The sequence below is a fragment of the Poecile atricapillus genome, chromosome Z (assembly GCF_030490865.1).
Source record: "Poecile atricapillus isolate bPoeAtr1 chromosome Z, bPoeAtr1.hap1, whole genome shotgun sequence".
Taxonomy (NCBI): Eukaryota; Metazoa; Chordata; class Aves; order Passeriformes; family Paridae; genus Poecile; species Poecile atricapillus.
In genome coordinates this window covers 32,137,710-32,281,888 of record NC_081289.1, presented here as the reverse complement: position 1 = coordinate 32,281,888, position 144,179 = coordinate 32,137,710, and the positions used below count along the sequence as shown (strand labels likewise).

At 41.0% G+C, this 144,179-nt stretch overlaps 4 protein-coding genes across 7 annotated transcripts in view; 3 read left to right on the top strand and 1 right to left on the bottom strand.

Moving 5' to 3' along the window:
* LOC131573778 (ubiquitin-conjugating enzyme E2 N) overlaps positions 1–2,683 on the bottom strand; it is a 19,438-nt gene extending 16,755 nt beyond the window's left edge. Inside the window, exon 1 of the mRNA XM_058828011.1 lies at positions 2,548–2,683. Within this exon, the coding sequence (XP_058683994.1) occupies positions 2,548–2,577 (30 nt within the window). The 5' untranslated portion in view covers positions 2,578–2,683. The remainder of the gene's footprint in view (positions 1–2,547) is intronic.
* A 7,638-nt stretch (positions 2,684–10,321) lies between these two features.
* Positions 10,322–17,701, top strand: LOC131573779 (large ribosomal subunit protein mL42-like). Of its 2 annotated transcripts, none has more exons than XM_058828012.1 (6): positions 10,322–10,499; positions 11,879–12,031; positions 13,823–13,886; positions 14,810–14,894; positions 16,168–16,331; positions 17,584–17,701. In XM_058828012.1, the coding sequence occupies exons 2-6, from the start codon at positions 11,950–11,952 to the stop codon at positions 17,627–17,629; spliced, it is 441 nt and encodes a 146-aa protein (XP_058683995.1). In that variant the 5' UTR covers positions 10,322–10,499; positions 11,879–11,949; the 3' UTR covers positions 17,630–17,701. The 2 variants fall into 2 exon arrangements, with proteins under 2 accessions (XP_058683995.1, XP_058683996.1); XM_058828013.1 differs by lacking the exon at positions 10,322–10,499 and adding an exon at positions 10,692–10,812.
* A 16,202-nt stretch (positions 17,702–33,903) lies between these two features.
* Positions 33,904–38,176, top strand: LOC131573777 (suppressor of cytokine signaling 2-like). Its single transcript, XM_058828010.1, has 3 exons — positions 33,904–34,039; positions 35,535–35,811; positions 36,711–38,176. Exons 2-3 carry the CDS (start codon positions 35,667–35,669, stop codon positions 37,157–37,159), a joined length of 594 nt encoding a protein of 197 aa, XP_058683993.1. The 5' UTR covers positions 33,904–34,039; positions 35,535–35,666; the 3' UTR covers positions 37,160–38,176.
* Positions 38,177–46,921: 8,745 nt separating this feature from the next.
* LOC131573776 (death domain-containing protein CRADD-like) lies at positions 46,922–124,973 on the top strand. 3 transcript variants are annotated; one of them, XM_058828008.1, is made up of 4 exons: positions 46,922–48,497; positions 50,942–51,178; positions 51,719–52,024; positions 124,458–124,973. In XM_058828008.1, exons 3-4 carry the CDS (start codon positions 51,727–51,729, stop codon positions 124,751–124,753), a joined length of 594 nt encoding a protein of 197 aa, XP_058683991.1. In that variant the 5' UTR covers positions 46,922–48,497; positions 50,942–51,178; positions 51,719–51,726; the 3' UTR covers positions 124,754–124,973. The 3 variants fall into 3 exon arrangements, with proteins under 3 accessions (XP_058683991.1, XP_058683990.1, XP_058683992.1); XM_058828007.1 differs by lacking the exon at positions 50,942–51,178 and having other exon boundaries at positions 47,861–48,497; XM_058828009.1 differs by lacking the exon at positions 46,922–48,497 and having other exon boundaries at positions 50,938–51,178.
* The last annotated feature ends 19,206 nt before the right edge of the window (positions 124,974–144,179 follow it).

Sequence of the window (144,179 nt, the reverse complement as noted above, 5' to 3'; positions counted from 1 at the left end):
CATAGAATTTGAACAAAGTATTGGAGACACAAACAGAGCTCTTGCGGTGACAAGGAAAGCTCCTGCTCTCCTCCCGGCTTGGATGACAGCCTGCGCATAGCAAAGACGCAAGCTGAGGAGTACAGGGCTGCAAGTCAACCTGAGAGCCCGGCCATCTGCCAGCAGTCGCTCAAGATAGGGAATGCCAACTGCATTTGGAGTGCCTAGCCAAGCTCAGGACTTCATTACAGTCCAAATACACTCTCCCAGCCCCAAGTAGCCATCGACAATCTCTCCTGGATGGCAACACAAAGGGTGCATGTGGTGAAAAGGGAAAAGGTCTTTCCTAAAAGTAACCTAAGCCATTTGTTTATCATTAAATTTATTACTGTGCATGACATGAAGATTTAATTTTCTTTACTGGAGTTATTTTACCATTACTCAGCTCCTTCCTATCTCTCCTTCCTTCCCTGATGTTTCAAATTCTCACTTGCAACTGAATTCACTCCCTCCCCTCCCTCTAAGGCATCCAGAAGAGGAAATTTAACAGTAAAATCAAAACTGGCATGCTAGGAAAGATCCAAACAATTCTCACTCAAGACTCCTGACGACTTATCGGGCATATTTCTGGGTCTGTACCTCTGCAGCTGTGATATTTCAAAATATGACTTTGCACATTTTCGAGGCTGTAGCAATTAGTCAGACTCAAGTTGATCATACGCACATGTGGTAACTTAAGGCATGCACAGCACAGGAGCTGAAGAGCTGGTCATCTAACACAACCAATCCAAGATTTCAAAGCTCTAGACTGACTGCAGACAACTTACAATGTACGCATGGAAATACTCAACCCACCATATGTCTAAGGGGTATCCTTCATAGAAAATCTGGAGTTTCTAGGACTCTTTTTTGCCCTTCACCTTTCTTCTCCAGCAGGAAAAGAAAGTCCCGCATCACTACACATCTTTGAAGTGAGTTGTATAAATTGTGCCAACGTTTTTTTCTAGAAACCATTAAGAAAACAAAAGTACCAAGAACTAAATTTATGCACCAGCATAAGTGGGTGCACTTCTTGGTTGTATTCTGGGGAACTGTCAAGAGCAATGAAAATTTAACACAGACACCAGCCTCATGACTGAGCTCTTACTGCAACTCTGTGATAAATACCAGTTCCACTGTATTATGAATCACTGTTCCCTATCATACCTCAAATACATTCAGATTAGCATGCTGTGCACTCAGGCAGCTAGATAGGCATCAAAATCTGTAAGATTTGTCTTCTTTATTTTTACTGCTTAAAATTCTGAGCACTAATCACAGTTTAGTTCTGTTTCACAGAAGATAAATGCTACTCCTGCCCTATTTTACCTCATCATCTCTATCACCTACTCAATAACTCGACTTCTTAGACAAAATAGTTGTATTTTTTCATCCACTATTTAACACTTTCCAAATTCATTTATTTACAACGCTTACCAACCAAGAAAGCTTCACAGTATTATAAATGAACACCCATTCACTGTAACAAGCTATGAGGAGGATGCTGGCATTTCCTACGAGGGCAAACAAACCTTACTGGAATCACTTAAAAACTTTTGTAAAGGGAATGATCACTCATTCGAGGGCTTCAATTCACATTATTACAAATCGAGTAGGAGACAGCAGTGCAGAAGGAACAACCACGTGAGCTACAGGACCGAACTGTTTCGACAGCTTGCAATACAGCTACCTGTATCTCCATATGACTCCAAATTACTCAAGTCTCAAGCTGGAACTGAATTCGGAGAATCTGCTGAAAGTACCCCAAAATAAGTGCCCTTGCAAAGCTTGACAAATCAAAGCCGAAACATGATACCGAACCGCCGGCACGACACACTAATTGGGTACGGGCCGACAGCTCCGAGCACACGTAGCAGTAGCCAGGCTGTCCCAGCGTGTACCACCGGCGCGAATGTCCCGGCGCATACAGAGCTGTAGCCCAGGTTTAACTGCTCGCTGTGGCTTTTCCCTCACCGCACAGGAAAGCCGAGCACGGCGCCACCGCCGCCTTCCCCCGGCCCAAGCACGCCGAGAGCTGCGCCGGGAAGCCGGGGCCTGGCGGAAGCCCCCGGTGAGGAGCCGCACGGCCGGCAGAGGACAGAGGGGGGTTGTGCGCGGTGTCTTTCGAGCTCCGGACCCCGAAGGTTGCGCAGATACCAGCGCTCGGCAGCACCGGGGGCCGCCGCCGCCCGGGCAATCCCCGCAATGGGCGCGGGCCCGCGCCCGCCAGGAGGGCCCGGCCGCTCCCGCCGCCCGCGCACGCCGACACAGCGCGGGGGGGCCCCCGCGGCGGCGGCGGGAAGCGGCGGGGGCGCGGGAGCGGCGGCAGCGAGGCGCCCCTCGCCCGGCAGGGGCGGGAGGAGGCCGGGGAGGCGGCCCAGCCCTAGCGCGGCCCTGCTCCCGGGCACCGGAAGCGGCGCCCGGCGCGGCGCAGCGCTGCCCGCGGCGCGGGACCCCGGCCCGGCGCGCCCGGCGCCCCCGGCGGGGCATGGCGGAGCGGCGCGCGGCGGGCAGGGCGCGCGGCCGTACCTTGATGATCCTGCGGGGCAGCCCGGCCATCTTGTCTCGTCGGTGCAGGCTCGGGGCGCGCCTCCGCTCGGGGCGCGCGCACGGCCGGAAAGACCCGCGCCGCGCTTCCTGCGGCGCCGCCCTGCGCGCGTGACGCCGGGAAATGTAGGATAAAGGGATCGCTGTGTGCGGTCAGCGCCCAGCGCGGACCGAGTGAAACCAGCGGCGGCGGGGCCGTGCGCTGCCAGCGCCAAACGTGTGCCCGGCCCTGACTTTTAGATTCTGTGCGTATCCCTAAACCTGTCTCAAAGATATCTTAGAACATCAGTATGTGAAACACAAGGAGCTACTGAGTCTAGCGAAGGGCCACAAAAGTGATGAGGGGTCTGGCACATCTCTCTAGTGACGAGAGAGGGACTGGAGAGAGGGAGCTGGGCCTGTTTAGTCTAGAGAAGAAAAGACTGATAAGAGATCTCATCAAATATAAAAATGTTTCGAAGGTGTGTGTCAAGAGAATAGTGCCAGGCTCTTTTCAGTGGTGCCCCATGGCAGGACAAAGAGCAATGGCCATGAATTAAAACACCAGAAGTTCCACCTCAACATGAGGAAAAACATCTTGGCATTGAGGGTGGCCGAGCACTGGAACAGGCTGCCCGGGGAGGCTGTGCAGTCTCCCTCTCCGGAGACATGCAAACCCCACCTGGACATGTTCCTGTGTCACCCGCTCCTGGTGACCCTGCCTTGGTAGGAAGGTTGGAAATAGGATCTTCCAGCCTTAACAATTCTGTGACTCTATGATCTTTGTCTTAATAACACCTGGCTAGTAAACCTCCGTCTTTTTCAGCAGAAAAAGGAATATTGTAAACATTGGAGTATAATTATTGCACAAGGATAATAGGACATTGCTACAGCTGCATAGTAATAGCAACATCTAAGAATGTGCATCTCTATTTATGGGAAATAAAAGCACAGAAAGATGAACTAATTTCCCAAAGGTCACTCAGCAGGCCAGCAGCACAGCCAGGAATAGAACCCTATGTGCATACGATTCCCTGTCAAGTGTTTTCTTCTGGTTAAAAACAGGACTTGGCTTTAAACAGGACATTCTGTGTACTCTGGTAGAAAGTAAAGTTCTTTGGCAATGGCAAATCTAGGAGAAAGACTCCATGACTCCTACACTTACTTAGATATCAAAGCACCTTCACTGGGTGAAGTATATACCCTGAAGACAAAAGTAATTGGAAGATGCTGTCTTTTGTTACAGTGCATGCTGAATTACTTCTCTTTCTTTGTTTCTGCCTTCACCCCTTTTTTTTTCATTTTCTTCTCTCTTTTACACTTCTCACAGAATACTGTCCCTTAAAGGACTGGTATACATGGAAGAAAACATGTGCCAAAAGGTGAGTGTACACTCTGTGGGAATAAGATGCCACTCAGTTTCTTGCAAGTCTGTGAGATGCAACAACAGAGTGAAGCACAGTTGGCTCAAATGTATGCTCATCAGCATTGCATTCAGTGTCCCCTTTCAAGTGTGGTAGACCATGAATCTTGCTTCAGTTGGAAGTTGCAGCACGTCAATCTAGCTTATTATGTTTTAACAGCTTTCATTGCACAACAAGTGGTCTGTCACATCCTGGGAGTTTTCATTGCACCTGTCCTGGCCTCTTTAATGAAAAGGCTTTTGAAGTCCACTCGATCAGGAGACAGCAGTGAACAAAAACATTGATTTCTGTTGTCATATCTAGATTTAGATATATTTAGAAATATTTAGATTGTCCCCCTAAGCCATTTTAGCTCCTAGGACTGTTGCAGAGATCCCTGAATATCCATATCGGGCTGGAAAAGCCATCCAAGCTGGCTACTCCAGAATACTGACTGTAGACTGTCACCTGTAGTCCCCATTCATACGGACATTCAGCCCAACTCCACCAAGGCCTGCCTCCACAGTGGTTTTTGAGCGTGAGTTTCATGTCAAGGGCTCACTACTTTTTATTTGCATTGCTGCTAAAGAGGGCTGCTGCCCTCCTTGTCTGCCTCACTGCTGTTCTCTCAGCTCACATCATGATCTCACCTAAGATGAGCTGATCAAAAACCATAGATGGTCCCTGGGTGAGCAGTGAGATGCTGTGAACTGCAGGCAGCCACACAGACGTACAGGTGAGGCATAAACAAGGGGACAGGAACCCATGCCTGAGAGTGTGAGAAAAGTCTATAGTTGCCTGCATTAGGGATAGTGTGAAACCACATACTGAGGTTAAGTTAGACCAAACAGCTGAGTCAATGTGTTAAAAAGAGGGCTTCTTTCTTCCCTTTCCCATCTCACTCCTTCTGCCTTCCTTCCTTACACATGGCATTTTCCCTGCTGTTCATTCTGCTGAGCTGATGCAATACACTAACTTGGCAGAAAAACAGCCATTCAGTCTAGTCTTCTGCTGGACTGGTGAATTGGTTTGTCTTACAGTGGGGTCTGGGTAGGTGATAGAAGTGGGAGTGAAATTGCAGTATCCGTGAGTAATTAACCCAGCTTTGGATGCCCCTTAGCCTTTTGGAGAAGCTGCAGGCAGCACTGAGGTTCTGCTCCCTTTCCCTGCCCTATATTCCTGATCCATTCTTGCCATTGGTATGTATCTACTCGGGTATAGGGGGTTGTTGTTGGTTTTTTTTGGTTTTTTTGCTAAATTACCCTTCTGACCAGCTCATTGAGACATCAGAGCTGGCAGAAGAGAAGTAGCAGAAAACAGAGTGAGATGGTGCACATGTAGGACCACTCCCTCCAACAGCAGTGACCTGTTCTGTTGGCTGAGCTGATCTTGTCCCCCTGCACCACTGCAAAGGCACAGTCCTCCTCCCACAAATCTGTGATTATCAAACCATTGCTGGGATTACAGCAGTTCCAAGAACAAAGTTAGGCAACCACCTTATTCACCAACTAAGTGTTCTATAATGACACTATAGGCAGGAAAGGTGAAGAAGTAATTGCAATTAGGCAATTAATACGCCCAGAACAATTCAATACAACTGCTGACCATCTTCCTGTGACAGCTTCTGCTGTCATTGAATTACTCACTGAGTGGGTGCATCCAGGCCAGCTGAGCCTGAGGCTGACTAATCTTATTTCCTCCTCCTATCCCTCTTTGCAATCTTAGTTTTACTGTAATTACAACTCGCTTTCAAACCCCAGATTCTTTACTTTTGCATAACAGCATTTCTATATTTTTCCCAAGTATTGTATAAAATCTGTTCTACAGCAAAAACCAGATGTATGTATGTATGTACACATACAGAATGAATGCTCACAGTAATATCCAAATTTTAGATTAAAAATGTTCAGTAAATAGCAGAGTAATTTCACAAGAGTTGCTATGATGGCTTTGTACAAAGGGACAAACTAAGGCACAGAAGTGCAGTGTTTTTCATTTAGCAGTAATTTAAAGTGTCATTGGACAATTTCAAAATTATCTAAACTGGCAGGACTGGGTGAAACTGTATTGAGAGAAGAAAAAAAACCCCACCAGTTATATGTTTTACCAATTTAGAACATCAAAATGCAATGCTATGAGTAGGAGCCTTCATTGTAGCAAATAATTTTTGGTTTTTTCATTATGTGGCTGTTTGAATAGAGACATTGTTTCCTTGAACTATGGTACTCAACAGGAGCACAAATTATCTAGGCTGCATGTGACTACTGAGGCACTTTAGTTTTGTCATCTGTTATTTACAGTTGCAGCTTCCTCCTTACCAGTAACAGGATGGACCAGTGACGAGATGGTGTGAGATATGATAAAGAATGAAGAGGCTCTACTGACACAGGCCTGACTTAAAACATAGAAATCTGTCTAAAACATGACTTGAGAAAACTTGAGAATTAAGACCATAACTAAACTACAGTGTCTTATTAAAAATTTGATTTCTACTTTTATGGGATAACCTCATAGAAATTAAGACACAGTATTTCAGGAGTGGAGGCCCATTCATCCCCATTGTTAAGACACAGCCTTTGAAACAAAATACATCCATCCATTCACAAATTCAGGTCCACTTCTAGGTATGATTGTGTAGTACCTTGCCAGTTTAAAAGGAAATAAAGGAAGCCAAATGCTTATTCCTAGAAATATTTTGAAACATTGGTTTCTATGAAAAAAATAAATGTGTATTATATTCAGTTTGCCAATGATCTAGCCTGAATGATTTTTCTAAGTAACAATTTCCTAAATATGCCACTGCAGCAAAAGAGCTAGAACAGCCAGGTCCCAATTTTCCACTTCTCAGAAGGGCTGTGTATGTGTGTGTGCAACTGCTCACACAAAACCCACGCCAGCCCAGATGATAGCTCTGATTTATAAATTTGTTCTTCTAAAACAGAGCCAACTAACATAGTCCTTCCCTCATCACTACATAGCGTCCGTGGCCTAACTATAGCTCAACCATCTGATCAGTTAGAGCACTTCCTGGAGAAGTTTGTAATTGACTATCGGAGTAAAAGCAGTTTAATGGTTTATCTTCAGTAAGAGAGCAACATAGAAACAAAACTTTCCAGCTTCCCAGAGACATAGTCCCAGAGGTCTGGAACTCAGCATTAGTCCCTCCATAGTATCTCCACAGGTAACGGAGAGAACAACTTTCCTGTTGAGCCAATACCGACTGAGTGACTCCCCCTTTTGCTGTCTACAAGCTGCTGAGGCAAGCAAGGGCCTTGGCAGTTATTAATAACCCTATCTCCAGACATGCTGGAGAAGTGTGTAGTCACGCTTCTGAGCTGTCCTTAAGCAATTCCCATCTCCCTTTAGAAAGCTGTAATCTGCCAGAACATGCTGCTAAGAATACACTTGCAGAACATTATGCGTCAGGGAGGGGGTAGACCTCATCTACTATCTCCTAAAAATCTTTTTATAGAAACCACCTAAAAATAGCCTGGAAGCCTAACAGGGTATGTGGTTCAGTTTTTAAAAAATAAAAATAAAGTTCTGTGGTACCTTCTATTGCAACTTCCCAGAACTAGGATTTAAGTTACAAGATTTGCCATTACAGAGATGTTCTAAAAATGCACATTTCCAGAATAAAATCCTTACAGAAAAAAATACATGATTGAAAACAAGCAGTACAGACTGTAGCTTCAAATTAAAGATTTGTTGATCTTTACAATCTCATTAATGAATTAGCTTCTTAGCAGTTAACAACTCAATGCCACCAGCCTATAAAATCCCACCATTAGGAGACTTGTTAGTGACATTCACCAGGAAATTAGAAACTCTACTTTTTCAAACTTCTATCTGAGGAGAGCACACATATCTGCAAGTGTGTGTCTGTATGCAATCCTCAGGAAGTACATATGGCACTGAAGAGTAAAAAATTGTCTTTATTAAAGCAAATAAGTTGATGTAGGAAACAGTAAGGTCGGAGCACCACAGAAGTCTTATATTGTAATCATGACTAATATACTCAAGCATATCAAGTTTAGTGTTTTTTTAATTGGGTGACAATTTCTAAGGGACTAGGGAGGTTTTTAATTTTTTTTAAGAGTTGTAGGTCCATATAAATAATATGAAAAAAAAAGTGTCTTACACTGAAGAAAGAAATAGGTGAAATTTATTGTTGTCTCCAGCTATGAAAGGAGTTAATTTCAAGTTTTCCTCTGCACAGCGAAGAATTTTTGTCTCCTGCATGGGTCAACAATACCCTTTTGAGAAAGCAGCTAAGAATCAGAGTTGTCAACCACAGTCATCATCATCATCATCCCTGACTTTAGGCAATCTTATAAAGAAGCTATGACAACTAATTCATATCCATCTTCTAGAAAAGTCAGGGAAGATTTAATTTCACTTGGTATTTCCTAGGAAGGAAATCAAGGCCTAATGTGCTTGTCAGAGGTTCACACACACACACAAGTAACACACATTGCATTTGCATACAGGTGTGTCACACTGCAGCTGACCAGGAGTAAGTCAAGAATCCTGAGCAGTTCCCACATTGTCACAAACTCCTCCTGGCAAGACAGACTTTGACATAATTGTTTACCCCCACTATGCATATGGACAAGATATTCCTGAAGTTCACTCTTTAAATGAAGATTCATTCCTTTCTTTTAATTTCCAGAGTGCACTTGTTTTGGACAGTTTATTATAATTTTATTTTTTAAGCACTGTCCTTGGGTTTAAAATCCTCCAAGTGTTTTATTTGTCCATCAGTAGAACCACTGTCTTGCTTGAATTGTATAGGATGCTGTCCTCATCCTAGTACAAGGATTTCCTTGTGGGAATCACGAGCTGGTACACAGCAGAAAATACACAGGACTGTATTGCTTCTGTTTGGTGCATGAACTCAGATCCAATGCCTCTGTATCTGAACACAGAAACTTGCTGGAATGAAAAAGTGAGTTTATCTCCACCAATCTGGAGGAGCTTTGTAGTGAAGCTGTGATTTCTCACCTTGGTTGCATCTGTCTAAGTAGTATGTAAAATATTTTGGCCCATCTCTGTCCCCTTTTTCTATGGTGTAATGAATCTAATATTGCAGGGAACCCCAAAATGGCTGTGTTCCATCTTCCTCTGTATAGAAAAATATTCAAGAAGAAACCTTTGTCAATGCTACTGGGAGTGGTCAGCTCTTGACTACTGATTTCTGGCTATACTTCTGCTATACTGCTGGAAGTTATCAGTGTAACTAAAACTCTGCAACTACAGACCAAAGTTAAACATCGCTGAAATTGTGAGGTTTTCACTGATGACAGCACAAAACTGCAGTACTACAATCAGTGACCAGAAAAGATGCAATCGTTGGAAGATATCTGGAAGAGGTCGCAGCCTTTCAAGAGACACTATCCAAGAGTCTCCAGAAGGGTAATGCTGCAGCAGGAATGGAGACACAGTCTGCTGATGTGACTTAGAGGCTTCACGGATGTGTAAATGCCTAAAGTGCTGGAGCCATTACAGATACTAGAGCAGCAGGTCAGACAATTGATTTTTGTCTTCTTGTCTTTTATCAATGTTGTGTAAATATAACCTTGTCTTTGAAACACTTTGAGACTCAGTCTATGAAAGAAGTACAGCAAGTAGCCTCAGAGCAGCAGTTTGCCTGGGACAATCAGGTGAGTTTTCTGTATGCCTTGAATATTGGAAACATGCAATTTCATCTCCATGAAATCCACAGGCCTTCCCTGTGGAAGAGCATTACAGGTACTGTGAAGATCTGGCTGACTGAACAGAGGAAGCTACTGCAGCCAACTGTGTAACTTAACCTGGAAAGCAAGCAGGCTAAGCTTGTGAAATAACCAATAATGTTAGAAATGTTCCTTTGAATTATGGGATTAGAGGGGATTATTTTGCAGCTAATATAAGACTATGGCACACTGGCACGCTCCCGGGACAGGCAGGTGCACTGCTGCCTGTTGCTGGGGAGTTGTGCCCTCTCCCTCAGCTGAACAGCTGCTGCCCATGACGAGGCTGCCCCAGTGACTTCACTGTGGGTTTGCGGTCTCAAAAGCCTCCCAGCACAGGGACCAGGAGAGCGAGCAGTGAGTGACCAAGGGTCCCTATGAGGAGTGGCTGAGGGAGCTGGGGGTGTTTAGCCTGGAGGAGGCTCAGGGGAACCTCGTCATTCTCTACATTTACCTGAAAAGAGGTTGTAATGAGGTGGGGGTTGGACAACCTGTGACAGTGTTGTCCACAGTGGCTAATTATTGGCTTGTTGCACACCAGGTAATAAATGAATCGGGGTTTTTGTGGACAACAGCACAAGAGGAAGCAGCCTCAGGGGAGGGGAGGTTCAGGTTGGACATCACGAGGAATTTTTTCCATAGGAACAACGGTTGAACATTGGAACAGGCTCCCCAGGGAGATGGTGGACTGACCATCACTGGAGGTATTCAAGAAATGACCGGACATGGCACTTACTGCCGCGGCCTAGGAGTCAAGGTGTAGATGGCTCAAAGATTGGACTGGACGATCTCAGAAGTCTTTTCCAACCAAACTGATTCAGTAAATCTGTGTTTGTGCATCCGCTTGCTCCCCGGCCCGGCCTAGCCCTTCCTGCCACCACATTACGGCGGAGCGGCTCCGGCGCCGGAGCGGCTGAGGGCGGAAGGGGAGGTGGCTGAGGGCGGTGCCGGTGCCCCTCCCGGGCCGCACTGCGAGTCCCGGCGTGCCGCGCGCCGAGCCGCCGCCGGAGCCGGAACGGGCGCGCGGCGCCACTTCCGCCGGCGGGGCTGGCGCGGGGCAAGGCCGGGAGAGGCTCTGCGCGCTTTTCGGAGGGGCTGAACCCTGTGCGGAGCGCTCAGGACTGTTATAACGGGTACTCTATTGCTTGCTTTGACGGATTAGTGACCTTTTTTTTAAATGCTAAACATCTGCTTTAATTCTAAGCCTCAGGTTTGGTGTTGCCGCGTGTTGCTGGCACACGCGTCGCAGTTTCCTGTGCCCTGTCTCAGGGATGGGAATGTTCCCGTTCAAGCTGGTCCGCGCAGTGAGTGCGGCTGGGAACGGGCTGGTGCCTGACCCTTGTCCTTGGGCCCAGATCCGCCGCGTTCCTCGCACCCTTTTTGTAAATGAGCTTCTGAGGGCAAGCTGTGAGCAGCTCTGTGGGTGTTGGTGGTACCCTAACTTGAGCAGCATTGGCACAGATAAAAAGAATGCTGAATAATTATATGTCGAAATTGGAAAATGCACATTTCTGGTGATGTTTTGAAGCACAAAATACGAAGTACTTTTAAAGAGTTCTTGTTATTTTTCTTTTATATATATATATGTATATCCCTAAACTTTTACATTTTTCTAGGTTTCATTATAAGTTTCTATTTAAAGCAGTTATTTTTCACTAGACAATGAAAACATAAGATGTCTTTCTGCTACTGCGAAATTTTGGGTAACATTTAAGATATTCTAAATGGTGTTTTTGAGTTTTTAGGTGTATTGCTTTTGAGATGGATGAAGCCAATTAGCTGCATTTAAAGAGGTTTTTCACTACAGCAAGTGTAGTTTATAAGTACTTCTATTTTTGTACTAGGTGATGATATTTATGTTGTGAACAAGAAAAGCACATTTCATGAGCTATTTTATGGAGCGTGCAGAAGGAAGGATGCAAATTTTAGGTGGGTGCGTACCAACAGAAAAGCCTGTGAGAAGGCACAGGCATGGAAGCTTTTTTTTTTTAAGTTGAACCTTCAAAGACTCTCAGTAAATAAAGTCTTGTGCTACTTTTGACTATTAAGGAGACAGGTACATCTTAAGTGATAAGGACTTCTAAACAATTGACAAGAATTATGTTGCACAGATTTTATTTTATTTTTCCTTAAGATTTTCAAGAAATTTAATTGTTAGTCTTTTGTAGCCTGAATAGTTATGAAACTGGTTTCTTTCAGAGGGTGTTCTGCAGAGAAAAAGTTCTTTGAGTTCCATCTTGTCCAGGACTGGTTTCCTCTCTGCTGTCAGCATGGCAATGTCACTTAGATCTGCGTGGTCCCACCTCTTTCGGATGCGTTCAGTAGCAACCTGTAAGCAGGTCCCACTGCAGAGTAAGTAGTGACGTGGAATTGTGGAGATCCTATATTAAAATTTGTTCCTTGAGAGCCTCTTTCCTGTACTGTTTAAAGTAATGGAAGCATGGAAGTGATTTTTCTATTTGAACAGAATCTAGTCTATTAGTCTGTGTTCTATTCTAATAGTAAAGGATATCTTTATTTGTTTTTTTCTCTTTTTGTGCTTTTAAAGCCTTCATGGTCCAAATAGGACGCTCCCCAAATTTATAGATTAGCTTGTAAATACTACCCCTTTTACCACTGATTATGATTGAAGATTTCAATTTATTTTTTCAGACTTAGAAAAGTGGTGAGAAAAGGCTATAGTAAATTCTCATTACCTAAAATAAACAGAGAACAAACAGAAACAGACAGTACTATTTCTTAGATTTTTGTCCATGTTTTAGACATCAATAGGAATACATAGAGAAGATAGTAAAAGTGGTAGAAAAGACAGTAATGGAGAAAATAGAATAGACATTTTACATTTTAGAGGTAGGTGGGCAAGGAAGGGAAAAAAAATTTTAGGAAGAAATACATATAATTTGCCATAACTTGACTGCTTAATACCTAAGAACAGTTTCATTAGAAGAACTGAAGAGTGAAAGTGCTAACAGTAACTCTGAATTTTAAGAATTTGCATCTAAAATATTTCTGAGAGGAAAATAGCTACAAACAAAAGTTTCTTCTTGGTTTTTTCAGCCTTTGCAGTCTTGACACAATGAATGCTCTCTTGCTCTGCTAGGAGCATCCATGAAGAATCCTATTTGTATTAAAAGATGGTCTAAATAAAATAATGCCAGATAAAGTTGATGCCTTTTTATGACTTAAGAGAAAGCTCAGAACATGTGAAGACTTGTTTCTTGTGATCACAGTTCTGTTCTAAAAGCATAGTTGTTGAAAAAGCTTCACTGGACACAGAAATTTCCATGTGGATTTATGTCATGTTCTGGCAATAAAGGAAGTGGGTTCTCAGTGGAAATCAGCTCCAGGCACGTCCCAGGCCCACCTGAGGCGTGCATACCTGCATTGTTGTGGAAGGTAATGCCTACAGGATGATTCCTGTGTGAGGGACTATTGAACACCTTATATTAGGCTTGTGTTTGGACTCTATGATCTTAAAAGTCTTCTCCAACCTAAGTTATTCTATTAAAAAAATGGGAATCAAACCATGGGGAAGGGACTTTGAGTGGTTTGTGATCCAAGCTCCTGTGCAAAGCAAGGTCAGCTCTGCAGTCACATCAGGTTGCTCAGGGCTTGCGGAGTCTTTGAAATCTCCAAGGACAGAGAACTCACAAACCTGCCTGGGTCTCAATCCCCCTGGTTGGCTGTCCTCATGAGGAAAACATTTCTCTACATATCCAGTCAGAGCCCCCCTCCTTTTGATCTTTATAATAAATATTGCTGTGATTGAAATTATGATCTTCCCTCTAAGTTATAAGGTAATGTTCTTTACATATATAAAAGATATTTCCTAATGTTGAATTCTATCGGTATTTTGTTCATACAGTGATTTTACTCAGGAAAACAATACAACTAGGAAGGTAAATATAGGTTGTAACTGCCTGCATACTGGTTTGGGTTTTTTTTATTTATTGCACTGCTAGAAAGCTGTGTACTAAAATGAACTTCTGCTTAGACAGTGTGGGTTATGTTAATCTAAAACTGAATATGATTATTATCCCTGATTAAGACTTGAAACAGAATGAAAATTGAGAATGTAAACATTCTTAATTTGGTACAGTTCTGTTTCTACATCAGAGTTCTTTACTTGGGTTTTTATTGCAGATGGATCTGTGTATCATGCTTGCCATAAATCTACATTCTCAGTTCTCCCTGAAGACTACAATTGGTATGTAAACGTGCTTTGATGTGTGGCCTTTTCATGTAATGTTTATTCCAGGGCAACTCTCTGTTGTGAAGTCATCATATTATAGTATCAAACACATCTATTGCCAATATGGGATATATGTAATGATTTTAGCTAAAGTAAAAATTAATGATAGTAATGATTGTGAAGTTAATGTAATGTAATGTAATCCAGTTTCAATATAATGAAAAGTCATTCAGGACTCAGTATAAACATGTGGATGACCCCAGTTCCCCTGCAGTTTTGTTTGTGGAAGAGCAAAATTAGCTTAGAGTGGTCATTTCCACTGATGCTTGTTCAGACAAAGTATTTTTGTGCTGCTGTACAGGGAACCTGTGTAGAAATAGGAAAAGCTGATAGATATATAGTGAGAAACACTGAATTCATGTCATCCACGGTTTTAGGAAGCTTAATGTGTCATGGGAAGGGGAAGAAAAGTGAGAAAAGTCATATTGTCACAATGAAAATCTCAGTAAGACTTCTTGTTCAGCATTTTTTATGTAATAGAAAAGATGAAACCCCAAACCAAGCTTTGTTTGCTGTTACTTCATTACAGATGCCGTGCATCTTGTGAAGGCATGTTGTCCTAGAGACCATTATCCTCATCTGTTTAGAGTTTTATATGCAACTATTTCAGTCTTTTAAGATTTTTTTTCCAAATCATATTTCCAGCTATTTTAATAATTTATTTTAGCCCTTTTTTCCTTCTCCATTGAAAAAGAAAAAGGAAGATAACTGAGGAAACAAAATATTGGAGGTTTGGATCAAATACTTATGACCCTTATTTTATACAAGATTATTAAGGATTCATAAATGCAGGGTCAAATCCAGTTTTCTTTGGGACTTGGGCTTCTCAGTTGTTCAGTACTTCTGAAAGTTATGAGGTTTTCTTTTTATTTTTATAGCAAAGTGGAACTTGCAGTGACATCCGATTTGAAGACAATTGTCTGCTACCACCCTTCACTTGAGATTCCATACGAGCATACAAAAGTATGTCCAAGTGTGTACATTTATATTTCTTACTCTTGTAAAGGCATTTAGTAGTTTACAGGTTTGAGTCTTTAGAGCATCTTTTTAAATTTGAAATACTTTTTAGTATGTGATCAGCATATCTGTGAAGTAAATGACTGATGAATATAGCTGCTGCCACGAGGAGGAATTTACTCTTAGTTGAACTGAGGGAAGGTTGCAGAGTGAGAAGAGCTCAAATATGACAGCATACAGTAGCTCTAGTAGAATTGAACAAGGCACTAGAACACTTGTGCACTACAGAGAAAGTAGTGTCTGTCTACATGGGTGCTACTCAGAGAGGATGATGGGAATGCAGGTTATGGCTCACATGTCCTACTGGGCAAGAGAATACAAAGGAGAACTGCTGCTACTGTTTTCAACACAAACTTTAAATTCCATTCAGCACTGAGTTTGTAAAAACCACAAAGAACTTTAAATACTGGTTTTTATCTATCAGTAGTACTTTCAGTGTGTTCTTTACATTGACGAAAGTAAATCTAGTGTTGTGGATTAACACCTAGATAAATCTTTCTATGTACACTTTTTGTTTGAATTTCCAGTTCTCATGTGCTAGTAAAATACTGCAGCTGGCAGCTGTGTTGCTGCAGTACCCAGTGTGAAATTTCTCCATTGAAACCTAAATCATTTTAGCACTTTTTGCCTGCAGGTTACCTAGCAGTATTTTCAAATCTCTCAGTTGCACATACCTCAAGAAAAACTTGTGTAAAAGGCTAAAACAAATTAAAATATTTCTAATAGTAGTTACGTTTCCAATTGAAAACAAACAACTTGGTCTTACCTGTTGCATAAAAAGTTAGGAAGTGATATTCTTCTCAAAGGTACATGTCCTCTAAAAGATTTTTAGCAATGATGATGGTTGCTATGAATTCTGACTGGGAATAGTGTGGATACTTTTGTCTTAGTAGAACTGAAGTTGATGATTCAGGTAGTGAACTGTAGGATTGAGGTCTGCAGTAATGACTACAAGAATGCTGGTTTTAGGGGTAGAGTCATCAGCTGTAGCCCCTAGGGTAAGTAGATATGTCTAGACATCTGCTCCACACTGCTGTGGTTTCATTCAGGGTGGGAAGGCAGGGATAATAAAGAGTCAGTGCAGTTGCAGGTATTTTTCTGCATTTTTTGGTTTCAGCTGTTAGATAGCATTACAGATTACTCTAATGTAGCTTGGCTTTTTGACTTTCTCAATTAAATAAAACAAGCAGAAACAGGATATACATTACTGTTTTCCTAGCCCATACCACGGCCAGATCCGGTGAATAATAAAGAAGAAAACCTCGATCAAGTTTTAAAATCCAGATTGAATGAAAAAGAGCTAAAGAACAGTAGAGGTCCTACAATTGAAGAGCTCAGCAAAATGTTTTACACAACAAAACATCGCTGGTATCCTGTGGGACAGTAAGTATTTTCTTTTTGATTTGTTTGTTCCTTTTGGAAGTAAAGGGACATACAGGAATAATTTAATGACCAGATTCAGCCTAGGATGAGTAATGTCAGACAAGGTACCTCTAGCATTTGGGCTACTTCATAAAATTTTCAATGCAGTGTTGGGTAAATGGAAGACTGTATTTAATGAGGAGGTTTTTTAAACACTGCTCCTTTGGTAGCCTTTGCCACTTTTTTTGGTAAAATATGAAACAGTGTAGAAGTTTTTCATTCATCCAGTTAGCTACTGCTTCGAGTCATTTACTAAAGTTCCATGACAGAATCTAGCATGTAAAATACCCTCAATGGACATAACCAAACACAGCTTGGAAGCATGCATTGCCTATTCCTTAGTAACCTCAATGGGATGATTCTCAGACTTGAGAGTAGTAGAGGTTTTTCATTTGGAGTGGTGAAAAGTGCTCTTTGTTGTGCCTCGTATTCAGAAATTGAGGTGGAGGAGAGATGTACATATACATGACTGAGCTTAAAGAGGAACTCTGGACATTCAGGTGTACTAATGTAAACAAGCAGCATTCTGGTGGGTGTTACTCCTTTCCACTCCATGGTATGCCATCTTTCAATAGCTGCTAATTTTATAGCTATGGAGACATAACACAGGCAAATTTTTTTGTTGTTGTCCACAGAAAACTATTTAATTAATTTGCTTTGGGAGTAGATATAAGGAATGGAAAGGTAGGACTTTTATGACCAAAGGGTAGCTATCACTTTAATGAAGATCAGACAGGATCTGCCTTGTTTAACAAACATAATTAAGAGGAAAGTATGGATCATTTTTTGTTCTGAAGAATTTGTTTTTTAGTTTTTCAGCAAAATATTACACTATTTAACATAAAGTCTGGCACAGCTCCTTTGAATATCTTTGTTCTATAGCAATCATTTTAGCCAAAGGGAAGGGTGACCATGTAATAAAATTAACTTCACACAAAGGATTAAGAATAAACAGCAGCCTTTGTGCCTATTCAGCTGTAGAACTGATGGGATTATTGCGTGCTTGTAGCAGATGTAGCAATAGAAATGAGTAGCATTATGTAACTCCACAAACAACAGAGTGACATCTAAAGAATGGTGATGGATTGTGCTCATGTATCTCGTATTTCACTTCCTTGTGTAACCTCAGATCACTCACTGGGGGCAGAAATACCACAAAAATAAAGGCTGTTCACAGCTTGCACTCATTGCAACCTTTTTTTTTTTCTTTTAGGTATCATAGAAGACGCAAGAATCCTAATCCTCCTAAAGACCGATAGCAAAAATAACTTCTTGTTCATCAGGACTTTGCTGTTAATTTTGATTGGAAATAAAAGTTTTAGAAAGTGTCACATTTGGCTGTAACAGAACATGCTTAATTTGATTTCACTGTTATTTTCTACTAAAAACAACAAAAGGGCACTGACAAAACAGGAAGTCAGTGAAAGCAGTTGTGCATTCCTAGTCACCAAATGAACTAGTCTTAGAACAGGATGTAACAGGGTTGGAGAGCTCTGATTAAATTCAAGAGGTCAGGCTCATCATTTGTCAAGTGAATCCATACAAGTCTTGTGTCAAAATGGGAAGTCTAGAAATGGACGTGTTAGGGTTTGATTGTTTTGAGTAGGATAGTATTTTTTTTTCTTCAAGGAATCTAGTAACTGCAGGTGAGCTTAAATACTGAGGTATAAATGAAATAGTATTTATGAAAAATATATGAGGTATTTGTGAAAACAAATAGTTTTCCTTCTCTTACACTTGCAAGATACCTGGTTCCATGTTTAATTCTACACCAAGTGACTGTATTTAAGCCTATTGTTGTGTATGGAAAACTGGCCAACTTGGTTAGTTTTTAGCATCCAAGATACAGTAACTTGCCCTTCCTAAATCATCCAGCATTCTCAAATATCTGAGAACTGTGTGCTTTTGTGGTTGATGGGGGGGATTTTTGTTTGTTTAATCCCACCCCACCTACCACCCAGTAAGGATGCTGTGTTCATAAGTTGGAATAGCTGTATCACAATAGTTGTTTATATCAGCGAGGTAATCACCACTCTTCGTAGAGTACCAAGGAGGAAGAATTGACCCTTTATTACATAAAATGCTTTAAACTAAAAAACTTGGTCTGATTATACTTCATTGCGTTTTGTAGTGCATAAATGTTACTTCCTGTTGTAATATTCTGTCATGTGGCATATTTTTCCTTCAGGAAAAGGGAAAAAAACATTTGTTCCAGTCTACAGTTTTAGGCATCAGCCCTCTGATAGAAAGGGCTAGCTCAGAACATTGTGCCACTGCAGAGATCCCAGTGACTTCATAAAGCCTTCTTAGTAGATCCTTCTAAATAATCAGAAAATAATTATCTCATATACATCATAATTTTTGTTGCATTTCCATTCCAAAGCAATTTGGATAACCTAGGAAAGGGTTTGTTTCTTCTGATAGTCTAGTGTCATTTTGCCAGTGTGTGTTTTTCTACAGATTTTGCTAGAAGCTGAGTACTACTCATCTTCTCAGTTGAGAAGCTGAGAAACTGTTAGTTTCTAAAGATACTATTGAACAGCCTTTTTTCCCTTGAACATCCTTTATTTGTGAAAAAAGCAAGATTGGATGTGTGCAAAAAACTGCCTTTAAATGCCTGTGGAAATTTTTACAGAAAACTAGTGTCAGTACATTTTTAAGTGAATGCGGGGTAGCTGATAATGGTTTATCATGGCAGAGCGTGAAATCGTTTTGCTCCTTTGCTCTGTTGTGCTTATAAGATATCAGAGTCCGTGCTCAAGCCAACATCAGCCAAATTACTGTGGCTCCCTATTAATAGTATGTTGCTCACGTAATAAATCTGCTGTTGTGAAGTCATGTCCGTGGGGTCTCTGTGAAGGATGGCTGCTTAACTCTGTAAGTTCAATCGCATGAACATAAGCATGGCTTTTTCTGCCAGGAATATTATTTTTTTAATAGATTGTAGTAATTTGAAGTACAACAAATTTTGGTACGTTCATCCGTTTGTGGTGCCTGGTAAGGACGCTGGTGTATAAGTGAGCTTACATCTCATGTAGTGTTTTATTATTTTCCAATGCATAAAATTGAGTCCCCTTTATATTTGGAATGCTGAGACCTAATTCGTCACCATTTGACTTCAGTGTAAGAAGAGATATCCTTGGACTAATTTAAACTTATTTTCTCCCAATGTTTTCCCCATATTTTTGCTTACTGCTGCCTAATGCTGCTAAGAAATCATGCTTTACAGATAAACGTTCGTTTACGACATTTGTCTGTTCTTGCCAGTCAAACCCTGTTTGTGATCAAACATCCACAATCACTGTAGAAATAACGTTTCCCAAATACTTTTGGATGCTTTTCAGGCATTTTGAGAGAGAAAAATCTATGATGTGCTTAGTTGCTATCTTTAAAGTACTTCTTCTTCTGACTGGTGGCTGGAAACTGTCTAAAACACATGATCACTACATGTATCCTTATGCCCTTTTGTTATTAGTTCATAACATTGATGTTTTAAAACAATCTTTCCGTGCATTGTGTTGCTGTTTTCAATCTTATTCTGTTTTCTTTTAGTAAATCTTTTTCCTAGGTTACCCAAGGCATGACACAATTAAAATACTACTCTCACCGTACTCTGAAGCTCTCTTCCTGGTTTCTTAGGTCTCAAACAACTGTCTTTGTTTCTCTTCACTTGAAAGCTTGGAATTCAGATTTCATCCACTTGATTATTGTTCTGTGTCTATTAAAAAAAAAAAAAATTAGAAAATTAGTTTGGGATTTCTGTATTCTGTTGCCCTTGCTCTTTGTAATTGAAAACTTAAGTTGCTTAAAATTTGCAATGTTAAGTCTGTTCTGCCACTTTGTTTCCAAGTTTGGGCACTTAGCCATTTGCTTTGTATCTAGTAGCTACTGAGTGTTCCAGAGCGTTTTAGGCTCGTTGCTGTGAATTGTAGACAGTTGGGTACATCTGACTGAGGGATTTTTGTTTCTTAAATGTGTCGCTAAAAGTCTCCCCAGGCCTTGATTGTCCTGCATGCCGTGGGAAAACTCCGTTTCGTTCACGTATCAAAAATGTTGCTTTAATTCACAGAAACACAGAATTGTTAGGTTTGGAAGGGACCTCCGGAGAGCACATCATCCAGTGCTTCTGCTAAGGCAGGGTCACCTGCAGCAGGTGACACGAGCACGCAGCCAGGTGCATTTGGAATAGCTACGGAGGAGAAAACTCCACAACCCCCGTGGGCAGCCTGTTCCAGTGCTCCCGAACAGGAATTCGGACCATTTCAACCGCAGTTCAATTAATCTTGGTGCCTTAGTGAAAAGAATCCTTCTCCCTCCTCTGATGACGCCCAGATTAAAAGGACTCGGGTGCTTTTAGGCGGGGTGTTTCCCTTGGGTGTGTGCTGCCGGAGGTGCTGCGCGGCACCGCCGGGAGGCAGCAGCAGCAGCGCGCCGGCTCTGCGGGCAGCTCCAGCCCCGCTCCCGCAGTGACACTCCGCACCGCTGCGGGGAAAGGAGCTCCCCAGCTGGCAGTCAAAGGGGGTTTGCCTGTTTGCTTTAAGTTTTGTAGGGTGTCTCAAAGACAAAAAGAAGCTCCACCATTCCAGTCTGGGGGAAAAAATGAGTCGCGAGTGGGGCAGTAATGGGACCCATGTGACAAGTGTCATGACTGTTTCACTTCCCCATGACTACAGCGGAGGAAGCAGTTACCCCCCTGCCCATCCGCCCACCCATCCTTCCTTCCCTCCCTCCCCACCCCTCCAGCTGTTAAGTTCTATAGGAAACACATCTCTTGCTGCTGTTGAAATAGGTCTGAACTTCACCTGTCATGTCCAAATTCTGCTGTACCACAATAAATCGTTGTGGTGGGTCATAAGTCACAGTACTGACTGCCTGTTAGGGCCAGCACTGCATATCTCAGTTACTCCAGTCTTTATGAATTTTAGCAGCTTCTCTGCTGTAATTTCTCACATGTTCATTCCATCCTCAAAGTCAATACAAAGTTATAAAATGGAGAGATCAAACAGATGTAGACTGCATTCCTCATCTGTAATAGATGTATCTTTTATTTTAATGCTACAATATAACAAAATTGATCTAGGGCAAACCCATTAGTCACCAGTATAAAGGAATAAATTGTGTACCTACAATACATAAAAATTGGGGTTATCTCCAAGATTGAGACAGATATTAATTAGACATCTAAACCTGAGTTAATCTTCACAGGCTCCTCTTATAGTCAGTCAGCACAGAAAAAGCACATGCACTAGGCAGTTGATCTTATTTTAATATTTTATTGTCTAGAATATGTCATATAATCGTTCTCTGGAGATGCATTTTCCTTTTCTGTGAAGGAAGCATGAAGATGAGATTCAGATATCTATATTGGGTATTGGGGCCTTTCTCTCTTTTTTTTTTAGGAGCACATCTATGCAAAATACTCTTTAAAATTCAGATAAAAATATTTTTGGTGTTTCTGCTAGCCTTCAATAGCATGTAGTCTGTATATAAGAGCTCTTGGTTTTCTATATAGAGTAATTCACACATTTAATTTGTAAATGTACACTATGAGATTTTAATCTCTCTTGTATTTAATCAAGCCTCTAATGCTAAAAATAATAAGCTGTATGGAGAAATAAGCTATTTATGTATCTTTCTGGCATCTCTTATAAAAGGAGCCTATGATTTCAACTGTTACCTTTAGGTACTTCTGCAAAAACAAACACGATAAATTATGATTTACTGGGAAATTTGCATGGGATTATCTGAAACTTTAAATACAATTGATACAGAATGTTAGTTCCACTGTGTAGAACTACAGCTTTTGGAACATGGCAGATCAGACAGTGAGAAGTATGTGGAAGCTGCGTGAACTAAACAGCATGTTTGGTCAGCAATTTTGCATCTCATGGCTTCTGGAGAAATAGAAGTTTGTGGCCTGACATACCACTTTATTAAGGGCCATAATGTAGGTGAGAAGTGATAATCAATGTATCACAAAGTTTTTCGTTGTGTAGAGATAATACAAGATGTTGGCACAGCCAATAGAACTAAGAAGCTTTGCCAACTGGTCTTTATGAAACTTAAATACATAAAGAAGTTGTGCTTATATTCAACTTTACTGCTTGTCAAGATGAAAAACAGTGTCAGGTCAGAGACAGTTTACCTTTTTAAGTAAGACCAGTTTTGACTGCTACCAAAGTTTAATTCCTTGGCAAAAGGATCTCCCTACCAGCAAAATGTGAGATGATTTAAAAAAAAAAATCTGCAAGAACTGTTTTTAAGCATCTCTTCTGCTAAAACTAATAAAATGTTGACCATGAAAGTTAGGGGAAAATTAAATGAACAGTGAACAGTTATTGCACTAAGCCATTACCATGTTGAATAAAAATTAACCCAAGTAAAAGATTAAACTATTGAAGCATGACCCTCCTGTACAAACATGTATTTCCTACTCCCTAATGGTAACAAAACAGAGCTTAATAGTTTCATGCAAAGATTAGTGTTTCTTAAACACTCCTAGTCATTAGCACCAAGTTTTTCAAACACTGCTGAAGTTTCTTGTTTTAAACACTGCTAGTTTCTCATTCAAATGTGCTTGATTTGTTTAAACAAATAATATGCTAAGTACTGTTTTTCTGAAGTCAGTGTCTGTAGGAGTTACACTGCATCAGAGCTGTGCTGCAGGAGTGGTCTTCACCTTTGTTTTAGTTAAGACAAACTGTTAATTTCTATTGAATAGTAAACAAATGCTAGGAAAATTATTTCCTTGACCCTTAATTAGTTAACATTTGTTTGGTTGGTATAAGCAGCATAAGGCTTCATATCCTTTTCAAAATTTATTTTGTAATTTTTAATACTGACTGGTTTCAGTATGGGTCCATTGGTTATTTTCCAAGAATAGATGTTTACAGAATTCCCTTTCCCCCATGCCATTTTTTTCTACAGTAAAAATCCTGCCATTAGTGATGGAGTGGTAGCAAGTTCCACAAAATTTAGAACTAGATTAAGAAAAAAGGATTTTCTATCCAGAGTAGAAGCACGGAGCAAATTAAATTCATGGGAAATTCATCATAAGCAGAGGTAAGGAAAATGACGGAGAAAATCCCTTTCTAGAGCATATATTTGTATTAAAATACTGAAAGAAACATGCAGTGTGTTTGCTACATGGGGTTACAATTCACTGACTTTATGTGGCCATATTTGTTGGAGAAAGATTTGAAGTGAGCCCAAAGAGGCCACTGGTAAGGCTGAAAGGTGACACAATGGCCTGTGAAGAGAAGAGCAGCAGTGGTCACAGTGCCGAGCCATGCCTTGTCCAGTCCAGGGACAATGAATTGTTAGAACTAGGTGAGTGTTTTGTTTCAATACAACCAAGATTTTCACTCACAACTTTGTGGAAATTATGCAGGAAAAGCCTTGTATTTCTTTAACAGTGCTGCATTTATTCTGCAGTGGAAATACGTGTGTAACTGTGTCAGGTGAAACCAGGACCCTGGGCTTTACCACCCCTGAGGTGGTGCAGGCAGCAGAGAGATGTTCAGGATCCCTCGGGGCATGTTGTTACCGTGGCAGGCTGGCAGCAAGCTCAGCGCCTGCTGCTGCTCCCACACCTTCTCATTGCCTCCCCCTGTTCCACAAGCCCTCCTGAAAGCAGTGGCTTCCCCCTGCTGCAGAGGCAGCCCAAGCAGCACTCCCAAGGTCACATCTTGCTTGACTCCACAAGACGTGCTCTTCTGAACCACCCAAGCTGGCTGTGCCCTCCAGCCTTACCGCAGCCCAGAACGTACAACACGTACCCTCACTTTGATGCTAGGAAAGCACCCTTCTCACAGGCTGCAGGACAGCTTCCCATCATTTCACGAACTTCAAACTGAAAGATAACACAGAAAAAGAAGAATTGCACACTGGGTCTAGAGGGGCACCAGAAAGAGTCCAAGGACTGTGGAATGTGAATATGGTAATCTGTTTTCAAGGGTACTAGCCCAGCTAGTGAATATAAGCCATATATATTCCTCTTATGTTCCCAGTATAAGTCCTTCTTGACATCAGGGACATTCTTTTTTAATTTAGAAATACAAGCTTGCCCTCTGAAATCAGGTAGTGTGAACCCACAGCATTTTTAGAGATGACCTGATCTTAGATTACTTTTGTCTTTCCAGAGTCTTACCAAGTTTGACACAGGTTTATGCATAGCAGCAATTCACACACATAATTAGTCTTTTCTAAACAATTTCAGTCACCAGTCCAGAGTCTCCAGAGATGCCCCAGCTGAGACTCCTGTAAAAATAAAGGAATTTTTATTCTGAATAAACAAATATGCAGAGAAGAAAGTGCATTTCTGTAACACCAAACAAATCTGGATTTAGGAGCAAGCATCCTCGTACACAGTCAACATTGGAGTAAATTAACTATACCAAAGGTCACTAAATGTCATTGTTCTGTAATTTTCAGTTCAGAGGATCAAAGAAATCTGAAGAAATGGTTCAAGTTGAGACACTTGGCAAAATAATGAGGTGAAAGGCTTCCAAAGTTTTCTGGAGGAAAAAACCCCACAGTAATTGGACATAATTCTTAAAATCTTCATTTAGGCATTAATAAATAAAAATGTGTATCCTCTTTAGGATTAATGAAATGTCAACAGAAGAAAATAGTAGTCTAAAAACCAAAGACCTGTTTTTCAGTTATTCTCAGGGCCTAAGGGGTTTGTTTATTCAAAGATCTGTGACACTGGGAAATAAGCTGCTCCCTTGAAAACACCTTGCCAGGTGTTGTTTTTGGGTTTTCCCCCCCTGTTTAGCTGTTCTTGTATGATAAATTAATTTTGCTAGAAATACACTATCAGTTCAGCAGAGATTTTTTTTAGCCATTAATCTCCTTACCTGGTGTATTTAGCCCCCCTTAGAGCAATTAGAGCAGCCCAAGGAACTGATCTTAAAATGCCCAAGGAGATTTAAAAGACATACTTCAGTTGATTGCTGAAATGTAACTCAGGAGCATAACTGATCAGTTATTTGAGGAATTTCATTGTTGTTGCTGCGCCTTTTTGATCAGCCAGTCCAAAGGGATTTCATTAACATCTCACTAGTACCTCTGACTAAGAAGAAATTTTGAATAGATTGTGAAAAACTCTAGAAATGAGCTATTTTTAAGTGCTAAGCATATAAATGCAAATTGAGTAGGAACAGCTGTTATTTACATTCTGTGGACACATGATTTCACTCCCCAATGGATACGGGAAGAAAAAAAGCCACTGAAAAACTGAAATGCCCTTAAAGAAATCAGGAAAGTGAGGATCTAATAAAAATACATGCAATGAACTACATTGTTGGGTGGTATAAATTGGTAAAGCTTTCTAGGTTTGTTACCTATATAATAACATTATACAGCCCACCTGCTAGAACTTGAAGAGCTCTATGTATTTCTTGGAGAAAGTGGGGAGAGGAATTGAAGGAATGAATATGCTGAAACAAAGGCATATGAACAAATTCATGTTTCAGCCTTTTATGCAATGGCTAACTGATAACCTGGCATTTTCAAAAATAGTCTCCAAGAACAAAGCCCCCATTCATAATAAGGTTTTGCTATGGAGTTACGTTAGTTTGAGATTGTGTTCTGGAAAAATTATAAAAGCTCCTGAAAAATGTAAGCAGCATATTCTAGACCAGAGTACCTGAAAGCAGAGGACTGTACTGGAGGGAAAAGAAAGCACAGTGTGAAAGTTGCATCCTTCATGAGCTCAAGTTTTTTACTGGCCTGGCAGAGGTCCTCCTGTGTGTCCTCCATTTACCTGGAACAGGTCCCTGCTGTCACATGTTCCACTGGAAAGCTCATGCTCCCTCCTGCCACACCTGCATCTATTTGTAACATCACCAGCAAACACCTAGAGTAGAAAGAAATAATACTCTCCTCAGGAAAGGTAAGGCATGTTTAAAAATGTACACAAAATATGGCTGCTTAGATCAAACCCACCCAGTCAAATCAGCAATAGGAACCCGGGACAGGGAATTAAAGGTGGGATTGTTTTGCTGGCTTTTCCTTCTAGAAGGAAACCCACGCAGCTAAAGCTCAAGCACCACAGAGCCACTTGATTCTTAAGAGCCTGGGGAGCGATTTCCTCCAAGATTAGTTCTGTTTGACTTAGGATTGCTTTGTGCCTGCCAGTACACAAAATCTGTCATAACACAGGCAAAGGAAGGACTGAAATTTCATTCTTGTTCCATTTTAGGTACACTCTTACCTGCTGTTCTGTCTTACGTGAAAGATATGTCTGATGGCTAAATGCATCCTTTCCTTCCTCACCAGAACAAAGGCTGATCTACAGCAGCAGGTTTTGCAGCTTCCTTCTGTCTAGCATCATGTGGCATGAAATGCTGGGGAAAAAATTCTGCTGTGCCTCAGGTGTCTTTCCAGATCACATTTATTCACAGAGGGATAATTTATCAGAGAAATGAGCTCCAAAGAGACTACTAAAATTAGTGTTAAATTTTGAAATATAGGGCAATCACACTGAAAGTCAGAAAATATGTCTAGCCCAAACTCACACTTTAGAAAACGCTTTGCATATTTTGTAAAAATTATGGATATTATTTTCCCTCCTCTCTTCATTTATAAAGACAGAGAGATAACAACAAACTTAAGCAAATCAGAATTTGGTTACACAGAGCCATCTGTTAATTCTGGTGTATGGCAGTAGAGGGCATCTAAGGACTTCAAGTCACATATGGTAAGGGATTAAAATCAGATGGCTGAAGGAGTCATTACTGTCCCCACAGGCCGTTCCCCCCACCTCAGGACAGAACTGCCACCTCACGAGGCTGCTCCTTATCAATGGCAGTTTTGAGCCACACTGAAACTGGGGCTGTTCTTAAAACACCAGTCTGAAAGCTGAAGTTGTTAAGGAGGAGATGCACCAGTTAATTTCTCTTCTCTGCTGCAGGCAGAGCTCTGTCAGAGCCACAGGATGGTTTTGGGTACAGTGCAGGGGGGGATACTGCTTCAAGCACCCTGTCCAATTTTATCCACTGCTGTTTGTGCTTTAATTTCCACATACCTGGAAAAACTGCTTAAAGGAGGAGCAAGCGATTCTGGGAATGGACAGGCTGTGCCAAGAAAAGGCAAGCTGTGGACCAATGCTCTTTCCTTAACCAGAAAGAGTAGCACTATGTCTGCTTCCTCTCCCGAGCCTAAAAACTGCCAGCCTGTCTGGCCAGTATTTCAGTTTACGTCCTCCCAGTATGCCAGTCAGGTACAGGATGATGCATTGAGCCATCCTGACAAAAAAGCAAGCACTAATCCTGACAAACAGAGAGAAGATAGCTGGCAGCTAGTGCTGTTTTCTTGTCATCTGTCCAGGTTTGTATGACATTCCATATCCAGCCTCTCTTTATATTGAACCAGGGAAAGCAGCCATGCCTATTTTGAGCCAAAAGAAGCCAACACATCAGAGGCAGGTTAAGTTCATTACCTGACACTAACACTTAATGTACTAATCTGAAAAATGTATTTAAGCCCAGCAGCAGATTCACATACAACAGGCAAACTATTTTCAATTAACTTTAAGAAGTTTAAAGTTATATAAATACATTAGTAAACATTGATTATCCTGTTATTCAAACTCGTAAGTACAGCTACACGTCAGGCCTTATGCTGAAGTCTATTATAGCCTTAGCCTGAAATTTGAAAGTGGGTCGTGCCCAGAAAAAGGTTCTACATCTCATTTAATGATTCACAGTACTCTTAAAATGATATTCATCTGTCTGCTCTCCATGGCAGCACTTTCAATCATAAACACTTAATTGTAGGAATTCATCCTCAAGGCCAAATAGCTCTGGGTGAATTAAACTATCCTAAATGTAAGAACTAGAACAGTGATTTAAAATTAATCTTTTTCTGATGGGAGGCCATTTATTCAGAGACACATAACCCAGTTTCTGCTTCACTTTACTTTTCACTCAAAAAATCTCCCTTTTAGAGATAGCCACTGCATCACCTGTTTTAGTTTTCCTTATTAGCTTTAAAACTGACTCTCTGCCAACAAAAGAACTTTATTACTTATGGATTGGCAAAGCATAGGAGAGCTGCCTTCATGCTGTCTGTCAGGAAAACTTTTTTCACAGACATTACTTGCTCTCTCTTACTTTGAGGCGTAGGACTTGCAACTGGCAGAAAAACATCTCCAGCCTCCTCAAGCATAAAAGGCTTGTTTTTTCTGGCAGCATCTAGGAGGAGAATGCAAGATTTCACAGTGCTTTCAGCTGTGCTATCTCTAGGATTTTTCCAAAAGAAAAAAACCCCAAGCGTGTATGTTTCTCTAAAAAATCCAAAACTTCAAGGAGCATGGTTCTGAACATGTGTGTGCATAGGTGTAGTGCGTATATACACCTATATGCTCTTTCTCAGCCAAAAAAGGTAAATAAATATTACAGTCACAGTATTTTATGCTATAATCTGAATATTAAAATCCATATCAAATATTCTCCTAGTAGGTGTTTGAAAAGACTGTATTAAAAATGATCCTTTCTACCAGTCCTTTTTTTCTACCACGTTCATGAGAAGGAAGCATGAATGAGAAGGAAATGCTATCAAAACACGTATATTTACAACTCATTCTCCAGTAACTTGCAGCAATATTTAGCTAGTTTCAGTCAGCATGAAAGTCGATAATTCACAAAATAATAGAGTGATAGACCAGAATTCTGCTATTTATAAAGAAGCCTAACATAACAAAGTAAAAAACTTCTGTGCAAATGATCTTTTTTTTTTTTATACTTAGTACCCTGCGTCACCAAGTTCTATTTTTCCTTTACATGCCTATCCAAAGTATTTTTATGTTATTTTTGTTTTACCTCAATTTGTAAATAGTAAATTGGAGAAATTAAGCAAACACTACATTTAATTATCTTCATTGAAGATCCTAAGTGTCTAGGTAACCTCTTACTCAATGCTGTTTAGGCCTTAACTTTTAGATAGTAGATAGCACAGGATGAGATGAGAGATGGACTTAAATGCCACTTCTTCATGGTCAGTTTTGTGCTTGTCAGTGATTATCTGTCTACCTATCCATTGAACCAAAGGGAATGGTCCTTCTGTTTATCAACTGTCTCTGAAAGAAAAGAAGCTGGACGTTATTTCAGAGTATTATTCTCTTGGTGCCATCTTTTGATGTTTACTTTTAAATTACAAGTGCTGGTTTCCTTTTAGGGCACCTCTTGATTCATAGAAATTATTCACTGAATTCTTTTGTTGTCCTTTACAAGTGTATATTATCAAGAAAGGCAAAGCATTCACGTGTGAATAGATAAAAATGGCAGGAAATAAAGTGGCAGCTGGTAAAAAGTAAAACTGTTTGGTATAAATCTTAATCTATTTCATCAAAACATTCTGTTCCACAGGCAGCTGGAAAGAGCAGGGTGATCCCATACACTAAAATATTTGTTTTCTCTATGTTTTATCTAGCACGTTTTAGGAGCTCTGCGAAATAATCAAACCTTTCTCCTAACTGCTAAGTGAGAAATCCTCTAAGAGTTCACATTGCAGACCTTGTTCATGCTGTGGAGTTACAATTAACTCATTCCAATTTCCTGGAGCTAAAGGCTCAATATTCATATTTCTTTGCTCAAGAACCAGAGTGCAATCCCAGGACAGGGAGAAACTGTGGCAGCTGTACATTGTTATTTAGACCAGTTCAGGTAAACAGCTGTCAAAACATGGTCAATTAGTAGATGTATGTGATAAGCAATAGCTGTCCTTTTAACTGAAGGTGATTTTAACTAACCAAATGGTATGCCATGGATAATGTATGTTCTGTCCTGCATCTTTGGGAAATTAAGGATGAAGAGAGCAAGGAAAGGCCCCTTATATTCTTATATTCCCCTTACCTATAGCTAGGTAAATCTACCTTAATAAATCAGTAAATCTTTTCAGTGAATGGGAGCAAATCTAGCAAAATCAGCTGAGTCAAAAGCATGTTACTTCCCCTCTGCTCACATCATATTATATAAATAAATCAGCATACTAGCTCACCAGTAAACTTGGCATACTTTTCAGGAACAAAGTGAAAATAATTTCTAGTAACAGGCGCTTCACAAGACTGTAAAAATGTTGTTGCCTCCTTCCTTGGTCATGAAAGGGATTTTTGCCTAAAGGAAAAATAAAAAATAAATTCACTCATCCTTCCCTGTCTCGAGCATATGCATTTGAAATTGTCAGAAACAATATATTCTGCTTGTGATTGTCAAGAGCTCCTAATGCTAATATTTTCACTACTAATATAAAACTTGATTTAAAATATCTACTATATGGATGATATTCAGTCAGAACCAACATTTATGAATAGTAGAAAGTATCAGGAAAAAAATAGGGATTGCTAAAGTTTGTGCCTTTCATCTCTAGCTGGATGATATGCCCCTAAAACTGGCTCAGAAGCATTCATATTTGTATATGTACAGCAATATTTGTTCTAGAATTGCTACCCCAAAACACAAAGATTAAAGACAAATAAAGCATTTGGTTTGAATTGTACATAAAAATTTTAAATCCCCACTTGTATATAGTTTTTGTATTAGTGACTAGAAGAATTACTGTTTGTTACATGGCAGATTAAAAAACCTTATTTTGTTTACACAATGGAAAGCTAAGTTTTCTGAGTCTGCTCCTTCTTTTCTCTTTCTCCATTTCACATCTTTCTCCTACTCCATTCTGATTTTTATAAAGTAAAACTCTTCACGCAGACCAAACCTGTATTAAATACCCCAGTGCCAAAGAAGCTAAAAAGTAGCTTTAACTAGTTTCATGTACTACATACAGCCCATAGTCCAAAAGTAATTTAATTTAGTCACCTTTTCTTACCCTTACAACTATTTCTTTTCTCTCCTGTGACTGTATGGAAGACTCATGCAGACAGAGGAGAAAAAGAGCAACTAACATTGTTGAAAGAAACAGTGAAATACAAATGTACTCCACCAAACCTATAACATTTTCAGACGTCTCAAGGCAGAGAAAAGGTAACTGTGAACCAGAGCACTCTTAAGAGGTGCCAGTATTGTCATTTAAAGATCAATTTGCAGTTTTTAAGTTTGAATTTCATTACTCTTGTAAGTTTATCAGATATTTAGTGCTATTTTTAAGAGACATAAGTACTCATGAAAAAAGATAATAGAACTCTGTTTCTGAAAGATCCTGCTGATATACTGCCTATTTAATTTTTATGCTACCTTTTTCATAACAATATATGAACTTTTAAGTAACAAACATTTATTACATTCTTCTGTTCTTGTTTCTCATTCACCACATAAATCGTGGTCTTCCTCCCTCTGCCTTTATAGCAGCCGGCTGTGGTTTTAGAAACAAATTATTACGACTTCAAGTGACGAATAAACAGCAGAAGCAAAGGAAGTCTTGAGATATTATCCACATAAAAATCCCATTAATAAAATAACATAGGAAAAGAGAATTACAGCAAAGCTGTCAAAAAGCAACTTTGCATCTAGACAAGGCGTATTCCTTTTCTCCAAGATGCATTATTGAACTTCAAAGAAATAGCCTTAATTTGAACACTATGGTATCAGAAGAACATATTTTTGAGCAAAAGCTCTCTGCCTACATATATAGAATTATTTTAGCAATAAAAATAGATCTGTATTATTTTTTATTGTTATTCTGAACATAGTGAAGTCAGTGCCATTCTGAAAAAGTAATGGAGTTTTTTTGTAAGATCTCATGTCACAGGTAGTTGAACTGTCAACTAAATTTCAAGGGGCACAAACCTATTCTCTCCCTTTTCCACATCTATCCAATAAAAAAACTTAGTGGGGATTCCACAACCATCACTGGAGGCTGCATCTGAGGCTATCTGAACTTCACAGACAAAAACAGGAACAAGAACGACCTTCAAGACCTAAATTGTTTTAAACCATTTCTGAAAATGCTTAAGAAAGCCCGTGTTTGTTCCTCAGACCTCATTTTAAATCTGTGCTGCTGCCAGTGATTAAAACCACCTTTTTTTCATAAACTGAATAAATTAAATTCAAAAGCACCCAGGCATTACAAACAGATGAAATCATACTGACCGATATTTCACTTAACAAAGTTGATTTTTTTTTTCTCAGATTAATTTACTTAGTTACTAAATACAGAACTTGATTTTAAGGTAACTATTAATTCTCATTTCCCCTGGTGCTTAAGAATTATAAGCAATAACTGTTACAAAATCCTTCAGGCTTTGTAATCCTTTCTCAGCCCTTATTTTTATTTCTTTTTAAAGAAACGTTGCATTTCAGACGTTACTGAGGAGTGCGACCGAAGGCAGTGTCTCAGTGTGGGAGCTTTCCCTGTGCAGGGGAGCTGCTCCTGCTCCCTCAGCCAGACAGTCCAACCTAATACATATTCATCTACCCCTCTGATAACAAAGGCTTCCTCCCCCCTCCCGCCCCGATTTTTAAAATATATTATCTTTTATTATTTTATAAGTTAGGGTTTCTTTTCTGAAATCTTTAAAAAGACACCCCTTAATCCTTCTCCCGTCAATTCTCCCTCCCAGACACCCCCGTGCAATTTGCAGGGAGCTCTGACCGTCAGCCAAGGGCCGGGGTGAGACTATTACGGCTACTTTTGCTTTGTTTCCCCTATTTTCTTTCTTTTTTTTTCTTTTTTCTTTCCCCCCCCCCCCCCTCCTCTGCGTGTGTCTCTTTCTAAAGTCGGCTCGGGGCCGCCGGGGCAGCGGCGAAAGGTGGCTGGTTACCGAGCAGCACCCACGACGCAATCAACCATCTTTACGCTGAAAAACAGCTTCGTGCTTATTAAAAAAAAAAATAAAATAATAATTAAAAAAGGGGGGAGGGGGAGGAAATCGGCGCGCGCATCGGCGGGCACTGGCTGTTTGTAGCAACGAGGTATTTAGCGCCGGAGGGTGAAGGGGGGTGGAGACCAGGGTGGGGTGTCCCAGGAGCTTCGGCCGCCGCAAGTCCCTGGCAGAGAGCTCCTGGCACCGGCCCCTGCCGCGCTCCCGGCCCTGCGGGCGGGCCCCGCCGCCGCGCTCAGGTGCCCGCGGCTGCTGGCGCCGGGCAGGCCGGGCGCCCCTCGCCCCTCCGGCCCCGGGACGGGCGGCTGAGCTCCCGCGCTCGCCCGCTTCCCTCAGGGCTCCCCGCACGGCCCCGCCGGCCCGGTCCCTCCGCAGCCCCGGGCACTGACCTGCGAGTCGCCCGCGGCTCCGCGGGCGGAGGAGGAGGAGGAGGCGGGGGGGCCGCGGGGCAGCGTTCGGCGACCGCTGCCCCGGCGTGACAGGGGCGGCGGCTCGGTGCGTCGGCCCCGGCTGGCCGCGATCGCGGCGGAGGCGCCGGAGCGGGTCCTGTCACATGATGCGGTTCCTGGAAAGTTCCTGGAAAGCAGCCTTTGTATGTAACCATCCCGGGAGGGGGGAGCGGCGGGGGCAGGATGCCCTCGCCTCGCAATCAAAGGCGAGCAGACCGCCCGCGCCGGGGAGAGGGGGGGGAGCGGAGGGTGTTGTTTCCCCAGGAGCACCATCTTCCTCCGGCAGCCTCTCTCCGCCCCAGCACAGCCTCGACGCTTCTCCCCGGCGGCGGGTGCTGTGTCTCCTCGGCCCCCCGACGCCGCCGGGAGCTAGAACAACCTGATCGTCCCACCTCCAGGCGGCGGCAGCGACGGCCCCAGCCCCATCCCACCGAGCCCGGGTGAGTCCCCTTGTCGTCGCCCCCCTCCGCCCGATGCCCCGCCGCGCTTCGAGAGCCGGCAGCCCGCCGCCCGCTCCCGGTACGGCGCTGCCGACCGCCGGGATGGAGGCACCCCCGAAGCCGGCGGCAGGCTGCTCCTGCGCTCCTCGCCTCGGCCGGGGGACGCCCGGCTGCAGCCAGCCGCCACCGCCTCGCAAGCCTTCCGTCCCCACCGAACTCCCGTGGCGGCGGCGCTTAGCGGCCAGGCGCTCCCGGAGCCTCCCTTTCACAAGGGGTCGCGCCCGGACACCGCTGGCAGAGCTGCTCCCACCTGCGCTCGTCGGCCCGGCGCCCGCAGCCTCTCCGGTGACAGGCGCACCTGCGCCCGGTCACCGAGCCGGCGGCGGGACCTTCTGCTCGGGGGAAGGAGGGGATGGGCTTTGTCGAGGGGTTCCCGCCTGTGTGCCTATATATATGCTGGGATAGAAACCTGTCAGAACAACCTATCAGTTGGCACTACAGTTTAATTTGGAAAAGTTTCTGAGCTCTGCTGCGGAACTTGTTAAGGGAGGAACCACTTCAGCATAACCCCTCACCTGGCGGCTGCTGCGCACCCGCAGGCAGAGACTGCCCGGTTCGCAAGCATCGGCGGGGGGCTCCGGGTCTTTCCTGTGAGCCCCGTCTCTTCTCTCCGGCCAAGCCGTCTAGGCTCCCCGTCGCTGGTACTGCCCAGCTTTGTGTCGCTCCTCTTGTGGCGGAGTTCCCAGGAGAGAAGAGGCTCGTTTTGTCCCTCCCGTTAGTTTCAGCCAAGAGGAAATAATTTTTTTTTAAATTTTCTTTTCCCCCTAATATCAGCATTTAATGGAGCGGGAAAAGCATATTTCCTGCCCCGCGCTAATTATAGCGCGTCCTCCACCGCGCTGCCCCTTCCGTTCCCAAGCGGCCGGCGAGCCCCCGGAGCCGGCGCTGCCGGCATACCCGCCCCGCAGGTTTACCCCGCTGCCCGAGAGGGGGTCTCCCACCCCAGGAGCATGGCCCATGCCGGGCTCCCGTTCCTAGAGGTACGACTTCGCGGATGACCTTACTGGAAGGCGTCGGGGCGTACCGTCCGTACGCCCCGCAGTGTGAAACCCGGGCAGCGCCGGGGCTGGGACCTCTGCCCCGCGCTGCTGGTTATCCCTCCTCTCTCATACCTTTACGGCTCTCCCCCACGACCTCCACCCCAAAGCCCCAGAGCTGCCGGCCGGGCTCGCCTGCCCCAGCCGAGGGAGAGGGGCATCAGCGGGTTCGCCTTTGCGATAAAGCGAGACCACCTTCTCGGGCCGCCGCCGAGGACAGGCTGGGCGGCGGGGGGGAGGAGATGTCCCTCCCCCGCTTCGCCGGGAGGTGATCTTTAGCCTCGGGTCCCTCCTCTGGATGCTGGGAAGTTCCGAAGCGGGATCGCCAGAAAGACGCTCTGCGTCGGGAGTGCCTCTCGCGGGGCTCGCCGCTAACCGCGCTCTCTCTCGGCTCGCAGGCGGCGCCCGGGCTGGGGGCCGGGACCATGCACCCGGCGCGGCGCTGAACCCCGCGGCGGCGAAGCGAAGCCCTCTCCTGCCGGCAGCCCCCGACCTGCCTGCGAGCGGGGCCGCGCCCGCCGCCGCCGCCCATGACCCTGCGCTCCGCCGAGTCCCTGGAGAGCGCGGAGAGCTCCGGGGAGCGCTGGGGGCACCCCGGGGCGGCGGCGCCCGTTGCCGAGGAGTGCCGTGAGGCGGAGCAGCTGGCCGCGGCTATGGAGGAGCTGCGGCGGGCAGGTAAGCCCGGGCGGCCGGGAAGGGGGAAAGCGCCCTGGGCGGCGGCGCCGTCCGGCGGGAGGCAGAACGGCTTGGCGGGGATCCCCGCCGGGCCGAGAGGGGATCCGGACGGCGGTGCGACGCCTGGCCATCGCCGCCCGGCGCTGCGAGGTCGCGTTCCCGCGGCTGAGAGGGGCGGCGACGACTCCGACCTTCCGCGGACTGCGGCGGCCGAAGCGAAAGCGCCGGCAGCGCCGCGCCCCGGCAGCAGCCCAGGATCTGCGGCCGGGAGAGGGCCGGGCGCTGCCGCCGGCCGGGGCGGCCGAGGCGCCGCATCCCCTCGGCCCCGCGTACCTGCGGTCCCCTCGCCGGAGCGGCGGCGGCTCGCCCGGCCCCGCAGGACGCGGGGCTAGGTTGCGGGCGGAGGGAAGGGCTTTTTTTCTTTATCGCAGCCGCGCCAGGACCGCAGCTACCTCGCCGAAGTTCTTTTCTTACCCCTCCGCTTTCGATCGCTAGACAAAGCTCATTTCAACAGCAGCCTACTCCGAGTTACCCAAAGCGGGCGTTCTGCGGGCTGCCAGCCTGTGCCTTGCGGACGCAGCGCTGGCCCTTGCGGGAGAGCAGCGGGGAGCCGCGGGACGCGTCCCTGCTGCTTCAGGGTCGGCCTCACAGGACTCTGAGGGAAAGTTTGTGCGTGTGTATGCATAGATATGAAAATAAAAAGTGACTTGGAAGGCTCTGTCAAAACGATACATTGTAAAACAAATGAATTTAAATAGCAAATAAAAATTTACTGTGCCTGCAGGACTTTGGCTTTCAAACAACAGAAGGAATAGGTGACTAGAAGTATATCAGCCAGAGAGCAGCTTTTAAAACAAGCAAGAATAAACAAATCCCTTCTTTCTCTCATCTTTTAACAGGGTGGTACTGGGGCAACATGACTGTTGCTGAAGCCAAAGAAAGGTTACAGGATGCCCCCGAAGGGACCTTTTTGGTTAGGGATAGTTCGCATTCAGAGTATCTACTGACTATATCGGTAAAAACATCAGCGGGACCGACCAATCTACGTATAGAATATCAAGATGGCAAGTTTAGACTGGACTCCATCACTTGTGTCAGATCTAGACTTAAACAGTTCAACAGCGTTGTGCATTTGATTGAGTACTATGTTCTTATGTGCAAGGATAGAACTGAAACACCTTCAAATGGAACAGTTCATCTTTACTTGAACAAACCCCTCTATACATCTGCTCCATCTCTGCAACACCGCTGCAGAATAGCTATAAACAAGAGCACAAATCAGATCTGGGAGCTACCATTACCAACAAGACTAAAAGAGTACTTGAAAGAGTATCAATACCAGGTATAAATATATTTTCTAAATGCCTCTAACACAGAGTAAATTTTGAATGCAATTCTTTAAATCAGCCAAAGAACTGAGTAACCAGTTGTACGACTCGGCATGGAATTCACTATCAAAACAGTGGCAGTTCTGGGGGAAAGGTTTTTATTTCAGATGCTACAAAGGGAGACTTTATGTAAAATAATCCTAGTTTGCATCCTTGGGGGTTCGACAAGGTGGCATGCTATTCTTGCAAGGAGAGAGAGAAGCCAGGAATCTGTCCAGATTGTGTTGCTTTGTCAATAAAATGCTGCACTAGCTCTCAAATGCTTACTGAAGCAGTGGGATGGGAGAGACTTCATAAGTGGTCAGAGAGAGTTTACAAGTATCTCAGTTGTCTGATTCCAAGATTAATTTGGTGCTGGTGTTCATATAATCCTAAAAGCTTAAATAGATCACACTGTGATAATCTTACTAAAGTTATGCAACTAATCAAATCCAGTCAGAAAAATGATCATGTATTCAGTTTTTATTGAACTACTTTCCTGCTTTTCTGCAAGCAAAGGAGTACTGTAAATAATCAGTCTAAAATACTGTTTTTCAAAGTTCTCTGAAAGCTGACCTTAGGAGGAAATGCTACATCTTTCATAGGAACCCAGTATATTGCTGATTATACCAGACTGGTATCCCAAAATCTTTAACATGTTAATATCTTCACAGTGGTGATGTATCCATGCTATTATTATTAAGCCTCTTTTGGTTGAGGCTTTAGAACTATATGCTTTAGACTTGCAGTTTCAATGTCAAGACATGGATTTCAGCAGTTACATGTGTCTTCTACAGTGTAGAATGTTTTCTTCAGGCTGTTTCCCAAAATGTGGGGAAATAAGATGTGGATTTTTTTAAGGGGGTTGGTTTACCTTTTTCTTGTTTTTTATTTTCTTTTTATTTCTTTTTATTTCATTTTATTTTATTTTTTAACTTCTAATTCACCATTGTAGCTATCAGATAATTACTCAATAAAGTAAATCAAAGTGCACAACTATCTCCCCATCTTTTTATGTATGGATTTGCTACTATTGAGGAAAGAGTGTTCTTATATGGGAACTTATATAATTTCCCAGCTAATACTCAGATAAATGCACATGTATCACTGAAGATGAATACCCCTGCTTTGCCTTTGTGGTGCTGCTCAAAAGTATAGCTGGATTACATTCAGATTAGTGGCTTAGAGGCTACCTGCTGAATTCCTGTAGTTGGGTATTAGCATAGGACACTGCTTTTTCTGTTACAGTAGTCTCCCAAACAGGAAGAGAAGACTAAGACCCTCAGTACCCATTCTTCAGCCCAAATGTAAAGTATTTAATAGAAAAAATACACAGGACGAGAATAGTAGGAGTGCAGTAAAAAGAGAAGCAAGGACATGGACTCATCCTTAGTCAACAAATTAATAGTTTGAATTATTTCCTTAGCTTATTTGTTAATTAAAGCAAAGAGACCTGTGCTTGAACAAGGAGGGTTGTCAACATTTGCTGTAATCTAGCTTTGTCCAGGCTGAAATAGAAACAACATAAAATAATCCTGTTTTCTTTGTGACTTAAATGCTCTGTTGTACTGTCAGGACATTCTGTCCCTTCTCATAAACTCTGGGGCATCAACCAGCTAATTTATTGCATCTAAACTCCCAGTGTTATACACTCAGTTTTGTCTGTAACATGCTGGCAGAAATGAGTAGCTGAGCCATTGAGAAAAAGAATGCAGCAAGAACCTGAGGCAGAGTGGATGGCTCCTTGGTATGACATATAATTGATATGTTCTTGTTCTTTCTATGCAAAAGGTGGGCTTCTCCTCCTCCATGGCTTAAATTTTCTGTCCCCATTTTCAACTCAAGCTTCAGTATAGAAATGGGAGGGGTTTTCTTCTGAAAAACAAACCAAAATATTTTGTTATGTAAAATTTTCCCCATGTCTTGCCAAAATGTATTTGGAAGTTTCTCACATATGGTGACAACCCTTTGTTCCCATGCCCAAAGAGTTTATGTATTCTAGGTATGTGTCATAATCACACGGTTCTTGTCATCAGTTTTGCTAAGATCTGCCACCCTCAGGCTGAAGAGCTTTTCCTGTGAGCAGAGCCTGTTAAAAAACTGTGTTTCTGGGAACACTTTTCATTCTGATGAATCTTTTCTTACAGTTCTTGCCTAGCTCTACCATGTGGTGAGAGACCTGCTGTATGGAATAACTTCCATCACAGTCACAAACACTCTAATCTGCCGGTGTTAACATTCTACTACTGTGCCTTTTCTGCCAGGGTGATATGCTTGGGGTCTCAATGGTAAACACATTGTACTAATGACCTTTAAAATAAATCCCTGGGGGTTTAAAATCATGACTACCAGTGCTGGAGCAAGTCGACTGAGAAGATAAGAGCATTGGGGTGCAATGAGACTGCTGTGTTGCAAATATAAGAAATTATTTATGGCTTGCTGCTGGCAGACCATGTAAGCAGTCACAGGCCAAGTGTACCCCACAGCAGAGCCAAGTTCTGAGGAACAAGAAGGGGCAGATCAGAGAAGCTTGCTGTTTTTTTTAATAACAGTTCTCCAAAGCACAAGGGCAAATGACAGGCTGAGGACAAGGAGTGCTGGCAAAGTGAAAGGTGGTGATTCTCATAACTAATCAAGATTAGTTACTGTGATGTGGAATCAAGTCACCAAACACTGAGCATATTGACCTAGACTTCATATCACTTGTATTAGTTCCTGTGAGGAAAAGCAGGCTCTGTAACTATAGTGTGCTCGAAGCCGTGAACAATATTTTAAACAGACTGGAGGGGGAACTAGTCCTCTTTGTATGAAAGCACAGTTCTTGTCCTCATTAGGATGCCAGTCCTAGGGCTGATGCATTGCACTAGTAAAACTAAACCACAGTATAGCTTGCAGAAAGCTCGGCTTCTTTCTAACACAGCACAGAGGAATGATTTGTTCTGGTACAAAAAAATCTAATGATAGAACATGATTAGATTTCAGCAGTACAAAGCTCTTGCACATAGACTTTGTGAATTTTCAGACATAAAAATTTTCAGACATGTTGTTCAAACATTTTTAAAAAAAATCAGTGCCTAATTTTTTTTTTCTTTACCTTATGGGTGTTGTAGCTTGTTTGCAGCAATAGCTTTTAAATTGTGGGCCCTTCAGATTATAAACATTACTTCTAACTGAAATATATACATATATATATAACTGATATATATAATCTTGAATTGCTAGTACAGAGTGTGCAGCAAAGCCAGTTTCACAGGTTCAATGCCCATGAGTCAACCAAAAATCATGATAAGGACTTTAATCCTAAGCCTTTTTTTCACACAGCCATGTGTTGGTTTGGTTTTTCTTTTTTGAGTCTTGGAGTTTCAGATTTTCCAATTTATACCTGGTATGTTAGAAAACCTCTTCACTTTACTTAAAGGAAAACTGAGAATCCTACAATCCTAAAAGGCATGCTTTAAAAAACAACTAAAATAAATACAATTGCAAGATGAATGATGAAAATTGAACTTGTAACAGTAATTAGTTTAGCACTAAACCTAGCAGAAGTGTAAACTAGGGCAGCATTTTAGTTGTATAGGTATATTCCTGCTGGTAGTATTATCACCTGAGACAGAAAATGATTTGAGTAAAAGATGAATGGGCAGAGTGGGAATGTAACCAAGCAGCTGCACACAGTGCATTACAAGTAATTTTAATCTGATCTTGTCAGTATTGTCCTAATTATATTTTATGTAAATACATTCTAGATAAGCAATATAAAATTATTAGCAAGAAGGAAAAATTATTCACTAGAATTTGGATGGTAGAAATTTCTTCTATGTATTACAACAATGAAGAATTTACTTCTATAATGAGACTAAATCTCATCACCTTGAGGAAACAGAATCTACATATGACAGGGAGGACAGAGTTCTGTAGTTGTGTGAATTTCTGTACCTTATCCAACTCTTGTGTTTTAGCAGAATGTTCCTGCAGTTAAATTACCTTGTTAAAGATTGTTTAGAAAACTTTATTTACCTACATGCTCTATTCAAGAGCTTTTTCTTGTATTCCTGATAACAATCCTATTGATTTTTCCTTTGGCTATAATCTTAGGCTCTAGCAGAAATAAGTCAAGTGATATCAGGGCTTTGCTTCCCTTAAGCCAAAACACATAATAGAAATGGCAAGAGATATCTTTAGACATGGGTATCATGTCTAAGAGTCATTTAAAATAATGTAAAACAAAATTTCTGCCAACTCTGTAGTCATAAAAATAAATCTAAGTATCGTATTTACTGCTAGAGGAAACAATGGCTTGAGGGATTCTAAAAACTGTATTGCTAATTCTAAATAACAATAAAAAAAGTTGTTGAAAGAAGAAATTGTATTTTAAAAATATAGAAATTAATGTAACTTTTACTATCTAAACCAAAAAAATTCCAAATAGAGTAAGTAGAAGTTATTTGAGTGGTTAGTTCTATATACACAAAGGAAGTGGGGATGACAAGCTGCGTTGGTATCTCAGTCTAGCTCCTGAAAACCACTTCTCTATTAGCATTAGATTCAGCAGGTCTCAGTATTTTGCTAAGCCATTAGCACGACTGAAAATGCCTGGAAACAACATTCCACTGACACATAACTTCAGTCACCATAGTCTGAGCTTACTTTACAACAACATGGTGATTTGCCACAGTATTGCTAAAACTGGGTAATTTCTACAAATGGCTGAGTATCAGTCAAAGGAACAGGAAGGCAGAGTTGGTTCAGGTGCTGACCATCCCTGGTCCCTATCCCTTGTCTTTGACAGAGAGCACACTACAAGCTAGGTGAAATACAGCTGCCAGGAACAAGATGAGAAAATATTCTGCTTTCTAAGGAGGGAATTACTTTTCTGGCTTTCATGTCTGAGAAGGGACTAGAGGGAAAGGACATGGAAAAGCCAGCAACTCCTGTGAGAGGTGGCACTTCTCACAAGGTGTATCAAATAACTAACCACCTGGATGAGTGCAATCCTGAAAGGTGTATTAGTAGAGATTAAAGGTCTAGGGGAAGAACAAGTATCAGTACAGTCTGAATCCACACATAGACAAAGTCTGGCTAGACAGCTTAATTTTGAGAAAAAATTAGCTTATAGCAAACTCAAGTCTGTCCTGGGGCCAGGGTTACCAAGCAGGAGAGAGATTAACTGTGTTAATCAATCAGGTTATCTACAGGGCTTTAAAGTAGCCAGTGCCTCTGAGAAAGTCTATAGAAATACAAAAATATATCACCATAATTATGCTGATTAATCTGCCTGATAAATTGTGTATTTTACTCTACTTAGATTATATTTTTAAAAAGGGATTGCACCTGTGTTTAATTTTGTTTTCTTCCAGAATTTGAGCCATTATTTTTCTAGGAGCTGAAACACCAAAATAATACCAGTCCTTTCTATGGTATTAAGAAGGAATATAATGCTGGAGCAAAAGCTATTTATATTAGCATAAGGAATGATCTGGCATTTAGTAGGAAAAACTTCAAACAGATATCCAGTGCAAGTTTAGTGGTGAGTTCTGCAAAGAACAAAATACACTAAAAAAACGCAAACAAATTCAATGCTTCTGCCTTGATTTTTCTTCCACTGGAGGGCAAGGTTTATGTAAGTAAATCCTTTTTATTCCAGTCAAACTGTTCTATAATTGATGTTTCATAGCTGAGGTTTGCAACTTGGTGCACTGTTAGTTACCAAATAATAAATGCAGAGGTATGTTAGACATGGGGAAAGATTCAAAGCCCAGTGCAAATTCTTCTTTTGAAGATACTTGGATCAGCCTTGATAACAGCAATTTTTTGAAAAATAGTTGTAAATCTGGTAGCTGAAAGCGCAAAAATCCCATTTCAAAATGCTTTGTTACAATTTCTCTCTTTAGGTTGCAGCTCTGAAATAGGATCAGTTTGGCTGAGTTGCTGTACCCACACTCTGCCTTCAGGGAGAATCTCCAAATTTGAGAGATTGCTCTGGACACCTTATTACACACATTTGCTTTTTTTCTTACCCTGTTTGACACATCTGGAGGGCAGAATAAGTTGTAGACCAACTCTTACTGTTCAAGGGATTTTGAGCTGGGTTATTTTTTGTAGGAAGAGCACTATTAAAGACTGAGCTGCAATTTATCCATCTGTAAAGTGGGCGGTGGACTCAACATTCTGTAATTTCTCAGCATGGGGTGAAAAGTGGCTTATACTTCAAATAACATTGATAGGGACTTAAGCTGCAATGAGGAAAATATCTTTGACTGGCTGCACTGCTGAAAAGAGAGAAGGAAGTAAGTTAGGAAAGTGTGATCCTTGTCTAACTAGATTGCAGTGGATGTGGCACAGCTCCTTCCTCAGCTGAAGTGCTTCAGACTTGTGTTTTCTGCGAGGGAAACTGTGAGAAGCTTTCAGGAAATTCATCTGTTTCTTTTAACTCCCCTGACAGAGGATGCAATGCCTACTGCAGGATGCTTCACTAGCCTGCAGGCAGGCAGGTTTCATTTTGAAAGGGAACAAAACAGATCAAGTGAATTCTTAATCGAACAGTATTTTTTGTTTGAAAAGAGGATGTATGGGAAGGTATAAGCCGTGGCAAATATCTTGTTAGGCTACCTGTAAAAACATTCCATGAATCATTACTAGCTCCTGAAGTCTACCCTTAAAGTAAGAACCTTGCAAAATACAGGTATTGTGCATGAGTTTGCCCAGTTGAAATCCTGGGAAAGCAACAGAAGATATATAATAGCAACAGTTATTCTCCACCTAAATAAAATCAACCTTCCATATCTAAAATGTTAGAAAACCATTTAATATGCTGTAATTTGCAAGTAAAGTAAGTTGGTGTTGTGAAAAGGTTTCAGACTTCAATGTTTAATTTATTTTAGTCATTTTCCATGTTTGATTTTCAGGTTGATCAGTGAATTTTCTTTGTTTGTTCTCATATTAATAAAATGGTGCTTTATATTTAAAAAATAATTTCCTAAGTCTGTAATAAATAATAAATAATAAGAGGCTTGCAGTATTTCATCTGTCTCCTCAAAGAATCTTTAAATTAAACTTAAAAATAGAGAACTACATGAATTCATATATTTGAAGGACTACAAGTTCTGAGAAATACTGAGTCATGTTTTGCAAGTATTAAGTACACGGGTTTTTTTACAATTCAGTGGATTTTTAAAATGAAATGTATGCAAAAGTTTTGCATTTGATGCTTGCTTCCTTTTATAACTATTTCTCCTTTTTATAACTTTTTGCTAGGGATTATTTGTATCATAGGAAACAGCACTAAGAATTCATTGCAGTACTGCTAATAAACACTTATTTTTATTATGGAAACAAATGTAAATGTATAGACATTACAGAATCACTTTAAACCCCATGTTTTAAGATCTTTTAAAACTTTCTGTGCTATATTTTACCTACATGCTGGATGTGCCTTTTAATAAAATGCTACTTTTAAGGACGTTCATGACATGTCACCTATATTTTATATTAATTCCTCTCTTTGATCTGCATTTAAATCCTTTATTATTTAAATGAATGGAAGTTACAAAGTATCGGAACAATTATGCAGCAGCTCAAGGGCTGATCCCATTCAGTGATGTGCTTCAGTCCTCCCAACATCTTTTTTTAGGAGGGTAAGGAATCATTTTCTAGTAGCAAATGTCACCTGAAGAGCAACACCCCTTCCCAACTGACCATCTAGTGCCCTCAAATTCTGCCAGCATCCAGCACAGCATGGCTAGGTTTTGGTCTACATTTTGGGCAAACTTTCTATACCAAGCCCCTCCCTTCCCTGGCATCACAGCCAGGTTTTCAATGACTGTCACAGGAGATCTGGATGTTGGCATTACAGAGGCCCACGGCTGCAAAGGGGAGTGCAATGGGCACCAGGCTGAGGAGGAAGAGGGAAGAAGGGGTTATTGCCTGGTTCAGCAGTGGACAGCAGTGGTTTGCAAGACCCGCATCTGGCCTTCAGGCCACCTAGTTTGGCTCACTCTGACTTATATTTTAACACTGTTTTTGAGACACATCACTTACAGAAATGTTTTCTGTGCTCTTTTTCCTAAAATTGACAGGCAAGCATACAAGATATGTTTCTCTTTTCCCTTTTTAATTTCTGAGGTTTTGTGAAAGATTTAACCATTTAGATGTGTTTTTAATAAACAAATCTAGAGGCTCCTATTTTTTATTTTGTCCCTAAAGCTGAAATGCTGTCTTGCAGACAACTGAAAATAGCATAATCCTAATAGATTTAATCTGCTTGTGCCAGTTTTAACAACCCATTTGGCCTCTTGTTATCAGCAGAAAATAAACTAGTCTGTAGAAAACAAAATACAGACATGATGGCCTCTCAATATGCAGAACCAAACAGAACAACCTTTTAAGACCAAAAGTCTGAGGATATTGATGTGCAGAATTGACTATGGTCCATTGATCTGCAAAGTCCAGGAAATACTTTTTTAATCTACATGGTTAGCTTTGAGATTTGAGCAGTTAGTAGGCCTTTGAGTTGACACCAAACTGGCTCAAATATATCTAAAATATATGTACGTATTTGTCCTTAAAAGTGAAATAGAACCAAACTATCTCTCTGAAGTTTTGTTGAACCTGGACCAGAACAGAACTGGAAGACTTTTAGTGAGGGCTGAACTCAAATGGGACCAAAACAAAGAATTTAAGGACTTCACTCCTTGGACTTAAAGTATTAACTCTGCGCATCCTTATCCTGTACCTGTACTATATAATCAAAACCTGGGCTGCATTGCTAAAGATGAACCCAAAACACTAGTAGCATATTTACAGTTTCCACTAAATCAATTTGCAGCACTAGTTATTAATATTAGGAAAAGGAAACACCAAATTTTCCCTTAATGAGCTTTGGACCTCTGGTGCTGTCTTCTTCCTTCCTAGGCTTATCTGTTTCCTTTCACTGCTTTTCTTCTTTCTATCTCTCTTCAGACTGCAAGCAAATACGTGACTAAATGCTGACTGTATAACTGCTATAATTTCCTTGGGTGGAATTTGGAGCTGCTCTATGCATATCCATATGTTTTTTATCTATAACTTTCTAAGACATTCTTGGATAGTATAAAATTTAAAAAACCTATCTGCCTCATCTGGCAGAAAGATACAGTAAATGCAAGTGATGTAACTGCTTGTCCTAATTTTCTATTTTAAAATGCAGCCACATTATCTGCAATTAAAAGCAGCTGTCAGGATTGCAATGATGAGATTCTCTGAAGTCTTCAAGTTTGGTCACTTCTGTTCCAGATATAATACAGGTCCTTAGATCATGACTGAAAAAAACAAAATAAAAACCAACAACCAGCACTGACCATCAGAAGTACAAGAAGCTGGGAAAGGAAACTTTCAGTAGCTGTGTAGTGCTGTGCTGAGAAAAGATCGTACAGACGGTTTGTCTCTGCTCCCTGGTGCTGCTCTGTGCTGTTTACAAACGTATCTTCTCACAACTAATATTACAAAGGTTGAGGCAAAAAAATGTAAAACCACCTCAGTTGTACTTTGGCACCAACAGCAGCATACTTTTTGTCTTGGAGTTACCGATGATGACTTACTTGGCTTCCAGTGTTGTCTGTTAATACATTGCTCTGAAACAACATAGAGGAGCATTTAGATTTTTTTTAATGTCTGTGTTCCTAGAAGACTAACATGTGCCTGAGACAAAAAAAATATTTACCTTGGTTTATCAGATGTATTACAATAAGATACTATTTATCAATTATTCACAAGCAATTTAACCCCCTGTATCAAACTTATTACCTGGAAATAATTATAGATAAAAGTGTTATGTCATCAAACCAAAAACACTGGTATACAACTGCCAAATAAGTAGCATCTTTGCAGAAACTGGCTGCATGACAAACGCATCTATTTTTTTAAACATTTCTTAAAACCAGCATACAAACTTTGCCTTTAAGGCTGATTTATATTCTGTGTCCACATAAATTCTCAAATGTCAGCCACAGGAAAAGCAAAGGGAAAGGATTTAAGATTCCTGAGCGTGACTGCCTATCTTTATGCAAAATCTTGTAGACAGATAACATGTTAAACATAGGCAGTATGTGGACTCCACCAATACTTTTGGTTACGTTTTTCCATGGCAAGTAATTCCAGGGTACAGTATCTGGGAATGACACGTAAAGGTTTCCACAACTAGCTTCCAAATACCCTTAAATATTTCAAATACCCTTAAATCTGTACGATTAGTCTAAACAGAGTGTACAAATGGGATTCACAAGGTGATGACGTTTCTAGCAGCAGCTGCAGCAACCACCTTTCCAGCTTTTCCAGAGGGTAGGTATTAGCACGCTGTGCAGACCACAGCCAGCTTGCTGTGGCTGCCTGCAGCTTCAAAGGTAGTACGTTCCAGCACTGGAAGGTATTATTTTTTTTTTCCTCTTTCATCGCTATTGCGGTCCCGACATGAAAGGAAAAGGGCTGACACCACTCAATCCCGTGTGACACCTGACACCTATGCAACAGGGGGAAAAAGTTATTCCATGATGTGTGAGTGAAAGTGACACCGGCTCGTTTTTACAGCTCTGTGAATCACAGTCTTCTCTTTTCTACCGTATTTCGGTTCCAGGTATCCGTATAAAACCAAGTGAATAATACAGTATTCATTAACAGAAGAATAAAACAACAAGAATGTGCACAGCACTGTGGTAGACACAGGCCAGCTCTTACTTTACTAAATGGTTTTCGACTATTAAAGTTTTTTCATTTTTAGGCTGTTCAGATAGAAGTAACGAAGCTAAATGTGTACAATACTCGCTATAATATGCTCTGTGTTTGATACGACGATACCAGCACCAGGATGAAGTTCAGTTTAGCGGATACTCACAAATAGTAACCGGTACGCCTAGAGAGTAATGAGATCAGCTGTTTCTAATGTCATTAAAACTGCAATTTCGTAATTTCTAATTTGATTTCAGATACAACCCCTCCACTCACTAAACACCCCCACCGCTCTGACTCCTGAGAGCGCAGGAGGTCCTCGGAACTCCTGGAAAGGCGCCTCCTTGGCGGAGACACCTCCCGTCCCCGCCCCGGCAGCGGCAGGAGCAGCGGCGGGGCCCCTTCCCGGGCGGGCCGCGGCCGCTGCCCGCAGCTGACATGGCGGCCGCGGGCCCCTCCCGCGCTGGCGGCCCGGAGCGGCCGCCCCTCCTCGGCCGCCCGCAGCAGGGCAGCGGCGGCGGCGGCTTCCGGCAGAGCCCTCTTGCCTTCAACAAAGATGGTGCTCCCCGCGCAGGCCCCGCGGGCGCCGGCGCGCCCCGCGTAGCTTCCCGCTCCCCTCGCGTAAGTACGGGGCGGGCGCTCTCCGCACGCTGCTCGCTCGCCGGGTGCTGCCGGCGGCTCCGCTCGGCTCGTCCCGTCCCGTCCCGTCCCGGGCGCCGCCAAGGGGAAGCGGGAGAGCGGAGCCGTTCGGCGGCGTCCCCGGCGCTGCGGGGCCGGGGCGGGGGCCGGGCTTCCCGGGAGGGCCGGGCCGGGGCGGCGGGGCCGCCTCCACTGCCGCAGCCCTGCCCGGAGGGAGGCCGGGAGGGGAGGGAGGCCGCGGGCCGGTGCTGCCGGCGGGGGCTCGGGCCGGGGTGCGGGCAGCTGGTCCCTGGCTGTTACAGGAGCAGCAGCTGCCAGACCTCGGCAGGGAAGACGTTAAAGCAGAACTTGGGGGTTTTGTTGGTTTTTTTGGGGGGGCTGGGCGGTGTGGGTAAGATTTTTTAAGCCGTAGGCATGCTGTTAGTAGCCAGAATCACTCATGGGTTAGGCAGGTGAGTGCAGTTGGAGTTCCAGAAAACGGTGAAATGTTTCTAGCAAAAAATCTAAGTGAATGAGCCTTTCTAGTGTCAGAAGGGGTCCTTATCAAAAGTTTTATCCCCAGTCATGTGCAGTTACTCTGTCAGATCCAGAAAAATGCAAACCTGCTTGTGTTGCTGTGGTGATGAATCAAGGACTGTGCTCATTCAGCAGGTCATGGGCTATATTTCTTAAAATTTGGCTTTAGAATGGAAAAGATCCATTTTCAGAAGTATCTGGGGATGTTTCAACCATGTTATCTTTTGGGTAAATGGATATTCCATATTTTTATTTTATGTGAAATTACTAGACTAAATTTAATTCAGAGCTTACTTTGAATCCCTAGATACAGGCTGTGGCTAAAATGAATTTGTTAATTCTGTGTTGCACTAAACTCTGTCCCAACACTGTTATGCATCAAAATCCTGATATATTTCCATATCTAGATGCTTAATTCCTAACTCAGACATTTCCTTCTCACAGTAAGCACACACAAAGAAATACTTTATCTTTAAAAAGGCCTCAGAAATCAGCATGCCCCATCCTGGAAGTTTACCAGGCCAGTGCCAGGACTTTAGACCCTCAGTTGTGCGCACTTTGCAGTCTTAAGGCAAAGGCCTTTTTCAGCAGAAATTCCCCTTTCAGCTTCCTGGCATTTCTCAGTGTTCAAAGGTGCAAACCTTTGGTTTGTAAGAGCTTTATTTTTGAAAAGTGTTGGTTGCTTTGGTCATGAAGAAGAGGAGCTCATCAAGTTCTGTACAGTCCTCATCCAGCACGTGAGGAGGCTCCTGGACGGGGACTCTCGGGGCCCATTCAGAATGTGAGACAAAACTTTTGTAATATATGTAACAGTTTTCTACCTGGGTTGAGATCACACCCTCAGAGGTGCTTCTGGATGCCTTTCTTGAACCCTGCAAGTGCTTCATGAGCTCAGGGGTGTTCTCCTAGAAGGAAGAAGTGGTAGGATTTACTGCCTGTATTTTGCTGTAGTCCAGAGATTGCCTCCTGTAGTGTACAGGTACAATGACCAGAATCTTCAGCTTCACCTGTCCAAAATTAGCATCCTGACATCAAGTGGGAAAATCCAGTTCTCTTTCTTGCCTGCTCTTTTTTATCTCCTTGCTTGCACTACTGTCTCAGTCCATGATGGAGTTTGATGTTTGAATTCTGCTTGGCAAACTAGGATTTCATAGGGACATGGGCTGGCATAGCAGTATTTGATTCCCACATGATCCCTAGACAGAAGATAAGCACTTTGAAATTCACTTCAGTAGATGAGAAATGCGCTGTGTAACCTGGGAAAGATGGTAGTCTTCCAGGAAGATGCTTTCCTGCAGTGCTTTTGGCACTTGATGGAAACATTTTTGGAAAGTAGCTGTGTCAGAGGATGTCACAGACAGGGTTTTCCAGTCTCTCTCCCATGGCACTGAGTTCTTGCATTCTGTCCAAGGTACCATTTACATGCCAATATGTTCTGTTGGTCACCCTCCTGGAGTTCAACCAGGCCAACCATACAGTCTTTGATGGGGCCCTGGGAGTGAGTAGGCACCTCTGTTGGTAAGAAGACTTCATCAGGTTTCATGGAAAAGCTTTGAAGATTCTGTCCTTGTATCCTCAAGCTGAATGAAGCAGAGCTTCTGCAAGGTCTAGTGGTTCAAACGGCAGTGTCTAGTTTAATTATGAGAAACCCTCTTGGTAATCACACTCAACACCTGCTGCCATTTTTTTACTTCCTTCTATTAATGAGAAAGTAATTATGTTGTCATTTTCCTTTTTAAGTGCTAGTAATGCGCCCAGGGATATGTTTGTCATTAAGAACTTTGATTTGGTTCAAAGATTCTGGCTTGAACTTCTGACTTGATCTTGGATGAGCTGCTTGGTGTCTCTGGACCCTGATTATTCTTTTGTAGTGGCAATAAATGCATCTTTTTCACCTTTTGTCTAGTCAGTGTTAGCCAAGTGAAACGGAAACTGGCAGATGGCATCTGATCACTTCCTGTGAACACATTAGAAGACAGGGAGAAGAGCTACTTAAGCTAAGCAACAGTTCTGGCAGAACAAATGCCTATAAATAGAAGGGGATAAATTTGAGATGGAAATTCAAAGAAAGTTTCTTCTCATCAACTGTTGAACAGTTGAGCAGTCTCCCAGGATGAGTCAAGGTTGAGAAAGACCTGGTACATAAGGTACGTTTCTACCCCTCCTAAACTTGAAATGCATCATGTAGGCCAAAGCTACCTGCTGATTCTGTCCCTGCTGCTTCTGCCTGGCTGAGATGCATCTACCAGTCTTGCTGCTGCTTTTGTAATTGTATCAGTGGTCAGGTGTGACATCTGTTTAATTTTGGGGGGTTAGTGTCTCGTAAGGTCTGGCAAGTGCTCTAACTGCCTTTAGTATGGACCTTAACCAGTTAATACCAGGATTATTTGGCATGGGTTTCATTCCAGCAAAGGACTGTCTTTGCAATGCCAAATGTTCTATTCCTGTCTAGTATTTCCCAGAAATTGCATCATTTTACCTCATGAGACAGTGAAATCTGAGTGGAAAGAAGATGATGGGGATCATTAGTAGTTTTGCCAGGTTGGTGATTTCTGAGCTTAGAGTTTTCTCTAAAGGTTGACAGGTGTCAGACATCACTTTGGGATGTTCAGATATCACTTCTGAATGTTAAAGGTTGAAGTATTTTAATCTTCACACATTTCCTTACTCCTTTTCTCACACTCTAGGTTGCCAGATGGATGCCAGAGACAAGCAGCTTTTACGCTCCCTGCGCCTGGAGCTCTGCACAGAGGTGCTGGTGGATGGACTTGTTATTCAGTATCTCTACCAAGAGGGGATTCTCACAGACAGTCATGTTCAAGAAATAAAAGCCCAAACCACTAGTCAGAGGAAAACCATGATGCTCCTTGATATTCTCCCTACCAGAGGACCCAAAGCTTTTGATGCGTTCTTGGATTCCTTACAGGAGTTCCCGTGGGTTAAGGACAAGCTGATGCTGAAGCGGAAAGAAATGACAATACAAGATCCTTCAGGTAAGGCCAGGGTTGCTGTTGCTGCTATTTTGAAGCTTTTTCTCAAGCCATAATTTTGAAAGTATTGAATGTACCAGTAATTTCAAGTTATGCGTCGTGTAAACTCATGATACCAAAAAGAGGGAACAGCCTGAATTTCCTGGAAGCCAGTCAAACCGCAGGAAATACTGCAAAGTTTGGGACAAGAGCAGGGCTGAGTTTCAGGAGACAAGGAGACAGCAGGAGGGGCTACCTTGGGAGAGGCAGGGATGTAGGAGGACGCATAATCCATCGCCTCAAAGGGAACGGACTATAAAAAGTAATTTAGACTAGTTGCAGAACAGTGTCTTTGCAATCCATATCTAATATTGTTTCATTTATGTATGTTTCACAGTGGTTTGTTCTTGAATAATTTATATTTACAGAGTTTTTATTTGTTGACTTTTATTATGATTTTAATGTAATTTTGATTTAGGACTGTATGCTAATTTAGATTTATTTAGTTTATTGTATTTAGTGGAGTGCAAATATCTAGGATCATTACTTGCAAAATTACTAGCCGTTGCTTATTTTTAAAACAAATTTAGGAGCTAACTGATTCTTTAGTATAATCTCTGGCTTTCTGACATTTAAATGTACTTCTAAAACTAGTTTTCTAGACTTGATGTTTGTTCAGATGTTTCTTTACCAGTCTATGCATACAGTTGCTGAGCTGTTCTGAATTCAAGTGAACAGCTTTAAATGCACATTTCTTTTCCCAGATTCTGGCAGCGTGCACTGTCTGCTAACCTCATGTTGCCAGTGAGGTAGTGAAATAGTCCTCACTTGGGAACATCTTACCCAAGCAGTCTGATTAATCTTTCTCCAAGCCCTTTCCTCCTGCTGTACCCCCATTTGAGTTTGGTCGTACATATTTTGATGCACATGACGTGTGATTTTTCCAGTGTCAGTGTGCTTTGCGTGAGACTGAAAGCCTGTGAAGAAGGGTGGCTAAGACCCGTTGACCATCATGTGCACCTGCATCTCAGTTAGCTGCATGTTCAAGAACATTTTATCAAGATCTGCTGGACAAATCTGAGATTCCCTTACCTTAGGACATTTTTAATGGAATATTGTGACAGCTGGTCTTTCTATTGGTCTCTGTGTACGTTGCTGTGTGCGTGCTTGGAAATGAGTAAACAATTTTCATAATTTGGGAATAAGTGTCCTATGCTGCCTACAAGTTCTCAGCATAATGCTAAGAGTGTGTTGGAAAAGGCCTTGTTCACTTAAATACTGTCATGCTAGTGCTCTTTATTTGCCTTACAAATCAGCCTCTTTGTTTGATAATTGCTGCTTAAGCTGGTGAATAACCTTATAGTTCCAGACACACACAGCCATTAAATACAGTCAGGATCATGTAGTTTGTTACTGAAAAAATTGTTACCAATTTTTGTCCTTTTGATTGTTTTGTGGACTGCTTGTTCCTGCTCTTGACAGCATGTGACTGATGTGCTGGATTTCTGCGTATCAGGTTCTCTGGTTTCAAGTGGGCTGACTGTACTTGATAGTCCTATTGCCAAATTTTGTGTGTAAATTAGAAAAGGCTTCCAGGTTAGATCAAAGGTTACTGTTATTTTTATGGTGGCAATACAGAGAGTAAGAACAGGATAGGAGGCAGAAAGCCAAGTTTGTTTTAATATTTAGGCATGTTCTTTAGAAACCAATGAAAGAGCACCATCTGTGCCCTCATAAATGCTGAGTGCGCCCTGGAATGAATTGGAAACTATGGTGGCAGCATCAGAGCTGATTACATGCAAGAAGATGTGGTTTGGGATAAAAAGATTCACTTTGCATTCGAACAACATACTTGGAAGCTTTTGTCTCGGCAGAGTACATGAACATGTGCTTAGCCTTAAGCATGGAAAGAGCCATTGGTTCTAAAAAAACTATAAGCATATTTAAAATTAAGTGTGTTCTCTAGTGCCATGCTAGATAACTTATGCCCTATTGGAAACTATGCTTATAACTGATTATTTGTCAGTGGTAATTTGTTTTAAGGAAGCCATTTGTGGTGAAAAAAGCTTGCCACATAGGCACCATCCTTCTTTTAGATCCTAAGTCTTTTAAAATGGAAGTTGGTTTTATGTCCCCAGATTTTGAATTTTTTTTTCTTTGAATCATAAATACCATGGAAACGGAATGCTTTCTGTTCACTTGCTTATGCTCAATTAAAATTCTGTTAAGGAAAAAAAAACTATCCTTTGTTTTTACAGACCCTTTTGCAGGAGTAAGGAGTGGTAGCAAATTGATCCTTGATGGAAGGTTTTGTTTTAGTCTTTCACTTCTCAGTGATTACATGTAGGATTTTTAAAGTCAGTAATTAAGTAGTCTATTAAATTATGTCTATCTGAACCTGAAAACTGGCATGTACACAGTGAATTTTTTTGTGTAGGCCTTTGAATTATTTTGCGTTTCGTTCAAAGAGATCAGGCTTTCTATCCTTCCTTCAGCTGAGAAGTACAGTTGGTTAAAAAAACCTCAAAACTGTAATTATGTAGAAACTTTTAGTTTATTTTCTTTTCCTAGTAAAAAACAAGCCCAAACCAACAAATCAAACAAACAGCAATTTCAGAAAGTCAGAAATAAAAATATTTTTGTTGGTGTTGTATAAATATGATCTGGTGGACCAAGCAACTGCAAAATGGAAGCCAAAGTCTGAGATCTAGACAAGACTCTGCCATTGACTCATCGTGAGTCTTTGAGCAAATTCTTTCAAGGCAATGGATTTATTGATTCCTAAGTTGTGTAACTCGGTGTAATGTTCATGAAACAGCATAGAGTGGAACTGTAAATTGGCCCAGGATTCAACCCAGACTATGCTGTTTGGCTGCTTGCAAATAAATGAGCTTTGAAACCTCTGTTATCCTGAGTTTTATTGCTGAATGTCAGTTGACTTAAAAATAATAGTTCTTTATACTGTTATCTGATGTACTTCCATTGAACACAGAAGACCTTAATTCTGCAGAGCATGAGGAATAGTTTTTCCATGAGAATCAGGAGGGTGGTGTGCAGGCAGGTAGGGCCAGTTGCATCTGTGTAACTGAAGCAAACACAGGATTTCTTCCCCTTGCTTGTTTACTTTATTCAAGGACAGCGTTTTGCCTTTCTCCTCTCTCCTATGGAACTGTCAGATGGCCACAGCTTTGAGGAAACCTTTTCATAAGCTAGGGAAAGCATAGTTGTAAAACCCCAAAATTTCAAGAAGAAAGTTTAAAGTCGTGCTTTTGGAGGTGAGTGTTTATGACTTCAATTGATTTAAAGGTGATAGGGTATCTTTCTGGTTTGTATAACAACCTGTGATAAGCCAGTTCACCCTGTGCAGAGTGGCATTGCCACACAAACTTAGTCATTATAAACATCAACCACAGCATGAGTTTCTGGTTTTGAAGATCAAAACTTCTGCCATAGTAACAGTTAACAAAAGTAATGTGTGTCTGTTTCATTGGGGAAAGACTGTTCTGATTTTTCTGCCCTAGTTTGGATAACTTTATGCCTTGTGTCAGGAACATAAATCTTCAATATAGTCTTATAATTCCTATGAAAAACTACAGCTGTTGGCAACAGAATTCCCTTCTTTCTAGGAACAGCAAACAGCAACAGTTACCCAATATCTTTTGCACTGAATAAAAAAAAATACAAGTTTCGATGATGTTTGTTTATCAGATTGTTTTTCTAATCTCTCTCTGGTTGGGAATTTCTCAGCTCAAGTATTATATTTCTCTCCGTAATACACATGCTGTAAAATAATTTACTTATAAAAGTGTTAGTACTGCACCTCTTTGTAGTATAGATGATTTCTTCATTCCACAGGAAATTGCAGCATACCGAGAACAAAAAAGTGAGATACGGCATTTGCCAAAGGAATCCTGGAGCAGCTGCTGCTATCTGGCAAATGTTAGTGCATTTAGGGCATCAGAATTGCCATGGGAAAGCTGTACTCCCACAACTAGGCAAGGAATATTTTCTAATGCATAATTTTGTTGTGGAACCTAGTCAACATTAGTGTCCTGCTAGACTTGGGTGTTCATTTGAACAAATTTTAGTGTGGTTGAGGTTTTTCCCTGGACCTGTGGGGACTGTGTGTTGTCATATAGCTATATAAAGCTTCATGTTGTGTAACACTTTGGATGAAGCATGAAAATACAAAACAAAGCAAAACACTTAGGCCGAGTACTTATGCTGAGAAAGCGAGACATAAAGTCCAGCTTTCCCAAAGTCCTTTCTCCACAGCTGGCTTGTGGGTTTCTAAGAATTTGGATTCAAATGCAAAAGCATAAGTACATGGGGAATTTTAGTATCTCTTACCTTTTGTTGGCTGCTTCCTGCCCTCCTCCTATTCTGCTTCCTCTCCCATCTAATGCAGTGAGGAAACAGCCTGATCTCTTGCCTTTCCCATTTAGTTGTCAGATAGGAAAAGCAGCTGAGGAATCCCTTTTCTCTCTAAAATGGTGGACAGAAGACAGTAGTTTTTTTCTTTCTTCTCTTTCCCTCCCCTCTCTTGTATAGTCCAGTGGCAGAAGGGGGAGTTTCCTCCTATGTATGTCTGAAGGAAAGGGGTGGGCTTAGCAGCCTTGGCCTCTCTTGGTTGACCTGGAGATGAAGGAATGCCCTTGTGCCACATCCTAATGGCTGGGGGCTACAGAAAATATTCTGTGACTATCTGGAGCAACGCAAAGGCATCCTCATAGGAGAACTTCCCAAACTCTTTCACATTCCCATCTCCTTTGAAAATCGGGTGTTACATTTATGGCTTTGGCTGTGTTCCTGACCGCAGCAAGATCTGTGAAGTCTGGCATTAAAGGTTTGTGCACACACTCAATATTAACTGTATGCATCACGACATGGACAAGTAATTGACTTCTCAGGTACTATGGAACAGTCTGTGTGTGTAGTTTTAGTTTAATGTGTGTATAGATTTTTTTTCTTCTTTTTCTTTCAATTTAAGGAATATCTGCTTGCTTTCTTTTTTTGCTATGTTCATGAGTAGCTGGCTTTATGCTGCATACATCTTACGTTTTCACTTTGAGAAGCCTGAATCTTAGGCATTGGTGTTAGAAAGTAGTGTTTCCAGCCTCAAGCAGTTTCTTTCAGGTAAGTTAATGGAGAGATATACCCATACTTGGTGTACTCTGTATCACAAATGTGTGAGGCTAATAATAATCGTACAGGTTTAATGAAACATATAGACCTGGAAACAAGGAAGGAGTGAGTTCTGGCAAGAGAGGTGTTCAGACCAGCTGTGCCAAATCAACTACTCTTAACCAGTGCTGCTAAGAGGAAGCAATGGGTAACTGGTATTGAAAACTCCCTGGTATAGGAAGTGGAGACATCCGTGTGCTGACCAGACTTGATGCCTTCCAAAGTTTGCTGCTTCCCCAAGGACTGGATCACAGAGGTTGCCAAGACCTGGCATCACCAGACTTTGCTACTCTCTCATATGGTTATAATAATACTTCAACAGATTAAGGATGACTGTAGGGCTTGGTGATCCCATATGAAGGAATTGAGTCCAAGCAGCATTCTCCACAAATCCATGGAGCTGGATGGGATATATCTGAGAGAACTGAGGGAGCCAGACTATGTCTTTGAGAGGCTGTTTTCTGTTATGTTTGGGAGGCAGTGGCAAGCCGAATGCACAAAATGCGGTAAAGTAACAGGGAACAGTCACCTTGGGCATACTATAGGTAAATCAAGCTTAACCAACTTGATTCTTGCCTTCTATAATAAAACAACCACCTCTGTGAATGACAGCAGCAGATTTCATTTGACTTCAGCAAGGCTCTCAGCACAGTCTTGTAGCATTCTTGTGGCTAGCTGGGAAGGTATGGATTGAATGGGTGACCTGCACAGTGGTTGAAAGAAAGGTTGGACCACCAGTCTAAGAGGATCATGGTTGCAGCTTCAATGTCCATCTAACAGGTGGCTAATCAGGAATTATGTTTCTTAGGACTGATAGTGGGACCAATTCTTTGTCAGAGATTTGGGTGATTGGAGTGACTGTATCTTCAGGAAGTTGTTAGGTGAATTGATTTTGTTTGCTCACTTGACCTTCTGAATGGTGCCTGAAGCTGGAAAACAGGATGACTCCAGACCCTGGGTATAATTTGACACAGGAGAGTGGGACTGCCTCTCAGGGGGACTCCAGCAAGCTGGATGAATGGGCCAGCAAGAACCTCATGATGTTCAGGAGAAAGAAGTGTAAAGTCCTGCACCTGGGATACAAAATTCCCACAAAATTGTACAAGATGGGCACTGACTGGCCAGTTGCAAATCTGGATAAAAAAAAGGTGGTTGTCATGATAAACAACAAGTATGATGATGAACACACAAGATTCCATCAGCAAAAGCAAAGCCAGCAAGCAGGCTTTGGGAAGTGATTATTCGCCTATACTTGGTATTAGAAGATTGTATTTAAAATACTCTGTCTAGGTTTATGCCACCAGTACAAATGAAAGATTGATAAACTAGAGTCCTGTGGAGCACCACTAAAGTGGTTAATTCAGTGTAAGCTACAGGGAAAGGCTGAAACAACTGACTTTATTCTTGGAGGATAGAAGGCCAAGTAGACTCAGAAAAGGTGGAGTCAGACACTTCATGTGGGTGTGTTGCAAAAGAAAAAGAAGTGGTGGCCACAAGTTGTAGTGAGGGAAAGTGTGATTGAATCAAATTTTAAAAATTCACAAGACAGTTGAGCACTGGCCAGGAGAGTTTGCAGACCAGGTAGGATTGCCCAAAGAGGATTTGGAATCTCCATCCTCAGAGACACCTAACACTCAGGGGTACAAGACCTTGAGCAGCCTGATCAGACTTTGAAACTGGCTTTACTTTGATGTTAGATGACCTCCAAAAGTACCTCCCAACCTAATTTTTTCTGTGATTCTGTAACTTTGGTTTCAAACTCTCTGAGCTCAGTATATGGGATTTTATTCCGAATGTAACTGCTGCTGACACAGGGTACTTTGGATGCATATGTGTGACTTTAAATTCAGATTAGGAATGTGTTTTTTAAGTGAATGGGAGTGTTTGAATTATATTTCTTTCAGGTGAATCTAAACTGGAAATTGGTCACTGGATCCATGGGACCAGACTAGAACAAAGTTAGAAGTGAAACCTTCCAACTGTGTGTAGTCTGAACACCAGATCCTCAGCATAATCTGTATCTTGTGGCCCATACATACATGCTAATATGTGTTCCAAAGTAACTGGGAGAACTTTCTACTTAGGAGTCTCTAGCCTTAATTTTATGAATTTTTATCTTCTTTAATATTCTCCTTCAGAGCTGACCTGCTTCTTTTTTAGCACCTTCACAGTTGCCTTGTAGCATCATCTGAAGATGTTTAATTTTTGTATTTTTATTGCATGGGAAAATCTATTGTCTTTCATAAATTAAGTTTATACGTACTATTTAAAAATCAACCAAGCAGAGAAAACACATTTGCCTTAACTTATCTGGGTTGAGGAGGCTGCATAACCTCCCAAAGTCAGTAAAAATGCTAAATAGTGTCTCAGTAAAAGTCTTGACTCCAGTGAAGTCAGAGGCCAGACTCTGTTGACCAGAGCAGGACAAAGGCCTTGCCACTGATGACTAAAATGTTCTCTCTGGTGAAAGAATGGATGCTATGCTGTCTTCCCTGCACTGACATGGCAGCATGACTTGACCTTCAAAGAAAAATAACTTCCACATCTGGAAAGCTATTACTAGTTTAGTCTCCATACTCCTTTTGCCTGTCAACTGAGAGTATCAGCAGTGGTGTGACTTAATCCTCGCCAGGAAATGTCACTTGTATGGCAAAGGTCAGGAGGTTCCTCTAGGATACAGTTAATTACATTGTTAGTGTATCTTGAAGCCCTCCCTGCACTGCCATATGCAGCTAAGTTTTCATTCCAGATCTGTTTACAGTCATATATTTGTTTATGTGAAGGAGAACTAAAGCACCCAAGTATCACTCATTACCTCCAAGTGATACAGTCTATCTTGTTAGAGGATTTATTGTTTTGTATACAAGACTTTTAAAGACAATTTTTATCTACTTGGTAATTGTGTAAACAGAAAACCAATCTTTTTGCTTCTTTTTCCCATTAGGCCATTGTTCCAGTATACTGTCAGAGTTTCTTTTTTTCTTCCTGCTCTTGCTTTTTCTGTGAATAAATTTGTTGATGCTAATTAATGTCCCCTGTGCCCCTCAGATACACGCTAACACATGCTCCAGAGTAACTGAGAACACTTATAACTGAGTAATTTATTCTTGCTAATGAGAAAACCCCATATATTGATGTATTGGCAAGGAGTTTTATATGTGTTTTGACGATCTCTGCTGATGCAAACTGAAGTGAAGCTTCGATGTTCCTTCCAATTTACATTTAGTGAAGGAGCCAATTTGATTTATGCTATAGGGTTTATATGTGCAGGAAATAAGCATTAATGCACTGGATCAAGGTAAATAAATCAGTATTAGTGCACCACTTCTTCTGTCAACCTTCTTAATCTTACTATTTCATCACTTTGCTTGAGATTTTCCAAAGTGCTTATCGTTAACCCAAGCTCACTTAACCCTTCTCCTGTCAAGGTCAAGGGTAAGCTCCCCATGGCTTTAAAGATGATTTTAGTCCTGTGCATATGCTTTTCTTAGCTTTCATTTATAGTTAACAATATATTGTCTTTTTTAACAAACAGCCTGTTTCAGTTTTTGATTTTTCTGATAAAATATGTGCTGGGAATGCGTAAAAGGACTTTGACAGGTAAAGGACTAAGCCCCATGCCAGCCCCAGGGATCTCTGTCTGGCTCTGGTGGCAGGTAAGCTCCCTCCATAGGCAGGTAGTGCTGCATGTAAGCAGGGCCATAGGAGTCCTCAGCAGAATAACCACTGAGAAAGAAAAGTTGGAATGAAAAGGAAAGTCAGTACTTTCTAGTATTTGTATGTGAAGAAAATATTTATTTAACTATTATTTTACTCAATGTAGGCAATGGCTTTGTTTGCTCAACTTTTGAAAGTGACATGTTCTTTATTCATACTTGTTTTTCATTTAATTAAAAAGTAATTTATTTCCCTGTGATCCAGTTCTGCTACATCCCACATAAGATTAGTTTCATATTGATATTCTTGACCAGTGATTTCTGCAGTCAGGGTGGCAAAACACTCTTATCATCCCCTTGGTTAACGTACTCATGGTGGATCTGATGACTTCATCTGCAAAGTACTTGTTTTAAAAGCAGCTTCAGGTTATAGGAGAAATGCTATCCAGCTGTTTGCAGTAGAAATGAACTCAGGATTCTCAGGGCATTTCTCTTGCTGGCACCTGGGTTCTAAATGGGCAGCCTTAAATGGTTCCCCAGCAAGCTGCTGGTTGTGCTTCCAGCCGGGTGCCCAGGCACTGCAGCTCTTGCTGTTGGAGCACCTGGGTCACTTCAAAGGCTGCTCTGAGCAGGTCCCAGGCTGCCTGTCAGCCATGCCAAGCAGCGCAGTGCTCGCTCATCACTGCTGTTGGCATGCACAGCCAGGCCTTTCTCTGGCCATTTCACCTATGGTGCCAAATCCAGTGGCCTTTTGCAGCTCATACCTGTCAGAGCTATGTCCCTGCCAGCTGCTGGCAGCACGGTGCAGCTCTTCACATGGAATAGTGTAATGTTGGTATCACCCCATAGTGTAACAGGTAGGATACCTCCTTGTGACTTCATGTCTTAGAATCTTCCCTAATAAGCTCATCTATGGTTTATATCAGCAGTGCCCCCTCAGCTGTGTTTGTAAATATTTTGTGGAGGCATAGCTCCAAGAAAGAGCTCATATATTGAAGTTTGAGTAGAATAAAGTCCTTTCCAGTAGTTAAAAGAACTTTTTCTAAGTCCTAGAAAGAGATAGGGCTTGAGTTCTTCTCTTTGTTTCACCTGGGCTAATTGAGGCAGCTTCTGAGTTGGTGTGCTGGCCTTTGTGAATCCTTCCTTAATGCCCCTAAGTTTCCTCAGAAATTGTGCATGGATTTCAGCACAATAATTTGGACCTGTTCTGGGATAAGGGGATTGCCAATAAACCTGTGTTTCTGCCTTGCAAGGAATGGAGTAGAATTGACTCTGTAACTGTGAGTCTTGTTTGCATTTATCATCATTTATGTTTCATTCATCCTAGTTCTCATACATAGCAATGTTAAATGTATCTTTAGGTTCTTCAACTAAGTGCAACACTCCTTTTCCTAGGTAGAGGGTAGACACATGCACTTCACTTGTCTCTTTAAAGTTGTTACTTATATTAGGGATTGTTTAGCTTCCAGTATGACAAAGGGGTGAAATATAGAAAAAGAAATGAGCAATACCTGTTTAGCACCAATGTCTATTGTTTATTAAGAGGCTGTTACCATGCTTCAGTTGAGATAAGATAAAGTTGTCCAGCTCCTGGCACTACATTGATCTGATACCTGGCACAAGACAAAGTCCTGAAAGGAGCTTCTCAGTCTCCAGAAGACAATAGTCATCTTGCATGTTGTCCATATACCAATTAGTGGAAGCATGTGCATTGCTAAAATTTAATTGGAATAGCTAATTTAAAGAGATCTTAGTTAATATATTTTTATTGTCAAACTCAACCTGCAAACATTGGTTTGTGTGACTGTATTCTTGTTAGCATGCTCAGTGGCCTCAGGCAGGTTACTTGCTCCAAGTTTACTTTAATGATCCACAGGATTGGGCTATAATATATATATAAACAGAGTCTGCAGGAGTGAAACCAACTGTGTTTCCACTAAAGGAAGCACAGGGAGTCCAGGGGAATAATACAGGGTTATATATGTCTTGTTTGGGTTCTGTTAACATTTTTCTTTTGTTTTGCAATTTTCCACCTACAGTAGTGTAAATTAATAAATATCAAGTCATTTAGAGAAAAAGTATACTGCCTTTCTATTCAGACTAATATCATCCAGAATTGGAGTGTAAACTCACTGTTCACTTGAGTGTTGTGTTCTAGCCTGCTACATGACAAGGTGTTTTCCTAGCTAATGCTGATCAGAGACATTCCTAGTGTGATTAAATGTCCACTGCAGTGTTCATTTTGCCATTGGTATGTGCACCCTTTTAATTCTTTTAAAATTCTTAGCATACCAGGCTCTGGTTTAGAGAAGTTCTTTGGTTCTTTGTTTGTTTTTTTTTGTTGTTGGTTTTTTTGTTTTGTTTTGTTTGATTTTTTTTTCCCCCATGAAGCCAGATATGAAGGGAACTGTCATTAGCTGCCTTGAATTTATGATTTAACAGCTTTTACTTTCACGGTTCAGTAGCTCATGCATTTGGTAAAATTCCTCCTGTATCAGAGTATTTTTGTTGTCTGATTAAAAAGGCATTGTGCTGGGGTTTCCTTCTCTTGTTCTGAGTGTAAAAATATATTGTTTCTTCCAATTCAAAAGTTCTTTGACAAGTGCTGAAATTACTTAGGGACTTAAAGAAAAATAATCTTGATGACTATAGCAACAGTAATCCCATAACTTTCTCTGTAAGGCTTCTGTGTTTAAATTACCTATAAATGTTAGGAAAGGCAGAACTAGCTTTTTGCTTTTGTGTATAAGCCTTTTACATTGGTCATAGATTGTGTGTATTTGTTAGTGCCTAGCCCTCCTAATAGTGCCCCTCAGGACAAAGTACACTACATCTTGGCTTTTCAACTTCAGCATTCTTTTGTTAAATATGATCAGATATTGGGTAACTTTTGTGTGTAAAGCTTCAGAGTTCTAAGTTGAAGAAATATATAGAATGTCCCTGTCTTGATACTGATTTCATGCCAGCTGATTCCTTCTGGTAGGGTTATGAATTATTTGTGCAATCATCATTCCTAAAGCTTCTTATACTAAATAATATGCTGTCTGCTTAAAGTTGTGAAACCTTACAATTCTGTACATAAAGACAAACACTATTTTTTTATGTGTTGTCCTTAACTTGTAGGTTCATTCTGGGACAGTTGTCATCATTTCCGCAACATCATCTGGGATACGCATATCCAGACAAGCCTAGAGCTTTTCTGACTTCATCACTGTCTTACATTACTGCCTGTGGGTTAATTATGAGCTCTTTCCACACATGGCTGGAAAGAAAACAGAAGTCCTAAAATTGGGGATCTAATAGCATTAATTAATTAATTAATCCTGGAGTATCAAAGTGGGCACAGAGTCTCAAAGCATGCCTGTTATTGGTGAGGAGAGGGAGGTAGTAAGAGATTCTGTACTTTCAGGCATTAATTACCCTTCTGATTTGGCACTAGCTAACATTTGTACACCTCTTGGATATGCACCAGTAAACAAAATCCTTTTCTCCAATTCTGTGCTGTAAGTGTAGTTTTTGCTTTTATTATTGCTCAGTTCCTCTTGACTCTACAAACTATCAACACAACCCTTTTTCTTCCCATAGAGCTATCACTAGTTACTCAGACTCTTAATTTAGTCTTGTGCTCCAAGAAAAGCATTTATATTGTTGTGTTAACAATGAAGAGCTACTCTCTGAATAGGTTAGGTCCTGTACTTTATTGAGTAAACTAATATGGGAGCAGGGTATAAAATCCTATAGCCCTTACATGAATTCTTAAGAGTCTCCTTTCTCCGTGATTCCAGTCATGCCTGTGCCACAACTTTTGAGCCTTTTCCCCATTCTACATAGAGTTTTCATTCTGAATTTACTATTTTCATGTTCATAACCATTTTATATATTAGTCAACATTATAACATGTAGTTGATTTAATTCTGGCATGCAAAGCACATTGGTCATGCATATCAGAGAAAAGCTTAATGTAATTTCTGTGAATAAAATGTGTGTCATTGTATTGCGTCTTTAAAGATCTGAAAGCAAAGTTATTAATTGGATCTTTCTCTTAGGATTGCATATTCTGCCTTCGTAAGGAGATTTGGACTGAGCACATTATTACTTCATGTGCTTTCTGGACTCTCTTCTGAGGCCAGTGGTATCACAAGGTTAAAAAAAAAGTCATTGGAACATAGAATATATAAAGTATTAAGAGCTGGCTGCTTTAACTCACGATGGGGTACTGTTGTGAGTTATTAACATGCTTATTAGGAAATGACATTGAAATGGGATATTGTGTTTCAGTTTTTGGATATAATTTCTTCCTTGTGTAAAAAATTGTCAATACCAAAATGACCCTTCTACAAAAGTGTTCATCTTTCTTTTGCAGAGATGACATTCAATCTTGCTGAGGTGATCTTTTATCTTTTCCTGGATGTTCTATATCAGATACAAATTCTAATGTACAGTTACAGTTACTGCTTTTTCCTTACATCGTTGCAGCTTTGTAGCAATACCCACTGATTCCTGACCACAGCTGATGGGCTTACTATGCTTTATAGATTTCCTCATCTCGGTTTTAAAGAAAGAGCTTTCTCAAGATGGAATCCTAATCCTATCCTATCCTATCCTTGTATAAGCTGCATTACAAATGTACCAGTGTTTTTTCCCTTGCCTTGGAGTTGTAGGGATGTATAAGGCTTTGATAATTTTTTTCACACCTGTAGGATCTATGATGTTATTTGTAATATTCCTTCCCCTATAGCAGACTTGCAGTTGCTCAGAGAACTTTGTTAACCCATCAGGTCTTAGCTGTAAAAAGAGAGATGCCTGAGGTTTTGTTCAGCGTTTCTGTTGCAGAACACTGGCATGAGACACAGTGGAAGGACAGCCATGCCAGGTCTGTCTTGCTCAATACACCCATGGTGTCAAGGAACCTGTTGTTAACCTTTGCCAGGCTCTGTCAAGCTGAATACACACAGTACCATGAGAAGGAAGCTTGACTCAGGGAATCCTAGCAGTGTGACAGGACCTCTTTCCACTCCATTTTACTGTCCTGTCTCCAGACAGAGAAAAATGGCACCACCTTGTTCAAAACTCCCCTTTGGCCCACTGTTTTTACATTTTTTGAACACCTTTGATCCTCAAACCTCTCTTTTACCTTGATAGTCATATGCAGTAATTTTCTTGATTTCCCCACATCTAATCCTGCGGTGCCTGTCCCAGGAAGGAAATCCAGTCAGGACAGAGGTCTAGGAAAGATTAAATTGAGAGTGAGCATTTAATCCCAGTGTTTTCAGTGACTGCCTTTTTAGGCATAGGTTTTACTACTCTATTTATTTTTTCATTTGACTGGAGGTAGCTAATAAAAATTCTGTTTTTTAACATCACAGTCATAACTATTTTCATGCAGAGTGATAATAAAACACATATGTGAACAAAGTGCATATGCCACGTCTGGAACACCAAAATTAATTACCTCAGATGTAGAGGCAGAGGACAATCACTCAAAACAAGGTATGATTCAGGGTTAAGATATGGGAAATGTGCTATTACAAAGTTTTTCCCAACCATTTCAGATTTATAAAATAAATATTGGCATCTGCAGACAAATGCCAGATAGCATGTAGCGATTTGACAGACCTACAACCAATTCTACGCTTTCTTTTGCCTACGGGTTATGAGGAAGTGATGAAAGGTATTCTCAGCTTTAAGTGGGTCACCCTACATTTGATAGCTTGAATTCAGAATGTATATACATACCTAAGTAGTTTATTTCCTATGGAAAAGGGATATATTTTAATAACTGGAATTAGGCTATTCAAGATAATATAATATAATATAATAATGCTTCTAGCAGACCATGATTCTCTTACCTTGTGGTATACTGAGGGTGGCTGGTGAACCTTTGACCATGGGAAGAAAAATAGCTGAATCTTTTGCTATTCCTGGTGTTTTCTAATGAGGAAATCTGCATTTAGTGAATGATATTCAGTACTGAAGAAAGGTAAATGGCTTGTCTTTAGATTTCTTTTACATCACTTACTTTTTTCCCTCTGTACAAGTTGGGTGTTTTGCTTTAGGCAGCACGCTGGTGAGCTTCTCAGTCTTCTCAGAAAACTGTCTTACACTTTGAACAGGCAATTCATAGCAGCTGGAGCTTTTTCCCACTACAGAAAGTGTGTCTCTGTTACATTTATACTGTAAAATGCACCAGAATTTAATTTCAGGGTAGTTTTCTTCATGACTAAACCTAGAGGAAAAGCTGGAGTTTGCCTGTTGTCTGCAGCTGTTTTGTACAGTTTCAGTTAATCTTCAAAGCTCAATAATTGGAGTAGTTTCATTACAAAGTCTCAAAATGGAATGTTAAAGGATCTTTCTTGTTTGAAGATAAAGCCATTCATAACTCTTCTGCAAGCTGAAGATTTAAGTTTTGGGTTGTTTTTATTGTTTTGGTTTTTTTTTCTGAGCACAAATGAACCATTTCAAAGATTAAGGAAAAGGTGCTCTTGATATACAAAGTCCTGTCCATTCTGTGTTTTCTCATCATGTTTATTAGCAGTTCTTACTTTCTTTTGGACCGTGAGAAGTATGAACCACAGGGAGAAGATACCTTTTTATCAAAGTTTTTTGGTAAATAAACATTTCTATGAATTAGACAAGGCTGTCTTTTTGTTGCTGATTTGTTTTCCCACTATATGTTTTTCTGCTTTAAAGGAAAATAGTGAAGGAAATTTGGATGGTGAGATAAAAATTATTTTAATTTGCTAATATTTATTTAAATTGTTGTAAAGAATGTTGCCTATGGAATAGAAGTCACTGCAGCACCTGCAGGCCTTTATTATTTGTATCTTAAGATGAAGGTGCTAGTTTTCAGGTCTACTCTGTGGCCTGTCCTAAGGAATATTTAGAGGAAATGTGAACTTAAGACCAGTTAGTGTTAGGTAACATCCCAGAGTTGAAATATCTCACATTCCCATCAGGCACTGGGACTAGAGAAAGAGATCTTGTTAAGAGGAGCATGGTTCTCAGGCATCGTAAAGGCTAGCAATGATATATTTTTTTTATCTTGTACATAAATAAAATACTTGAAAGCTGTGATCTTGTGTAAACACTTTACTGTTAGGCTTTGAAGCTTTTACAGAAGTTAGTGTTTAAAACTCATAAATAAAAATACAGCTGATTGCTATCATACTGAAGATCCTTGGGACCTGGGGCCCTGAAGCATGATGTTTCAGAGGGCATGTTTTCCAAAGACTTAAATTTTTCTTGCAGAGCACCTCTTGCTGCTGGAGAGGAGTTTTAATACCAGGGTGAACCCAGGTATTCATAACTTACCACAGAATCTTTGTTAACTACAGCGCAGGTTTTTAAAGCTTTCAGAGGATTGTGATCAACCCCTTGTGTTGCATTTGGAAGAGAAGATGAAGGTCATGTAACACACGTTGTCATTCCATTGAGCTCATGATTTCAGTAGCTGCTTAAACCTTCACTTTCTTTACTTAACTGTTTTGATTTGTCTGTATGATATTGCACATAATCGAAAGTTTTTGTCTTTCCCCCTTCCCCTGGGACTGAGATAAGATTTGCAGCTGGTAACGTCTGGTGTTTTGTCATGTTTTCTTGAATTGGCTACTAAAAATGACAGTGCATAATCGACTTTTCAGGGATAGTTGCTTTTTTAAAGGGTTTCAGTTTGCTCTGTCAAGAAGCATCATTGCTGCTTTATGCTATTTTTTCAGAATTTCTGATCCAACTGATTTATGACGCTTGAACTTTCCAAACTAATCTGTAGTTTACGTGGATCTTAATCTTTGTCCAGGACACACTGACTGCCCACAAAAATTGTTTGAAAAAGGAATTTCTGCTTTTAAGTCAACAGCAAACAGTGATGTAAAAAAAAGTTAATTGTTTGCTCTGTTCTCACGGGTGGCTGAGATGGGTTGCAGTCACACATGCCATCTTATTGTTCTCCTCCAAAAAATGTTACCAAAGGAAATGGGATTTAAATGATTGTTTACATGACAGTTGTGCCTGCAGAAGAGAGATTTAAGTGGGGAACTCTGGTCTTGATCTGGACCATGACTAAATTTTGTCTGGGTGCCAAACCAGGATCACAAAAATCTGCTCCCTCCTGAGGCCGTGCATAAGACCAGTTGCCTTTCTGCCGGCATGTGCTGGAGGGGTGTTTGGAGCCTGGCAACCACAGCTGCAGGCATGGCACAGGAGCAATGCATGGTTTTTGTTTCTAACTCTTAACTTTTCAAATCTTGTCTTCCTTTCCTCTTCATAGGGCATGTAGGGCTTTTTCTTCATCAAAACCAAGGGCAGCATGTTTGGCAAAAAGATGCCAGGAGCTGGGCCTTTAGGCAGAACAAACAAAAGTGTTGTTCCTATGGAGAAAGAGTTGTTGGTGCTGGGTGAGTAGCAAAGGTGAAGGTGGGATGTGAACACCACATTCTGGAGCCTGTTAGTTCCCTCTTCAGACTGCGGTCTTGCTGCCCCAACTGGCTCGTTCCATTCTTCCTTCCTTGACATGCAGGTCTCCATTTGTTTGTGGTAAATGAGCAGGATTTGTATTCTTTAAAGGACGCTATGGTAACTCTGTGCATTCCTACTTCTTGTCTCTCTCACTCAGGCTCAACTGTGCCTTTTTACATCCCGTCTTGCAGGTCACAAGCTATCCCCTGTCATGCTGTTGTTGAGTTGTCTCTGAACTCCCTATTTGGTCTCATCTACATTTTGGTTTATGTTTTGGCTTGATCCAGTGCATTTACCCAAATGCTATATATCTCACACTTCCAAACACTGATTCTGTCACAGTCTGAGGGCAGTAAATTCCCTTCTCCTTTAAGACTGATGAATTTAGTTCTTGCCCTTATAATCACTGTATATGGTCTCTCCAAAGACTTCCTCCTCAATCATCAAAAAACTACCCTAAGAGCCTTTTGCTTACATTTTCAGCAAATGGCATTTTCAAGCCACTCACAGATGTGTCATCCATCCAAATATCGAGCTGTTTAGTTTAGAGCTTCTTGAGAAACATGAAAGAATCCTTAGTTATGAATAAAACTTCACTCATAAAAAATTCCTTTGCTGCCTTCTTAGGGTTAACAGTTGCATTTTAATTGTGGCTCTTAAGAAACTTTGTTTTGATATTTAAAACAAAAAAGAAAAGAGGAAGAAAAATTGCTTTGTGTGTTGGTGCCTCCTTGGTATCAGTTTGAAGCTGTGTTGGTGCAGGATATAACCCAGCAGAGCATTAACTGGGTGGGAGGTTGTTTTCTTTAATCATTTACGTTTGCTGCCTTTTCACTCTCACTATATATTCCCTTTTTAATGGATTTTAAAGATCATTTTGTGTAGCATGTCAAGGTGTTGAAACAGCTCCCTTGGCCTATTGCACCAGTGACTCCTGTGTATTTCTAACCTATATTTATAGCTCTGATTTTCTGTATCCTGCCGATGTCTGGGACATGCGTCTGAGCCTTGCTGTCTCCATTCATTTCTGTCATCCTTTCAAGTACTGTGCAGCTCCTTTTCACTTCCAACCTTACTGAATTGTCATTGAGACCTGTATTCTGTGTCGGTGTGAGTGTACATGTATGTGAATATGTATATATATAACTATATATATATACAAACACATGTATATAGAGAGTATATGTACTGTAAGCAATGAAGTGGTAACTGTTGGTCACAGTGTGCCTGCATTTTTCTTGAACTGGTGTGCTTATAATGACCAGGGCTTTTAAATTACCCACTTTTCTTTGGGGATTATCAGCAGTCCCATTTTAGGTGAGTGCTCTGATTGAGCCTGAATGCATTTATTTGGCTGTTGTTAGCCTGGTCACAATGCTCCTGTCTTGAAATAATTTTCCCTTTACACCAAACTGTTAATTTTGTCTGTGGTGCCTTTTTTTTTTTTTTTCCCCTTTTTGTGCTGCAATCCACTGAATGGTGCCTGAACCAGGAAAGCAGAATGACTTGGGAATTTTATTCCCAGTTCTAACGCTGATTTAAAGCGTCGCCTTGGGCAAGTGACTGCTTGTCTGCTTTCTTTTACATTCACTGGAGGCAATGATATTCATTTATGCATCTCCTGGAGCTGCTTAGCTGTGGTATGAATGTACTGCGTGGATGGGTCCGGAGGATCTGTGGTAGCTAGCTAGAGTGGGTATCGTGGAGTACTTCTTGAGCACTTTCCATATATTTTTATTGTCCCCCTCCCAGACCAGATGGATTTGAAATTTATAGTTCTGAGAAACTGGATTCCTTTGCTCATACTGTATGGCTCTTTTTTTTTCTTTCTTTCTTTCTGCCTTTTTTAAATTTTTTTTTTAAAATTTTAATTCAGTGTCTAATTTAATAAAAGATTTGATCAGCTGGTATGTGCAATTAAGAAAGTGACAGAAGGCAGAGGCTTCCAGGGGTGCCAGGCAGATGAGCTGGGTTTAGGAGAGCAAAAGAATGAGGCAGCTGTAAAATAAAATAAAATATATCTTAGCAGTTAACGTACAACTACCATCATAGACAAAATGAATAGTCTGCTCTCTTTCTTCATCATACTAGAATGTGATGGTGTTTCAGACATCATTACTTCTTAACTTCAAAGGAGGATTAAAGCTTTATGACAGGTGACAGGTTTATTTACATCTGTTTTCCTCAGATTTTAAAAAAAAAATCCACCTGCTTCTTTCATTTGTGGCCTGCAAAGGGTTAAATACTTTGAATGCAGACATTTATGGTGCTGTATTGATATTATGTACTTTGTAATAGAAAACAGAACTTTCCAGGTCAAATATCAATAACATTCTATAAGCCTTTCTAGGAAAATATAATTAAAACCATTCAAAGCTGTTTCCCATAACTGAATTTACTGTGTTTTATTGATTTCAGTCCCACATCTACAATGGGATATTATTATTGACTTCTACAGCTCTGCCTATTTTACAAATAAAGAAAACACAAAATTAGGTGGTGGTATTCCTTTTATTAGAAATCTCGTCCTCCTTTCTCCCTGAAACAGGGATCATATTGAATTGTTTGAACAAGAAAATGGTGGCCTAGGCCTTCAGCTGGTTTAAATTGTCATAGTCCCACTGAAAACAGCTAAACAAGTGGGCCATCAACTGAGAATCTGTCCACATTCTGCATTTAAGCCATTTATTCCTTTGCACCCAAGGCTATCAGTTACAGCACTATCTCTGGCTTTATTGTCAAGCTTTAATGACTTGTTTTCATATTCTATACTATAAGTAGGATTTAGAGTAGGAAGCCACTAAGTTGCTTAAATATTTCAGACAGAATGAATTTGCTTTTCTATTTCTGTCACTCCCTGTCCTCAAAGCAAATATTTTGTCACATCATCCACATTTAAATCAGGAGTATATTCCTCCAAGCATATTGTATATTTGTATATTGTATATTATATATATGTGTATTGTATATTTGTATATCTGGTAAACTCTTAAAACCTATTTGTTAGCACAGCCTCTTTATAAAAAGAAAGGCATAATGATCTGAAAATTTGAATGTTTATATGAAATAGCTGATACTGTACCATATTCACTAATCATATTTATTTTGAAGACTTTTACCAAATATTTAGTATGTCTGTGTTTTTTACATAATTCTGTCAGTGGAATAATTTTATAGCTATAAATTTTAAAAACATGGAACTGTTTCTGCAACTATTACAGAAACCTGAGAAAAATCCTTCCTGGGAATAGTTTTATTGTTGTTGGTTGTGGGTAGCTTGGCATTTAGATTAGTCACACATTATCTGATCAATATTTAAGATTTTTTAAGAAGTCAGACATATGCAGATGTCTGAAATAGATGTGTATGCACACTTACCCACATATATATCTATAGAAAGAACAAGTGGGTGTAGAACCTTACAAAGAGTTTAAAATATTTTATTTCCATAAAGTTCAATGTGCTTGTGTAATATTGGTCTGATTTTCCTGAAATCCAAAAATCCCAGAAGTTTGTAGGGATTGCATTTTAGCAGAGAGGGAAGAACTCAGACAGTTTCCTTTCTATTTGAATTACGACTCAAATAGAATACCTAGATTTAACATTAACTTCCTTTAAAAACATTCAGACGTGGATATTTATTGGTTATGACAACCTGGAATATTTTTAGTCCATTAATGTCTTTTTCTAATGCAGTTGGAACTTAGTTGTTATAATGAGGAGCACCCCTCATGTCCCAAGGCAGACAGTGGCAGCACTTAGAAATATCTGATGGTCAGTGGTAAATGTATTCTCAAGGAGATGAGGTAAAAGAAAATAAGTCTGAAAGTGTTAAGAGCTGAACAGACATACTGTGTATTGAACAACAAAAATTATTTTTTTTTTCTCCTTCAGCAACTACTTAGTTATTTTATTATAACTTATTACATACATGTGCAGTTGGGAGACAGAAAGACTTCTGTATGAACCATAATTATTCCTTCTGCTGTCAAAATTACTATAATTCTGTGCCTGAGTTTTAAATTACATTCAAAAGATAATATGAGCTATTGTCCTTGTTGCTGTTTGATCTGAATACTCAACTAGAAATTCATTTTGGTGAATACTATCTTAATTTATTTTTCAGGTCATTTTAAGTCGCCTGCAAATTGCAGGCAAGTCTGAGCCATGATTTTTGTATTTAATTTTAGAAAAAGATCTCAGCATTTCAGTTGGAAATGCAGAAATTTTTACACTTGAAGTATTTATTTAATATTGTAATAACTGCATGTTTGGTTGTCTATATTTTCTACTAATCATATTAGAAACTACATTAGTATGTAAGAAGGACCAGAATAAATAATTTATAAATCTGCAGAATTCTTGCATAATTTTCATTAGTTAGTCCATGTCATTTATATTTTCTTCCTGTCTAGCTTAAAAATGGCTCAGCAGTTTGATTTTAGATTGATGTATGTCTTTTTTTTTAAAAAGGTGGTGGTGGTAAAGTATTTGTCAAATGAAATGTATAGGATTTTGGTGGACTGTCCTGCTGTTCTCTTACCTTTAAAAACCCTGCTTATAAACACTCCAGAACAGACTGGGTAGTGGCTATAGATTTTCAGTCACACAACTCCCTCTTTTTCAAATCTGGTATTTGCTGTCCTGTGCCATCTCAAGAAGGATTATTGTTTACGGGCATTATGGTATCATTTAATGTTCTTCATTAACAGTTTGCTGTTTTAGCATACAGGTGGCATCAGGAAGATGAAACCAAACAGATGCATATTATTAAGAGATGAGAGGAAAAACAATCTGATCCTGACCTGCATCACTTGTTTTCACTGCATCTTCCCTTTGTCCCCCATTTTTCACACTACCCATGAATACTTAGAAAAAGACATAATTAAATCAAAATTTTACACACATATATAAATTTGGCAGAATCAATTACTTGCCTAGGGCTGATGCTTTTATATTTTTAACTCTGATCATACTTGCCATGTGAGAAGCATCACTGCAGTATACAGAGAAATTGTAATTGCAGTAACATATGCAGTAGAATATTTTTTCCAGCTTAAATTGATTATTCTCTTTATCTTTAGAATTATTGTGAAATGCTGTGATTTTATTATCAGGCCTCTTGAGGTAGTTAGAATATTGTGTAATTCTTTTATGAGTTCAGAAACCAGACTTTACTGTATAAGAGTGGTTAACGCATATGGATACACCCCCAAAGTTTCCAGTAACAATTACATTCCAAGAAAGGTGCTAAATATATTGCTACCAAGAATCTCTTGGTTTTTTCCTCCCTCAATCTTTGATGTCATTTGGGAAAGCCAAGAATTTTCGCTTCACCTACTTAAAACTTTTAAACGTGAAATAAAAATTCGCTTTAGATTTTTATCCTACCCAGGAAGCCTGATCCTGTAGCTATCACCTGGCAAAAATTCCCACTTAAGTTAAATGTGAGTCTTCCTAGTCAGGACTGCAGGCATAGGGCTGCAGTTATAGTCAGCCGTTTGTGGTGAAATTATTCCGAGTCCACACGAGGCTGCTGATGTTGTTATTCTAGCTGAAAGCTTCACTACAAAGGCACAAACCCTTTAAAATAAAATTTGCAAGATCACTTGTTTACATTTTATAATTCAGAGATGTAAACTGGTTGGTAGTGTTAGGATTACTGTTTGTTTTAATTTAGAGATGTGTTAACCTTTTAAGGTTGGGGATTTTTTTGGGAAACAGGTTCTTAATGTCATTTTTTATATGCCCAAAGCAAAAGCTGTAAATGGGTTTAAAATTGTAACATACTTCTTTAGATCAGCATTATACTTACTACACAGTTTCTACCCACATTACTTTACAAAGTGAGAGCAGATGATAATTGGGGTAGTTTGCAGGCAATAACAACCTGCATTTTCTCACAGGAGCCTTACTAACAGTGTGACATAAGGAAGGTAAAAGCAAATTGAATTAGAAAAACAGCAAACATTGTGTTTTATAACCCAAAATAAAATTCTTCAGCAGCAACTAGTCCTGTAATGTAATCCAATCTGTTTTAATACTGAGATTTTTCCAAGAAAGCAGGAAACAGTAAAGGGTAAGGCTTTCAAACCTCTGCTGTTTCGTTTACAGATCCCTTGTGTTAATTTAATGCTTCTAGGGAACTGGGGCTCTTTCTTTTTTCTCAGAATCCCTTCTCTAGGAAATACTGAGTGGTGTGGTGCTGAGAAACAGTCATGGTTTACAACAGATAAGCCAAAGGACCTGGATTCAAATTCCACACTTCTCCGAGAAAACAAAACACTCCAATGCGTGCTTCTCTCTAAAACGGACGATTTCTTGCTAACAGGCTACAGAAAATTTACCTTAGAAGGACCTTAGCGGACAACTCCCTGGGCCTTGACATTTTTCCCCTTCTCCTATCCCTCCTGTGCATGCACCAACATCTAGCATTCTGTGCAGTCAGGCTTTTTAAGCATAAAAGATAAATATTTACAGCTATTACTTTTGGAGCATTACCCTGAAAGTTTTACAGGCACAAAATTCACAGTTCTGCTGGTATGACTCTGAGAACTGCAGATGCAACATTGGCCCCTTCCCACACCCTGCCAGTGCGTTTTCTCCATGCTTAAAACACCCCCTCTCCTTCCCCAAACCAGAGATACCCACCTGGAAAACTGGATTTTGCAGCTAAAACTGATTTTGTCTGGAAAAAACAGAATGAGTTGCTTGCAAAATCCCAGCCTGGCTGATGTCAGCCGTGTGCGTTAGCAGCCCAGCTGCTGCAGCTTTCGGAGATGCCTGGGCAATGCGTGTTTTGGCCTCTTGCCGTTTCTTTTCCTTCTTTTCCCGGTTCAAAAGAGGGGCTCATGGTTCAATTTCTGAAATTACAACCCTGGCTTACAGGGTCCTGTTGTCAGTGAGGGTTTGGGGTGTAAGTGAGGGGGTTTGAGTGAGGCTGTGGGGTGCCCCGTGGAGGGTGTCAGTAAGGCTTGGGAAAGAGCTCTGTCACGAGCAAGCAGGAGGAGACATCTGGAAAGGGGCCATCACTAGGGACACATCTGTGGGACCACTCCTGGTCCTCGGAAGGGCAGGAAGAACAAGATGTGGGGAGAAGGAATAAGGGAGGTACAGCAGGAAGGAGTAGCTGCCTGATCACAGCTGCCTGTGTTGCCTGTCCTCCAGCAGACTGAGGGTGATGGAAAACAAGGGAAATTGAGGCTAGGAAGGGGGAGAAGCTAATTTCTTCCTCCCCCCCCCCGCCCCGAATATCTGAATCAGTAATTAGAATTTTGTGTTAATTGGCAGTAAAGTGAATTGTGTAAAATTCCTAGAGTTGGGACTGTTTTGCTTGCAAGAGGAAGAGAAAAACAAAGATTAACAACATGCTTTATAACAAGCAGGCTCTTCTGTCTGTTTGCCTGGCATGGGGTGAGATTCTAAGGAATTTTGTTCTCGTGGTACAGAGCACCCTGACAGACTAATACTTTTCCTATAGTCATGGATTTTTTCATTACTGTGTAAAGGCAGGGAGAATATTCAAGGCTGAGCTGTATCCTCACTCAGGCCCAGGGCAGGCTAAAAGGATCTCAGATTCATGTGGTGGGAAGAGACATATGGCTGAAGGGAAGAGTATTGCCCTTTATCACAGGTTCTTGGTGCCTGTCCCACTGCTGGTGCCATACAGCTTAGGAAAGAAAGTTTAGCAAGCAGTTTTAGGTGTGCCATCAAGAATCCTGTTGCAAGCCAGGGCAGGTGCAGCTCTCCTAAAGTCATGTTCATGGTTTAGGCTTATGGCTGTGAAATTGATCGGTAGTTCATGGGATTAGCACCAGAGTGGGATGTTGCGGCACTCCAGAGATTCCCCAAGATCAAGGAAATATTTTGAGAATCTTCTTCAGGTTACTCCCATATAGGCAGAGGGAGAGAAGTCTCAGTGCTGGGGTATATAAAACACTGATTTTCTTCCCAAACCTTTCCTGAGTTTTGATGTGGGAGGGAGAGCTCTGCATTGATTTCATCAGCAGGTTCAGTTTATGCTTGCAGTGTTCATTATGTGAGCTAATATTGAGGAGCACCAGAAGAGAAAAAAACCCCAGGGAAATTCCAGTCTTAGAGGGTATAACATGCTGAATACTCTAGTGATGCAATTTGTAGCAGTTTTAGAGCTTAAATTTTCCTATGGCAAAATAACTTGAATCCTGCAAAGAATTCTTGATCACGTAAAAATATCACCCCTACCGATTATGGAATCAAACTTTGAAAAACAAATTAGCTAGTCAAAAATTTGTAAAATAAACTTCCTCTTCTGCCTCTGCTATTTCCAGATTTTTATTTTGTTTTGTCATTTTGTTGTGTAAACCCCTCAGGGTTGGCAGTGTTTTATGAAATATCACTGATTTCTACTAAACCATGTGTTGACTCTATGAAAAAACATATTGTGATTCTATTTTTTTGTGTGTGTGTGAACAGACTTTGAGAAAATACACACATAAAAATCAGAGAATCATAAAATAACCTTGGGTTGGAAGAGACCTTAAAGATTATCTCGTTCCAGCCCCTCTGCCATGGGAGCTGATGGGATAACTTTCACTGGACCAAGTTGTTTAGAGCCCCATACAATCTGGCCTTGAACATTTCCAGGGGTGGGGCATCCACAACTTCTCTGGGCAACTGGTTCCAGTGCCTCACTATCCTCTCAGTAAAGAATTTCTTCCTAACAAATAAATGTTAGGAAGAGTGTTTTTACATGTAAACATCTTCTTAAATCTAAATCTATCCTCTTTCATTTTTAAGTCATTCCCCCTTGTTCTGTCACTATGTACCCTAGTCAAAAGTCCCTCCCCAGCTCTCTTGTAGCCCCCTTTAGGAGGCACTGGAAGGTGCTATAAAGTCTCCAGCAAGCCTTCTCTTCTGTAGACTGAACAGTCCCAAATCCCTCAGCCTGTCTTATACAATTCCAGCCTTGTGATGATCTTCATGGCCCTTCTGTGGACTCATTCCAGGAGCTCTAATGATGGTCATATAAAGGCAGACCAAGGTCCATCTGTCTTAGCAACTTTTTTCCAATTAGGATCATGGCCCAATGGCTGAGGGAGAGCTTCAAAAAGACCTGTCTGTGGCAGTATGTATCTGCCATGCTTTTCCTGGAGGCTGGAACCTGGAAGCTTCATGAGCTGCAGTTTGTATCTTGGCATTGTATTCTCTTTCATGATTTTTACTCTCCCTTAATTTGAGACCATACTTGTTGGAATCAGGTGCCTGGATATTGTGATAGATTTGACTTTTGACCTGCTTTCCCACTGAGTTGCATTGGATGCACTTCTGTTCCCCAAACATGGTTGACTTAAAGGAGAGACATCAGTATACTCTCACCAAGGATGCAGTCTGTGTTGGCCATGTAATAAAAATACCAGCCTTCAAAGGCAAATTCCAGCTGTTCAATGAGCTGTATGCAGGAAGACCCTTTCTCTTTAGTCTTCATCTCCTCTTCATTCACCAGGGTTCTTCCTAGGCTCAGGAGACCTAAGTGAGCTTTTTTTTGCATTTAGGATTGGATCTGTAAAGTCAGGAATGCTTCTGATGAAGAATAATGGCACGTGACTACCTGAAGGTGTCAGTTTGGTGTTATTTACATAAAGCCTTGCACAAAGACCGGAAGCATTTCCTTTGGCCTGTGTGCAATGCATGACAAACCAACTTATGCAAAAAGGCAATGTCTATGTGTCTGTCTCCCTTGTATAAAATAGTCCCCAGCAGTGTTACTGTGAGTGGCTGCTTTCTGGCTGGCACAACTGTAAGCATTGTTTGTTTCTCTTCTGCATGGGATTAATCTGCACCGTTCGCATAACCATTCAGCAGTAACCCAAAATAATGTGTGCCTTGATGTGAATGTTGGGTTACATGGGCAGTCTTCCAGATCTATCAAAAGAGCTGCTTCATCTCTTCACTGGATTTTCTGGCAGAAGGAAGATAATAAAACTCTGCTCTCTGCATAGCAGATAGGTAGAATCTGTTCTGCATCTTGTGAAGTAGGGCTTATTAATTCATAGCTGCTGGAGTTTTTGAAACAAAGATGAAAGTTTTTAGGTATTCAATTCATAAGATGTAGAATGGATTTCCATGTTGCCTTATAGGTTGTAGAAATAATAATAAGCAAGAGAATTATGAAAGGCCTTCCATAGCAATATACGGACTAAAACAAGTCAACCTTTATGCAAATGTGGTAATTTTTACAAAAACTTCTTCAGACATGCAGCAAGATTTTCTGCTCACACTGAAATCCTTGGGGTTTATCCCATTTCTTTTTGTTATGTTGGTGGGATTTACTGAAGTTGTATAAAACAAGCATTCAAAGAGCTCTCTTAAAATATAGAGTATATTCCATGAAAAGATATTAAAAATTACATTAATGTACATTTTATTTTTACTTAAATCTTAAGAGTGTTACTGAGTTAGACCTTTGAACTTGAAGACTGGCAGTTGTCAATATGACAGTTTTGTGACTGACCATGTAAGGAGTGGTTATAGTCGCATTGTCTTCCATTTACATATAATTCATTTACAAGCCAGAGCTTTGATTTTTCAGCTTGATACAGAAAGCTTGACTTCTGTCATGGTTGAATTCCAAGTTGTTGTGTTACTTGTATAAGCACTGCAATAAACCACTGGGAATAAACCAGCAGAGCCAAAGTCATTCTGCGTGATCAATTTGCTGGTCACAGTAACATGAGAAATGTAATATGAGTACCAGCCCTGGTGTTCTCAACAGTCACCATCTCCAGGTGTGGAGACCTTGATATATATCAGGCAAGGGAAAAGAATATGATTATTTTACTTTTACAGCTAGCAAATTAAGCAGTGGAATTAATGGCTTCCCTAAAGTTTATGTCAGGTTCAGGAACTGAACTGTTAACTCCCAGTCCACTGTCCTAACCACAGATGGTTTTTCCTATCATCAATTTTACCAAAATATGTAACTCCAGAATACATTAATTTTAGCCTGTTGCAATAATGCCTCATTTTTATAGTTATCACTGTTCCTAATGAATTTGCTGCAACTTATTTTAATGGGCTTTCAGTGTGCTGGCTAGGATTCCAGGATACTTACTGTTTGTACTTCGTAAAAACACCATGCTGTCTTTCAACAGAAAGGTTTTTCTTTTAACAATCTTTTTAAGTACATTTCATGAAATAACAAAGACAGCCATTTAAACACAGCATTGAATAGCTTCTGCCAAGTTTCAGTGAACATTTTTTTATTTACATTAGGAATGAAATAGATTTCCTGATCCTAGCATTTGTTCTTTTACTATTCCAGGCAACCTCCTTCTGCTATGCCATTTGCAAAGTGATCAAAATCCCGTTCTTTGTCTTCACTGCTGTCATTAAAATTATGTTCCAAAACCTCTGTGCAGTCAGGTTAGAAGCTTTCTTCTAACTTCAGACTGAATTTCATTGTGGCCTGTTTATATCCACTTGTTCTTAACACCTGTTTTCTTAAATAGCTCTTTTAGTGCCTCTGAAAAATATTTATGGAAACAAACCTTGTAGCTCTCTTAGAAGTCTACCTCTTCCAAGGTTAACCAAGGGTCCTCTTCTTGTCTAGGCAAAGCTTATCTGTTCTTTTGACCACCCTGGTAACCTTGCTCTGCACCAGTTTGAGACCAGTTTCCTTTAATATGGGTAATGAAAACCTTTGCGCGGTGCTCAAGGTGAGCTCTTGACTTGTACAGCAAGAGCACTGCAGTGACCTTTGTCTAGCAGAAGCACATCTGATACGCTTCAGCAGTGTCTTTGTCTTTTATGATTATATCAGGGTGATATAATGATGTATAAAATATATATGATTTTATCTGTGCAATTTTATGAGTTTCTCTTTGATATTTCCAGCTTATGAGTTTCCAGTTTATAACGTAAATTTGGATTTCAGTCATTCTGTTCATGGTCTTGCTTTTTCAGTTGTGGTTCTGTAGCAATGCCTAAAGACCTCGGGTAATTCTTCCAATATGATACCTTCTCAGGTCAAGTGAATATTTGATAAACTATTTTCTTTTAGTTTATCAAAATTGCCCCTTTGAAGTCCTGAACTATTATTACAAGCATTTTGATTATCTTTCTGTTCAGTGTAAACAAAACAGTGGTCTCACAACTCATTATTTACTTAATCCAACTGTTTTACAGAAAACTTTGCTACTCCCAAAATCAACCCTAAGAATACCCGCTATCCTCCTTGTTTAACTGTTTTTAGTAAAGAGCATAGGATTTCACACCCAGATATAACTGGACCCCTGCTGCTACTAGATCTATTTGTTTTGCTGTTTCTAGCTCATAATTTAAAATCTTGTTTTCTACTATGAATTGTGTCTCTTGAGTGTTAGGGAAAAATTTCTTTGGGGGAAAAGAAAAAGAGATCTCCTTCAAAGGAACTGAGAAACTACTGCACAGTGTCTTTCTCCTAAATGGATTTTGTATTATTCATGTTATTCCTTCTCATCTCATTGCCATTATTCATGTTCAGTTCTTGTCCACCATTTTTACTTCTTTTTTCCCCTTTCCCAAACATAGTCATGCTCTAATCCTGATTGCATTTTCTGTTATTCCTGCAATATATTGCTTCACTTTTAGCATCAGCAATTGAAATTCCATTTTTTTCTTCCCTGGTCTATGACCTAAGTATTAGTATACAATCATTTCACTTGTTTCTCACTAACCACATCCATTTCCTGTACCAGATTAGGCATAATCCTGTGTTTCCTCTCAATTACTGCACTCTATAGTATTGAATCTGTTTTCTTTCTCTTTTTTTTTTACTCACTGACATTCCTTTTCCCACTGCCATATCTTTTAAGTGCAGCATTGTTCAAAAACCTAACTCCAAATTCCATCTCCATTTGATATGCCATTCTTATTTGTAGATCCAGTTAGATGACAGGTTTTCAGCTGTTAAGGACAGCCTCCCATCATAAGTACCTCCTTCCTTAGGTACAAATCTGACTCCTTTGCCTTCCATCTTTTCTACTGTCAGTGGAGCATCCTGCTTGCTCATGTTCTCTTTTTTTCCCCTTTACCATTTTCCTCATATTCCCTTTCTCTCCACTGCTCATTCTTTCCCTATATGATCACCTTTATTTAGGAGATTTTTCACACAATCATGAAGTCATTTAGGTTAGAAAAGGCCTTTAAGATCACCAAGTCCAACCATTAGCCCAGTACCATCATGTTCACCACTGAACCATGTCCCTAAGCACTACATCTGCATGTTTTTTGAGTACTTCCTTGGATGCTGATTCCACTATTTCCCTGGGTAGCCTGTTCTCATGCTCTCACACTCTTGCAATGAATAAATTTTTTCTAATACCCAAACCAAACCTCCGCTGGTGCAGCGTGAGGCTGTTTCATCTTGTTCTTGTTACTTGGGAGAAGAGACCAACCTACACCTGTCTACAACCTCCTTTCAGGCAGTTGTGGAGAGTGGTAAGTTCCCCTCTAAGCCTCTTTTGCTCTGGGCTAAACAAGCCCAGTTCCCCTTAGCTGCTCCTCATAAGATGTGTGACCTTTAACCTCCATTGTCCTTCTCTGGATGCTCCAGTACCTCAATGTCTGTCCTATAGTGACATTGGTGAGGTGTGGCCTCACCAGTGCTGGGTACAGAGGGGCAATCCCTGCCCTGCTCCTGCTGGCCACACTGTTGCTGATCCAGGCCAGGATGCCACTGGCTTTCTTGGCCACCTGGCACATACTGGCTTGTGTTCAGCTGCTGTTGACCAGCACCCCCTGGTCCTTTCCTTGAGCAGCTTCCCAGTGACTCTTTCCCCAGCCTGTAGCACTGGATGGGGTTGTTGTGACCTAGGTGCAGCCTTGGCGTATTGATCCAGCCTGTCCAGATCCCTCTGCAGAGCCTTCCTAGCCTCCAGCAGATCAATACTCCTGTCCAACTTGGTATTGTTTGCAAACTTACAAACTTGCACTGTTCAGGTTAAGTTCTAGGTGGGCTTTGACACTTCTGATTTTCTCCCTGCATAACCTCATTGCATCCTTGTAATCCTCCTTAGTTACTTACCCCTTCTTCCAAAGGTCATAAACTCTCCTTTTTTTTCCTGAGTTTCAGCCAAAACTCTATTCAGCCAGGCCAGTCTTCTTCCCTGCCAGCCAGTTGCTGGCATTGCTTAATAGCTTAATAGAAAGATTTAACACTGGGGACTTTCACACAGCATAGTAAAAGTTGATAAATTTAATATTTCTTGCTATTGTATTAAAGGAGCGTCTTACTACCCAGCATAGCAGCGCTGCAGGAAAGCGTTTTAATATTTGACTGCATGTATTAACAAGCTGCAATTTCTAAGAATATTTCCCTGAAAAGTGAAGATACTTTTGTAAATTGACTTTTACTGGCTGAAGCTTTCAAGAAGTCTAGGTAATAGATGAGGGCAGCATATTTCCTTAATATGATTAGTTCTAATACAATAAATTCTCATTGGGCATTTGAGCCTGAAGGTGAAGGAAATGTTCAGAATTATTTCTTAACATTCATGCAAACATTTTACATTAAGTGGGAAATTATTAAAGGCTGTTGATGGATTCACAGAGCTTTAAATTTTTATTCTTTCTCAAAACTGAGGAATTTTTTTACAATAGAACAGGAAAGTTTAAAGCTTTTGAATAATTAGTGGATGATCCTCCCTCCCCAGCAAAATCCACATTAAAAATATGAAAGTATATATTGATGAACTATTTCAGGCTGACAGTTGAATAAGAGACCAAAATTTCTGTTACAATTACAGGTGTTTCCTGCAGCTGAGTATGAAATTAAGTAAATTTTTATTAAGTTACAGTTGCTATTTGTTGAGCTTTTGCTGTTCCTACTTTTTTTTCTTAGTTACTCTTACTGTTTTCCAGGAACTCTGGAACTAAGAAATGTTCTACTTAGAATTTGAAAACATAAAGCCATCAATTCATTGAGTTTATTTTTAAGCATGGAAAGCAGTGAAACAGATTTCTCTAATTTTTGACTCTATGTGTTATCTTTTAAACTGTTTAATATGGTTTAATTGCACTTCATGGAGCAAAAATCCCACAAACAGTAATTGCAGATATGTTCTTACATCAAACAAGCTAACACTTCCCTCTGAAAGAGAGTGGTTTTAATAACAAAACAAAAACAAAAACAAAACAAAATAAAGGAGGGGATAAGTAAATAATTAAAATTGATTTTTTAAAGATACAGAAATTTTGTAATTGCTTGTTGCCATTCACTGTTCTTCTGTTAAACATATTGGCTTTTTATTCTTGCTGTCTTCTATGAAAGTAGGAGCTTCCTTCTTTCCTATCATTTTTCTAATTATTTTCTGCATTAAACAAGCCAATCTTTCTCTCATTTTATACTTCCACTTTTCCAGATGTTTCTTAGAAGTATTCTATCTTTAGTCCTTTTCTGCATTTTGTTATTCTCTCCACCCTCTTTCTTTTTTTCCCAGTGCCTAAGTCCAGTGGCACACAGTATTCAGAGGAAACTATGGTGGTACTTTCCTTAATCTTGCACTTTCCTATCCCATTCTTAGTGAGGAAGTCAATCCCTCCATCAGTCACTGGAGGCTGCAAGTAGATACTTGTTGTTATTATTATTATTATTGACTACTATTTTACAAATTATTTTAAAATTAAAAAAAAAAAAAAAGAGAAGAGGAAAGGAAACACTAGACCAGTAAATGTGAAACACAAGAAAATATCACATCAGCAGAATTCAAGGTGGTTTTTAGGAACCGAATTTTACTTGCTCTGTTATCTCAGAATGTGTCTCACAGCTGCCAGAGCTATCTTGTTGAGTCTTAATACCCAGTGCAGCTCTCCTCTTTTTAGGGTTGCAATAATAACTCCTAGGAAAAGCTGAAATAAGTAGCCTATGAAATTAAATGCAGTTTAAGGTAAGGAGTCTGGTTCCCACATGATGTAAAATGATACTGCTTCGCTAATCCTTCTTGGGATTACAATACTTTCTGCCATCTGAGAGAAGTGAATAATGTCTTTGGTGGAGACTGAGCTCAGCTTAATTGAGTGGTCAATCAAGAGTACAAGTGCACTTCCAGTAGTCAGCCAGCACACAGCAACAAGTACTTCTTTTATTATAGTCTAGGTTTATTTTATGAGTAGGAATTATTGATGTGTGCAAAGAGGGTCTTTTCCAACAGTATCTAAGGGGAAAGCAGGTCCAAACCAGACAACAGCTGGTAGTGAAATTGGCTCTTCCATAGCTCTGCAGAAGGATGATTGTTTCCCTCTGCATCAGACCTGGCTCTTGGCATCTTATCCAGCATGCAAAGGCCACTGCTTTGAGCCTGTATCTTACCTCCTTGAAACAGCCTTCAAAAAGCTAAGGCTTGCTGCTTCCCAAAGCAATACCTTCCTACTCCTTTTCCTGGCATGTATCCTGGGACACATTTCTTACTTCTTCCATTTGAGGCCAAATATCATTGGATATACTAACTCTGTGCTTTTAGCCAAGCAAATTATAAGTAAGCAGTACATAATGCTTGCATTTCTGCAGAATACCTTCAAACCAGACACAGGATCTAAAACCCATTTGAAGATTTAATGCTTATTCTTTTAGATGATGGGCCAGAAAATTGATCTTTCTGCTGCCTTGCTTTTCTGTTTCCTCACTTAGGTTTTCCTGGGTTGAAGTTTTTTGTTTTCTCCAGTGGTATTTCTTCAGTGGATTCTAATACAGACAATATCCTTTTCAATAGCTGGTGTTTACTTTACGTCAACCACAGTAAATTAAATTATAGTCTCAATGCTGAGAAAACAACATTGCTGACAATATTCATGCCTTTGCTTGTCATGATGGCACTTGTAGTTGTGTGTAGAGACTGACTCGGATCCACCCTGTAGTAGTTACAGGGGACAGGAGTTACATCTATTTCCTCACTTCACTGTAACACATAACTTGAGTGAAGCCCTGTATTTGCAAGGCATTTTTTCTTCCAAACCTGCGATTTTCTCTCTGTTGAGGAACAAGTGAGTTGGACTTTTACTGCAGACTTACTTATAATATAGATATCAGTTGTGATTTTGCTTTTCTCTTTAGGTTCCCTTTGAGAACTTCTAATATTTGACATTAATTATTTAAACCTTAAGAGTTTTCTCACATACCATGATTCTGTTGGGCAGAAGTCTCTGGCTGGCTGAAATGCATAAAAATAGCAAGAGAAAACCCCACCAAAACCCAAGGTCTCTCTAGAAAAATTCTCTGCTTGTGCTGCTGAAGTCAGGCAGGTGTGGTAAATGCCTGTGCCATCTTGGAAAGCAATTCTTAATTTGAATGACTTATTGGTAGATAATTGAAATTATGAAAGCAGACTATATGCCCTGATGATGATTTGTGTTTTAAAGGTCACTCAGTCTGCACATCTTTCTTGAGAGGTGGGGCATGCTGAATCCTTGAAGCTGTACCACTCCAAAAGTGCCTCATGCAGGACTCAGTGCTGGCTGCAGTTGCCACAGCCCTGCTGGACTCACACATCCAGCAGGAAAAGGCAGCAAAAGGCCACCCTTATGAATTCCTTGCTTTTGCTGGCACATACTAGACTGTTTCATGCTTGTCATCTTCTTCTCCCTCTGAAGCCTCCTTTTTCTTGGAACACACCACAACTTTTTCTCCTATTCAGCTATGCTGACCACAGAGGTAGGTAAGATAAACTATCCAAAATCTCATAACGCAGAGATGCCCAGTGATTTTTCATGCTACCTATCCTTTAAATGGCCACCAGCACCCCAGAATGTGCCAACAAGTTCATCTGCCAGTCACTTCAGCTAGGGTGCCTGTAGGGAAGAGAGACCTCATTCTTGCACATGAGAGGCTGATTTAAAGCTGTAAAATGAAGTTCATGTTGCATCCAAAAAAAAAGCAATGAGAAACTGACTTCCTCCTCCTTAGTCTTTGCCTTGTATGTAGTGCAAATTCATTGATTTAGCAGAATGGTAAATCTGACTTGAGGACTGTGGTAGTTTCTACTGGATGGTGAGACCTGTGCTGGATTTTCATCAGCAGGGTCCCCTCCCTCTTGGTGCTGCAGTGTAGCATCAAACCCACCCAGGTACCCAGCATGGAGCATAGAGAACATACGTATGTGTTACATTGGTGGCCGAGAGAGCAAGACAGTGTTGTAATGTATATGCATATGTTTCAATGACTTCCCTAGAGAACTCTCCCCATTTCCCCCCAGTCATCACATTCTTTGTGATTTCCCTCATAAAAACCTCAAGCTGCTCATGCTTCCACTCTCTGGTTTCCAAACCCTCAGTCCCTTCTATTAGACCTGAGTGTGGCTAAGGTCCCTGTCCTCGCCTATCATCCTTTCTGGCCACTGCCAAAAGCATCCATTTCACTTTCCAACATACATGTATGCTGTCACAGTCTGGTGGATCTTTTTGCTGTTCCTTTCCATTGCTTCTGGAATGAGTTAACTGTTCTGTTCATCAGTATTTTGTATATGCTTAGGGGTGTTCTCAGGCTTCAGGAGGAAACTAGCAGCTGGATTATCTCAGTGCTTGAAGCAATGTGCAAAAGAAAATTCTGTTTCTTGTCCCCTGAATGAGGAATAGCCACTCTTCTCAAAAGAAGCTTCCCAGAGCTTCCTTGTGCACAATAAAAAATGAGCTTTCCTACTTTTTGCTTAGCTGGAAGGCAGGCCTGGATGGTTGAGGAAAAATGTGGTCACAATCCTACATAATCCTTTCCAGCCCTTTTGAAGGAAGATTTTTGTCTACTTTTTTCTCTCTCCTGCTGTTGCTGTGCCTACCACTCAGTGTCTCACCTGGACTCAACTTTGTTTTGCAGCTTTTCCCTCTGAATCTTCCTCCTCTCACATACCAGCTGCCTACCCTCTCATCCAAGCAGCTTTTCACACCATATAATGTTTTGCTGTTCTCCTTTCCCAGTGATGCAGCTCAGTGGCTTGCCAAGCCAGGACACACCTCTGTCTGTTGGGGAATGTGGAATATACTGGGGTGGGGTTGTGGAAGGTTGTGTTCAGAGAGCAGAGCAAAAGAAGCACCTGGGAAGAGGTGGCTAGGGCAGGGCTGGAGGAGTCGGGGAGTCTTCAGCTGTTTGGGGAAGATGAAGGAGGAGGGCAAACACAGCAAGGAGCATTGTCAGAGTAGTGGTCAGTCAGTACCAGTCTTCAGCTGTGGGGGCTGCCAGCCTGCCCTCCTCTAACTGTGGTCAGATCTGGGTGCCTGCTCCTGCTACTCCTGCCCAGTCTATGCTAGCTGCCCTCCCCATGGTTTTCCTTGCAAGAGCGACTTTATCCTCATGGGGCAGCCTGCAGTTCCCCGTCTTTCCCTTCCTTGTTTCTCCTGGAGACAGCAGCTCTCCATCTGTCTGGGGAAGGCAGGAGAGGACATAAGGAATATATCCCAGGATTGCATAGAGAAAAAGATGTTGAAGAACTGCTGCTGTAGCTCTCATTATTTAGGGCAGTGTGACGATGAGCTGCTTGTGACTTGGTGGCATGTATGTCTGGGACCTCTGCCAGAACATCCATTTGGAGTGAGCTCTGCATGGTGGAGTGATACAAATAGCAGAGGAGCTCACGGAAACCAGGCACTGCCAGCTGTATTTGCTGCTTTGCTTTTTATTTTTATTATACAACATGTTAGGATTTTAAAGTGGCTTGAAGTGTATTTTTTTTATAGTAAATCAGGACTTCCTGAATCCAGTATTATTAAAAAATCCTTGAAACTTAGGTGCAGTTTATGAGGTTCGAGAGACTAGAGCAGGCAGCTTAAATGTTCAGAGCATCTTCCTGTTGCTGAGATTTGCTCATTTCAATAGAATCTGTTTATCAGGGCCAAAATACTGAATCTCCCTTTTTATCTGAACTGCAATTTGCTTTTACCAAAACATAAGGGGAACTGGAGGTCTCTTGTGGCCCTTTGTTTGTTGTTTACGGAAGATGAGAAAGGCTGATCAGTCCTTTCTGTAGAAAATTTACTGGGAACCTGAGCTGCATTTTTTAATTTTTGTGTTCAACATTAAAATAATCTTGGGGCTGCCTTATTTTCTTTTGTGTGAAGGAGAGAAAACAAGCGAGAGAGAAACTGTTTCCTCCCATATTTCTTTTATTCAATATAATAATAGAAAATAATTCTTCAAGTGTTCAAGATAATAATAAAAAATAACTCTGAATGTCATTAAGTTGTATTTGTTCACCAGCCTGGTAGGAAGTGATATTTTCTGAGCCACATAAAAACACACAGCTCTCAGGTACTTCTCTGAGTTATGAGAAAAGCAACTTGCACACTCAAAACAACCCAACAAACCCAGAAAATCCCACTCTTCAAATGACACTGCAGCCAGAGTGGCAATCCCTTGCAACACTACTTATTCTAAAATTTCCTGTCCCCAAATTACAAGTTTATTTTCCCTCCAAAATGTCTAAATTAAAATGAGGACAAGTTGCCAAGCTAATTTATTAGCAGGCAATGGTGAAACCGGTTAGATCTCTTCTGTCCTTCTTCCTGCAGTCCTCTTGACATTAGAGCACAATGGAGGTTAGAGTATCTTACATCTGTGGTACCCTGGTGCCCTGTTTCTGCTAAGATGTTCTGTAATGAAGAAAACAACTCGTACACCCGTTATGGTGTGTTGTGCGTGTCATGTCCAGCCCGGTCTATCTGTCATATGACCATGGTGCGCATCAGCAGATATCTCAGGATGATGTGCATTGTAAAGCACATGTATGTGTGTTGGAGAGTGACCTCCGTTTCCTGGTAGCAAAGATTTTGGGCTCTATCTGGAAATGTCTAGAAACCTTAGTAGGGACCTTTTCCTAATGTGCATGTTTAAGAGTTTGAAATGAAAATAATTTCCTAAGAGCCTTATGAGTGTAGACCGAATTGATTGTGAATTGGTATCTGTGGCATAGAAACTCTGTAAGTAAATAAGATATAACTTTAAGGGCTAGTGGGTATATCTTTATTAGTAGGGATGACCAGTGAAAAGGCAACCAGGGATATGGCTGCATTTATGTTAGTCTGGCTCGTTTGGCTGATTTTGTTGCTCTAAATTTTGTCCATCTGCTGAACAAAACTCAAGGGGATTCCTTGTATGATACTCTGACTCTTGTTCAATGTTCTTAATCACAATCCTAACTTCAAGTATATAGATAGTTCCACTTATCACAGGTGTTGACAAAGCCATTTCCAAGAGTCTATTTGTCTTCTCTAAATATAACCACTTGTATTTTTTCCTAGCATAAGAAGTTCATCCTGTATTATTTTCCTCTTCCTGCTTTTTCACCCTGAAAACACATTATGCTCTTTCAGACTGGAAGGATTTAATTCCTCTTAGCAGAGTGGATGAGTTATGGAAAAAGAAAGGTTTATCAAAATGGCCAGGAGAACAATTCTATAGATCATGAAAGTTTCAAAAAACAGTTTGCAGTAAGAGGTAAGTGATTACTCAGAGTGGCAAAATAATATCTCTAATGAAAAGAATTTATATTTTCACATGCGTAGTCACAACATCACAGAATGGTTGAGGGTGGAAATGACCCTTGGACATAATCTAATGCAACACCTCCTGCTGAGATCACAGTCAGACAGAACATGTTGCTCTGTACTGTAAGCCATCATATTCTGAGCATCTCCAAGGGTGGAGACTCCACAAACTCTCTGAGCAGTCTGGTCCAGTGTTCAATCATTCTCTCACTGAGAAGTTTTCTTGTCTTTAAATTAAGTTGCCTTTATTTGAATTTCTGCCTGTTGTTTGTCATCCTGTCATTGGACACCACTGAAAAGAGCCTGGCTTCATCTTTTTTGCTTCCCCCCATCAAGAGTGGGTAGGATGAATAGGATGCCCTTGAGCTTCTCCAGGCTGAACACTGCCTACTCTCTCAGCCTCTCTTCATTTGTCAGATCCTCCAAGACCTCTCAGTCTTCTTGGTCCATTGGTCAACTCAGTCCACCATGCCTATGTCTCTTTTTTGGGCGTCTCAGCACTGGACCCAGCTCTGCAGCTGTGTCTCACCAGGTCTGAGGAGAGGGGAGGAATCACCTCACTTGACCTCCTGGTGATGCTCTGCTTAATGTAATGCTGGACACTGTTGGCCTGCTTTGCTGCAGGGGTGCTTTGTTGGCTCATAGCTTGTTCATCAAGATGCCCAGGTCTTTCTTTAGGGAGCTGCTTTCCAGCCTGTAGTGGTGTTTGGAATTATTCCTGCCCAGGATATGGCATTTAATTTTGTTGAGCTGCACAAGGTTTCTGTTGGCAAATTTCTTCAGCCTGTCCAGGTCCTTCAGGATAGCAGCAAGCTGCTCTAGTGCAAGGTGCTCCCAGTTTTGTATCATTTGTGGACTTGCTGAGGGTACCCACTATCCCAGCATCCACATTGCTGATGAAGCTAAACTGTGTTGGCCTCAGGATCTTCTGCTTGGGTACTTCAGCTGTGTCTTGCTAGACTTGGTGCCACTAACCGCAACCTTTAAAGCTCAACAGGTTGTTTTGTAGTCAGTTTAGCTCCCTGTCCTCTTACCTGGACGAAACGCATAGCTAGTTTGCTTGGTTGTTGTGAGAGATGCTGTCAAAGGCATTACTGAAGCTGAGGTAAACAACATCCACTGCTCTCCCCTCGCCACCCAGAAGTCATCTCCTTTGAGAAGGTTATCAGGAAACTGCTGAGGATAAAAGAACAGCTAATACACTGTTGCATTACTGTCTCAGCCAGTGAATTTGCTAACTAGCTGCTCAAATCTCAAATCTCTCAAAGCTGTGAAACCTCTGTTGTAATTTTAAGCCTGAATCCGGCTACTTTTAAGATGAAAAAATGTATTTTAAGTTAATTTAACAAATAATTACTAAAACTTTTCAAGATTTTATTTTTAAGTTTTAGTTGAAAAAAAAAGAGGGAGGATGTGAAATCAGTGCAAAAATTATTCTGGAACTTTGAATGAAGCAGGTTAGTAACAATAACTTATGAAATCTTTTAGTCATTAGAAGGAAAAATATCTCCCTTCCAGATAACATTGTAATATCATGGCTCCTCAAATGTGATTTAATTTTTTTCTTACTGTAAGTTTAATCAGAGTAAAATCTGTAGTTTACAATTTTGTATAGTTTTGCTATTCCAGTTGGGGTATTTTTTGTTTCCTTTTGTTATAATTAAATTCTTTAACTTCCATGCTAGTTAAAGGGTTCAATGCTATGCTAGATTTACAGGGAATAACTTTGTCTCACTGCCTGCATAAGTAGTGCTCTTTTTCCCCCTTTTTAAAAATGTTTGAATGTGTTGCAAATCTGTGGCCACTGTTGAGTCATGCTGTGTAACCAGGCCAAGCAGGGATGTCTTGCCTATTTCTGGCTTTCTAAGGATATTTCTAACATTTGGCTCTAATTAAGAGAATGTAGAAATGAAGGACAAGATATTTTTTACACGACCTCCAATTACTTAAGAAGAATGCTAAACTTAATATTTGAATTCTCTTCTTAAAATGAAACTAGAGTGTTGGTCATTTGTAATGTTTAAGTGCTTTCATGAGGAGAAAATACGTGATGCTAAAATAAGGGGTTACTAAAAGGTCACTTTTATAGGAACAGAAGGCATAACAGGAGTCAGTGGCTAGAATCTGAGGCCAGAAAATTTCAAATTAGATGTAGGGTTCATACTTTTAATAAGAGAGGTCACTAACCTTTAGAGGAAACTTCTGGTTGACAAATTAAGTATTTCTATTTAGTAAAGACTGAAAGATTTCCTGGTAGATGCACTGTAGCCAGACATAAATCTGTCCTGTATTCCAACACAGCTGAACCTAGTGCAAGGGCAACAATCTGTAATAAAAGGGCATATGTTAATGCAAAATGTTAGAAAGAGCAGGAGGGTTCAGCTTCTAATTCTAGACCACATGTGGCCCCTTACCCAGCCTGCCACCCTCTGTTGCTGTAGCACTCATCCATTGTGAGGTGGGGTGAAAAGCAGCATGCCTCTGGGAAGGCTGGGGCTGATAGTTTGGACAAGAAACAGTTGTCCAGCCTGTAGACCACTTTATATCTGCTACTGAGGTTTGGACAGAGGGACTCTTTGGTGCTGGTAGCCTGTCCCCAGGTCCCTCTGTTTGGGGACAATGGAGACTATGCAGAAGCCCAGCTGTGCCACTGCTAAAACACAAACACTTGTGCTTGAAGTTCAACTAGTGTCGCACTTGTCTGTTTGTAGTCTGGGATTAGATGTGAGAAAATGTTGAATAGGGCAGACCTGGATACAATGATTTAGAAAGACAAAGGGATCTACCCACAGAGAAAATTTGAAGACTGGAAAATTTAGAAAGAAACTCATAGCAACTGTCCTTGCAAAGTTGCTGTCATTGGCATAGTGTAGCCAGACAGGAATGGAGCTGAGGAATCCCACACTTACACTTAAGAGACAGAAAATGGTCCAGGGATATGACCAAGGCAGAAAATGTAGAAGTGTCTCATCAATGTAATTGTAAGGCTGGGGTTGACAGGAGAAGTAGGGAGTTGGAAGGTACTGTTTAACCTGTCTTCCCACATTATGGGTCTGTATTCTGCACAGCAATTCTTCTGTGAACCTCATCACTTCTGTTAAACTCAGTCATACTTTTCTGGAAGAAACAGATGCAAGAAAAGGATGGGCAAGGAAGAAAATTACTGTAGCTCTACATGTCAATTTATAAAATGCAGAAAACATTTGGCTAATTTAAAAAGGCATGGCAGTGTGGATGTGGTGCTTTCTGATCCCCAGATAGAAGGCACAACAAGTATATATTGTTTATTTCTTGTGATCCTGGGTATGAGTAAGGCTTGAAGGTGAGCTGTGAAATAATAATGTGTGGAGCAATTAAGAAACCCATATAATTTAGTGAAATTATCTTCTTATGACAGCAGAAAATACACTTAGACGCCTATAGCCAGGTCCCAATTCTGTCACTGCTTATGATCCTCCCACTGAAATCACTGGAGCAGTGACAGCTCAATGTCGTAGTGAAATGTGTCCATAGTCCCATGAATCAGAAATAACAGACTTGTGAACCAAGTCTGAGACTTCATAAAGTATGTCTGTGCATTGGGGTTCAGCTCCCACTGAACTCCAGTAGTCTTCTCTAGAAATCTCAGGCAGATTATCTGCTGTTATCTGACCCATCCATAGAAACTCCAACTATGAGAGAATTTGTTTATTCAAATACCTATCATAAAAATAAAAATGGCATTAATAATGTATTTCATAAATCAGTCAATTATAATACCCAGAAACATTTTTTCAGGGCACAAGAACAGCTCTGATTCTTCTGCATAGAGCTTGGAAGATGATAGAAACTAATACATTGCTGGGAAAGTGGTATTTGTTGTGAGATTTAGTTTTTGACTGTGACACATAGCTATAAGTTGTGTGGTTTTGTTGTTATTTTCATTATAGGCATTTTTTTATGAGCTTAGGGGCTAACCAGAGATCATTATGCAAATGCAAAGCATCATCTTCATTTTGCAGATGATGCAGTTCCTCTTCCAAGTCAGACTTGGCATAAACTGTCATATCAAAGAAGAAATAATTTGATACCTAAAGGCAAGTTATTCATTTATGTAAACAGAAAGTTCCTTTGTTACTAAAATCAAAGATGCTATTCTTTAAATACAAAGCTCCACCAGTGTTTTGAGATCCCTTTTATACTTACTTTTTACATCATCTTGTTCTGTTGAGATAAAAAAATTTCCTCCATTTTGGAGGAAGCTCCACATACATGGGCTTTTATAAGCCATGTAAATCAAACCACCTGATTTTATTTTTATTATATGAACCCTGCCTTTATTCCATGTACCCTGTTTTTGGATTTTGAATATAATTAGTGTAATAATAGCCCTACAAATATCTTATCCAAACTTTTTATCTCATAATATCATATGCAAATACTTTCATCATCCTGTATCACATCACCTTCCACTCCTTCTCATTAGATTTAAGCTGCCCAGCTGCATATCTAATATTTCATTGCCTCATACCTAATTAGCAGGAAACAATTCTGTCTCCTGAGTTATGAAAAAAATAAAATATTTCTCTTTTAGGCCATCGAACAGAAAATCTGCTGTGCCTCTCAGAAATCACAACCCTTATTTACTCCACTTCAATTATTTAGCAAACGAATCAACCACCATGCTCCACAGTGCATTATAAGACATATTTTTCTGCATGATGGTAGTCCCTGAATTCAGCACCTCTCTCCTCTGAATACTGCTGAAGTTTTGTAGACAGCATAGCAAAGGAGAATTTTGTAGAAAGAGTTGGAAATTATTATCTGAAGCAAATAACAGAATTTTTTCTCCAGGTTAGCCAGCTTCTTGAGGAATGGATACTATCTCATAGAAGATGCTAACTTAGCCTGTTAGCAGAGATACTGATTTCTAGAAGTACAAACATTCTTTTAATTAGTCCAAGTATTCAGATCCAAACTTGGATCTCTGAATTGATTTGTTTCTTATGTCACATTGCATAATATTGCAACATAGCCTGGTAGGGGTATTTAACACGAGCCTGGAGTATTGTGGGAGCTGAGACAAAAAAGTAGGATCTTTCTGTGAGAGCTTAAGATCAATCTATGAGGCAGTTGATGGGAAGTTGTTTTTTGTTTTGTTGTTTTCTTTCTTTTTTGGGGTTTTTAATGGGAGGTCCTATTTTAAACATTTCCTCTTTGTCAGAGAGACTTGAGGAGTGGTTTGGAAAAAGACCCTAGTGCAGTGTTGCTTCTCTGAAGGAGGCTGGTAAGAGGTACTGATGGAGACATATATATGTATATATACTGGTCTTCAGTATGTCCAAAGGTTGCTTTTGGATCACTGTTTTGTAGTTACTAGAGACTGTTTATCCTTCAAATATATCTAATCTGTTTTGAACTCAGTTTTACTTAACCTCTAGAACTTCCTGTGTCTATGAGTTTGACAAATTGTAGAGTGAGGAAAAAACCTAATTTTTTCCTTACTGTGTTTTCTTTATAAGCAGCCTGTTAAGGTATGTATGGTAAGCACCTGTGCTCAAGGGTGGTTTGCATCTGACTTTCTGTTCCTTTGTTTGTAGTGAGTGTTGCTGACATGGTGGTATGTCCTGAAAATAAAAAAAGAAAATATTACCTAGAGGGAAGTATGAGGACAAATAATCATTTAAAGATTTAAGCCACAGATGGTGGCTCTTAATGTTCACAGACTCAGTTTCAAATAAGATAAGAACATACTTTTTTTAATGACCTTTTGAAACTTGCTGTAGCCCACAAAGCAGTTTGAGATATTGCTATTGTAAACCCACTTGGTTTTGTACAAGCAATGCAATATCCTGTTCCATGGTGCTGTGAAGTTGGATTGGACTGTTTTAGTGGTTACCAGATCGTGTTCAGCCTGGAGGCCTGTGACAAGCACAGGGTCTATGTTGGGACATGCCCTGTTTAACATCAGAGACCTGGGTGAGCAGACCAGGTGCGCATTCATCTGGTTTACAGATGCCATCAAACTGGGGAAACCAGTCAGTACGCTGATGCACAAGGCTGCCATTCGGAGAGACCTGGGTAGACTGAGCCAGCAGGAAAGCCATTAGGGCCTGTCGTGGTTTAGGAATGGCACTTCCCAATTCAGTGCCCCTGAACAACCTCTACCAAGGTCCAAGAGTCCAAGACTCTCCCAAACCAGATGCTGCTTGCTTCTCTCCCACCTCCCACTTCCCCTTTCCCTTCCTGATGCCAGGACAGAGTTGTGAAGTGGAGGGACAAAAAGTTGAAAATTACAGGTTGAGATCCAGTTTACTGGAAACAGCAGTGAAATAAGGTAATGAACAGTAACAGCATTAAGAACAAAAGGTATAAGACAAAGAAACTATTTGCAGGGAAAAAATACCAACTTGTTCCTCACCACACCACACTTTTCCCTGTCCTGAAATGCGAAAGAGTCCTTTAGTCCTGCCCATTGCAAATGACATGAGATGGTATTGAGTAACAGTAGGGTCTGGCCTCATGCCTTTCCTGGTTACTGTAAAAAAATTAACTCTGTCTTGGCTGAAACTAGGACAGGACCAAATGTGAAGTCCTGCATCTGGAAAAGAAGCAAAACAGGTGACTGACTGTGGGGAGCAACTGTGTCAAAAGGGAATGCGAATATCTTATAAATAGCAGGCAAATATGAGCCAACAGTGTTCTGGCAGCAAAAATGGCTGAGAGCACCCTGGGCTCTTTTAAGATGAGTGGAGTTTGTAAATCAAGGGAAGGGATTATCTCCCTCAACACTCATGAGGGTACATTTAGATACTTGGCTTGTTTTGGTCTCTTGGGCATGGGAAAGAGATCAATAAAGTGGAATGAGTTCAGCAAAGAACTATCATGATGCTGCACCTACCAGGGACCAGGCCTGGCTCATCTCAGAAAAGATCGGTTTTGAGGGACTTGACATCTGCCCCTCACTGCTTCTGTTGGAGTAATTGAGGAGATGGAACCAGGCTGTTCACAGTGATGCAGAGTCATAGGGTAAGAGTTAACAGACATATGTTGAAATGGGGACCTCAGGAGAAATGTTTTCTCCATCAGGATGGTTAAGCAATGATTGCCCAGAGAAGCAGTGTAGAGTTTGTTCTTAGAGGTTTTTAAGATTCACCTGATCTGACCTGACAGCCAATTCTACTCTGAGCAGAAGGCTTGACTGGAGACTTTCTGAGGTTCCTTCTAGCCTAAATTATTCAGAGATTATCCTTCAGTTACGCCAAGATTTCACTCAAGGGTGCATTTGTATATGCCAGGCAATTGCAAGCTTGATGTGTACTATGGGCAGGTTCAGTTTATCATGTCTACTCCTTTGGAAGACAGAGGCCGGATTGTTTTTCCTTTACTTATGTGTTACTGTCCCATCCTGCAGTAGGTGTGCATCAACTTGAGGAGAGTTTGTTTAATGGTATTGTTTGTCCATGTCATTCCTCTTCTGTATATCTGCTTCCTGTGAATCCTACCAATGAAGATATGACAGAATAAAGTAAATGTGGTCCTACTACAACTCCCTTTTTCTTTCTGTTGTAGTGAGATGAACTGAATTATGTATCCAACCATTTATTTTTATTAGACTTCAAATTTGTCCTTTCTAGATTTATTTCTGAATAAAGATTATCTTCTTTTCTCCTTTCATTTAATTTTTGGATGTTGCAAAATAAATAAATGAAAGTACGAATCAACTTCTGCTACTAATCAGATTTTGTGTATGATTCCTCCGCATGGTTTGAAATGTAATATGATTACATTCCTACTGTCTTGTAGTGTAGGAGTTGGAAGTTCTGCCCAAGAGAAAGAAAAGAAACTGGAAGCAACCTAGAATATGTTGTCTTCTTGGGGTTTGTGTTGTGTCCTAAAAAAATGCAGTAATGTCATCTCTGATGCAATCAATGACAACAAATTGTCTAGGAGCTATGACAAACATGATGACTAAAAAGTGTTTTTGTTAAGGATTGTGGCCATTTGTGTTGCATGGCCTGAAATAAAATCCAGTTAAGGATTATCTAGATATGCTTTGATGTGCTGTAAAATACCTTGATATTCATGAATGTGCTGCTGTTTGCTAGATGTTATCTTTGTTCCTTAGAGCTCTGACTTCAGTGCACCTGCTCCTTATTTTAACAGCAGATTTACAGAAAAGGTTTCATGTTGGTTCATGTTCTCTCAGTTGACAGATGAGTTAAACTCCCACAGAAAGTTTTCCTTCTTAGCTCACTGGCTCCCCAGTTGTGGATTGGATCATTGATGTTTCCAGAATAATTTAGGAGGCTTAGCAGAGCATGTAGTTTCTGACAGCATTTTGAAAACATCACATAATATGAATATTTTGGAACTCTGGACCATAAATATGCTACTGTATTCTTACTTTTATAAAAAATGCACAGTGGAGACCTTGATAGACATTGTCTCAGTCATGCTTGACATGAAGATCAAGTAGATGCCTATTTGTTGTTTCTCTGGAAACATAAGAGCTTTCAAACCCCCATACTTATGCTCTCAGTATGGACTACCTCTGTTAGCTCTTCACTCTCAGAAATTAAAAATCTTGCAGAGTAGAAGGGAAATTCATGAGAAACTGATGGAAAGAACATAATCAGTGGGATTCCCTGTGATGTATTTTGTTGCTGCCAAAGGTGCCAACAATAGCAGCATTTTAATTCCATGAGAATGAGTTCAGGGACATTCATAATTGTCTTACTGGTTGTGGTCCTCTCTTTTCTCAACCAGTTCTCCCAATATCCAATGAGATTTCTTAAATCTGAAGAGAAAGTCATGACTGCTTTCAGAGATGCAAATTGGCTGTGATAGAGTTGGCAATACCCTCTATCCATTGAAACTTCAGCAGCTGGTGCTTGCTTCCGAGCCTAATTACATGTCAACCAGTAAAAGTGGTTCCATATTCTTTACAGGAAACGTTGGTTATCCACATGATCATTATTACTGGTCCAGTGTAGCCAGAACTACACAAAGTTGTAATCAAATCGAATTGAATCAAATGGATGATCCCAACATTCCTGCAACACATTACCCAGTGTTGGACAGGGAGGTACCTGCCCTCCATCCAGTCTTCTCTGACCAAGGACATGAAGGAGATTTGTCATTTGCTATTCAAGCTGTGATCTGGGAGTGCAGATCCTGAAGCAGGACTCTTTATCCTTCCCTTCAGTTCTATCAGTGTCCACCTCCATTACTCAGCCTCTCTCTACCTCTGCTCATGATGCTGTGGTTGCTCATGGCCTTGCTAGAGAGTTATCCATCAGCAAGGAACATATCTTGTCTACAAAGTCTTGAAACTCCTTAGAGATTTTTTATTTCTGGTTTTTTGTTTTTGTTTTTTTTTTTCAGAATGCTGAAATGCATGCATAGCTGTGAACTCTTTTCTATTCAGTGTCACACTTTGCTGAATTGTTACTTACACTGAGCCTGACTTTATTTACACTGCCCTGTTCTCTTTCCATGTCTTATCCTGCACAGTTTTAACTAGTGTTAACTAGTTATTAACTACCAATGTTAATAACTGAATTAGCGGGCAGCTGATTTTTCAGCTCCTGGGCAGTCAATCAAGCTAAGAGTTAAGAAAAGACACCGCCAAAAAAAAAAAATAGACCAAACCTATTCCTTGTAAATGGAATTAATTCTATCTGGAAGTCACTAAGACATAAAAGATGCAAAATTTGAATGTGGTTTCAATAAGTCACTTTTCAAAATAGATTTCATTTTAAAGCCTCAGAATGGTGCATGTTTGTTAAAAGCCAGCAAGTACAAATATATCTTTAAAATTAACTAGGAAAAACCAAACTATTTCTGGTTATTCAGAGAAAGTAGCAGAATATATAAATCCCTGCTCTGTACTGAAAGAGACCTCATAAAAGTATTTGGGTTGCTAAGAAAAATATTTTAAATTAAGAAAATGCTGAAAGCAAAATCATCTTCACTATTTGACTCTTAATAACTGTGGACTCTTGAATTACACAGCAATATGTATGCATTTTCAGCAATAGCACTGCATCATTATAGCGAAATAAATATTGGGACAGGTGAAGGGCCTTCACTTAGGTTTCACTTAAGACTTCCAACAAAGACAGGCAGTTGTTAACTGATACTTAGTTTCCCTGCAGGAGGTATACTTACCTTTTTGGTGTGGGCACAGTACTCTACAGTGGCTTTTCAGTGGGTTGGGGTTTTTTTCTTGTTTTATTCTACAGCTAGTCTTCACACTGAGCTGAGGAAGAGTAGCATATAATTTAATATAATGATGGTTATTGCAGAGGTAATTGTTCCATGGCTGATATTAAAAGAACACTTTGCAGCTGATGAGCACTTCACTTCCCATTTCAAAGCTAAAAAACCCTCAACACATACACAAAGAAAGAGAAACTGCATCATTTAGATTTTTTTTTTTTTCAGAAAGCATTAGAGCATTTGCCAGTATGAGGAATATTTGTTAGCTGTCCTTGTATGTGATTTGCCAGCATAAGCAACAAAGAAAAATAAGACAAAGCCACCAAATGCTGTGATTGAAGATCCTATGTTACTGGCATAGTAACCACTTTCTGAAGTTTGGAAATAAATGAATAGGTATTTTTAGACTTTTTTTTCATTATGGAGACGTACCATAATTAACATTTTCCTTTTTGTCATTACTGATCATAATCCTACTTGTGTTCTGGCTGGCCTGTATGTCCCTTCGTGGGAGTATGCTCTGCTCTTGGGTTAATAATTAGAGTTTGGCTCTGTTCTGCTCTTCAGTTTGGACTAAGGTGTGTTGTGTTCATATGCGCATTGCTTGACTTGTAAGGGAGTTGTCTTAGAGGGAAGATGTGGAGAGAACAGCTTTTATCTTCTTGGCAAAGCCTTCTAGATTTCCAACAAACCTGCAAGACTGATTTGGTTAACATGCAAACTACAGAAGGTGATCTCAAGGACATAACCATTCAAAAGCAGAGCAGAAGAGGGCAGAACTACTGTGATGTTCATATATGCTTTAATGGTTTTAAAAAGTGGGACAATCTCTTGCCTGCTTGCAGAGCCAGGTCATGAATTCCCTATCTTATAAATCTCTGCTGAGACTGGGAAGCTTATAGAGCTAAGCTTCAGCCCCTTCAGCTCCTGGGGCTGATTAAAAGTCCAGAATATTTTCTGTAAGAAAAAATATCTAAATTCAAAGCAATGAACAATATGAAATTATTTAGATTTTAGAACTTCAGGGTTGTTTAGGTTATCACAACATACAAGATTGCAGTATTTCTGTTTACTTACCACCTATATACTTTCTTGTGTAAGAATTTCCAGTTTTCAGTTGCCAAATTATAATCCAGATTAGAATGAGTTCTAATAACAGATAAAATGATTCTTAAACACATCTTGTGTGTACACCCTTTTGAGACACACCAAGGACTTGTGTAAATGTTTTCTGTAAAGGTAAAGTATTCAGGTCAAGTATGCTCCTGGTGTCTTAAATTTAGGAATTTTCCTACACTTCAGCACTGCCTTTTTCAGTGAGTCAGGTTTGGAAATACAACTGATAGCCTTCTTTTAAGAAGACTCAGAATGCTTGAACAAACAAGTTGTGAAAGCTTCCAATGGGAAATTGCCCAGACTGGAGCTTGTCTAAGGAGAGTTTGTCATCAAGGGGAATTCTCTGACATCTAAGAAATCTTTCGCCAGCAGTAGACGTCCCTTACGTAGAAAACACTGCCAAACACTTATGGAAATATTTGAACTGGAAATGACTGACTAGTTGATTGACTGTGCCTTTTCTACCACAGCCTTTTTTTTTTTCTTCATCTTCTTTTTGCTTATTTGTTTGTTTGTTTGTTTGTTTTCTTTATCTTTTTAAATCAGGCAGTTAAGAAACTAAAGACATTCCTGACCAGGACAGTTTCCTCAATTGATTCAATTTTCCTATTTCTTCTCTTGCTTCCACTGGCCCTGCTGGGGCAGAAGGCTTTGCTGCAAGACTCATCTCCTTTAGCAGCTCACATTGAGAGTTTCACTAGTCATTTGCCTACCCTTGATCAACCAGTGGTTGTGAACAGAGGCAGGAGGCTAGAAAGCCCTACATGTCTTTGGTGTCTGAGAGCAGCCAGAGGAACTACTTCACTGGGAAGGATAGAGAGGTCAGTGCAGTCTTCTGGGCATTGAGGGCTGCGGTTTCAAACCTCCTTGTAAATGAATTGCCAGTGTACGGATGTGTGGAGGGTGTCAGTGGCAGCACTAGTTCTCATATCTCATTGCAAGGGCTATGACATTGCTTGCTTTTGAAATGAAGTATTTACCCATCTCTGGAAGAGAATTCTAGGCTGCAAATCATGAGTGGAGACATACTACCTTGTGGCCCTGTGTTAGGCTTTCATGTTACTGAGGGGCTCACCATTTCTCATTGCTTTGTTTCTTGCTCAGTCTGCCAGCTGCTGTGGACCGTGCTCTCAGAAGTCTCATTCACCTTATGCACAGCAAAGAGGGAGCCTCAGCCTTCAAGAAAGCATCTGAAGGTCCCACAGAAATCCAGTCTTTGAAGTCTTCCAAGTTGTACTTACCTCTTTACGTTTCATTTTCAGACCTCTGTGGAACCTTTGGCTGTTTGAAGCATTCTTTCTCTTTTTTAGCATGCAGCACAATACTTTCATCAGCATCTTTTCCTTGGAGTGTTGTTTGCATTTGCCTGTTTCTCTCCAGAGCTTACTTACTTCTGAAGCCTGAAGTGCTCAGCTTGTAGCACTGGAGCGTCTCCCGCTCTGGGTCAATTCCAAGATGCAGAATAGTCTTTTCTCATTTTTTTTTCTTTGCTACCTTGTCAAGCTACAGTATTTCCTGCAAGATGACACATCAGAGTAGATAGCTGACAGCTCCTCTGACTTCTAAGGGCGTTTCCCTTCAGCTTCCTGAGCCTCAGGAGAAATTAGCTTTTTCAAAGCTCTTCTCAGCATCCTCTCAGGCTGTGTCAGAATTTTCCTCTACAACTTGCTTGAGTGCTTCAAGCTGCTGGTCATTTCTTTCTCTAGTAAGATCACTTCTTTCTTAGTCATGCTTGACAAGAAGTTTGGAATTGTCTTCTCTTTGATTAAGATATTTAGCTTTCATGGGCCTCAAGTGCTCTGCCTGTCAGGCAATTTAATGCTTAATCCTCTGGTTCCCCTTTAAATGGCACACATCTCTGTCTCAAAGAGCAGCTGGAGAAGAGGGAAGAATTTCCTTCCAGGCATTTTGTGATCTTGACAATTTGACAGGCATCGAGGAAATTGCAAGGGCTGCCTGTGAGATCTACTGGGACAACATATGACTGCTTTCCATTGCCTTAGTGCTCAACATCATCCTTCTCTCTTCCCTCAACATCTTCAACCTTGAGATCCAGGGAAATGCTATAAAGGAGAAATGAACTTACATGAACATCACAATGCAGTTTCTGATCATTATCAGACATTGAACAGGTTACTTTCCTTCATTTGGAAGGAACATCTTAAATAAAGTATTAATATGCATGGAACAGACTGGCAAGATGAACTCTATTGCTATAAAATATTACCAAGGCACCTGCCCCATACAGTTTTTCTGATGTTGCTAGTAGGTGGTCTCATGTGAAAGCTTTGTTGAGCTTCTCTGTCTGCAAGGAGGCATCTTGAAAGGGCTACAATAGAGGGTTGAAGATAGTTTTGTAGTATTTTAAACTGTCAGTTCCAGGCTGAAGTATTTTAATGTAAGCTTCCTTGAAAGCAGTAGTACCAGTCAGGAAGAATTTTACAAGCTGAACATATATTTTTCTGTTGAACTTCCTATGTGTAGGTTGCAGTATTTACTGATATTCAGTGATGGTACCAGAGCCCAAATTTGTTTTTTATCACAGAATAGCCATTTCATGCTCACAAAAGGTGGAACTTGGAAGGAGACTTTTTACAAGGACGTATTGTGAGAGAACAAGGAGGAGTGGTTTCAAACTGAAAGGGGTAGGTTTAGATTAAATATTAGGGAGAAATTCTTAGCGACAGTGATAAGGTGATGGAACAGGTTGCCCAGAGGTGTTGCTGATTCCTTGTTCCTGGAAGTATTTAAGGCCAGATTAGATGGGGCTTTGAGCAACCTGTTGTACTGAAAGGTGTCCCTGGCCATGGCAGGGGGGTTGGAACTGTAGAGTCTTTAAGGTCTCTTCCAACCCAAACCATTCTGTGATTCTAACTAGACTGGCCACTTTCACTTTCCTTTTTAGGGGTTATTTTTAAAGTGTTCCACTTTCTGGCTCCCCTCCATTTGACCTGTGGTGTAATGTTTGGACTAGAGATGCTTCTGGGGAAACATTAAATCCAAACAAACTCCTTTCCACCCTGTTTTTCATGAAATCTTTCTTGGATGGTCACTAAAGTTTTATTTTTTTTTTTCCATTACATTCTCTATTAAATGCAGACACACACTAGAGATCTCATGGTTAGTAACTTTCCCAAACTAAAACAATTTTAAATGCTTTTTTGTTTGTTGTATTCTGGAAGGCAGTTAGAAACACTGTGGTGCTTACTTGTTTTGTTTGTTTAATTTTTCTTTGTTTTGGGAATTTGGGGGAGGGTTGTGTTTTTTTGGCTTTGCTTTGTTTTTCCGGAGAATGAGATGGAAGAAGTGAGGAATTGGAAACACTGGAAATCCTTGGCAGAATAAATTTTTCCCCTTGGTAGTATGTCTGGAAATGAGAAGAGACGAGTTGTTAAAGGACTGTTATAGTCTGATTTATGGAAACTTTCAGCAGTTACAATGCCTTCAATCTTCAAAACCTAAGGACATATTAGGTCCTCCTTTCACAGCAGGCTGATGTGTTAGGTGTTCCTGGAGCCATGCAGACCACGCAGATGCCACAGAGGCAAGATCTGGGACCATTTTTAAGAGATATCTTTACTTTTCTATGGAGTGCAGCAGAAGCAGAATGAAGTATTTAGATCTTACTATCAGGAATTTAATAAATTGGTCCTCAATTACTGATTCTTCACTATATATGTTCCAATAAAGAAAGTAAATAAAGCTCAGGAACGGAAGAGGAAAGGGGGCTAAATTATGTGGGTAAAATTGGTGTAAAGATTTGCTGTGGCTGTGATCTGCCTGAACCTTTGCTGAAGCTTAGCTTCCCAAGAAGTTGCAGTATTTCTCTATCTTGCTTTATTCATGCTTTATTAGTTCTTTTAATGTCTTGTAATATCATCAGCTCAGGATGCTATAAAATCTCTGCTTGCTTTGCCCATGTCTAACATATCTATCACCTTCCTCTGCACACTCCACACCTGGGATAACATGACAAGGGGTCTCCTTCTCATGTCTTCACAGGCTGGCTTTGTGTCAGGGTCTTTAAATCAAATTGTTTTCTTTGTATCCTATAGTTGGATAAAATATATATTTCATATGTTGATTTGGTAGTGCAAGTATCTTATGAGACATTCCTCGTGCTGGACTGTTTCTTCAACAATATCTGGTTTGAGTTGATGAGTCTGAGAACTATAATCTGTATTTTTATTATGAGCTTCTTGGCACTGATGTGTAATAAATTTACCTTGTTACCCCATCCAAGAGAAATACTGCTAAGTTGAGGGTCATGAATGTTTCATATCAATATCCTGTCTTTAATAAATCCTAGCAACTTCTACAGAAAATCTGTCTGCTTTCTGTTTTGGGATATTCAGGAAGAAAAATATGGATACTGAAATATGTTAGTGTGGGACTTTCTATCTTTTCAGTACCTCTGTCTCCTTTGTCTTCCTAGTAGGTATCTCCAGGATGTTCTAAATCATCCGGGGCTGGAGCTGAGCCCAGGGACAGAATGGGGTTGGTCCATCCATACTTTCTGGGACTTACTTCCCAAAATGTTGTCACTTCTAGCATTTTAAAACTTCTGCCCTCTGAATCCTGAATTCTTTATATATAAGAGTTTCAAACCCAGTCAAATATCTTCTCTCCATGGCAGTGGCAAGCAAAATACAGTATGAGACTGGTAGGCTTGTGGAGTAGTGGTGTAACCAGAGAAAACCTACATGATGGGAACCCTGTGCTGTGCCTGGCATGTGGCACGTGACTGGCGCCTGCAGGCACTGCTGGTGGGAATAGTAAAAAGGTCCTTAGACTCTGCTAATATTCCTGTCTTTCCAACAGGCTGACATCTACACTGGCATCTTGTTCTGATTTACTTAGTTGGGAATGGACAAACAGGCTTCAGGATGAGCTGATGACTTTACAGTGTGTTCACCTAAAGTGAAAGAAAGTAGATGAAATAGGAATATATTAAGATTGTATGGGTTTATTCTTGTCTATTTCAGGAGATGATCCATGGGGCCCCTGCTGGTACAAAAACCTGGTACAGGGGAAGATTACATCTTGCTGTACCATCAATAGGTGTAACACCACCTGTTATCTACACCTAAAACTCAACCTATGTTCTCATAACAAATGAAAGATATGGCACAGTACTTTCCAAAATGAGCTGTGATACCAAGATTTCAGTTTACTTTGGAAGATGATACCAGGATGTAATTTCATAAGTGGGTTTTCTGGACTGTTATAACTTGTCAAAACACACTTCAATAAGTCAGATTACTGGAATTCCCTGGGGGAAAGCAGCCTTCAGAGGAATTAAAAACATAGCATAAGAGCACAAATAGTTCTCTTGACTGTTGCATAAGGTGACTTGCTTGGTTATTCCATGGTTGGTCCTTTCCATGCTGAAAGGAGTATTTGGAAACAATAATCTAGACTACATTTAATGGCCTGATCTTTTTTTTGAAATTATATTTCCAAGTGAGGGAAGAAACCAAAGTAAGGTGAGCTTAGGGAATTTCCTAATGATCTCGTGCCCTGAAAAAAAAGGTTTGCTGTTTATGTGGAAGACAGGAAGCATGATTTTGCTATTACAGCATATGACAAAGACTCAAGAAATTCTGAGTTTTTAGTTCCACCACAAATCTGTCTACTCTTCCCTCCTTTCCCTGCCCTCTCACTTTTTAAAATTGGTCTAGGAGAACCTTGGAGCCTTGTGAGGAAGGAATCACGTTGTCTGATGTTGCAGAATATGAAGACCCATTGGTTCTGCAACACACCTGGATTTACTCCCACAGACAACAGTAGGGTGGATCTAGAATCAGACCATTGTGTGGGTGGGGACACTTCATGGGCTGTATAAATAAAGAGATTATGTGTTAGTATTGCTTCAGACAGAAAATGTCTACAATGTACATAAACTACCCTTTGCTTTGGGAAATAGGACTGACACCAGGTATTAAAACTTGAAGCTCGTGACTTTATCGCTCATTGTTTGGCTTGCTTGTCAGCTCACAGAGCAATGCTTTCCTGCTCTAAATACAGCTTATCACATCAAAAATCAGTGGTGCTATTGCAGTTGCTGTGGCAGCCCCTGCTTTAAATGAGATATTCCATGTGGAAAGCAGCAATTCCACATAGCACAGCTCAAGTCTTATTGAAGCTAAGGAGTGCTGCTGGCTTGGCTGATGCATGCTTCATGATGCTTAATTTGGGTTGACACCATAACATCTGACCCAGTGGTGCTTTATTGCTGGTGTAGGGTTGCTGTGTTCCAGCTATAGTTGCTGGATCAACATTTGCTGTTGGTCTGCTGAGAAGTGTGTGCGTATACACGCAGTTGGGGTGTTCCTTCCGCTATTTCCAGGAGCAAGCAGACTCAGAGGTATGGAGCAAAGAGGATGACGGTTGTTTATCCCCAAAACTCATCATGTATCCAAGAGCTGTATTTGTGTTGGTTTGTCTGGAACTTACTTGTGCCAATGAGGTCACGGGGTTGGATTTTCACTTGTTTCATGTTTTGTAGATAGTTGTTGAGTCTCAGGAGGCCCACACCCTGCTCCTGGGTCAGGGTGGCATGGAGTTACACCTTGCTGTGCTAGTGAGCCTTTTTGCGCTGCCAGAAGCAGGGATACCCAAAGGAAGGTGTGCTGCCCTGTGGAGCACAAACTTGGAGACTCTGATGGAAGGGTCCCAGACAGTTAACAACCTAGCCTTATAGGACATTCCTGGACAAAAATAAATGAGGAAACCCCAGTTGACGAAGGAATAAATTAAATAAGTATGTGTTTCTGTCACTGTCTTTTCTAGAACCCTCCTGACTCCTGCCTTATGTATTTGCTATTGCAAATGAAGTTTGGGCTTACTTCTGTGTCACAATGTCACAAGCTTTTTTCCATGGGATAGCTAGAGTGATGGGTCACCTTCTACACTTGGTAGTGCAGGCTCTGTACCAAGTGAGTTTCTACCCGGGAATTCAGATTTTCATAGTAGTCTCAAAAAAAAAAACCCAGCAAAACAACCTCCCTTCAACACCACCATCACCAGTTAGAGCAGGAAGATGGTTGTAGGTAGATAATTAAAAATTGTGTAATGTTAATTATATAGTCTGGCTAGGTATATGCTCCTGTAATACCAAAAATAATACTTTGAAGGAGGGAATTAGGGAGATGACTATTTTTGCATTGGTAAAGAGAGCAGCAGTCTGAAAACAGCTGGGGGCTGGTTTGGCAGCAGAATCCTAACCCAGCAGCCATCATGCTTTGCCATCTGCTCAGACAAAGCGCACAGGAAACAAGGCTGACTCCTGAGTTGATACCAAGACAGTGTGTGGTGTGTACACACACTTTTTCTTCTCCACTACCAGCTGCACCCCCCTGTGATGCTCTCTCCATGCATGGGAAGGCCACTGCAGCTTTTGGCTGCTCTGGTCCTCTCTTTGCTCACAAGTGCTTTTCTTCCTTCTTCTCGAACATGTGGAGCCAGTGGGAATTAACACTGGGAAGTGCAGAGCCAACTGGCAGAAAGCAGGCCTGACAAGCTGTCCATCCACACTGGAATATGGGGTTTGATTTATACAGCTGAAACCCTGAAAAGAGATTTGAAAAGATACAAAAGTTCAAGAGAAAAATTCAAGCTGACCTCTTGCCACACTTACAGCTGCAATCTGTGCTAAGTGAAAAAGAGGTACTGGGTCTCTGCTACCTTCCACACAAAATGACAGTATTAACTGGACCCTTATTTAGGAAATTGAAATTTAAAATATGGCTTCTGAACCTCACTGTGCAAAAAAAAAATTTAAAAATCCAAACAACAACAACAAAAAAACCCCACAGAAAACAAAAAACAAGGGGAAAAAAAAAAAAAAAAAAGAAAAGCCAGAAATAAAAGCTTTTGGTGGAAAATTTTTGTGGGTTTTTCCAACAGAAGCTGAGGACATCATTATTCTCCCTGTCACTCTCCTTGCTGCTCAAAAAGTGGGGGAAGGAGAGAAAAAGTTGGAGGAGAAAAAGAAGAAAACAAATGCACTTCTTAGAAGTAGCAGGGGATTTTTGTCATGGAAAAACTTGCAACATACCTTTGTCAGAAAAGTCCACCTATCCAGTGGGAGGGCTGCATGCCTGCCCAGCATGGGCTGGGGAAGAGACCAGCTGCCTTTCTGTGGTGGGTGGACATCGTGGTAGCACAGTGTCCCAGCACCAGAATCCTCCAGCAATTGCAACATGAGGCAGGGAAGAGAAGAGAGATTGAGAAGGTGATAGAAAGTGGGAACCGACTAAGCCAGTGCTAAGAGACAAAAAGGAACCTACACTGTGAACTGTCCTGGAAAAACTATCACTTTGTGTAAATGCAGACATATGAATTTGAATCAAAGGTATATTTTTCCATATTAAACTCAATGCCTTAAAATTCTGTGTGAAGCAGCTGGCAGAGTAGAGGTGAGGTTTATATATGTACCTATTTGTTTCCATAACATTTCAGCCTTTCTGGCTCAAATAGCAAGTGACCCCTTTGGTTGTCTGCTCCCTTTTGTTATCAGTACCTTAGTGGATTTCCATATTCCATTGTGCTCAGTTCCTTACTCAAGATTATTTGGGATGACCTATATATTTACCTTTCTAGGACCCGGTCAATTAGCTTCTTTGATTAAAACTGCAGAGGCAAGCAGGGCTCCAGCAGCATCTGAATATGGGCACCTTTCAAATTTGTGGTCATGAGTGGGAAATGCAGGATAGATGAGCTGCTGGGCTGTTGGGTTCTCTGATGCTCTTCCTTTTTGACATGCGTAGGCCCAACTCTTTGGAGTTATTTTAACATAATCCTGGCAAACTCTGTGTACATAACCTAATACATACAAAGACTTTTTCACAACCCACACCTGAGACTGCAAACTCCCCTCCCTAAGTGTTTGTATTTAGCAGAACATCTCCCCTCCCATTTGCGCAGGGAGCATCCAGACAATACAGCATGGAAGCCATAAAATACAGTAGTTCAGATACAAGAAAGGCTAGGAGGCTGATGGTTCCGAGTTCCTGGAAAGCCTGGGATGGTGTATAAATGAGGTCATATCTAAAACATCTTCAAATATTTTTCTAAAGCAAATGTTGCACAATTAAATTAAGGCTGCAGTGGAGTAAAAAAATAGAAATTAATTTGTTTTTCTGTTGAACAGGACAAAGATGTTACATTTAATGATTCCCACAGAAAAATGTGGACTTCAAAATTAGAGCCACAGCTGTGTTTTCAGTCAAAGAAAGTATACTGGATTGGAATATACAGAGCTGTAGACCACTGTGTAAAACCTGAGGAGTTCTCACCTTCTCTTTCTAGCAGAGATATGTATTTTCCTTGGCTTTGTGCTTTGGTGTAATGTGCACATTCATGCAGTAATTATCTTTTTTCTCAGAGATTGATGAGCACTAGAGCTGTGCTGCAGATTGTTTCAGCTGCCTCCTGCTGTCTCTGCATGTATCTCTGACTGATCTTATTTGATAGATATTCTCAAGCTGTGTTCCTTAGGGTCTTTAAAAGAGCATTCTGTGGGTTTACAGAGCTATATATTTTTTTTTTTCAGTTGTGTATCTGAGACAATTTTCTATGTTGTTTGAAATTCCTTCACCAAGCTTTTGTTCAGCTGTTCCAAACAGACTTGCTCCCTGTAAAAGCTGTGTTCCTGCCTTACAGACACAGGCATCTTTGGTTGACTGAGTTTCTCTACTTTCATGTGGAAATACTTGCATGACACAAAGAACCGTATTAAAAATGGCTTCTATTTTCCTTGCTTGGTTTACAGAGGGGGTCTGTTGAGTCTCTTTGTCAAATGATTGAGACCTGGATTGTTTCAAAAGGAGATGTGGCTTCTTGAGGTGATCCAAGGATTCTTGTCCCAAGTCTCATAATCTGCCTGCACAGATCTTCCTGAAAAGAGGAAGGCTCTTTACAGTTTTCAGCTTGACTATTCCCATTTACTTGGCAATTTTGAACGTGAAAATCTTTATATATGTGTAAATGTCAAGATGCCTCAAGCAAGGATTTTTTCACAGGGTGCCTGAAGTTCTCAAATGTCTCAAATACAGTATAAATATCACTGTGTAATGTCTAGTAAATTGTATGTCTTGAAAAGCCTGAGTTGTAGCAGTACCTTCATCTTCTTGTCAACCCCTTTTGAGTAGATAAGAAGCCTCCAGTTTCAATCAATAAAACTGAATAAAGATACTTAAATAGGTCAGTCTTGTGGCTTTAGCATACAGTTCCTAGGCTCTGTAACAGACTTAGAAAGCTCGAATCTCCCAAGATCAGAGAACAACAAAGAATTGCAGCCAAATTTTCACCTGTCTTCTGTCTTGGTGCTTGTAAACTTGTACATGAACCCTCTGTCATCAGGATATTCCCACATACTAAGGTGCAGGTGGAAGGCTCAGTTAGGTGGGTGGGCACTGTGTGGTTTCTGCACAACACAGCTGAGTTTTCATATGCTGATGTGGTGTGGTGCATTTCCACAAAGGGGAAACTGAGGCCACTTCTGTAGAATGTGTTAACCTCACATTGCCAGGTCATTTACCTCTTCTCTGAGGAGAACACACACAAAATAAGGTTACAATGTGAGAGTCAAAATACTTCACCCTAACCCTCAAATCAATTAGAAGGTTAATTTCAAGGTGTGTTTGATTTCTTTAATAAAGTCAGCTGATGTTTACAGTTCTGGTGCTAAAATTTTCAGCATTATGAAGAAAGCCTCTCGATTTCTTTGTTTCTGAGTTTGTAGAACCTAAAAGATGTTTGCTTAAGCAAAGAAAAAATCCTTTCTTAAATTTGTTTTCCATTGTTACCTCTAAGAGGTTCCTGTGATGTCAGGAACAGTTGTCAAGGAAATAACAGTCGTTTTCTCTTGTTTGTAGCAGATTTTCAGGTTTCTTTCCTTCAAGGACACTAATATCACTTGTATTTCTGCATCTGGGGGACAGAAGAGATTTGTCTAGTTTTTAGTTTTGCTTTTTACTTTTGTTTTAATCTCACTTAGATTAGACATAGCTGTGCAAAAATCCCAAACCAAGTATAACAAATCTTTTATGGTCTGTCGATCTTCGAGCCTTTTCATTCTGTTGTTAAAACATTTTTATTTCTGATTCATTAGGTACAAAAGCCAAAATGATTGAAATTTCAATTCTGGATCAAAGTCTGGCAGCTAGTAAACTACAAAACTAAGAGGGAAAACATTGTCTATGCATGAGACATGAAAATTAACTGCTTAACGAAAATATTTTTTCAGATGTTTAGGTTTTTACGTATGAATCATCCCACTAGTAGTAGCATGAATCTTCTACAAACAGCCTAAGTAATGCAAATGTTTGCTAATACCTTGTTTAATTTTGAACTGACTTCAGTTCCTTTGGCATAATGCTGTTCCTGAGTGAGTAGAAGAGTAATTGGGTCCTTAGCCCTCGAGTGCATGGTTGCAGCTGTGAGTCATCTCCTTACTTTCCGTGCTGTCTTGGGATCTCTAATGACGGCAGAGGATCAGCGCGTTGTGTCACCCAGCACCGGCCATGTCACAGGGCAGCCACGAGCCCCACTCCTGAGCACATGCTGCGGGCTGTTCTGTCTGTGCTGACTCAAGGAGGAAAAAGAAGTGCTCATCCAATCCCTGCTGGTGTAAAGTGCTCTCTGGACCTCGGTTTCGGAAATTACTTCATCCACACTCCCATTTTTACCCTTTTCCCACCAGGGTCAGGTGACAGATCCATAACCAATTTGTGGAAATGAAATTTTAAAAAGGGAATGAATTTGACTTGCATATATCTCAGACTTCCATATATTTTAATTAAGATTTTGAAAAATTAGGGAGGTTTGTGTATACATGTACATACATACATACATATGTGTGTGTGTGTGTGTATACATATATATGTATATATATATATATATTTATATGCGCACACACACAAATGCATTCTCACATTTGCTTTACAGATAACTAAAAGTCTCGTGGCTGTGACCTTCTAAAATTACAGTCCTATTGGACAGCTAAAATTGCTGTTGGACAGTATGGATCTGTGAAACCAGCCATGAGGTTCTAAATTGGTTTCTTGCGTATCTTCGACTGACTTGGCACTTGAGAGGGCTGGTTGTGATGCTAAGCCTTCCATTCATCTGAAAATGGAGAGACGCAAGTGACGCCACCTGAAGCCCTCCTTCCTGACACCTATGGAAAGCTCTGTCTTCTGACTCAGGCTGTTGAATTGCATTTGGCAAGCCAGGCACAGCAACTGATGGTAGCTGAGCAGTGTATTTTAGTACTACTACCTTTTTTTTCCTGTGTATTTTGAAATGTCAAAAAGTCTGCTAAAGTTCATAAGCATTTAGAGTACTGATACAAAAAATGGAAGAAGAAAAGAAACCAGGAGGGGTCTACATCCATGTTGCTTATGGCATTTTGTGAAGTCTTTACACCTATGCAAAATGTCTGTAAGGAGACACTAAACTCACCTGTTGCACTTTGTTTACTTGTTTTGTATGGATGTAAGTGATTAAATAAAATGCCAAGCAGTGGAGGATTCAGCAGAATGATAGTACTGTTTTAGCTTGCTGTGAGTGGCTTGTTCTATTAATACATGTTTGTGGTCAGGAAGGAATGCAGTCTCACTTCGCTATAATATGTGCAGTATTAATTTTGGTTTGACACCTGCCAGGCAAAGATCCTCACCAGCCAAAGGCATTCTTCACAACTGAGCTCCATCTGTCATGCAGATCTTTGATTCTGATATTTCTAATGACTCGAGCCAAAGCAAAAAAGAGGAGCCAACTTGAGGAAAAAAAATCTTGAGGAGGAACGAAGAGTTCTATCAAGGCTAAATAAAATGGCTTATTGTCACATTTAGTTTAAGTCCTGCAAGGGAAACATGTGTGATATATTTTTGTTTTAGAAGAAAACAGTCCTTCATACTGGTAGTGTCATTGTTGTTGTTGCATGAAAGGAATATTGATAGCTAAAGTTCAAGCACATGATTTTATTGCTGAAATGCTGTAGCTTTTAGAAAGATTTCTTGATAGGAAAGTTGACAGTAAAAAAAGTTTACTCACTTATTGTACTCATCAGATTAAAAGCCTAAAGAGTCTTTGAGTCTTGCATGCAAAGGAGCAGCAGGATTAACACTTGCCTCAGCTCTTTGAAAGACAGCTCAGGCTTTTTGAAATAAGCATTCAAGTAACGTCTGTCAAAAAAAGTTAGCTTCCAATCCCCTGACAAAAGTTGCATGATGGTTTTGTCACCTCACTGACAAAACAATCATTAATTGCTCCAATTAGTTTTGTTTTTCACTTAGAGTGGGTGAATTAATCTGTCAGAGCTGCCCAACCCACACGGGTAAACATTTGCCTCCTATGATACCATAAGAAGTCTACAACAAATATGAATGTATTTTATGATCATCACAACTTCATACAATCACCCACTGATAATTTTTTTTTATTTATGATAGCATGGAGAAGAAACTTGACTAAGATAAATTTTAGCTCTGTGGGCTTCAGATCTATAATTAATGGTTGAAAGTTCTGTATAATCAAACACCATTCAATTCACTAGGAACTGCAGAGCATTGAAAACTATAGAAATGAAGTGATGTTCTTCAGAATTTGATTTTTTTCAGCATTATTTGTAGGCTTGACTGTTGGTGTGACTGCTGGCCTGTAAAACAAAAACTCTCTACTCTTTCAGACTAGCCGGTGTCTTTGTGATGTCTAGTAGTTCCTGAAAGCTTGAATGTTCCACAGAACCTAACAATTGAGTAGATCTTTCTTTTTTCCCTTAGTGTATTGCTGCATGCTGAACTTGTTCATGCATTTATATCAAAGGTACACTGCAAAGATGCCATCATTAGCTGTGATTTCAGTATTCATGTATATTGCTTATGTATAACAATATAGAAATTAATAGGAAATATCAAGCAAATTTTACTTCTACATCAGTGTCTAGAGCAACATCAAATGCAAGGTCTAAAGCCACAGTATGATTAAATCCAGCACTGCCTGTAATGTTAGGTCATCCTGCCTGAAAAGAGTAGACATTATATTATGTTGTGTTTCTGTTTACTTTGCATAGGTGCTCTTTTCCTTGCATGCATCTGCAACTGCCATTTATTCATGAAATTAATTACTTGATCTCATGGTATGCAGCAGCAGATTAAAAAATGTTCAAGAAAACTGTGTAGCAACTGAAACTGAATAGTGGGAATACGACGAAAAACTTTTGTCATGAAATCTGAATGTTTATGTTTCAGATTTACCAGTCTGCTTCCCCATCTGCAGCTACTAGGCAGTCCTTAGCAAGTGATAAAGAATATATGAATTAGCTGCTGGTATTGAGCCAAAATAGAAACATTTGTGTTCTTGAATTGCCTGTAGACTTATAAAATTTTATGCTGTTTTTCTTACCCTAATACCCAAAATGTACTTAATGTCATGAAGTGTGGTGTTTTAGAGCTCACAGAGGAGAAGAGTTGCCAACAAATGAAGATCTATGTACTTTTTAATTACACCACTAATGCAGAGTCCCAGCTAGCTTTCAGCAGGAAGGAGCTGACTTTGGTACCTGAGGTAGATTGTGCTTCACTTCAGGGAAGTGCCATCAATTTGATTACCAAAGGATCATGGTCACAATTTATTCTGCATATTGGCAGTCATATGTATGGTAGATTCCAATTTGTTAAAAATAAGACAGAGAAATTAGTATATTTCAATGCAAGTAATAAAAACCAGCACAATGAGGAAGAATGGAGCCAATCTTAAAAATGTATTTTAATATTTGCTTTCATTTTGATTAGTACCTTTCATAATTTAATTAAGATACTTGGAGATGTAAATTACCATGACAGAATTATGCTTACAAGTACGTGTTTTATGATCACTAATTGACAGAAGTTGATTTTATTAATGCAAATTCCATGTATAATGTTTGCATTCATCAGATCAGAAGTTACCAAGTTACAGAAACTGTGAAGCATGACTACTCATAAAATTCTCTGATAGATTTGTTTTACTGTAACATGGTCAGCTGAAAAAAAATATACTGCTTTTTAAAGTATATTTTTTATTTTGGGTGTTTTTCTTTCAGTGTATTCACTGTAGAGATTCCATTCTGTAGGTTACTCTGGATATTTAACTGGCCAAGATTTGAATGGATTGCATTAGGAAATATGGTATATATTCTTAAGAAGATATTGGATCTATTGTTTCTACAAAGGTGCAGGTTTTCCATCACCAGGATTTTTCCATCACCAGGATTTCCCCATGCAGACTCTACTCTGTGGGAGGAAGAATCTGGATTTCCCAAGCAGAGAACAGAGATCAGCTGTTGCTTGGTAGTCATCATCAGATGGTGTTCTCAAGTAGCCTGAAATGGGATGAAGGAGGTTGGCATCTCTTTGGTAGTCGGCAGGAGCCTTTAGAGGGGGCAACCAGCACAAACAAGTGGAACAGCTGTCACAGCCTCCCACCTTACAGCTACCCATGTAGCTGCTCACTGCTCACATTTAGCAGGAGAGACAGAAACAGCTATGCACGTGCTAAAAGCAGGAGAAGGCTATACAACTTCTCCAAGTTATTTTACTCTTCTTCCGTAAGTGAATTCTAGCTGAGTGTACTTTATACATGGAAAAATATCTCTTATGGGGTCTGGTATCTGTCTGCAAATAGTACAGTTCAATTTTTCTCACTCCTTCATCAAACACTCTTTAAAATCTACTGAAACCAGGAGGCGGATCTGGTGGGTTTGAGTAGACTTTGGATGGGCTGAGTTGATCCATGATCCATGCTGTTTGCAGATGCATAGAAGATATGTATGTGCTGATACCTAGAAGAGAAATATTTTCTCCATGTTATCTGGAGCATGATTATTTGGAGCTGTTGCAAAATACTAATGTTCCCTTCTTGGCCTTTGAAGCAGTCTGGTGTTTAATTAGCAACAATGACAACAAGATTAAAAAATAACACCCAAATTATATAGTAGGGGTTGGTTTCTGGATAGTCTGTTTTACTCTTTTTCATTGATTTCATTGATTAGCAATTTGAACTTGTTTCTTGTGTTTAAACAGATCCCAAATTGGATCCTAAAGTTCACTGAAATGAAATAACCTTATAATCCTTCATGACAATTCTGACTTGCACAGGCGGGACTAAGTGCTGGACACTCCATGAAGACCTGCCAAGTATTGTATGTGATAATTTCCTGTCTGGCACTCCAGTCCTTCATGGCTGCAGGTTGGCTTACAAATTTGAATGTGATGTAGGAAGAGACAGGCATTTATTTGCCTGCAGTTTCACCTGTTAACAGTGCTGAACAAGAAAGCAGCAGAGCAGCTTACAAATGAAGACTTACTGTAACCTTTCATCTTCTTTTCTAACAAATCAAGCCAAGCAATCCCCTGCAGTTACCCAACAACTTTTTTTTCTAGCCTTCTCACCAGGATCGCCACCATAATTTTGCATTTTACTTCAATTATCTGTGGCACTTACTGGGATCCCTCAAAATGTTTCTTCTCTGCTATTCTTTTCATCCAGCATCTCTAGCAGCTCAGGGAGGTTGCAGCTCCTAGAAATCTGCAGTCTCTCCATTAGCGGGAGCAGCTCCTAGAAATCTCCAGTCTCTCCAGGAGCATTACGTAGTGTCCTTCAGTTCAGGTTCTGCAGCCCTCGCTGCTCATGAAAGCCTGTCCTGTCCTGATCTGCCAAGTGTTGTCTTTGTTCATGACATACTGTCACTATTGTGCTCATGACAAGGGGATTTTACTCTAAAGCAAATATACCTGTTTATGTGCAAGTTGTTTACTGTTGTGACATTCAGTCAGTAAATAATTTTTGTAACATAGCACAGCTGCCAAAACACACAACACACAGCCTTGGCAATCGTGCCCCTTCTGTACCCAGTGCTGGGTCTGTGGCTCAGGCTAGTTAAATGAACAGGCTGGAGGGAAGCAGAACCTCACACTAAATTCATTATTATGTATATTTTTCTTTAGCTGAAGTGCCCCACATGCCACTGATGGCATGTTAGCCATGATGGCTCTGGGGAGCTCCAGAGTCCCTTTTAGCTGAATTTCCTCTAGTAACCAGGGCCATGTGCTCCTCTGCTGTGGGGTGTTGTGTGTATGCATGTACCTCTAGTAGCTTCTGAACCTCTTATCCAACATCAAGAAGCCTGCCTATTTGCTGTTGAAGAAAGGAGCAGTTTCATGAGTGTCTTCAGAACAGGTAAGCAGCTGGAGAAGACCTGAAGTCAGCTCTGTAGGATTCACATCCTGGGGAGGAAGTGAGGCTTCTTTGGTTTGCTGCTTGTAGAACCTCTTAATCTAACTTTACCACTTCTCAGGGAAGAACTGTTCTCCAGATGCCAGAAAAGATGATTAAAGAGGACTCTGAAATGCTTGCTTTGAACTCTTCAGAAATCATGACTAGTATCTGATAAGAGGATTAAGTGAACAACAGTTAGCGTCTTGAGTCCAGATCACTGAAGGACTCCATACACCTAGCAGGAGGAGATGCTGTGGCCAGATGCATGCCCAAGTAATTACTTCTCTTTACAGTCCCTTTCCAGTTATGCAGGGTCTGAAGACCAGACTCACCAACATGTTTCTGATGTCATTATATAAAAATTAGAGCATTTTCCTAGCATTGTTCCTGCCAAGGGCTCTTGCATGCTTGATTTCAGCATACTGCTTGATTCCCAGGAGAGTTTTCTCTCAAGCCAGTGCTGTTCTGGAGGCTAGGAAGCATTCTTGACCCTTCCCAGGGAAATCTTTATATTTTTTCTGTAATGATTTACCAGAAGAAATGGAGTATGTCTGGGCATTAGAATATGCAACTCAAGAGACAACTGGATTCCCATTTCCTCTTCCACGGCTCCTTTTTGTCTTATCCAACAAGTATGTACATGGTCCTTTTAAGCGGATAAAATACAGAGGCAGTGCTGGAAGCAAAGACCAGTCTGCAGAAACACCTTTCCCAACAGACAGGTTTATTAGTTATAAGATAAAAGATGGGCCATAATATATCCCTGACTCTTCAACTGTCTTCTGAACTGCCTGTGGCATTGTTCTCGTAGGATTAGGCAGCAACCGACTGAGACCTTTTCAGCAATTTGGATTCAGGTGCAATTTCCATCCAAGTCCCTTTTACACAGCAGGGAGCAAAAGCCAAAAAGTTGAGTTTGTGTTAAAATGTACTGACTTCACAGAGAAATCTATCTGAAACTCCAATAAATGCTTTTGGTCATGCACAAAGAAGTCACACATACATGGAAAAGGGTCCTTTAGGCAAAACTGTAAGGCATTTTGATTCATTCAGCAGTTCTGAGGAATCAGCTGGGTACTTTGCAGGTTATCCAGCAATGAATGCCTCAGCTCCTTTTGCTGCTGTCTCCTGTGTGGACTTTATCTTACATCCTTCCATTTGTGCCAAGTGAGACACAGCTAAGGTGAGCTTGTTTACCATCCCCCTGATTTTTCCAGTATCTTCTTGGAGTCTCCTACTTAAAGCTACAGAGTTTCCAAAGAAAAAGAAATGCAAAAGCGGTGACTCTCTGCCTTTTCCCCCTGTGTTTTTTGTATCTTTGTTACCTGGGTGACTGTTTTGTCTGGTCTGTATCTGTGATACTATTTATATCTATGTCTTGTGTTTCCTATCCACACTCACCAGCACCACTGTAACTCCTGTTTTGTGCAGTGGTCTGGAAGTACAGATGTGCACACAGGCCAGAAGTTGTCAATGTCTCCTGGTTTTTAACTAGAACAACTAGGATAAAGCTCAGTGTGGATGAGCTTCCTTCACCAGCAATGGGGAGAAGCACATTCCCTCATGCTACAGCTTTGAATAGAAGGAGCTGCAGGTCTTTGTGAAGTTTCAGCTTCACAGCCAGAGTGGAGAGTGTCCTTCCCATCTCCAGCCCTAGGGAAGGGGATTTTCATGGTCCCAAGAACCATGCCAGCCAGCTGGCTGGTGGTCCCAGGAGAGAAGTTCTGCACCAGGCTGGCTCTCTCCCCAGCACAGAGCTGTTGTCTCCTCATTCCTCAGGACCTTAGTGGCTTCAGCATGAGCAGTGAGACTTCAGCCTCTAAATCTCTGCAGAATGTGGCCCTGGCACCTTGCAGCCCAGACCATGGCCACAGCTGGACACAGTGTTTCACTTGGTGTTCTCGGTGGAGGTGACAGCAGCACAAGTTGCCTACTCCAGAGCATCCCTCAACACCCTCTGGTGGTGCCTCATGCCCCACTTCTTCCACTTCGCATTTTTAACAGTGCACTCCTCGTTTTGCTAAGCAGAAGCTCTTGCCTGACAGAAGCACGTACACCTACTCGTCAGACCCACCTAGAACAAGAAAAACTTGACCTTTTTTTTCAAAAATGAGGTCTCAGTATCCTAAAAGTACCTTTCAAATGCAACAGCAGGATCTGTATAATTGAAACTTTTTCTCTAATCTCATTACCTCCCTCAGGCTGTTCCTGACAAGCGGAGATTATAAATGAGAGTTTGTAGTAAACATAGCTAAAATAAAAGGTATCTTTAATATTTTTGCAATATATGCAAAACAGTTTGGGCATGAGCACAGAGAACTCATTTCTATTTCACCTCAAATACCATTAGGTTTATTAAATTAGGAGTGACATTAATCCTAGAATTTACCCAGATCTTTTTGTGATTTTGCATTTGTCATAACGGAAAGTTCTCACTAAATATTTCTCTATACCTCTAAATAATATTGTCTGTCATGATATATTTATCTCCGATTTTCCTCAGTGTTTTTGTATCAGAGCTGAAAATGAGCTATCAAAGAAAAGAAAATGAGACTGAAATACCAGTCCTTTGTATTAAATTTAACATTTGGCTTCTGTCCCAGAGTTTTCCACATCCATATTAGAATCAGATGGTAGCATAAGATGAAAAGATCTCCTGGATGGGTTTTATTCTGATCCTAATTAAAGGGATGATAACAGACTGAACGCAAGATACTTATTGTAGTAAAAAAAAGCCTGTCTAATATCAAAGGCTGGATGGACAAGCTGACATGTATTATTGTTAGGCCTTCCTTCTTGATCACATTTCAGTATCGTAAAATCATTCTGATAGTGGATGTGACATATAAAAACTTTAGTGTGAGAGCAAAAAGCCCAGGCTGGCAGGTATTACTGCTGTGGGTACACACTTAGTAGCTGACCATAAGCCAAGGAAAGGGTTTAATATCAAAAAGTATTGTTGGTGACAGCACAGTGTAGATATATTTATTTTATTCTCAACTATTTGCATTCATGAAATACACTGCCTTGTCCTGACTTACCTGTGAAACTGGTATCACATGTGATGTGACAGCATAGGGCAGTCCCACTGGTATTGCTCAGCCTTCTTCAGAAGTTGTGCATCCTCTGCCCTATCCACAAACCAGCACTTGCCCCAGATTCCTTTGGCTGTCTGGAGACAAAAAGATCAAAGAGACCTAAATAGTCTTCAGAAAGCAATTTTCTCTTTACTCAAAGCAGCTTTGTATAGTTCTTGTGTATTATTTGGCTGAAATTATACAAACATTTGCAGGCTCTGGGTGTTCTATGCGAAAACAATTATTTCTGATAAAATGAAGGAATGTGCTTTCTGGTATTGCTGTTCTGCTGTAGTGGAGACTGTGAGCATGATATTGGAGCAATAAATTAGATTTTGCAAAGCAGCATTTCTGTAGGGAGTCTGCTGCTTTAGACCAACAGGCTATAATCAGCATTTTTCAAGGAGATATTTTGCCTGTGTTTTTTTGCGGTATCTTCAGCAAGAGAAGTAGAACAGCAATTGCAGACTGCATTGACTCTTCATTTCAGCTTTTGATCACAAAAGCTATTGAAGAACAAATATACTTTGTAGGTATTTTATGCTGGTTTTCTAAATGCACCTTTTTAAAGGCTGGCATGTGGTTTGAACTTACAGGAAGAGAATCATTTCACTGGCACTGGCTGTTTACAGCATCAGCGTCAACATTTGAGCTTATACCCAGTTCTCCTTTTACACTAAGTGGAGAGAAATGTGCACATTTAGAGGAGTTCAGTTAATTAATCTGATTATTTTAGACATCTTCTTTCCAGTGAGAGGGTTTGTATTTTAGAAGAGTCTATTTCTCTTCTCAGCAGTCATTAATCCTAGCATATTTAGTTCAATAGGTGTTATCTGTAGTTAGGTGAGCTGGATCTCACACAGCATGTTTCTGAATAGCACTGTATTCTCACTTGGCTACTAACACTGTTTGTATGAATACTTTCAGGATTTTATTTTAATTACCAGATTATTCTAGGGAACACATAAAGAGATCAGTTGTGTTTGTAAGAAATGCTTGCTTCAGTCCCTACAAGATTTTTACTGCTGATAATTACAGCTATCTTAATGCTTCCTATGAAAGCTGTTTTGGTAGTTGAATTGATCCTGTCCTCCTCTGGCACCAGTTTAATGTGAAACATCTTTTTGGATGAAGAGTGCATTCTCTTGGGTATGTGGACAATCCTATGGGACTAAACATCAGGCAAAAATCTCTGAGAAAAAATGGGACCTCCTTGCATTCTCCTGAAAACATCTTCAAGGAGCTCAGATGAATGGAGCTGTGGCACATACATGCCTGCTTTCAGGAGTGTTATAAGAACTGGGCTGAGGGATAAAGAAGCATAACTTGTATTTGTGAACACTGTTGATGCCCTGTTCATTTGGGTTCACCTGAACCATGCTTATAGATTAATTCAAATAGAGGAAAAGCCCTCAAGGCTGGTCTCCTCAAGATGAGTTTGCTATACATGACAGGGCAGAATAGGTAAGTAGCATCTTAGGACAGAATTTCCTTTGAACAACCCTCAGAAGAAAAAAAGAGTAATGCCTATTAAGTAAGAGATCAAAGTTATTTGTGAAGTGTATAAATGGAGTCACAGAATAGGAGTAATAAGGAATTATTGGTCCCATGTTTGTCACTATATCATACTGGTGCGAACACATTGAGGATGATGGCTGCTGGAAACAGGTTCCCTGAAGACCTTTCTTGTTCACTACCCTGAAATCTATAATTACTTCTGGAAGTCTTGGCTTTGGTGTACAGTTCTGATGTCTGGATTACTGATATCCAAAATCACAAGGCTCCCTAGTATGGTCTACTGAGCAATAGTTTTCTTCTGATTAATCTTCTGGTTCATTACATAATTAATTTTTCTAGGTAAATATGTATTCTGTTTCTTTAATTAATTAATTCTTTCACCTCAGCCTTGCTCATGCTTATTCCCTCCTTTGTCAATGTCTCCCATTAATTCTTGCAGCATTGCCTAGTGACACACATGCTTTTTCTTTCTTTTTTTTTTTTTCTTTCTCTCTTTTACAGACATAACTGAAGTTGCACCATGCATTTTGAAGATGTCACCGACAGATCAGCAGTTGAACAAGCTGGCGAGGAGGCTGGGACCTGAATGGGAGCATATAGTTCTGTGCTTGGGTTTGTCCCATACTGACATCTATCGATGTAAAGTCAATCACCCTCACAACCTGCAGTCGCAGATCGTAGCTGCATTTGTCCTGTGGAAACAGCGTTTGGGGAAAAAAGCAACAATCCAAAGACTGCATGCCAGTCTGATGGCAGAGGAAGTGGATCCTTCAGTGATACAGTACATGCTTGAGTGAAGACATGCTATTTATTCAGAGCTTCCACACATTTCATTAAATTAAGTAACGAGAATGGAAATGTATGTTGAAGATCGGATGCCTCAAACTGTAAAAAAAGTGGGGTTGGGAACTGTGGTTTTATTAAGCTTAAACATTTCAGTTTTCTGTGGCATCTTATGACTTGTAATTCTTTTCATGCCAGATTAATTTTTAGCAGACATTAAAAAATGGATCACTCTTTCCTGTTCCCTTTTGTGCTATTTCAGTGGGGATATAGGGTGACAAAGTTCTTGCAAGCAGGCAGGCCTGCAGTGAGTTCAGCAAGGCTTTTGATTTCACTGAGGGCACAAGATTTGGTTTCACTTATTTTCTAGACTATGTTGGAGACTTTTTACTGCTGTTTCATGCTAGTTCCCTGATATTATAGCAAGAAATGAGACTAATCACCATTACTAATTTAACAATTTTACAACAGTTATTGCAGGTGGCTAATTTCACATTTATAGAAGTATCACCACGTACAGTTTCTTGCTAGGATAGATGGCTGTCACTTTTGTCTGCCATTGAAAAAGGTCCTAAGTGGAAGTAGCAGGGCTGTAGTGTGCTTGTGAGGGTTTCTGCGGTTATTATTTAGTGGGTGTAGGTTTCTGCAGGCAGGCCCTATGTGCATATGCCATGTCACAGGTGGGGAGTTCTCAAGGAAGACACACAGTAGAAAAGTGACCAGAAGTAGGCAAGAACCAAGTAAACTGAGCAAGAAGCAGCCTAAAAAAGTTGTCCATAAATAAACTGGGAGACCTTCTGGTGCCTGCGGAGTCTTTGAACTGTGCTCTGTATCCAGGCAATCTTGTTTCATGGTGAGGTCAAACATCCATAGGCACATTGCTCTGACCACTGCACACCCAACAGGATAGTGAATTTTTCAAGTCCTTTCTGGTCAAGATGAACTTCCCACTATTCTCCCTCCAGCTTTCCTCAGCCGTCCACCAGGCTTATTTACTTTTTACCAGCTTTTCTGCACCTCATGGGGCAGTTTTGGCACTGCTGTCCTCAGTTCTTTGCCAGTGTAATTGTACCACCAATGAAGATATGATTTTATACAGAAAAACAGTAAAGTTTGTGCTCTTCTCCTCCTCCCCTTCTGTCATGGGAATTTTATTCCTGCTGGAAAAAAATACTGAGATTTTTGCTGACCAGGCAAGTGGAGATCAGTCTGCAGGATACCCAAAGGCAATGGGAGTGACCAGCTTCTCTCTGAGGCCTAAAGCTAAGAAGCAGAATACATTTTAATTCTCCCTGAGCAATTTGCTGTGCAGTAAATGAAGAACAGAATTTTGATGCTGAGTTTCTAGGTCTATTTATGAATAAGTTACTTTAGACTGTTTCATCTACAGAGTCATTGCCAAAGAACTTCCCATCCTTCAAAATTTTCTCTAATTTCACAGCTTAACAGCCTTGTCTGAAGTCTTTACTGGGGCAAGAATGAACTTTATTGCTTTTTATTTTTTTAAATTTGTTAGTTTTATACCTAAATTTTGAAATACATAGAAAATTAGAAAAGACAAAAAGAATTTAAAGAAATCCGATTTCTAAAATCCTTGGTTTTTAGAAGCATAGAAACAGAAAATATATCCTGGCAGGATGTGGCTCCTGCAGGTTCTGAAGCTATCTGGTAATATTTTGCTTATAATCTTCTGTATACAGTTATGACCCTCAGTAAATTGTGATACTGTTATACCTCACTCAGATCTTAACTAATCATATTCAGATCTCGACTATTCATATCCTGCTTCCAGAGATTAACTGTATCAACAAATTCCAGATAAACAAGCTAAATTAATTTAGGGTTTGGGATTTATTTATTTTTTCTGTTTCACAGTGCTTTAATGCCAACATATTCTTTTTTAGGTGGAGAACCATCCCAGAACAGGTGTACAGACATTTGGCAAATTCATATGAGCACAGCCCAGCACAGGGAGTGGGATGAGGACTTTGAAGCAATTCTGCCAGTGAGATTGACGGGAGCATGGTTTGCATATTAGGGAGGAGAGGCAAAGCAGTCTTCCTGACAGCAGTTCGGAGGAAAAAAAGCTAGAGATGGTTGACAGGCGAAACTACTGAAAATGTGATTTAGAGGAAGCTGTTGACTCCTAGTGTCATAAATGTAAGTACCTTACCTTGTTCTGAACCAGCAAGGACCAAGTCTGAACATAAGACTGGTCTTCAAGACAGTTCATCCCCAGTTAACTCAGAATGATCACAGTGCTCCAAGGAGGCAACCAGTCTGGGCAGTAAAGGAATGTAATGGGCACACTTACAGGACCCTGGTGCCTTCTTCTCTGGGTGAACTTTACATTTCATGTTCTTCATTTCATGAAATCGTAGGATGGTTTGGGTTGAAAAGGACCTCCAAGATCATCTAGCTCCAACACAACTACCATGGGCACCTTTCAGTACACCAGTTTGCTCAAAACCCCGTCCAACCTGGCCTTAAATACTTCCAGGAATGAGGCATCCAAACATCTCTGGGCAATCTGTTCCAGTGCCTAATCACCCTTATAGTTAAGAATTTCTCCCTAATATTTAATCTAAACCTACCCTCTTCCAGTTGGAAGCTACTCCTCCTTATCCTATCACCACGTGTCCTTGTAAAAAGTCCCTCTCCAGCTTTCTTGTAGGTCTATTTCAGGTACTCAATGGTGCTATAAGGTCTTTCCCTGGCCTTCTCTTCTGCAGGCTGAGCAGTTCCAACTATCACAGCCTTTCCTCTCAGGAGAGGTGCTCCAGCCCTCTGGTCCTCTTTATGGCACTTCTCTGGACTCCAGTACTTCTATGTCCTTCCTGTGTATGGACTCCAGAGCTGTTAGCAGCACTCCAGGTGGGGTCTTACAAGAGCAGAGAAGAGGTCGCTAATCACTTCCTTCAACTTGCTGGCCATGGCCCATGTCAGGTAATCCATAACTAATATACTTCAGAATCTATTTAATGGTTAAGAAAACAATCTTCAGTAGATAGGAAATTTTATGCCAAATAAGGCTTCCTTTCAAGATAGGCATCTGTCTGAGCATCTGCTATGGGCCACTGGAAACCTGATAGGTGAGTATCATATCAGGTAATTTCTCCAGTTTCTTTAGGTGGGCTAAATGGTACAACCCTTGCACCTGGTACTAAAATTACAGGAGCCACAGCTAGACAAAGACTATAAAATCTGGCTTCTCATATTGTAGAGAAAAGCATATAATTCATAATTTATAGTTGCTTTCACATTCCCAGGGCCTAAATGAATGCTCTAATACTTGAGTTGCAAATATTGGAGGGAGAGGTTTACTTGTTTTATGAGATTGTTTCCATTGCTGCTATTTTAAAATTCATGGAAATGTTCCTATTAGATTCTTCATTTCTATTAAAGCTTGTTTTTGCACTGCACAAATGCAGGGATACATTTAACTGACAGTAGTATTCCTTTAACCCAGTGGATTTTTCCATCCACTTAAAAAATATTTTTCTTTTGTATGTAATGCTTTATTTTGCACAAGGATGCAATTAGGACAGTTTAATTCTTCAGATGTATAGTAAGGCCTCTTATTCTCTCATAGAACACTCAGAAGATCTGAAAATGTTTAATTTTTTCTGCTAATTTAAGAGCAAATATTATTTGTTTAAATCTCATGGACAAGCCTGCAACTTGAGTGTTGTTCAGGACCGAGGCAACTCAGTGAGTTCCCCATCTCTCCTTTTACCTCAAACTCTCTTGTGCCAAAGTTTAGGTGATGACAGGAGACCTGCACAGGGGCTCCTGTCCTCCCTGCCCACTGTGCTTCCAGGGTTGGTGCAGGGGGCAGGCTGGCTTCCAGGGGAACCCCAGTTCCACTGCTTGTGGTGAGGTGCGCAGCCACTTTGGGCTCTGGGATGGAGTGTGAGTTTGGCAAAGGTGAGCCAGAAGAAACTTCACTCTAATGTGTTTAGGTTTCTTAATCAATACTGAAAAATCCTCACTAGTGAAACTTGGTATTATTGGTATCTACTTATTTGTGGCAGAGTTTAGGAGTTCCAGGACAGGAAAGCATAAAATGTGGCCACTTCTGGAGCTTCAAGTGAAACAGATGGCATAATTTGCAGTCCTTGGAAGAAGTCATCATTGATTTTCTTCCTTGGTCTCCAGAGGAGACTCTGACATCCCATTTAACTCTTCTGAGTGGTAAATAAGCTCTATAAAACTGGTTTGTACGCTGCAAGTACAGGTGGACTCTTAACATGGCAATAGGCGAGACCTAAGAACACTAATTCTCACCTGCATAAGCTGTATGAATAATCACAAAGGAAGGATCTTCTCAGGGTAAAAGCATGTCAGACTGCCAATGAAAATGCATTCATGTGTTAACCACTTCTCCCAGATATGGAGGGAAATTTCCATCTGCAGTCATATTTTATGATGGCCATTGATCTATGGAATAAAACATTTTGCAGAAGTCTGAAAAAATAAACAATGTCATATTATAGTTAAAGAAAAGGCATGCTCATCTAATGCTAAATGTGGTCATGCTGCCGATTTTGTTTCTTATTGGAAATGAAAACAGTCTCTGAGAGCTCATATATAAATATATATAAAGCTGTTTATAAGCTTCCGTATTCTCCATAGACATAGACCAATGTCAAGACACAGTAGAAGTAGAGCTAAAAGGACAGTTGATAAAACCTTTGTCTATTTACAGTGAAGATTCAAAATCTTTGTCCAAATTTCACTAAATGAAAAGATTTTTAAATTTCAAGGTGTCTTACTGTCACCTAAGATCTAAAGATATGAAAATAAATTCAGTGTTTTGGCTTTTTCCCCACCCTGAATGCAGTGTCTTTTTTAACTGCTTACCTGAGAAAAATGAGCATTTTCCAAAAACAAAAATACACAGATTAAAAAATTAGTATGTGTTTTAGCAGAATTCACCTCTGAACCTAGCATTTTAGTTGTGGAAAAGGATTAATTGCAATTTTCCTTTGAAACTGGTGGGTAGAGCTGATGATGGCACAGGAAGATTCCTGTCTCTTCTGCAGGAGGAGTCTACATTAAAACATCTGTATGTGATACAGGTACCATTTCTGAAACCGATGTCTGGTCCAAGCCCCAAGAGTAAAAAGACAAAAAGTCTCTTATTAACTTCAGTGCACTTTGGATTAGGCCTTCTTTAATTGGAACCTGCTGAGGCATGGTACTTTTACTATCTCCTTTTGAAAAAGCAGTCTTTTTGGATTTGAGGCATTCAAAAAGAAAGGCAGTTTTGTGGATGTAATAAGCATTCTAGGCTGTGGCGTCCTCTTTTCACTGCCACAAGTACTACTTTGCACTGTTCACTTCAAAGTAAATGCCATGAAAAAGGAAAAAAACCCAGAAAAGTGGAACCATTCAACAAAGCATATCGGTTAGTCTCTAAAACAAAGATAATTTTGGGTTTTGCAATGAGAATAATCCCATAAAACCTGGGATTTGATGGCTCAGGAGATCATTAATACATTCATGGAGTTTTCCACCTTGAGATCAAGGTCTCAAAGCCACTGGTGACCCAAAAGAAGCAAAATGTAATAGAAATCTGTGGATTTTCTTCTTTTTTTGCAACTTTCACATCTGACCCACACATAACCAGTCTTTGCTGTCAGACTTGGGAAAGGGCAGGCAGGATCAAATGAAGCAAGCACTTGAACTGGCCACAGGCCATGAGAGGGATAAACCCAGTAGACCCTGGGGCAGAGGTTCTGTGCTTTGCTGTGGCTGCTGAGATTTGTGCAGAGAGGCCACCGGGTTCTCAGGATGACAGCCAGACCTTCACCACACCAGCAACAGGTTCATTCACATGGAGAGGATGCACAGAGACCTCCTTAGCAGCTCCTTGCAGCACGTGCTCAAAGGCCCTTTCACTGGCTGGTGAGTTATTTCTCTCTCTTGTGAGGGCTGTCCTGCGAAATGTGTGCCTAGGCACTCTATTCAAATGCCCAAGGTCCTGTTTCTGCATGACAGAGTCACCTCCATGAACAGGCTCAGGGCAGGTTAGGACAACATCTTAGCTGGGAGCACTGCTCAAGCTTAGCACCCATCAGCAGTGTTCCTAGTTGAAGATGTATTTCTGGAGTCAGGCTTAACAATATCTTTTTTTCTTAAATTCAGAATTGATCTAGCACTTCCTCTCTGGTTTGGGTTCTGTGCTTGTAGAAGGAATTTTTCCCTGCCATTGGGATGCTTGCACTTGGTCATTTGGTAGCTGTCAAGTAAGCTTGCCCAGTGGCATGAAGCTCAGGTGCCTCAAATGTTAGTCCTTCTTACTTTGAAAATGTGCAATTATTCTACTACCTGCAACTTCTGCATATCATTGTTCACTGTGTTTTCAATCATAAGCTATTTTATTGTTATTTATTATACTTGTCTATCTTTGTAACACTAGTTTTGGGTTATCCTGAAGACAATCATTCAGTTTTCCTTGCAAACTAGAGTGGGGTGTTTTGGGTTTTTTTTACATGTAAACTGAACTCCATTCTCTAGGAAGCAGGTACACAGAGATTCTTACACTGCTTCAATGTGTATTTTGATTTTTTTTAGTGATACTTTCTCCATCAGGAGGGTGAAACTTCCCAGCTTCACCTTGTGAACTCCAGGAAGGGGCTGGGAGCGTTTCCACTTGGTTGAGACCAGTCAGGATGAGCCAACAACTACATCTGCCACCGTGGCACCTTAACTGGAGTAGTGCTGGGGACTCATGACTCAGTCATTGCCCTTGAAAGCCCAACAGGCACACAGCACCCCTTTAAAAAAAATGATATAAAGACATACTAGGAGGAAAAATATAGCATTTAATTTAATTATCTAGAGCAGGCACACCTCAGTGAAACTGCCTTTTATGAGGTACTTTTATTTTTATGTATATATTTGATAGGCTTTATTTAAATAAGAAAGCAATTGAGTAACTAGAGCATGTGGAGGCTTCTGATAAGGATCTGTCTTTCAGGTTATTAAACAAACTGCATAGCAAGTGCTCAATTATTCTTCGAAATGCTTAAGCAACACCTTTTGTTCAGATTCCCATCTAGAATTACCTCCCAGTAAGTTGCCTCCCAGTAATTTCCAAGAAGCAGCATGCGAACAGCACACACCCATGTTCTGGATAATAAAGACTTCTGAGAAAAATCTCAGGATTAATAAACAAGCCACAAAGAGACCTGGGAAACCAAACCTTCTGAAGGAATTTTACTTGCCTCTCACTGAGGTCTCTATGGCATTGGGTCTGATGTCTGCATGTGAAATGAGCCCCAATAATTACATATTCTTGCTCTCCATTTCTGGTCCTGACTGCAACGTTTGAGAAACCACTTTACATTGCAACTTGTGATGCAGACTTTTGGTGAGCAAATTTTGATGAAGGCGTAGTGAGCCTGAGATTGTGTACACTCAGGGTTGCTGTCAAAGCAAGCAGCCATTGCATGGCAACCAGGAGCCCCAAAAATTTCTGCAGAGCAAAGGGAGCTCTGAGAAGCATGGATGTGCTTCTCAGTCACGGTACAAAGCATGTCAACATGGGCCTTGAAGAGGCAACCAGAGGTTTATGTCCTTGTGATACACTTAGGTTTTCTCACCCACCACCAAATATGTGGGTCCCACAGAACTCTGAAAAAGGGAAATCAACTAAACCTCTGAAACTAATTGTCTAAAGCAAGAGCCCCATAATATCAGCAGTCAAGAGTAATAACAAAGATCTGGAGAAAATCACAGCGGAAATGAAGTCCTGAGTTTGGCTGACCAGTTTGCTGTGAGTTTGAGGTCTGTGATTTCTCTGTTTCAGCTGTAGACTGAGCTCCCTGTGACTGGTTGGTGGTTTCCCTGCTTCTATATCAGCTTGGGCCTCTGGGGAGTCAGCTGTTGTGCATCTGGTAAAGCCAGGGAATAGCAAGCAGGTCAGAGAGGGACGTGTGTGCATAAGCATGTAGAGGACATAAATAAAGGAGGTCAAGAGAGGAGGGAATATGCTTCAGAGCTCCCAGAGGGCTCTCTCCCAGTCCAGTGCTGCTCCAGGTCCCTGCCTTCTAGTCGCCTGTCCTTAGATGCCAGCACATGCCACAGAAAGTAGGATTTTTCTTTCTCTTTTTTTTGCTTCTGAGTCAGACATTACCAACACAGATTTAACTCTGAAATCCAGCTGACAGGATGGCTCCAGGTTTAACATGCTTTCCTAGAAGGGACAATTTTCACAGGGCTGTGAAATTTGTGAATCACCCAGCTGTGATTTCCAAAAGCTAATTCCACAAGGCGTGCATCCTGGCAAGGTGACAAGCCATGAGAGACTGAAGCAAAGCCATCCTCCAAGAGAAGCACCAGTAGGCACTTGGCCAAGCACTGCTAACCACAGAAAACACTTTTGACTGTGGCCTCCGCTCACCCAGCGGTGGCCGAGGGGTGCAGAGCCACCATTGCCCTACCACACAGGGGACAGGACTGCTCTGACAGTATCAGGACATGCACCATGCAGGGCTGGACAATGAGGTTTGGCCATCCCATCCAATGGGTTTTCATCCTGATGGTTTTCAGGCCATGGGTTGGGAACAGGTCTAAATGCCCAAGCTATTGGGTGCAGTTCTGGTGGAGCTGGAGCATGGGAAGGTCAGGCTCCATTGGCTGGAGAATCCTGCTTGGTCTGAGGCTGTGAGGGACTTGCCCAGCTCTGGTATGGGCCTATGAGTCAAAGCACAGCCTTGCTTCAAGACACTGGCAACCAAAATAGCTGGTTCCTTGGGAACCAAATTAACTCAACAGAAATATCAGCTGCTTCAAAATCTCTCACAACTGTCCCATCTTACAAATGCAGGTTGTTCTCTGAAGTTTTATAAAATCATAGAATCATGGAATAATTTGGGTTGGAAGGGACCTTTAAAGGCCATCTAGTCCAGCCCATTGCAATCAGCTGGGAAACTATTAGACCAGTTTGCTCAGAGACCTGTCCAACCTGGCTTTGAATGGATTGGGGCATCTACCACGTCCCTGAGCAACCTGTTCCAAACTTGGAAGAGACTAAGGGGTGAGTGCTAGGCCCAGTACAGAGGCCTGTGTTCCTGCTCATTCCTCATGGTGCCTTTTTGCTGTATGCCCAAGCTGGGCCTGATGCATGGCCAGTACCACTGTGCCTCCCCTACCATGGAGGAGTGGGTTTGTGTAGACCCTCAGGGTGAACCACAGTGGCTCATATTTCTGACGAGCCCTGCAGAAATCCAACAGTTGAGTTTAAGCCATCCGTGCAGTGGTGAATGCCATTTCCCGGCAGACATTTCTCAGATGATGCCATTGTGTTCTCCTACATGAGCATGTTGGTGAACACTTACGTTTTTAAGGGCTATTACAGCAACAAAGTAGGAGTGCTGAACAATAGCAAGCTAGAAGTGCAGCTGATCAGAAGAGGCAAATGCAGGGTTGCCACATTCACTGCTGTGACCTCTCCTGGGATCATAAGCTTGGTAGGAGATAGAGGAAAAGAAGAATGACAGTGTTCAACAGTGGCTATAACTAACATGGTAGGAAAAATCCAGACCTAATGTATAAGAAATGATCGTATGGCATAACAGAATTGCTCATCTGTTAAGCATTACTAAATGCTTACTATACTAAGCATTGCTGATCTCCAGGAAATGTACCTAGGTGAAGCTGAAGATTTTTAAATCTAAAACCGATGGTATAAATCAAACTCTCTTTAGGCTCCTGCAACAAGAGGAGAAAAGGAAATTGCTTTTCAGCCCAGAAAGCATGCTCCTGGTAACTGATAAACTGGCTGTGACTCTCTGCAGAGTGCATGATGAATAGTGAGAAAGCAAATACCAGAACTATAACAAGACTCCAAAATGACATAGGGAATGACAGCAGCTGTTGCTGGAGAAATGTGGGGCCACAGGAGATCCCTGTGGGATGGAAGGCAGTGTGTGGGAGGGGAAACTGCACCATATATGTAAGGGACTGGAGAGTACCTAGTTTGGAACTGTTTATCATCCAGGGGCTTTCATGTGTTACTGTAGTTGTTTAATCCTGGAGCCAGAAGAGATACGCAAAGAAACCCAAAGGTACTGACACAGCCCAAGATGTACCAGCCAAAGATGAGCTGCAGCCTTACTGAGGTGGTGAATGAGGAGGATGGGAACCTGAAGAAAAGAACCCCTAAAAGTTGGAGACCTGACATCATCCCTTCATCAGCTTCACTGACTTTCACCAGCTAATGATCAGGCATGTCTCCTACACTTCTCCTATGGACAGCAGAATGAAGATGGGCCCTACAGGCAGGCAATTCAGCCCACCTTGTCAGGTAGAAGTGCGTTATAACTTCTAAAAGAATCTCTTTTCCACCAACTGTTGAAGGAGCATAGATGACTAGCTTTGGCCAAACATTTGGTGTTAGAAAGCCAAAGGATTTATCTAACTATAGACATCTCCCATTGTGACGCCTACATCAGAGCTGATCCCTGTCACATCCTTTTACAGTCAAGGGAGAGAAGGCAGTGCCTTTTGGGTGTAATTAATCTACCTTTTCTTATACTTTTTTCTATGATGAGATGAATTCACACCCCAATGACTATAAATGATGCCCAGATCAGCCTTAGGTGTGTACATTAATTGAGATCACATCCCTTGTGTCAAATTAAATCAATCCTCCCCCCCCGCCCAACCCCACCAAAGTACTGATTTTTGAGACAAAGTGTTTTCAGCTCCTGATGCTTCTGGCTGCCAATGCTGTTGGCTGCTGCAATAATGCTGCCATCTCACCAGCTGTGAATGTCCTGACAAGGTGAATTTCAGGGAGGCCTTTCGGGGGGTAATAAAGGGTTCATGTATCCAATAAAAGGAAATTGAAACTTGCAAGACAAACTTCCTTGGAGAAATACCTGCTCTGTTTGTCTAAACAGTTCATGCCCAGCAAGAGGGATTCTGGAACAAAATGCAGCCTTGTAATTGAGTTCTGGTCCCAGCTGTGTAAAAACACAGAGTGGATCCCTGCTACAAAAATAGATCTTTTGGAGGAAACCAGCAAGGACAAGGGTGTCAAATAAAGGTGATAAAATGCTCAGCAGTAGATCGTTACCATGACCAAGTCACTTGCACTCCTGAGCAAATACGTTCCATTTTGGGCCTTGTGAGAAGCTTAGTAGCTTGGCTTCACCCCACCACCCCCACCACCCCCTATAGCCTTTGTTGCTCGAATTTTAAAAGCTTGAATTTGGAATAGGCTTGCTTTTCCTCATGTCTGTGTGTCTCACCTCAGTGCCATTAAAAGTCATGACACGTAACAGAGAAACAGCTGTGCAGGAAACTTCAGGCATCTGTTTAATATTAATTGCATGTATTCCTAAAAAGTCATAGCATGTTTTTAAAATTTCAGTGCACATCTGGTGCGTCACTGCTCAGGGCTTTTTTAATAGGTTTTATCTGTGAGTCACTGAAAACTATCAGCCACAAGCTGTCCAGATATTAAGGAGATGCACAGGCAAGTAAAATGGAAGAGATGTTTTTGAATAGCTTCTAAAAACCCCCAGCTCTGAACAAAATGACAAAGCAACACTGACTGTTAGGTGCCCATCAGCAGACACCAAGCTATAGGGAATCTAGGTTTAGGAAAGGATATTCTATTCATAAACACTATATGGTTTAAAAGATACATCTTTCACATGAATCCAGTCCCAGGATGTAGGCTAGGATTTCTTTTTCAGCTAGAGGACAATCAGTTCTCCTGCAGTTACTCAAAACCCCACAACTTGTCCCATTTCTGCTATACCGCTTCCTCACTCTTACCCTGACCTACTTGCATTTAGTCATAAATGGCTTTTCCTGCTGACTCAGCAAGTCTTGCATAAAGAAAAGTGGTCTCTAGTGGATCAGGTGAAAGGTGTGTTCTTCAGGTAGACACTGCTTTGCAAAGCTGCCTCTTCTAGAAGGCCCTCCCACTGCTCAACATTACACTAGAATGGAGGGCCATGGAATTGCAGCCTCCACTGCCAGGGTGGGAACCCCAGACCCTGAGGAAGGCGTGGGAGCTGGTCCCACTGGCATCCGTGAGCTCCTTAAAGTTTGTCTTTGGGAAGCTTTTTAAGAATGAATGAATGAATGATTGAATGAATGAATGCTTGATAAAAGACTCTTGCATATTTTTCTGTATGTCCACCCCCTAGGAGGTAAGGACCCCAAAAAATGTTGCTTTGAATGACTCCTCCTTTATTTTAGATCTTTTTTTTCAAGAGTTCCTCTTCCATACTTCTCATGACAGAGTGATTCTCACTGTCAGCTGTTTGAAATCCTTGCTGAGTGGTGACAACCAGTAATTAAGTCAGTAACAAATGATGATTTGAGATGTTTATTAATGCCTCTAAAAAAGCACTAGAAAACACAGCTTTGGAAAAACACAGCTTTGCCAACGTGGCAGAGCAGGTGCGCCCCACAATGAGCTCAGTTTAGAGAAATACAGCAGTAGGTCTACAGTGTGTGCATGCCTGTGGTTCCCATCTGTGGATGAGAAGCTGGGATGAGGAGCTGGGGCAAGGGAAATGAGGGAGGGAAGCCATGGGCATGGTTTCCATCCCAATGGACATGCTGCAGCTGGCAACTGCACCCACGCATAAGAGGGTGGTTATGGGAGAAATCTTCCTCAGTCCCACACTATGGAGGTAGAGAGCAAAACCTGAAGAGTGAAAGCACATTCCTGCACTCAGAAGGGTGACATCATCCCCTTTGAAAGAGTTTCTCTAGAATGAACCCTTCATTTCACACCTTCCCTCATCCCTGGAGAAAGTCTTTGTTTTGGGCTGCACTTTAGGGTTCGTTCTTGTGTTTGCAATGGGGTGACCGACCAAGAGTGCTATGGTTTTCTTTCATGGGCTTCTAGTTTGGAGTCAGTGGCTTGTGTGCTCAGGGTCACCCCCCTTGCACCGCTCACCACTAAACAGGGGCAGTGATTTTACTGTCGCCTTGAAACAATCCTTCGGATTTTCCAATCAACGAAAATTTGCAGCATCTAAGAGCAGGAAGGTAGGGTTGCTCCAGATTGCTCCAGAGGCACTGGGAATGAGTGTCCACTGCATGTTCACCCCTGTTTGCATTACTACCACAAAGGAGTTCCTTCCAATCCTCATTTTTTAAAATACCTCTGCAGTTGTATGCTAAAGCAGTTCTAGGAACTCACAGGCTAGAGGAGATAAGCACTGGGCCGCTGGGGATCAAGGAGGGGGCAATAAGGAGGGAAATAAGGAGAAAGGATAGTTTCTCTGAGCCTCTGCCTGAAGACTTGGTGGATCTGTTCTGGCAGCTGTTTGGACTGTGTTTTGTCTTGATATTTTTAGAGATGTAGATGAAATTTAACTCCTGTCAGCATGCAAGTACATTGTTTATGGATAACATTGAAGTGGGACAAAACAGAACCTGCAAAGCATTGTTTAAAAATCATTTTAGTGAACAGCTGCATTCACAGACTGCAGAAGAAAAAGAAAAACATTATTTAACCTGCAGAATCACCACAGCCCAAATGCAGAGGCAAGGACAGCTCTTTGTGCCACATCCTAGTTAAACACCTAGGCTGTACTTCTAGGGCTTTATCCATCTCAAAGCATTGAGGATGGACATGAAGACAAGCCCTGCTCTTGCTCCTCTCTGGATCAGACAGCATTACGTGGCTGCTGTTGGTGGTAACAGCGCATACCTTCTGGCTTGTGCTGTTACAGAAGCAAAGATCCTTCAGCAAGATAAGGAGCTATGTAGGCCAGAATTAAAATCATCCAGCCATGCTAAATCTCTCTGAACATGGATATAAAATACCTATTGTGGGCAGAAGGGCAAGCCTGACCCTGAAGCTCAGATGCAGTGGGGTCCTGAGCTCTCCCTTGTCTGCAGCCAGGCTGGTTGGGACACTGCAGAGCCAGGCTATGGCAGTCTGCATGGAGCAAACTTAAGTGCTTTTCTAAAATGAAGCAACTTTCCTCCCTGATTGGTGACCTGAGGGCACAATCCTTGGCAGTCTCTACATGCCAAAACTGGTAAACAGAGGTTAGGGAAGTTGAATGACTGTCCCTGCTCCCAGACCTTCCCCATTGCCATTGGCAGGGGTGTCCTGGCACATGGCAGCACTTCTTCACCCTGGGTGGGAGTGCCAGCAAGACATCCTGATCTGCCCTGGCTCAGGTTGGGCTGTGATCGTTGTCCAAGACCTTTTCCTCAGCAAGAGGTGCCAGGATCTGCCCCAAAAACAGTGAAGGGAATAGATCTTCCTTGGCAATTACCACCAGAAACAGGTTAAACACAGGAGAAGCTCAAAAGAAATCACCCAACATGGATCTTGGGTTTTTCCCTCGCCAGAGAGCCTCACCTTAAGCAACTTTCTCCTAGGATATCTTCACCCTGAACTTCCTCGCTGCTGGCAATCAACGACATGACGCAGAAGCTAAAAGCCCATCTCTGGCATATGCTTGTATCAGAGAAAAACAGGGACAGCTCATGTCCCCATGTTCCTGACTGCCACGCACATGCCTGTCTCCATACGTGCATGAGATTTCCATGGCACTGTGCATGTGTGCAAAGGGGGCAGCTCTGTAATTTACTGCCTGTGGACGTTTGCCTTCACGCAGCAATTGTTCCGGCAGCACAAGACAACCACGGCAGTGCTGCCAGGAGGGGAATACAGTTCCCAGCACACTGAATCCTGTGGCCACTTTGGTGCAGAGCAGGTTGGACACAGGCTGGTGTGCTGCGGAAGCCAGAGGGTGGGGAGGCCAAGGAGGCGGGAGGCACAGAGCAAAGGCAAGTGCCAAGACATCATGGGAGAGGGAGCGAGCGGTGCGCAGCATGCAGAACAAGATCTGTTCAATTCCATCAGTCAGCACTCTCTTCCAGAAGATGACCTATTGAACATTTCCAGGAATAGCTGTGCCAAGCCTGTCAACTGTTTCTTGGAAATACACTCAAGAAAAATGGCTTACTTCCAGTAGGGATCTGCAGAAAGTCTGGACTGGATCAAGGCTGCAGTCAGTTGCTGAGGTGGTGATGCTGTTGCATCAGCTCATTCAGGAGCAGAGGATGCAGACAGCCTGAAGGAAAGGCTGCCTTTTCTCCCCCTTCTCCTCTTCCTTTCACATCAGATGGTAATGATGGGGAAGAAAGCAGTGATTTCTTCTTCAGTGATTTCTTCTTTGCAGATTGCCTCAGCTCACTTGTATGCTTATCCTTACTTGCAATCTCCAGCAGTAAGCAGATAGGAAAACCTGCAGTGCTGCATGTGAATGGGCTGCCAGCCCAGCACACAACCTACCTGGGCTATTTCATAGGCAATCACTAGCATCAAGCTGCCAAGACTGGCACATGGCCCCACAATCATAACGCGCTCCCAGCACAGTATTCTTGGTATTCCCTTATCACTTTATTACTTGAATTAACACAAGGACATAAAGTTATCACTGTGGTACCAAAGTTTCACTCCCTGCACCAACAGCTGTGTGGGTAGTAGGGTGGGGAGCTGGGTTGAAACATGCCCTGGGACAGTCCTGTTGTGGTGGCCCTCTGCCAGCTGAAGGCTCCTGCTGGTTCAAATAGACCAGCAGGGAGAGGGGTTGCACGTCTCAGGCAATGGGCTGTACCTGCTTGGACCTGTCCCCACAGTACACACCAGGGCCTGCACACTTGCCACTGCCAAACCCACCCCTCTTTTGCCAGTTGTAACCAGCAAAGTACAAAATATGGTTGTGCACTGACCAGAGCTAAAATTGAAGGTAATTGTCTTGCATTTACACCTTGCAGTTCTGGTGCAGCAGATGGCTTTTGCAAAGTGGGAGTCTAAGTCCCTCTCATATCTCCCCAGTTGCCTTCTACCATCACCCTCCAACATGTGCATCTGAGTGAACAAAACACCATGGAAATGTTTCCCCACCGCAGTCGCTGCTGTGCCTGTGAGAGAGACTGTAGAGATGCCTGTTTGAGTTTCTCTGGATTGACTCCAGATCTGGATTTGCATTGGGTCCTTCCTGATGGGTTACAAATAAACCAAAGTAATGGGCTTTGGCATTGCTTGGCAGACTGTTAATAGGATATAGAGCCTTTCATTTCTGGGTCATTAATTCAAACCAGCCCAGATCAGTAGTGGTCACATTTTGTTGCAGTGTAATAGCTGTATAATAACCTCTCTGAACAGAATTAGAGAGTCCATCACCACAATTTATATTAATAATAATAACTTTTGTTGGCTTTCTCAGCAAAGGAACCCAGGACCAATTATGCCCCAAAGTTGGGGCTCCCTGGAGGAGCAGGGGCAGGTGGTAGCTGCTTTTGCATCAGCCCAAAGCAGTCCCTGGGGCTGTTCCTCTGTTCTGTTTACAAGGCAAACCTCCCCAGCATGCAGAGAAAGACCACCTGAGCAGTAAGCATCTCTGTGGCTATTAAAAATCAGGCTCCAGATGTAGCCTCCAGCTTAAAAAGTCCCCACAGTGCCTACTTGAGTGTGGAAGTGTAGGATTGCTCTGCATTTGCTTTCTTTCATTATAGTCTTTACAAAGCATCTGTTAGGTGACTCTGAGTCAGGACTCAGGGCTGCCCAAGTCTCTGCTAGGTCTGTGTTTGACCTAAGAGGGATTTTTTCTTTCATTTTTTTTACCTTCTGATATTCTGAAACCCTCAAAGGGGACATTAATGATATGCCATGTGCTTGTCTAGAATCTATTCACACTTTCACCCCTGATTTCACCCCTAATGGAATTGTATATCTTGCACACATCCAGCATTTGTCTGCATTTTTGTAATAGCCCAAAAATTAAAAAAACTCTTTGAATGATTTATAATTTGCTTCTGAGGAAGGAGGGCTACACTGCTTTCTTTTTCTCTTTCTGTGCCAAATCCAGTTAGCTGGCTATCATGTCATTTCAAAAATTGACTAAAATAAGTTTTCTGTTTTCCTGGGAGGAATATTTTCATGTTTCTTTCTGGGTGTGGTCAGAATTTCTGGCAGCACTTTGCTGAACCGAAGCAAAGTGTCTGACTAATGCAGCAAACAGGCTAGTATATCATGCCGTTTGCAGAGATTATTCATTTCATACCATCACTTCACATCATTTATAATTTGTTGTAGTGACTCCAGAGAGCTCCAGAGCTTGATAATCAGTCCACTTTACATGTAGATGTTTTCAACACAGGACAGAGGGCACTGGGAGGGAAAAGAAGAATGCTATGGAAACATGCATAAAGTGGGAAGGGAAGAGGGGAAGCCTCTACATGAGTGTCAGGGGTCGATAAAGGAATTTATCTAAAAGGAGACCTGTTCATCAGTGGACTGTCTGCAGCAGAGTAATTTGTCACAGCTGATGGTTTTCCCTTCATTGCCTCACTAGCTGTGCCACTCCAAATCTCATTTTTGAAAAAATATCATTATCAAATGTATTGTTCCTTTAAAAAAGGAGCTGAGGTCCTTTCTTTACGAAATGTATGAATAGGACCACGGGCATCTGCTGGTTGACTTGCCAGTGTCCTTCTGGGTGACCATAACTTACCCATCATGATGTCTGCCAGTAAGGGCTACATTTGTCCTTTGTTCTTCAAGTTTTCCTGGTCTGGAGGTGTCATTTTGGGTATCAGTTTGCACCATTGTATCTGAGTGTTCTTCAAGTCCTGCCCTGACCTCTTTCTCCTGCATTCTACAGCTACTGACTATGCATTGTGGACCCAGCCTTGAGCTTTAGCACCTGCAAGTGAGAATCAGAGAGCTGAAATGTGATGGAGGAGCAGGATTTGAGCCACAGGGACCCTCTTTTGAATACAGGGAGATTTTGAGACCACTTGTTTCCTGTAGGGCTCCATTCTCAGTGCATTACCAATGCAAAGGTGTTAATGAACAGCCTGGCAGCACAGAGGACTGTGGTTTTGAAGGCTAGGTTTCCCAGACACAGTAGGAAACTCTTTTAGCTGCTACGTGCAAGCAGTTTAAACCAGACACAGAATCAATAAGGTCACTTGCAAACACTTCAAGCATTGAGTGAAACATTTCAAGCACTAAGTGCTTCAGGAGCCATTGGAATAGCAACCACAGATGATTTTTGAGTGGCACTATAAACTAGGATGAATTTTGCAAAAACATACCCAGGAGCTTAGGATTTTGGAAACCAGAGGTAGTAAATAAACAACTGGAAACCCAAGTACCTATTAAAGCATGAATTCTGTAAGGTATACATATAGATATAAGCTCTATTTAGGCAATCATCTACGTGTGGTGACAAAGGAAATAAGCCCTTTGATGGACAAAAGCAGGGTTGCAAAGTTATTGTGGTCTATTGTGGAGGCTGCCATTCATGTGTGACAGTCCAGAGTATGAAATTAAGCTGATAGAAAGCTTTTCTGGGCAGTAACAGCACAGTTCTCTTGCAAAAAGCATGAACAAAGTTAGATCAGTAGCTTAAACCACGAATATGTATGCTTACTTTTGGGAAGACCATGCTGATTCCATCTGGCCACAACCCCTTTCACCGCCACTGGAGGCGGCTGTTGGGTGTATGTGGGGCACTGGGTCACGTAGGGCAGGAGCACTGGTAGCTAAAGGCTGAGGATGGGGATTATGCTGGAGCATGAGCCTTGCCTTGGAGCAGCCCTGCTCCATGTCTGCCTGCAGTTCTGCAGAGCAGGTGTGACAGAGGAGGCTGTGCCTGGCCCCAGTGTGAGTCCCAGCCAGGCAGAACGGCAGCCTTGCACCAGGCGTGTACAAGAGGCCTCAGGGTGGGCTAGCACGAGGCAGAAGGTATCTGTGACTGTCACACACAGAGACTGTGAAATGTGACTGCTCAGATATGGCTGGAGCAAGGCTGAAGCTAGATGTTGAAAATCAGCATTTTGGTGATTGCACTTCCAAATTCTTTCAGCAGCCATTGGACTTCCAAATCCTTTCAGTAGCCATTTCTTAAGGGTACAGGAACAACACCCTCCATGACTCCAAGTTTTGGTCTGGCTTACTTTAAACTATTAAATTATAAGAAAAGGCTCAACACAACCCTTGGGCTAATTTCTGAAGCGACCAGCAAGGAGGCTAATTATATTGACCTTGCTGACAGTGTTGGTAATTTGATCACTTATTCTGTGAGAAGTGCACTGACATCAGCAAAATGTGTCCCATGGGTGATGAAACAGCCATCCTGGGAGACAAACTTTTGGTCACCACCAACAACTCCTAGCTTTCAGTCCTCAATTCTGCCATCTGGTGACACGACATAGCCAAATCCTCATGGGCACCGTGGGATTGCTCTGTACACAGTCTAAATGATGGCATATCTAGCTACATCAAGAGAGGTAACTGACAAGAGTAGCACCCATGTCCCAAGCCTTTTTCCTGACTACAAACAAAACATCACCTTTGGCATATTGATCAGTCCCCATTCAGGAAAGATGCAATATAGATGTCTTCCACATTTCCTGCCAGCTCTTGTG

Bases quoted from the DNA above. Each gene is read 5' to 3' on its own strand.
- LOC131573779 (XM_058828012.1), top strand. From the start codon at position 11,950: ATGGCAATGTCACTTAGATCTGCGTGGTCCCACCTCTTTCGGATGCGT. The intron at 13,887-14,809 runs GTATGTAAACGT...TTATTTTTATAG, and splicing joins CTCCCTGAAGACTACAATTG to CAAAGTGGAACTTGCAGTGA. The intron at 14,895-16,167 runs GTATGTCCAAGT...CTGTTTTCCTAG, and splicing joins TTCCATACGAGCATACAAAA to CCCATACCACGGCCAGATCC.
- LOC131573777 (XM_058828010.1), top strand. From the start codon at position 35,667: ATGACCCTGCGCTCCGCCGAGTCCCTGGAGAGCGCGGAGAGCTCCGGG. The intron at 35,812-36,710 runs GTAAGCCCGGGC...ATCTTTTAACAG, and splicing joins GGAGGAGCTGCGGCGGGCAG to GGTGGTACTGGGGCAACATG.
- LOC131573776 (XM_058828008.1), top strand. From the start codon at position 51,727: ATGGATGCCAGAGACAAGCAGCTTTTACGCTCCCTGCGCCTGGAGCTC. The intron at 52,025-124,457 runs GTAAGGCCAGGG...TCTCTTTTACAG, and splicing joins GACAATACAAGATCCTTCAG to ACATAACTGAAGTTGCACCA.